Source organism: Delphinapterus leucas, chromosome 15 (assembly GCF_059928025.1).
Source record: "Delphinapterus leucas isolate spDelLeu-1000000601 "Yukka" chromosome 15, BTC_Dleu_Yukka2, whole genome shotgun sequence".
Classification (NCBI taxonomy): Eukaryota; Metazoa; Chordata; class Mammalia; order Artiodactyla; family Monodontidae; genus Delphinapterus; species Delphinapterus leucas.
The window spans coordinates 22,463,629-22,607,272 of NC_143143.1; the positions used below are offsets into that span (position 1 = coordinate 22,463,629).

The following is a 143,644-nucleotide window of genomic DNA, read 5'->3' on the forward strand; positions in this document are numbered from 1 at the left end:
GGTTCTGGGTGGCCCTCACTGCCTTATGTTTACATAACTGAGAAGTGGTTATTCTAGTGATTTTCTGTAAAATAAAATTAACTCTCTAGTACTTTGATGTCTCCATCTAGGCAAAGAACTTTTAGATGACACTTTCTTTTGCAAGTAAATGATTCAATGAACAAATGAACAGGTGCCAACTAGAGAATGGCACTCGCCACCCAGTTCCACAAGAATTATGTCATTAGTCACTGCGGCGGCTGACCTTAAACGCACCCTGAAAGGAGTTCAGGGCAAAGATGAGGAATGAGGCCCTCTGTGGTCTGGGAAAACCGGCAGAACAGGCCTTCAGATAGTTAGATATTTTCAGGAGAAAGTTTTATGGACACAATTTCTTGCATCTTCCCATACTTAGAAAAGCACTAAAACCAATAACTAGGGCTTTGGTTCCTTGCTGAGATGTGTGTTTGATTGCGTGTACTCCTTCACCAAAATTACGTATATACTGACCTCCCCCCTTACACCTTCTGAGCAGTTTCTCAGAGCCATCTGAGAGGCTGTCCCCCTAGGCTATAGTCCTCAACAAGACACTGAATAAGCTCAACTCACAGCTCCTATGCTGTGCGTTTTCTCCCAAGTCAACAAAGGTGAATTAATACTAGAAACAAAAGTTCCATCTAATAGTCATCGCGCTGTACCAGACTTACCCAGGGCTAACGAGTGTCATGTTACCTGGTGGGCCATGGGGCTCAGCAGTAGTGAGCCCTTTGGCTGAAATGCAGATGTGAATCATATATATGCACCACTTGTCTTTCCAGAAAACCAGGCTCTCCACCGACTTCCTCCTTATCTCAACTCTCTCTGTATTGATTTTATCTGACCATGTGGTTCTCAGCCTACAGGCTGCAGGACAGAATTACCTGGAAGGCTTAAGAGACATGACAATCAATGACAATACGTGGATCTCAATTGGATTCTGATTTAAACAAACTTAAAACTTATGAAATAATCAGAGGAGTTTACTGTCTGGATATTTGACGATATGGGAAATTGTAGTTAATTTTGTTAAGTGTGATAATGGTGTTGTGGTTATGTTTTACTATAAAATCTTCATCTTTTAGAGACTCATAATGAAATATTGATGGATGAAATAATATGATACCTGGGACTGGCTTCAAAAATAATCCAGGGCAGGGAGTCGATGGGAGTATAAAAGAAATAAGATTGGTGATGACAATAACAGAGGTTGAGTGATGAGCTACCTTGGGGGTATGTTATACCATACCATTCTATTTTTGTGTATGTTCAAAATTTTCCAAATAGAAAGTTAAAAAAAAGAATCAGCTGGAGAGCTTTTAAAACATACAGATATCTAGACCCCGCCTTGAGCAACTTTTTTTTAATAGATCTTTGTTAGAGTATAATTGCTTCACAGTACTGCGTTAGTTTCTGTTGTACAACAAAGTGAATCAGCCACATGCACACATACATCCCCATATCCCCTCCCTCTTGCGCCTCCCTCCCACCCTCTCTATCCCACCCCTCTAGGTCATGGCAAAGCACGGAGCTGATCTCCCTGTGCTATGTGCTGCTTCCCACTAGCTATCTATTTTACATTCGGTAGTGTATATATGTCGGTGCTACTCTCACTTTGCCCCAGCTTCCCCCTCCCACCACGTGTCCTTAAGTGCATTCTCTATGTCTACATCTTTATTCCTGTCCTGCCCCTAGGTTCATCAGAGCCATTTTTTTTTTTTAGATTCCATATATATGCGTTAGCATACGGTATTTGTTTTTCTCTTTCTGACTTACTTCACTCTGTAAGACAGACTCTAGGTCCATCCACCTCACTACAAATAACTCAATTTTGTTTCTTTTTATGGCTGAGTAATATTCCTTTGTATATATGTGCCACATCTTCTTTATCCATTCATCTGTCAATGGACACTTAGGTTGCTTCCATGTCCTGGCTGTTGTAAATAGAGCTGCAATGAACATTGTGGTACATGACTCTTTTTGAATTATGGTTTTCTAAGGGTATATGCCTATTAGTGGGATTGCTGGGTCATATGGTAATTCTATTTTTCACTTTTTAAGGAACCTCCATACTGTTCTCCATAGTGGCTGTATCAATTTACATTTCCACCAACAGTGCAGGAGGGTTCCCTTTTCACCACACCCTCTCCAGCATTTATTGTTGCTAGATTTTTTGATAATGGCCATTCTGATCAGTGTGATACCTCACTGTAGTATTGATTTACATTTCTCTAATAATTAGTGATGTTGAGCGTCTTTTCACGTGCCTCTTGGCCATCTGTACGTCTTCTTTAATTTTGAATTAATAGTCTAGGGTGAGAGGAGCATCAGTATTGCCTTAAAATCTCCCCAGAGAATTTTAATGTGAATCCAAGTGAAAGAAGTACTAATGAAGCACAAGTTCCTTATGAACCCTCACAGCTACTCTGGGATACAGGACTACTCACCCATCCTGCAGAGGGAGGTGCTGTGCTTTGATAGTGGACTTTGCAAATCTGAGGACCTGTGACCACTTCCAAAGTCCAGAATATGAGGTATGGGCATGAGGGCAGCGCGCTATTGTGCTTTAGACCTGAGGGTAGCAAACTTTTCCTGCGGAGGGCCCGATAATAAATATTTTTGGCTTTGCTGGCCACATAGGGTGTCTGTTGCAACTACTTCACCCGGCGGTCGTGGTGAATGCAGCCACAGATGGTAGGGACGGAACGGGCGTGGCTGTGATCCTCTAACACTGTATTTATAAGAAGAGGCAGCAGGCCATAGTCTGCGACCCCTGGTTTAGACCCATAGGCATGGGGCTCAGATATACCTGAGCTCAAGTCTCGCTCCTTCTTCTTGGATGGGTCCCCACCTTGTAAGGTGGGCATCATAATTGGACCTACCTCCCAGGCGTGCTGTGAGGGTTAATGAGGTGATGAGTGTAAAGCTCAAATACTAGCTTACTACCTAGTGATTGATCTATTACTGTGGGCGGGCATGGGACTGGGGACTGGGTCTGCAGTGGTGCGCAAAAAGAGACAGGGCTGGGGTTTCAGCACAGAGAAGGGACAGAAGGTAGGACCCCTTTGTCAGGACCCCAGAAGCATCAAAGCTCTTGCCACTCCTCCCCATTCTCCTCCCTCCTGTTAGGAAGGCACACTTTTATCTCCTTTGGGGAAGGTAACTGTTCCTTCTGTCAACATGTTCTTCCAAACCTAGAGTTTATAGCATAAACCTTTGAGTAGTCAAAAACCCTTTTCTTTCTGAAAAGCCCAGTTCTTGCTATTGGAGCTCTGGCTTGCAAGTGTCTTGCCCCTGCTGAGTTTCAAAGGCCTGTTTTGCAGCCCTAAACCAAAAATCCGATTCTGTTCTCTCTTGCCAGCCTCGGTCCTCCCCTCTGAGACAGGATGTGATTGAATGGCGGATACCAGGGGTGGTGGTTGGGCGGAAGCCTCAGTTAGTGTCTCAAAACACTCTTCACTACATCAGTTTTGCAGGGGGACACTAGAGAGGCAGTACGTTATTGTGGTGAAGGGCGTGGATTCTGTAGCTAGATTGCCTTGTTTAAAATCCTGACTCTGTCACTTATTAGCTGTGTGGCCTTGGGCAAATCACTTAACCTCTACGTGCCTCATTTTATACTCACTAAATGGGGATTATAATAGTACCATACTTACCTTATAGAGTTGTCATAAGAGGGGTGATGACATGGAATGCATTAAAACAGCACCTGGTACATGACAAGTATGTTTAGTTACAGGTATTTATAAAATTTAGCACTTGAGAATTGGTCACAATTCTTTATCTATTAGACCAAAAAATTACAATAGAAGATCTACTTTTAAAAAATCCTCAGATAGTGTGCCAAACATATTTCCCAGGGAAATATCAAGTATCTATTCATTCATGTTCATTTTCCTATCATAAATGCCAGGTGCTAGGAATACAGCGCTCAACGAAGGAATTCAGGTCCTTATACGTTTAATCTGAACTTGCTATATGTCTTCTTATTTAAAACACTTGGGTAGTCTGTATGCTACACAGGAAAATGGCTCTATGCTTGTGGAGAACATGCGAAGATCTGTGACAGTGATCCTATGCTTTAAATTATTAGGGAAAACCTATGTTATCAGGGAGAGTGGAACTTACAGAGAGACAGCTGCTGACCCAAACCATTCTAACAGGTAAGAATCGTAAAAAAAGATAAACAAATAAAAAGAAAAAAGAAAAGAATGAGAAAAAAAAGAGGAAAGGAAATCATGTTATAGATCTAATATGTACTCTTATCAGAAGGTATCTGGGGTATATTTCATCTCATTGAGTAAGACAATCGGAACAATGAACAGTACACATACCTAATTCCATTTATGTTTACATATGTACATTCAAATATACATTCATATGGGCATTTTCAACATCAATAAAGATTCATTCCAAACTGTTAAGAGTCACTTTCTCAGGGGTGGTGTTATGGGAGAAATTTTTATTTTTTACTTAACATTTTTTTATTGTATTGCTTGGAATTTTTACAAGTGTGCATTATGGTGATTACTTTTTTTTTTTGCGGTACGCGGGCCTCCCACCGTTGTGGCCTCTCCCGTTGCGGAGCACGGGCTCCGGACGCACAGGCTCAGCGGCCATGGCTCACGGGCCCAGCCGCTCCGCGGCATGTGGGATCTTCCCGGACCGGGGCACGAACCCACATCCCCTGCCTCGGCAGGCAGACTCTCAACCACTGCACCACCAGGGAAGCCCCTATGGTGATTACTTTTAAAAGAAATATTTACACTTGAGAAAATTTGCTCAAAAATCAAATGGGGTACACTGTCAAGTAGTGAGCTGCCCATCAAAAGAGGTATTCAAGCAGGAGCTGGAGGAGCATGAAGCAGAGGCTGTGATAGGGATTGGACCAGTCATCTCTGAGACCCAGAGGCTCACCCTGGGATTCTGGACTGGGTTTCATATCCGAAAAATTCTCACCTAGTGTCCGGGGAGCCAGTGGGCTTGAGTGGCTGGCATGTGATTTGGCTTTCTGCTGCTGCAAGTGGGACCGTGCTCCTCTGAACTAACCCTGCGCCGTTTCCGTGGGCCCTGAGGTTACCCTAACGCTTTGCCTCTCCTTTGCCAGCTTGCTTTGCTAAGCTGTGGGCACCGCTGGGGGGGCAGTGGAACATGCTCAGGCCATGTTCTCCACATCAGGACTGACCTGGCAGGGAAGGAGGTGGAGAGGGAGTGATGACATGGGGCCCCACCACCTGTGTTGATAAGGGTTCTTGTTCTTGTTCCTGCCCCTGCAGGACAGCAATGGAGCTGCTCTGGATGTCTCTGCTGCTGGTGGCCTCTTGTGTTGGCACTGTCCAGGGCTCACCAGAGGTGGACGTCAAGGAAGCCAGCATCAACGTGTCCCAGCCCTTGCACATCCTGGTAGAGAAAAACCTGATGGTGCTAACACCTGCCGGCCTGACCCAGATGCTGAATGAGACCCGCTTCTTGATGGTGCTCTTCCGTGAGTGTCCCTCACTCCTGGGCAGTGGGTGATGGGTGGGCTGAGACCTGCCCCCTTTCTCCTGGCAGCGAGAGGAGTTTTATTTATTTATTTATTTTACATTTGGCTGCACTAGGTCTTCGTTGCTGTGCGCGGACTTTAGTTGCGGCAAGCAGGGTTACTCTTCGTTGTGGTGCGCGGGCTTCTCGTTGTGGTGGCTTCTCTTGTTGCAGAGCATGGGCTCTAGGCACGCGGGCTTCAGTCATTGTGGCACGTGGACTCAGTAGTTGTGGCTCGGGGGCTCTAGAGCACAGGCTCAGTAGTTGTGGCGCATGGGCTTAGTTGCTCCATGGCAGGTGGGATCTTCCCGGACCAGGGCTTGAACCCGTGTCCCCTGCACTGGCAGGTGGATTCTTAACCACTGTGCCACCAGGGAAGTCCCCAGAGGAGTTTTAAATATTGCTAAACACGTGAGAACACGTTTTAATAATAATTTTAAAAATAATATATATAATGTCATCCTCAATTTACAGATGAGAATACTGAGGTCCAGGGAAATTAAGCAATTTGCAAGATACTATGTTGCCACCCTTGTCTTGATTTGTATCTGGCTCCTCTGTCCCACTGAAGGCAAGAAGCCAGGATTTACCCTCAGGTGTCTTTACCATTCTGAACCTCAGTTTTCTCCTCTGTAAAATGGGCGTGAACATAAGGGCCACACTGGATGATTGTGAAGACTAAATAAGATCGCGTGTTAAGTTGCTGGGACACAGTTATGGGCACGCTCTTGAGAAAGATTTTTAGATCACCACCTTTACTGTCTGAAGTTTGCATGCCCACGTTTATTCTTTAGGCTTTGCATCAGCCTGCATTTTGACAGAGAGAACAGACTTCTTTTTCCTGAGACGTTGGCACAGACCTGTCTGTGCCTTGGGACAGGGTAGAAGGGGTTTTCCTAACAGTCACATAGTGAGCACTTACTGTGGGCCAGGCACTGTCCTTATAGCCCAGTAAATGTCATATAATCCTCACAATGACCCAGTATGGTGCCACTATTTGTCTCCCTATTTTGGGACATTTCACAATTGAAATTGAATTTACATCTGCTCTTGAAAAAACAAAAGTTCTGGAAGCACTGGCTTACATTCCTGCAATGTGACAGTTGGCTGGAGCTGAATAACGATTTCCCGTTTTGATCAGAAAACATACTTGTCAGTTTACCACATCCCTATCCAGCCAATCCCACACAGTCACACCCCTGCCTCACCCCTCTAGTATCTGAGTTTGTGTCCCCTGCCTGAAATTCAGGCCTCCCAGCTCCTTCCTCAATCTTTGTCTCTTCTCATTTGATACATTCTCTCCGAGTGATGCCCCTTCAGTGGGGGAGTCGGGTAAGTGACAGTATCAGCAGCTCAGTTACCATGGATCCCAGTGCTTCCTCAGCTGGCCTGTGCAGGTACTTCATAGCAACATAGGACAAAAACATTCTTTTTGTGCCCTTAACCTTGGTAGTTCACAGGAGGGAAAATCTAATTGGGTCATTTTGCCTCCATCCGATGTGGAGCATGGCTGTTGTGTAAAGTTCCATCAAAATAGTTCCAAGCCTCTGACTTCCATCCAGCTCAGGCTGTTAATGGTTTGTTTCCTTCAAAGTGTCAGGATGCATGCCTAATTTTACTTCAAGCCCATGGAGCAAGACCTAGGAGAGATCCAGTTTGGGCCATTTTCTTTACATGAGCCTGTGAGCAGGACATGATTTCCACTTTGCTGAACTACTCCTCCAGCTGGTTCCCTGCATCCCTCATCCACACCAAGACTTGGGCCACTACTTGAACATTTGTTTTATGATTCCTTTCTCAGAAGAATTGAGAACTCTGCAGCTGCTCTACCTGCTGTGGATTATGAGTTAATGGTTTGCACAGGTCAGACATCTAAGCCATCTTCTCTTTTTGGCTGCAGCCTTAAACCCTGAATCCTAGACCCTCAGTGGAGACATGGAAGGATTTAGAGCCACACACTTTGCACGACACAACACACATCGCGACACTCATTTACCCTTCCAGAATGGCACAGCAGGTCGCCAATCCTGTCCGTGTGAGAATGCAAGCTCTGCCCGTGACTACTCTGTTTATTTTTAATGAACTTATTTATTTGTTTTTATTTTTGGCTGTGTTGGGTTTTCATTGCTGCGCGTGGGCTTTCTCTAGTTGCGGTGAGCGGGGGCTACTCTTCATTGCGGGGCGTGGGCTTCTCTTGTTGTGGAGCAGCGCTCTAGGTGAGGGGCTTCAGTAGTTGTGGCTCGCAGGCTCTAGAGCGCAGGCTCAGTAGCTGTGGCACATGGGCTTAGATGTTCCGTGGCATGTGTGATCTTCCCGGACCAGGGATCGAACCCATGTCTGCTGCACTGGCAGGCAGATTCTTAACCACTGTGCCACCAGGGAAGTCCTGACTACTGTGTTTTAATCAGGGCAGCAGGGCAAGTTCATGCCTCTTTGGGGTGTTAACTGTTGTCTTGTAATTTAGGGATTGGATTGACATCGAACCTGGGGCTACAAAGGAAGCTAATCCATTTTATATACTTTAATTGCACTTGATAACAACCAATTTGAATAGTTTAAATTTAAAGCCTTCCCATCAGCAGGTATCTCAAAGCGGTGAACACCAGCAGAGATGCTATCTAAAAGACCCTCAAACTCATTTCATTTGAATATTTGATGCCTTCAAATACACAGTTTAAATCAAAATGAATTCTCAAAAGCTGGCAGACCCTTTAAATCACCTCTGGAAAAACGAATGACTTGGGGCAAGCATTATAAAAGCTTTTTTTCCAGGAGTAAATGGCTTTTTACAAATAGGTCTTTCCAATATTGTCTCCAGGGAAATACTGCCCTGGTAACTCTCAAATGCTTAGCTGCTGCCCACTTTCTCATCTCTCCAAGGACCCCAGGCTCAAGAGCCAACACCCAGGGCCATCTTTGCTCTTGGATATCCCTCGCACATCTCAATGCCACGTGTGTCCAAAATAGACCTCAGCATCTTTGATTTGCTCCAACGGCAAGCTTCTTCTCACATCCTGCCTTGACTGACAGCACTGTTATCCACATAATGTCAAAGTCAGAAATCCAAGATCATTCTTAACTCCTTTGTACTCTCGTCTCTAATCGTCACCAAATCCTGTTTAAACTACTTCCTGAAGCCCTCCGCAATCACTATTTCTCCCCATCCCCCTGCCACGGCCTTAGTTCTGGCCTCACCATTCCCACCATGAACCACTGCAGCATCTTCTAGATGGTCTCCCTTCCCTCTCCAGTGCCGTCTCTACAGTGTACCCCGAGAAATTTTGTTTTCTAAAATGCAAATCTGATTGGGTCACTCCCTGATTAAAAACCCCCAAAGATTCTCTAAGTCCCCAAACTCCTTAACACGGCTAAAATGTCCTCTGCTTGATCTAACCAGGCCTCCTTCTCCACTCCACTTGAACTCTGTGCTCTACACTCTGAGTGTGGCCACCAGGTAGGTCACACTGGCATCAGCCTCCTGGCCTTTACGCTTGCAGTTCCCTCCACCTATAGTGTCCTTCCTGAACTTCTTCACCTGGATTGTGAGGTTTAAGTTCGTGGAATTGCTCTGTCAAGAGGCTGTGTCCACCTTACTCCCACCTAGGCCCTCCCACGCTCACTCAGCCCTCTGCACACTCCTTTTCATAGCATTTACCACACTGTATTGAAAATGCTTTACTTTTTTTTTTGCGGTACTTGGGCCTCTCACTGCCGTGGCCTCTCCCGTTGCGGAGCACAGGCTCCGGGCGCACAGGCTCAGCGGCCATGGCTCACGGGCCCAGCTGCTCCGCGGCACGCAGTATCCTCCTGGACCGGGGCACGAACCCGTGTCCCCTGCATCGGCAGGCGGACTCTCAACCACTGCGCCGCCAGGGAAGCCCTGAAAATGCTTTTAAACTTGTGAGCTGCACCGGGCACGGGGGTCAAATCTTATTCGTCTCTTGATTGCTAACATCTGGGATTGTGCTTGGAGCATGGCAGGCCTGAGGAGATGCTGAATGAATAAATGAGCTTTCCTTTGGCCCACAATGTTCCCCATGAATGAGACAGGAGAAAAGGGAAGGCTACGTTTAGCAGAGAGAGGTCAAAATGAGACTTAACAAGAGCTGTTTCTGGGTTCATTAATTAGTCATTAGTAATCATCCATAAAGCAGAGGTGGCAGGATTGTGCCCTGGGAGCAGGTTAGATGATGTGATGGGGAATGAGAATGATAATGAGGACCACAGTGGTGATGACGGGGACGAGCATTTACTGAGACCTGTATTCCAGGCACGGGGCTTGGTCTCATTGTCCCTGTCTTACATTTCAGAGCAGGTCTAACACTCAATCCATCTTAAACTGTGCTGATAATTGAGACATTCATTCATTCATTAAACATTTATTAAATACTTATTACATACCAGATATATTCTAGGCACTGAGTGGTGAACAAAGCAGACAGACATCCTTGCTTTATGGAACTTTTATCCCAGAGAGGGGAGACTCAAGATAAACTGGTAAAGAAGTAAAAAAGGTAGCATATCTTCAGGGTAAAAGTACTATGGAGAAAAAGCAGAACTCTTAGGGAGTGCAAGGAGTGGGTGGACGTGGGGCTGTGGTTGTGTACAGGGTGGCCAGGGAAGGCTTTCCTGAGAAGGCGACAACTGAACAAAGACCTGAAGGCAGTAAAGCGGCAACCTGAGGAGAGCATTTCAGGCAGAGGGAGTAGCAAGTGCAAAGGCCCTGAGGTGGGAATCTGCAGGGTGGCTAAGCTGAGTTGTTGAAAAGTAGTGGGAAATAAGATCAGAAGAGTGAGGAGCAGAGTCTTTAGGGGCTTGTAGGTCACTGTAATGGTCAGAGAAATTTGTTGGCTGGCCCTTGAGGAACTAGAAGGGGTTGGAGACCACCCTGAAGTCCTTATCACTTGTGAGCACATCTGTACACTATAAATCACCCTATGGAATGGAGAGAGGGTTATTCTCAGAATCCTTTTCCATGCTTGATCTCGAACTTGTTCTAAAGTGGGGTTTCTCGTCCTCAGCACTATTGATATTTTGGCTGACTAATGCCCCCCTTTTTTGTTTTAACATCTTTATTGATGTATAATTGCTTTACAATGGTGTGTTAGTTTCTGCTGTATAACAAAGTGAATCAGCTATATGTATACATATATCCTCATATCCCCTGCCTCTTGCACCTCCCTCCCACCCTCCCTATCCCACCCCTCTAGGTGGTCACAAAACACTGAGCTGATCTCCCTGAGCTATGCAGCTGCTTCCCACTAGCTATCTATTTTACATTTGGTAGTGCATATATGTCAATGCTACTCTCTCACTTCGACCCAGCTTACCCTTCCCCCTCCCTGTGTCCTCAAGTCCATTCTCGACATCTGCGTCTTTATTCCTTTCCTGCCCCTAGGTTCATCAGAACCATTTTTTTTTTTTTTTTAGATTCCATATATATGCGTTAGCATACGGTATTTGTTTTTCTCTTTCTGACTTACTTCACTCTGTAAGACAGACTCTAGGTCCATCCACCTCACTACAAATAACTCAATTTCGTTTCTTTTTATGGCTGAGTAGTATTCCATTGTATATATGTGCCACATCTTCTTTATCCATTCATCTGTCGATGGACACTTAGGTTGCTTCCATGTCCTGGCTATTGTAAATAGAGCTGCAATGAACATTGTGGTACATGTCTCTTTTTGACTTATGGTTTTCTCAGGGTATATGCCCAGTAGTGGGATTGCTGGGTCGTATGGTAGTTCTATTTTTAGTTTTTTTAAGGAACCTCCATACTGTTCTCCATAGTGGCTGTATCAATTTACATTCCCATCAACAGTGCAAGAGGGTTCCCTTTTCTCCACACCCTCTCTAGCATTTATTGTTTGTAGATTTTTTGATGATGGCCATTCTGACCGGTGTGAGGTGATACCTCATTGTGGTTTTGATTTGCATTTCTCTAATGATTAGTGATGTTGAGCATCCTTTCATGTGTTTGTTGGCAATCTGTACATCTTCTCTGGAGAAATGTCTATTTAGGTTGTCTGCCCATTTTTGGATTGGGTTGTTTGTTTTTCTTTATATTGAGCTGCATGAGCTGCTTGTATATTTTAGAGATTAATCCTTTGTCAGTTGCTTCATTTGCAAATATTTTCTCCCACTGTGAGGGTTGTCTTTTCATCTTGTTTATGGTTTCCTTTGCTGTGCAAAAGCTTTTAAGTTTCATTAGGTCCCATTTGTTTATTTTGGTTTTTATTTCCATTTCTCTAGGAGGTGGGTCAAAAAGGATCTTGCTGTGATTTATGTCATAGAGTGTTCTGCCTATGTTTTCCTCTAAGAGTTTTATAGTGTCTGGCCTTAAATTTAGGCCTTTAATCCATTTTGAGTTTATTTCTGTGTATGGTCTTAGGGAGTGTTCTAATTTCATTCTTTTACATGTAGCTGTCCTGTTTTCCCAGCACCACTTATTGAAGAGGCTGTCTTTTCTCCGTTGTATATTCTTGCCTCCTTTGTCAAAGATAAGGTGACCATATGTGCGTGGGTTTATCTGTATAGGAATGCAAGAGATTTCTGAGTATTAATTTTGTATCCTGCTACTTTACCTAATTCATTGATTACCTCTAGTAGTTTTCTATAATCCTAAAATATCATCTTTAGGATTCTCTATGTACAGTATCATGTCATCTGCAAACAGTGACAGTTTTACTTCTTCTTTTCTGATTTGGATCCCTTTTACTTCTTTTTCTTCTCTGATTGCCATGGCTAAAACTTCCAAAACTATGTTGAATAATAGTGGTGAGGGTGGGCAACCTTGTCTTGTTCCCCATCTTACAGGAAATGGTTTCAGTTTTTCACCATTGAGAACCGATGTTGGCTGTAGGTTTGTCATATAGGACCTTTATTATGTTGAGGTAGGTTCCCTCTGTGCCTACTTTCTGGAGAGTTTTTATCATAAATGGGTGTTGAATTTTGTTGAAAGCTTTTTTTGCATCTATTGAGATGATCACAGGTTTTTTTTTTTTAATTTTTATTTATTTATTTTTATATTTATTTTAGGCTGTGTTGGGTCTTCGTTTCTGTGCGAGGGCTTTCTCTAGTTGTGGCAAGCGGGGGCTGCTCTTCATCGCGGTGCACGGGCCTCTCACTCTCGCGGCCTCTCTTGTTGTGGAGCACAGGCTCCAGATGCGCAGGCTCAGTAGTTGTGGCTCACGGGCCTAGTTGCTCTGTGGCATGTGGGATCTTCCCAGACCAGGGCTCAAACCCGTGTCCCCTGCATTGGCAGGTGGATTCTTAACCACTCTGCCACCAGGGAAGCCCCTGATCATAGGTTTTTATCCTTCAGTTTGTTAATATGGTGTATCTCATTGATTGATTTGCATATATTGAAGAATTCTTGCATTCATCACAGTTTCACTTTCAGTGCTTGTGACTGGTCTGTTCATATTTTCTATTTCTTCCTGGTTCAGTCTTGGAAGGTTGTACTTTTCTAAGAATTTGTCCATTTCTTCCAAGTTGTCCATTTTATTGGCATATAGTTGCTTGTTGTAATCTCTTATGATCCTTTGTATTTCTGCAGTGTCAGTTGCTACTTCTCCTTTTTCATTTCTAATTCTGTTGATCTGAGTCTTCTCCCTTTTTTTCTGGCTAATGGTTTATCAATTTTGTTTATCTTCTCAAAGAACCACCTTTTAGTTTTATTGATCTTTACTATTATTTTCTTCATTTCTTTTTCATTTCTTTCTGATGTGATCTTTATGATTTCTTTCCTTCTGCTAACTTTGGGGTTTTTTTGTTTTTCTTTCTCTAATTGCTTTAGGTGTAAGGTTAGGCTGTTTATTTGAGATTTTTCTTGTTTCTTGAGGTAGGATTTTATTGCTATAAACTTCCCTCTTAGAACTGCTTTTGCTACATCCCATAGGTTTTGGGATGTTGTGTTTTCATTGTCATTTATTTATAGGTATTTAAAAATTTCTTCTTTGATTCCTTCAGTGATCTCTTGGTTATTTAGTAGCATATTGTTTAGCCTCTAAGTGTTTGTATTTTTTACAGTTTTTTCCCTGTAATTGATATCTAGTCTCACAGTGTTGTTGGAAAAGATACTTGATACGATTTCAATTTTCTTAAATTTACCGAGGCTTGATTTGTGACCCAAGGTATGATCTATCCTGGAGAATGTTCCATGAGCACTTGAGAAGAAAGTGTATTCTGTTGTTTTTGGATGGAATGTCCTATAAATATCAGTGAAGTCCATCTTGTTTAATGTATCATTTAAAGCTTGTGTTTCCTTATTTATTTTCATTTTGGATGATCTGTCCATTGGTGAAGGTGGGGTGTTAAAGACCCCTACGATTACTGTGTTACTGTTGACTTCCCCTTTTATGGCTCTTAGCATTTGCCTTATGTATTGAGGTGCTCCTATGTTGGGTGCATAAATATTTACAATTGTTATATCTTCTTGGATTGATCCCTTGATCATTATGTAGTGTCCTTCTTTGTCTCTTGTAATAGTCTTTATTTTAAAGTCTATTTTGTCTGATATGAGAATTGCTACTCCAGCTTTCTTTTGATTTCCATTTGCGTGGAATATCTTTTTCCATCCCCTCACTTTCAGTCTGTATGTGTCCCTAGGTCTGAAGTGGGTCTCTTCCAGACAGCATGTATATGGGTCTTGTTTTTGTAGCCATTCAGCTAGTCTATGTCTTTTGGTTGGAGCATTTAATCCATTTACGTTTAAGGTAAGTATTGATATGTATGTTCCTATCACCATTTTCTTAATTATTTTTGGTTTTTTTTTTTGTAGGTCTTTTCTTTCTCTTGTGTTTCTTGCCTAGAGAAGTTTCTTTAGCATTTGTTGTAAAGCTGGTTTGGTGGTGCTGAATTCTCTTAACTTTTGATGTCTGTAAAGGTTTTAATTTCTCTGTTGAATCTGAATGAGATCCTTGCTGGGTAGAGTAATCTTGGTTGTAGGTCTTTCCCTTTCATCACTTTAAATATGTCCTGCCACTCCCTTTTGGCTTGAAGAGTTTCTGCTGAAAGATCAGCTGTTAACCTTATGGTGATTCCCTTGTATGTTATTTGTTACTTTTCCCTTGCTTCTTTTAATATTTTTTGTTTGTATTTAATTTTTGATAGTTTGATTAATATATGTCTTTGTGCGTTTCTCCTTGGATTTATCCTGTATGGGACTCTCTGTGCTTCCTGGACTTGATTGACTATTTCCTTTCCCATGTTAGGGAATTTTTCAACTATAATCTCTTCAAATATTTTCTCAGACCCTTTCTTTTTCTCTTCTTCTTCTGGGACCCCTATTATATGAATGTTGGTGTGTTTAATGTTGTCCCAGATGTCCCTGAGACTGTCCTCAATTCTTTTCATTCTTTTCTCTTTACTCTGCTCTGTGGTAGTTATTTCCACTATTTTGTCTTCCAGGTCACTTATCTGTTCTTCTGCCTCAGTTTTTCTGCTATTGATTCCTTCTAGAGAATTTTTAATTTCATTTATTGTGTTGTTCATCATTGTTCGTTTGCTCTTTAGTTCTTCTAGGTCCTTGTTAAACGTTTCTTGTATTTTCTCCATTCTATTTCCAGGATTTTGGATCATCTTTACTATTGTTACTCTGAATTCTTTTTCAGGTAGACGGCCTATTTCCTTTTCATTTGTCTTGTCTGGTGGGTTTTTACCTTGCTCCTTCATCTGCTGCATGTTTCTCTGTCTTCTCATTTTGTTTAACTTACTGTGTTTGGGGTCTCCTTTTCACAGGCTGCAGGTTCATAGTTCCCATTGTTTTTGGTGTCTGCCCCCAGTGGGTGAGGTTGGTTCAGTGGCTTGTGTAGGCTTCCTGGTGCAGGGGACTTGTGCCTGTGTTCTGGTGGCTGGGGCTAGATCTTGTCCTTCTGGTGGGCAGGGCGACACCTGGTGGTGTGTTTTGGGGTGTCTGTGAACTTAGTATGACTTTAGGCAGCTCTCTGCTAATGGGTGGGGTTGTGTTCCTGTCTTGCTAGTTGTTTGTCATGGGGCGTCCAGCACTGGAGCTTGCTGGCCGTTGGGTGGAGCTGGGTCTTAGTGTTAAGACAGAGATCTCTGGCAGAGCTCTCGCCGATTGATATTACATGAGGCTGTGAGGTCTCTGGTGGCCCAATGTCCTGGACTTGGCTCTCCCACCTCAGAGGCTCAGGCTTGACACCCGGCCGGAGCACCAAGACCCTGCCTGGCTGGCTAATTCTTTGCTGTATGTGCGTGTGCGTGTGTGTGTGTGTGTGTGTGTGTGTGTGTGTGTGTGATGTGAGGAGGGTGTCCCTGCACTGTAGGGTATTTAGTAGCATCCCTTGCCTTCACTCACTAGATGCCAGTAGCATTCCAGATGTGACAACAAGTAATATCTCCAGATATGGCCAAATATGCCCTGTTGAGAACCACAGTCTAAAGAAATGCAGACTCCAGCTCCCTGTGCTGGGAGCTAATCTCCAGTCCCTACACTCACAGCTCCCCCATCCATCAGTCCCTACCCTGACCCACATTGGCTGCTCAGAAAAGGGAGACTGGGGTTATCTACTAAAGACCCAGGCAAACATTGATCTAGGTCCATTAGCCATTAACACATTTACACACCAAGCAGACAGTCAGAGAGCCACTGACAACTCTAATGCGACCCTGGGTCCCATTTGTTTACCCCAAAACCCACGGGAGAGCCACACAATAGGCCTCAGCCTTGTGTTGGATGACTTGGTGCTGGTCACCATTGTCTTCCTTCCCCCAGAACCAGAAGATCTGCTGAAGATCCTGATATCTCCATAGGACTCTCCCTCCCCAGAGAGCATCTGGTCAGAGCAAGACCAAAGATTTCCCCCATGTCATCATAATAGTTAATGTTTATTGGGCACTTCTGTGCCAGAGCTTTGCTTACCTTGTCTTACTATGTAGGCTCATTCTAAGGTATGGGAGCTATCACTACCCCCATTCTATAGATGAGGAAACTGAAGTGCAGAGATGTTTAAAAAACACCTTGCCTGGACCACTGGTGCTGTAAGCCACCATAACTGTCTCTGTTTTATGAGACAACCTAAGGAATTCATGTGAATTGAGTACCCACTATATGCCAGAAGATGAACCTTAGGTGGAGTTAGAACCTGAGGAGGGCTATACCTATAGGAGCTCTCAGCCTCCCAGCGAAAGGCTCCCTGCCTGTCCACTGTCCACTGGGCACTGCTTTGCCCAGGTTCCAATGAATGTACAGCTGAATTGTGTCTCCATGCCTCATGAGACAGGCACCAAGACCTGAGGGGTGTATGCATCCATTTCACCTTTACACACTGAGGATTCAAGGCTCCAAAGCCCTAAAGGCAAATTTTAAAAAGACAGAAACTAGTAAATAGGACTGTAAATTATAAAGGGTGGATTTGGCTCTCCAGAGTCTATCTGCTTTGATGAGAACCACTCAGAGCAGGGGAGATGGGAAACCCACCCCTCCAGGAAACAAGGAACATTTTTCAGACCAGCTTACCTATAAGGTCAGTTAGAGCATGGATCTTGGAGTCAGTCAGCCATGGAGCTGAACTCAGCCTAATGCTTACTAGCTGTGAAACCTCTGGGCTTCCCTTTCCTTGTCTAACATTCCTCACCTGTAATAGCAGATGACTCATAGGGTTGTTCTGAGGATTCACCAAGATAATGCGTGTAACACTTAGCAAATCACTTGGCATAGTAAGTGTTCAATAAACGTTGTTATCTTGTTATCATTACTACCATCATCATCCTTCTGGTTGCTCAGGTCAAAATGTCAGAGTCATCCTTGATTTCTTTCATTTACACTCCACCTCCAATCCGTCAGTAAATCCTGTCAACTCTTCCAAGATCCCTCTAGGCTCTGACCATTTCTCACCGCTCGCCTGGTTCAAGCCATTATCTCTCACCTGGATTATTACAGTGGCTCCAGCTAGTCTCCTTTTTTCTCTTTGGTCTAATCTCCATATAACATTCAGAACAATCCAGTAAAAGAGTAAGTCATCACATCTAACTCTGCTCCAAACCCTCCAGTAATTTCCACAACCCTCGGAGGAAAGGCCAAAGTTTATTCAGTGGTCTACATGGCCTGTGTCACCTGACCTCACCCCAGCTCACTCTGTTCCAGACCCAATGGATTTCTTGTCATCCCTCAAACACGTTGCACGTGCTCCCACCTCAGGGCCTTTGCACGTATGGCTCCTTTGTCTGGAACTCTCTCCCTCCTGTAAGCAAGCACACAGCTTGCTCCCTTATCTTCTTCAGTCTTTATTAAAACGTTCCTTCTCAGTGAGGCCTCCTTTCACCTCTTTACTTAAACTCCATTTGCCTGACACTTCCAACTTCCACCTCTGCTTCTTTTTTCTCCATAGCACTTAGCATCTAACATAGAATATAGTCTGCTTCTTTATTTTGTTTATTTTCTGCCTTCTCCAATGACAGCAGTGATTTTTATCAATCTGTTTGTTGTTAAGTCCCCAATACCTAAAACATTTCCTGGCACATGCAAGATTCTAAAAAAGATTTGTCAGATGAATGAGTGAATGGATCCCATTAGTGTTACTATTAGGTCCCATCCATCCAGCTCTCAGATCCCAGCTGTCACAACCTCTTTCTCTCACTTCCATTTTGAACACTGAAGACCACTGGGCTGTGTGTGGAACCTCAAAAACTCCACTGTTTAGACAAGTGTTTCTCTTGCCCCAAGCTCGTACCCTTAGAAACTCTGATTTGGATGCTATGTCAATTAGCAGCCCTGAGCCAGGCACTGCCGAATCCACGAGGGAGGCAGAGGAGAAGCCTGCAGGCCGGAGTGGCTGGCGACAGGCCAGCACCTGCTGGTGGTGATTGATGGGGGTATCGAAGGCGATGATGGTGACAAAGCAGGCAGTGGAAAGGCATCGATCTACAAGAGAGGCAAAAATTCCCACTTCCTGTCCATTGATTGGGAGTTTAATGAAAACGATCATTCACTTTCGGGTTCCATCACTGAAGCAGGTGTGCTGACTGGCAATAGGGCGTGTGCCAGCTGTCCCAGGCCTAGCCTTCTGGGTTTTGCTTTACAAAAGCCCTCTCTGTTGGACTTGGAACTTGCCCATAGCGTTGGAAGTGATTTGCACTTTTTCCAAATGCTCCAGATGGACAAGGGAGTTTGAAAAAGATAAACTGTTCTGGCTTGAAAGGGAATTAATGACCCCCTGCCCTGGCTCGGCCCACCTGCTGGAGACACCAGTCGGTGAGGGACCAGCGAGGGGCCTGCAGTTTCACAGTCCTCTCAGGAGGAAGGGAGGCAAAACTGCCTGCCTTTTAGCACCTCCCCCCCCCCCCCCCCCATTTAGGCCAGGAAGACCTCTCCTGCTGCTGGGATCACATGTCAGGCCCCTGAGGCTCTTTCCAGAAAAGGGCTCCTCACTCCAAATGCCACCCCGCTGCCCAGCAATATGATAGTGTCAGGTCTCTTCAACACCCCAGACCAAGGGGATGGGCTGAGTGCGTAGGAGATCATCATAACCTCCCTCCATCCTTACCCTTCCCACATCTGGCCTTCTTTCCATTACATGCAGATACAGGGCAACTGGAGGGGCCCAAATTGGCCTGTTAGGTCCAGGAATTTCCACTAGATGGCTCTCTCTCTCTCTCTCTCTCTCTCTCTCTCTCTCTCTCTCTCTCTCTCTCTCTCTCTCTCTCTCCCTCTCTCTCCCTCTCCCCATCTCTGTCTCCCCTCTTCTCCCTCCCTCCCTCCCTCATTCCCTCCCTCTCTCTCTCTTTCTCTCCCCCTCACTATAATTTCTGATAGAAATTTTACAATAATAATGGTGCTAGTAAGAATGCATTATGTACTGACCAAGTTCTAGGCATTGTGCTAAGGGTTGGACATGCCCAGTGGAGGTTAGAGAGCAAGCACTCCGGAGCCAGAGCGAGTGGGTCCCATCCTGCTATACCTCCTGCTGCCATGGGGCCTTGGGCAAGTAGGTGTCATTTCAATTGTGCAACAGTTTCCTCATCTATAACACTGAGATAATAATAGCAGTACCTATCCCATAGGGTACTAGGAGGATTAAATGGCTTAATCCATGTAAAATTCTTAGAAAGTAATAAGCACAATACAACTGATTGTAAAATAAATCTTTTGACAACTTCACAAGGTAGTCACTATTTCCCCACTTTTTCTATGAGGAAATTGGAGCTTCAGGAGATTAAGTTGCCCAAGGTTGTATTGTTTCCAGTGTTACCGAACCCAAAGAAACCTGATGTGTGTCTCCCAAACTGAGCAATTTCCTGAACCGTGTGTCTCACATCTTGTCACATTTCTGAATCTACCCACTAGCAGTGGGGCACCAGAAAAGCCCCGGAGCTAAGCAGGCCAGACAAAACCTCCTCCTTGGGAGACAGGGATGCAGGAAAAGCTCTAGTGAGTTCTGTCTTCATACTGCCTCTTTCAGACAACCCATCCTCAGAGCAATCCAGGAACTTAGCTGAGGAGCTGGGCAAAGCCGTGGAGATCATGGGCAAAGGCAAGAACGGGATTGGCTTTGGCAAAGTGGACATCACGGTTGAGAAGGAACTTCGGAAGGAGTTTGATGTCAAGAAGGCCCCAGAGTTGAAGCTGTTTTTTGAGGGCAATAGATCGGAGCCCATCAGCTGCAAAGGTAATGGTACTTCTGTGTCAATCAAGGTAACGCTAACTATGGAAACACAAACACCTGCATTTCAGTGGCTTAGCAGAATTACAAGTTTATTTCTTGCTTGCACGGAGCCCAGTTAGCAGCCAGAGGGTGGAGATGAGGGGACTCTGTTCCCCACAGTCTTTCAAGGACCCAGGTCCCTTCCAGCCTGTGACGTTGTCCTCCCCTAGGACCCCCGAGCTTCCTGCCCTTCCCTCTGTATCTGGCCAGCTATTGGTGCCAAGAGGCAAAGGGGCGCCACCAGTGGTGTCCGTGGCCCAGGCCTGGAGATGGCGAATATCGCTCCACCCAACAGAAAGGCTGGGAAATATGGCCCTGCTCTATGTCTATAAGGAAATAAAAGATTTCGGTGGACATGTAGCCGCCTCCACCACAGCTTGCATCTCAGCTGGTGGGCTCTGGAGGCACCATGAGGTGGGATAGGGATGCACATGGTTTATAAACTATAGAGACCAGAGAGTGAGTTCCCCACTCACCTATCTCCCCACTCCCACCGCACTCTTCCACTTTAGAATGATCTTGACAGGGTCCCAGGCCGAGGAAGAACTGGTTTCTCGAAATGGAGACTAGGAGTTGCTAGAACAAGACGGGTTTGAGACAGGGTGACTACCAAACCCTTCCGCTTCTATCATCCTCCATTTAGTTAACTCATTCGTCTACTTATTCTACACCCTTTTATTTAGAACCTACCGTGTGTCATATCCTGATGTTGTGGAAATTTGAAGAATTTTGTGCTTCAGTGTGACACATAGCAGGTCCTAAGTTTAAAGAGTGTTAAATATATGGTTGCATAAACGTATGCACAATGGATGGATAGATGGATGGAGGGAATAAGACTAATGAACACAGAAGTGCCCAGCACAGCCCTTACTATGTTAGTAGAAGGTTCCCATTGTGTATGTTGAATGATTGAATCTCAGAACACTGAGTTTGTATTTTTCAGGGCCTGGCGTTTAGCAGGTTTGCAATAAGCCTGTTTGAGAGTTGTTACAAGAACCAAAGGGACAGGGGGGAGAGGGCCACCGTGTGCAGGGGCTGCAGGATGCCTTGCAGTTCTCAGAATGGACACAAAGCGGGTGTGAGACACACAGGCCAGACTTGCTGAAGAGCCAGCCTCAGGGCAGGTTGCATAAAAGACTTGGAGCCTTGAGGCTCCCAGCTGGTTTGTATGAGGCTGGTGTGTGCAAGGGGAAGAGAAAGAGATGGGGAGAGTGGGCAGGAGTGAGAGAAGGGACAAAAACTGCTGCTTCCTATGCACCGAGTGACAACCCTCAATGGCCAGCCACTGACCTTAAGCGAGGAGCCCTTTGTGATGTGTTGGTTTGGGGGAGGGCTGTGAAGAAACCAGAAGCCCCAAGTTACTTTGTCAAAGTCCATATCTCCTCATGGAGTGGCTCAGGTTCTGGGATGCCTTCGCCTCCTGAAGGACAGGTGAGGTCCAACTCCACTTAGAGGTAACAAGGTGACAGCATAGCGACTTCCAGACTGTCTGAGCTCCCTTTGTGCTGGGAGCCAGGCCTGGAACCTCCTCTGCCGTTCAGGAAGCTTCACTATCACCTCCTCCAGGAAGTCTCCCCTGACTGCCTGGGTCGGGGTGCCTGTACCGTTTCTGTGGTCCCACAGCACCTGTGCTTCCCCCTCAAAGATCTCATCTCACAGAATTGTTATCTCTTCCTCACTGTCTACTCAACTGACAGCACAGGGCAGAGGCCAGTCTCACCTCATTTCCTGGGGTCTCCTAAAAGGCTGCCAGAGCTGGTGGACACCTCGGCTTCAAATCCTCACTACATACCTGAGGAACAATCACTTCCTTCTGTTGAATTCTGATTTTCTCATCTGTAAAGTAGGATGGTAAAGGCATCTACCTCCAAGGGTTCCTAGGAAGAAAGAATGAGTCTGCACACGTCTGAAGCATTTACTGTGTTCCAGGCACTGTTCTAGTCCCTTCTCAGATGTCATAACACGGTATAGGAGGTGCTTTTACAGATGGGGAAACTGAGGTGCAGAGAGTGGAATAACTCTCAAGGCTCCCCAGCTAAGTAGCAGTGGGATCCACAAATATTTTCTCTAAAGGACCAGAAAGTAAATATTTTAGGCCTGACAAACCAATCTCTGTTGAAACTATTTAACTCTGCTGATGCCGTGAGAAAGGAGCCATACACAAACAAATGGGCAAGGCTGTGTTCGTATAAAACTCTATTTATAAAATTAGTTGGCAGATCAGATTTGGCCCATGGGCTACAGTTGACTGATCCCTGCTGTACACCGTGCTGTCCTCTAAGTAAGCGGCAGATGTGGTTATTATTATCCTCAAACTATTAGTTTCCTGACCCTAGTCTAGTGCCTGGAACACTTAGGTTTTTAATGCATATGTTGAGTTTGAATGGGGTGGAATTGCAAGGGCCCCACAATTAAGGAGCCAGGCCATATTTGTACTGGGCTTGACCATCTCCTTCTTCCTCAGTATTACCCCCAACCATGGAAAGAGGCAGTGGGATGCCGGGATGGAGCCAGAGCCCAGAGTTTAGGATGAGCGCTAGCTGTGAGAACTTGAAGCAGCCTCTATTTCTCACTTCCTGAAAAGAATGACTAATGCCAGTTCTGCCACTTGACAGGGCTTCCCTGAGCTAAGGGAGCGGCGGTACTTTACTGGCCTCTTGCACTGTGACTTTTACGAAAACTTCCCTCAGAGGCAGGTGGGGTTTAGTCGTTGTTGTTTCAAGTCCAGGCTCTCCTCTGGTCTCCAAGGACTGACGGTGGGAGACTTGACCTTGGCCATCTCCCTGGAGGGAGGGGGACTCAGGCTGCCTCCAGGCCTTCAATTAATGCTGCATTCACAGCTTGTGCCTGGAAATATGCAACGGAGCTCTGGCCCCAGTCAATCATTGACACGGCATTCATACCTCGGTTGTTGCTGTGTCCTCAGGCTCAGAGCCGAGCACCAGGAGAGGGACCTGCCTAGTGGGGACAGTGCCCAATTGGCAGGAACTCAGAAACAAGCTGTTTGCCAAGTTCAGAGCTATCTCGGTCCTATGGGGCCCAGAAGGGCAAACGGAGCTCATCCATCCCAGAGAAGAGGGTCCAAGATCAAGTTCCCTCAAACCGAGTTATCTAATGATTCATTCACCTCATCCATTCATCCCATAATTATTTCCTGAGCACGTACTGTGAGCCAGGCACTACAGGATGTAGGGGAGGAAAATGTTTCCTTTCTTCCCTTCTAAGTTCTTTGGCTGGTCTAATAATTAAATTGACATAAGAAAGAGTAAAAGAAGAAAAACAAATTTAATTTCATATGTACAGGAATCCCAAAGATATGAGGCTCAAAAAAGTGACCAAAACAGGCAGCGTTTATACCTTTTAGACAAAGAAACAATAAAGTTGTGAAGAATTGACAAGGCAAAGGTGTTTGGGCTTGGGGTAGCAAATTAGTGAGGAAGTAACAAGGTTTTTTAATATAACCTTCTTGACCTTAAATCCCTATGTCTGGTGATAAGGATGTAGTCTACCGTCCTGGTATAGGGAGGGTACCTCTACATGGGAGATTTATTTCCTGCTTTCGAAGGGACAAAGGAGGGTCAGACATCCTTCTTGCACAGGCTATTTCTCAAGTAACTTTAATTCAAAATAATATGCCAAAGTAGTAGAATTTGAGGTGGCATATTCTGTTCCCCCTCAGGAGCTACTGAGAAAGTTAGGAAAAAATCATAGCTTCAGAAACAGACTCAATGAAGAAAATACAACAGGTCATAAAATAGAGAATGATTGAGGGGAGAGTAAGAAAAGACCAAATTGAGAATTAAATAAGCAGGGTGAGATGTCCTTGAGAGCTGAGAGGAAAGGACAGCCCAGGCAGAGGGACTGGTGGATGCCAAGCCCAGTGTGCTGGATGATAAGGATATGGCTGGAGTGTGGACAGAGGGAGAGAGTAGCACAAAGGGAAATCAGAGCAGTGGTTCTGAGGACCTGAAATTCAAACCCATTTGGAAGGGTTTTATTCACCTTTTTTTGGTATTTTCAGAATTTCTAAACCAATTCCTTTCAGGTCACTTAAGACATAACTTTTTCAGGCAAAGCCTTTAAGAGAAAGAGTTTGTTTTCATGATATGTGCCTCCTTCTTCCTAAAAGATGGCTTGGACGACTGTGAAAATAGAAACTCAGCCTTGGGGCTGGTGTCCAGGAGGAGGGATTGACTGCAGTGGGTGGAGAGCCATGGTCTGAGGGTGGCATGAAGCCTCCCCCGCCCCCTCTGTCCCTTGAGACCACCACATGATCCTCTTATGAACTTTTAGAGGCCTGATTCACTGTGGCTTTTTAAATGGTCTAATCTCTATCTACTAAAGCTGGACACAGCGTCCCCATGACCAGAAATTCTTCTCCTGGGCATGTACCCAACAGAAGTGCATACAATGTGCCCCTAGAGACATGCACAAGAATTAATTCTTAATAGCCCCGAACTATAAACAAACCAAATGCCCATTAACAGGGAATGGATAAATAAGTTGTGGAATATTCACACAATGGAATGCTACACAGCAGTGGGAACGAATCTACAGGTACAACATGGAGGAATCTCACACGTATAGTGAAGCCCGATCCTAAACACATACTGTATGACTCAATATAAAGTTCAAGAGCAGGTTAGAAGTTAGGATAATGGTTACCTCTAGGTGAGGGTTGGGTAGTGGCTGGGAGGGGGCACCGTGGAGATTTCCGAGGGGCTGATAACGTTCTATTTCTTTATCTGGGTGATATTTATACATGTGTGTTCATTTTATGAAAATTCATCAAACTATGCATTATAATTCGTATACCTTTATGCATGTAAACATACTGCATTATAAATTTTTAAAAGGCCTAATGTTCTTAGGAAAAGTAAGCAAACACACTGAAAATAGTGTCCTTTCCAGTCGATTTAGCAACTCAGTGTGCATTCCTCAAGCCCCAGGCAGCAATTTGTCCTGCCACAGGGCCTTTGCACAGGCTGTTTTCTCCTCCTTTCCTTTTCCAGTTGCTTCCTGTTAACTCCTATGTGTTCTTCAGTTTTCAGCTCATAAGTGATTTCCTCCAGGAAGCTCTCCTTGACTTCACAGTCTAGGTCGTGTATCTTTTATATGGGTTCATAGAACTTTGCTTTTGAATACTTACTTTGGGTGTGATTTTACCCTTGTTTGTGCAGTTATTTGATAGTTGTCCTCCTCAACAGAATGAGAGCTGCATAGTCTTGTTTCTGCTCACCATTTTATCCCCAGGACCAAGCACAGCATTCAGTAACGTAATAGGCACCCAATGCATATTTATCAAATGAATGAACGAGTGAAGGAGTGAAGAATAAAGGCCTTTGTATTGGCCTTTTTGGCCAACCCAATATGTTGTCCAAAGCTACTCACAACAAACATTGCTTTAGCTCATAAACTCATTTTAAACGATCCATTCTGTAGCAGGCCTTGACAGAAAATAATATTTTACATTACCTGCCACCGTATGAAACTGATGATCCTAGCAAACACAAGTCCGTTTGTAGCCTTGAGTACATTCTGGCACACCATTATGTCTCCCCAGATATGGTAGATGTGTCCCGATTTTAGATGCCTTTTGTGTGCTTGGCACTTCCCATATGATAGCTGAGAAATGGAAGTCAGGGTATATGACCTCAGTGGACATCTAGGTCTCAGCTAAGGAACTGGAGACACAAGGAGATAATGGAATTCTCCCAAGGGTGCAGAGCTAGCTGGCCTTTTTATTTACATTTTAAAACTTTATGTTTTAAAAAAATAAATCCATCTTCCTGTCACTTTGAAGGGTGAATAAGAAAACACAGCTGGGCATGCTTCCTCCCGGGTTTGATTCCCAGTTTCACTAGCAGAGTGGCCAATGGCAAAGCTGAACCTCAATTTCCTCATCCACAAGATTGGGAGAATATGTATCCCATAGGGTTATTGTGGGGATGTAAGACATGCAAAATGCTCAGCCCAGTGCCCGGTCCTTGGTAAGTGCTCAGTCAAGTTTAGCTGCTGTTGTTAATGTTCACGTTTTGGGGCTCAGGTGGGGAGGAGAGGAGAAACTGACCTTGGACTTCAAGGGGTGGGAATCCAAGACAAGAGGTTTCTACTCATTTAACTTGGGGAAGACAGGACTTGCTCCAGTTCAAGAGGAAACTTCTGTGGGATCCATTTAATTGTATGTCTCTCTCCAGGAGTGGTTGAATCTACTGCCTTGGTTGTTTGGTTGAGAAGACAAATTAGCCAGAAAGCATTTTTGTTCTCTGACACCAGTGAGATAGCAGAGTTTGTGAATTCTAGGCCCTTGGTCGTCATCGGCTTCTTCCAGGTACTGCATTCAAGAGGTGGGAGGTGGCTTCTCAACTGATGGGGAGTCCTGTGTCTGAGAGGGTGGGCAGGGTGAGGAGAGGTCTCCCATTTAGGTTAATTCCATGCCCATTCTTCCTTTTTCAATGAACTGGTTTTCTTGGGGGAACTGCAGGATAAAAAATAAAGAAGAAATGGAAGCTGAAATGGTAAGAGAAGCTAACTACAAAGGTGGACAGTAATGGGAAGAGAGGAGAGGAGATTGACTTATATTGAAGTGGTTTTGATAGTATAACTGATCTTTTTGGGGGTTCATTTAGAATATCGCTGAATGATAAATGATTTGCAAATTGCTCTTGCTTTTGGAGAATGAGTTTCTTATACATCTTAACTCATTTCCTATAACTTTGATGACTCCTCCCCTTCTCTGAGTAGAAGTCAGAACTTTGGGATTATATTTATACAAGGGGAGAGTTTGTACCTTTTTCTCTCCCATCCTACATTTGGACATCGTTTTTGGCCCCAATTTTCTTTCAAGCTAAAGAAGAAGGCTGAAACTACAACCATATCATGATATCAAGTTCATATTTGGTACCACATGTGGTCAAATCAATGGCCTCTTCTGAAAGAAATTAAGGAATAAATGTTAAAAAGTCTTAACACCTGTGTTAGAACAGCCTTCACTCTAATGCTTGGGAAAGGTCAAGTTTATCAATTCTCTCCATTCATCTCTGTGGATTTGCCTATTTGGGGCTTAGTCATAGCCATAGAAGTATTCTGGGTATGAAACATCCATGAAAGTGGATTTAGGTGGCCCAGCAAAACCACAGAACTTGGAAAGGTGAAGAGATGAATTAGTCACTATTTTTACCCTGTCCTTAAAAAATCCAGGCATTTTGCTTCCTACCAAAGCCTCATCAGACATCTCTCCCCAAACAGGATTTAGAGGAAGAAGCAGCAGAGTTGTTCTATGATGTGATCAAAGACTTCCCAGAACTAACGTTTGGAGTGATTTTGATCAGAAATGCCATTGGGCGTTTCCACATCACCCTTGACAGTGTTCTGGTGTTCAAAAAGGTAGGACTTTGGTCTTATTGCTAGTGAGGGGGCTCTAGTTCAAAATAATGAACTATGTGTGTATGTATGGGCTTTGGGTATAAATTCTGGTTCTGCACTTGTGAACTAAGGGGCATTGGACTAGTCAGTTTCTGGGAAATCAGAGTCTCCTGTTGTCTCTCTGGCCTTTCTAGCCATTTTCCATTGGGAGTTCCTCCTTTCCTTAACCAGTAAATGACATTAATTAAGGCTCAGTCTTCTGCCTCGAGTTTTCCTCTGGTCCATCTCCCTTTCCCCATCACCCATGACGTACAAATCTCCACCTCCAGCCAGACTTCTCTAATCTCCAGACCTTTATATCCATCACTAGATGTCTCAACATGGCCATGCCTAAAGTCATAATCTCCCCTCCAGATCCTCTTCTAGTGTTTTCTCTCTCTTAATGAATGGTGTCACCATCTCTCCCAGCTCCTCTTTAAGCAAAGCCAGAACACCTAGGCATCATTCTAACACCTCCCTCAAAACCAATCCATCAGCCCAATCCCATTGATTTCTAAATCCAAAATATCCTGTGAATCTATCCATTTCTTTCTACTGCTACCATCCTAGATCAAGTGACCATTCATATCCCATAGCCTAATACAACATACATCCAACTGGTCTACCACATTTTATCTTGTCCTCTAAAGAAAAATCTTTCCGAAATTAAAATCTGATGGTCGCTTTCCTCCTTCCAGCTGAAAGCCCTTTAACTGATTCCTATAATTTTTAGGATAAAGCTAAGTCCCTGATGAGGCCCACGAAGCCTTCCACAGTCTAACCTCTATTACAAACCTTCCTCGTCTTTCCCTCTGGGATCTAGATCTGAGCTGTCCAATATGGCAGCCACTACTCACATGTGACTGTTTACATTAAAATTAAATTAAAATTTTAGTTCTTCAATCAAGCTAGCTATTAGCGGGTGGATTGTGGCTACTGTATTTAATAGCATTAATTTACAGAGCATCTCCATCATCATGGAAAATTCTATTGAACGGTGTTACTCTAGACACTGTGGTCTGGTTCCTGGAACATGCATTACTCCCTCCCCACGCAAAGCTAAATCCTTACAATAACCACATTGCTTATAGACATGGCTCAGAGAGGTTAGGTTACTTGCCTAAGGCCACACAGGAAGTAGGTGGAGTGATATCCAGATGCTGGTTGACTCTCAGAGAGAAGTCTTCTCATAGAGAAGACTGTGAGCCATTGTGTTTTACTTAGGCCCATGGAAGTCACTGAAAGATTCTAAGTTGGAGAATAAAATAAGCTGATTTGTGCTTTGAATGAACATAGAGTCCAGAAATAGATCCAAATGCATATGGAAATTTAGTATATGATAAAGATGATATTTTAGACCAGTAGGGAAATATATGCTAATATGCTAATATGCTAGTCATGTTATTCAATGACTAGCATTGGGTAGCCATTTGAAAAAAGAAAACTAAAGCTAAATCTATGTATCACTCCTTCCACCAAATTAAATTCCAGATTGATCCCTGATTTAAAAACATAACAATAAAACTGTGGAAAGACCAGAAGATGCCATGGAAGAGTCTGCTTTCTAACCTTGGAGGGAGGGGGAAAGCCCCTTTATAAAGCATGACAGAAACCCCAGAAAGTATGAAAAGAAATACTGATAAATTTGGATCATACAAAAATTTTAAAATTCTGTAGAATAAACCCAATCACAAAATCAAAAACCAAATAGCAAACTCGGAAAGGCATTTAGGAGAGATTTGGTCTCTGTTAATGGCTAAGAACATGGGCACTAGAGTCAGATTGCCTGGCTTGGAATCTTGGCTTCACCTCTTACTACCTTAGCAACCCTGGGCAAGTCACTTCACTTCTCTGTGCCTCAGTTTCCTCAACTGTGAAATGGGCAAAATAATAGTATATAGCACAATGAGATGTTATGAAGATTAAATGAGTTAATACGTATAACATATTTAGAACTGTGGCTGGTACAACGTGAGCTCTCCATAAGTCTAATTAGGATTATTAAACTATTGCTATGGCCAGGAAAGAGTATAGGCTTTATCCAGGGGACAATAGGGCCTATGAAGTGTTTAAGCAAGAGTTGCATTTTAACAACATCACTCTGGATGAAGTGTGGGAGATAGATGGAAGGGAAGCAGGGGGAGAAATTGGAAGGCCATTAGGAGACTTTTGCAGGAGTCCAAGGATTAGGTTTGGACTAGAGGGTGGGACTGGCATAGAAGAAGAGAAGGAGATGGAGGAGAGAGAAATAAGGAGATAGCTGCTTCTTTCTCCTTCCCCCACAGACTGTGATCCTGGGCTACAGAGAATTATGTCATTTCCTGTGCTAATCCAGGTCCTTCTGAGAAGCAGTCATCAGGCAGGATTAATCATGCAAAAGATTAGGGGAAAGGCCTTTGAAGGAAAATAGAGAGGGAGCTGGGGGAAACTTATCAGACCATGATGTACCAATAGATCTGACCCTTTGGAAGGAAGGAAGGTGGGATGGAAGAGTCCTTGACTGCAGCGTACTTCTAAGAAAGTTCATCAAAGTCCCCTATAAGAGAAGCCCTGTATCTCCCAGAAATGGGCTTGCCTTAGTATCCCTGACAAATTCACTGGTTAGGAGCAGCGTGTGAGAAACTGCTCAGCAACAGCACAAATATGTTGATGGATTTCAGAGCAAGGCCGCTGGCGCTGTCCGTCAAGTATCCTCCCTGTGTCTGTAGGCTGGAGAATTTCATGGCTTCCACATACCTGTATTCCACCCTCAGGCTAATCTGCCCAGCCATCCATATTTATTAAGTATCTAGATTATGTATTACACCTGTTACCATGGTGTTTTCCTTTTATCCAAGGGGAAAATTGTGCTATTACATTTATTATGTGCCTACATCATGGATGCTACTGCCCTCTAATGGTTTTCTTCGTTTGTCCAAGGGAAAAATCGTGAACCGCCAGGAGCTTATCGATGACAGTACCAACAAACATATCCTCAATCAACTCATAAAACAGCACCTCACAGAGTTTGTTATTGAATACAACACTGAGGTCAGTGAGCAAAGGGTCCCGGGAGAAGGGTAGCTGGGGCAGCTGTGTGCAAGGAATGACCTGTTTTCCTTTTAATTTCAGAATAAGGATCTGATTTATGAATTGCACATCCCGAATCACATGTTGCTCTTCGTCTCCAAAAGCTCCAAGTCATTTGGCATGATAATGCAGCATTATAAATTGGCATCGAAGAAATTCCAAAACAAGGTTTGCGGAAGTTGCCACTGCTCCTTGGGGCTCTTTATTTAGGAATCCAAGACCTGTAGACCCTAATGCGATCCATCTGCCTTACCGATTATAAATTAATCCAGGGAGGATTGGTGTATTCATTTGCATACCAATCTCCTGATTTGCATTCTTCTTCCTGCCCAGTGTCTCTTTCTTTCTCACCAAACCTTTGCTCCTTCTTCCCTCATCTTTTTGAGAAGTCTACTATGGGAACATGACTGGTCTGGCTGCTTTTTCAATGGACCATGCTCCACTAAGAGTGGGTGACTGCAGTGTGGCTAGCATTTGGCTTGGAGGTGAGGGGAAGGAAAGACCACTCCTGCCTGAGGTCAAGGAGTGTGAAAAGCCTGAAGGTGTGAAGCAGCACAGACAAGCAGTTGCTGAAGTTCAGGCTTCAGCATCAACAGACCTGGGTTCAAATTCTCTTCCTCTTACAAGTGATTTTGTCTTAGATGAGTTTAACCTCTCAGTCTCAGTCACCTCCTGTGTAAAATGGGGAGTTATAGCAAGAATTAGAAGTGCTATATGTAAAACAATGAGCAAATGTACAATAAACAGTGCTTATTTTTTTTGTTATTATTATCATTAGAAACACTTCAGGGGGCTTCCCTGGTGGTCCAGTGGTTAAGACTTTGCCTTCCAGTGCAGGGGGTGCGGGTTTGATCCCTGGTCGGGGAGCTAAGATCCCACATGCCTCTGGGCCAAAAAACCAAAACATAAAACAGAAGCAATATTGTAACAAATTCAATAAAGACTTTAAAAATGGTCCACATCAAAAAAAAAATCTTAAAAAAAAAAAGAAACATCAGTTTTTCCTAAATATTATACCTATATTTATAGAGTTAGCACCATCTGGACTCTGGGGGCTATTTACTTCACTTTTCTCTTTATTTTTATAAGAAGTAAGGTAATGGTAGGTTCTCTTTCTCTTGAAGAAAATTATTCTGAAATTTAAGCAAAACAGTTAAAAACTTTGAAACCCCAAATAAATACAGAATAAAGCCACTAGGCATGAGCATATTTAACGTCTGCTACATCCCACCTCATTTTTCTCCAGGAAGGTTATTCTCATTATAGAAACACCTCTTGTAAATACGTTTCCTGGTTTACTCAATTTTAAACTTTATGAATTTTGATGTAATTAAATTGAATACAATCTGATTGCTTCCACGCTATTTCTATTATAATAGTCAATGCTTAGCCATAATTCTTCTAGATTATTTTTTTTAATTTAACTCTTTAATCTAGGTGGAACTTATTTTGGCATATATCATGGGTTTAGGTTATAGATTGCCTTTACCCCAGTTAGCAGACTTCTAGAATGCCATTTATTGATCGTGCTCCATTTTCGTGCCAAAGATAAACAGTTGGATGAATATTATTCCAACAGGTCATACCCCCATATCTTATCTTGTTCACCTCTAACAAATGTTTATTGAAAGTATACATGGTTGGTTTTAATATGTCTGCTTTGTTTTTCACGATCTCCCTAGCACCTGGAAGAGTGTCTGGCACATAGTAGGGCTCTTAATATTTTGATAGATGAATGACCTGAGAGTATCCAAATCCAGGGTCTGCAGGACACTCTGACTGGTCTCCTTCTTCCATGCTTGTTTCTTCTCTACAACCAGAGTGGTCTTTTAAAAATTATCACCATGTCACACTCTGGCTTTTATCCTCAGTGACCTCCTGTCTCATTCGGATTAACGCCTGGCTCCTTACTGGAACTCTGAGCTCATCTCTCACTATCTTCTATGACTCTCTCTGGCACTGCAGCCACACTGGCCTTGTCTCTCTGTTCTATAACGTTCTATGTGTCCCCCATCCCCACACCCAGGCCTTTTCAGTGGCAGTTTCCACTGCCTAAATAAATGTTCCCCTGACTTGTTACTCATCACCCAGGTCCCAGCTCAAATGTCACCTCCTCAGATACTCCTCCTGGCCTTCCTACCTAATACTGAGCCTCTATCTCACCCCATCTGTACAGCCACTCTCTCACAGTGCCCTGTTCCATCATCTGGTTGGCACTCACTCATTGCTATCTGATTGACTAATTTCTTTACTCATTTCTTGCCTGTCTTCTCCACTAGAACGTGAGTTCCATGAGGGCATGGATTTTGTCTGCCTTGTATCCCCAGTGCTTAGCAAAATGCCTAGCAGCCACTCCACAAATAGGTGTTGAATGCATGATTGAATGAGGTCGTGGGTTTCCTAGATAGAAGAATAATAATGAGGTGAAATGTTCTGAGCATTTTATACCTCCCAGTCACTGAACTAAGCCTTTTATACACAGCGTCCTGTTTCATTCTCACAGCAACCCTATAATGTGGGTACTATTATAATCACCACTTTACAGAAAATGCAACTGAGGCACAGAGAGGGGAAGTTACTGCTTTGCCCAAGGAACTGGGATGAAAGCTCAGGACCTCCTGACTTCCTGCGGTTGTGTGAATGGTGTCCTGCACAAGGATGGTGAAACCAGGACGACAGCTGATGCCTGTCTGTGCAGCGAAACACAGGGCTACACCTGCCTGATGAAAAGGAGCTTTTGTCCTGGCTTTCAGAAGTGCTCCATAGACTGTGCTATTTGCTTTCCATTAGTGTCCCCCTCTGCAAAAGATTCCCAACAGTTTCTCTCCCTCGGTAAGGGGGTCGTTACCTTTTTCATGCCTCCGATCCAGAGAGACACAGGTTTCGTTTGGTTTGGCAGATCCTTTTCATCCTTGTGGATGCAGACGAGCCCAGAAATGGACGTGTCTTGGAATACTTCCGGATCGCAGAGGCTGATATCCCATGTGTCCAAATCCTAAACTTAAGCTCTGATGCAAGGTACAAAATGCCTTTCGAGGAAATAACCTATGAAAACCTCAAGAAATTCGGCCAGAGCTTCCTGAATAGGAAGGCCAAGGTAAGCTCATCCTTGGACAAGGTTTATCCAGAGCCTCAAAATAATTCTTTTTCTGTAATTCTGATGGCTTTAGTCATCTGAATGGGGAGGCAGAATAAAGGTCAACCTCATGGTTCTTGTGAGGAAATACCCCCATCTCCCCACCTCGAATCAATTTAACTTTTGATCTGTCCTGACCTTATAATTCCACCATTAATTCTTTATTCTTAAAGTAAAGGCATTTTCTTTGTAGGAATCTCCAAATGAAATGCAGGCACTCCCAGGGCTGGCATCCTCTGAAAGTAGGTTCTTATCCTTCTTTCAGACTCTAATGTGAAAGATTTACTTGGCCCCAGGGTAGATGCTTGCTTGGGGGAGAAGATGGGGTGGCATATATGAAGCAATCAGGATTTAACCTCAAAGGCTTTAGGGACCGGGGAGGAGAGGCTGCAAAAGGATGGCTACATAACACTATGTAGCCCCATAACATAACCACCTGCTGTTTATTTAGCTCTTGCTATATCCTCAACCATCCTGCTGAGTTATGTCCTTCTGAGTTAGGTGACCATATTATTTATTTTCCAAATGGGGACACTTTGAAGAGTAATGGAAGCAATATTAAAAAGTGTTCTGAAATGGCAGGAATAAATTGGGACTCTCCAGGCAAACCAGAATGTATGGTCACCTTACCTTGGAGGGCTCCCACTACCTTCTGTCCATCCCCCCCACAGACACTGCTTCCCCCTCAGCCTTCTCAGATGAAAGCTGGTTTTTGTCTAACGGACAACATTATCACAGGCCAGTTGGTAAGGTTGGTGTCCTCCATGCCACTTCCAAACCATTTCTCCTCCTCTGCCTTCAGAAAGTCCAGATTCTTTGGATTCCACGCCTTTGGACTTTAGGCCACCCTGCTCCTGATTCCTGTTGCTGTTCTGATCACTTCCCTTTCGCCCTCTGAGGACTTAAGCTCCTCGTCCCAGACCTGCCCTCGACCCCTACTCTGCCCTCATTTACAGAGATGTCAATATCAAAAGCCCTGTTCTTTTCTCCGGTAATGGTGTGTCCATGCCCTCTCAGCCACCTGCTCTTATGGCCATACTCTAGAGGTGGCAGCCCCTCTGCAAGCCTGATTTCACACTTCCCATCCTCTTAGTTCCTTTCTCTAGTAGCCACATTGCTACAATCCCTAACCCTTTTCATGGCCTCCAATCTCCTGATCCTGCTTCACCATCCCTTTATTGCCCTCCTTCATGAACTTGGATTCCACGGTTCACTGCTCTGACGATGATTCCCTTAACTCTTCGATCCCTTCCACCTCCTCTGTATTCCACCTCCTGTAGTATTTACCAGGCAAAATCACCACTCCTGTTGAACCCAAACTTAACTTCCCTACTGCTTCCACACCAATCCTGGAGAAAAAGGACCTCACCGCGAGGCAGGCTGGCTTCCTGGAATCACAAACCAAATATCCTGCGGGCTCTTAGAAATGCCCTGACATTTCTATATAAATTTCTCTTAGTGTGTTCATTCTCTGAATCTCGGAGTCTGTTTCTCCTCCAACCCCATTCCTACTTGCAGTCTGAACTGAGTACTCTAATCCTGTATCATTAAGAAAACAGAAGGCTTCAGACAGGAGCCCCTCATTTTCTATCACCACATCTACAAACCTCCCTGGAGCTCTGCCTGTCCTCTTTCTCTCCCTCTGGTTATCTCTCAGGAGGTGTCTTTCTTCCTCTCAAGGGCCAGCACATCCTCTTGTGTTCTTGGAATGAGGATGAGCATCCTTCGCATGACCTATAATATGTCACGTGCCTGATCTGGCCCATTTCTAATTCTCCATTCCCCATCTCTCATATCCAGTCCCCACACTTTTTATGCTCCCTCACAAAGAATTTTCAGGTCCTTTCCAGAGATTGGGGTGGGGATGAGGGAAGCTATAGTGGGAGACAAGGCTGGTGAGCTGGGCAAAGGCCAGACAGCAAGGACTTGTAAGCATATTAAGGATTTGGTACCCTAAGAGCAGTGGGAAGCCAGATTTGTCTGGTGAAGGTAGAATCCGCTTGTAGGAGAATAAAGGTGTGAGGGTTAGGAGGAAATGCAGAGAGAACAGTAGGAGGCTATCACAGTGACCTAGACGAGAGATGCAAGCTACCTGGCCAAGGGTAGCAGCAGTGCAGACAGAGATGAGGGTGTGAATTCAAGAGATATTCAGAAAATAATGATTGCAGAGAAATATATATGTTCTGAGATTTTCACCACTTTCTTCAAAGAGAAGCAAGAGCTGGGTTCATTCTTTCATTCATTCACAGAACATTGACTGAGGTCTCATGATGTGCCGGTACTCAATTGTACTTAATGATGGGGGAAGAAAAAGCCCCTTGTGACTTTCCATTCATTGAGATAGTGATACATTAATCAAATAACCAGAAAAATAAATATAAATGATAAATAAGTGATGCAGGAAAAGTACCAAGTATTATGAGAATTTATGAAAGCAGGGCCTGACCTTGTCTGGGGTAGAGTCAGGGAAGTCCTCCTCTGAGATCATTCTGAAAGATAAATCTGAGTTAGAGATAAATCTGATAGAGAAGGGAGTGTGGATATGAGGAAGTGGGTGGAAGGCTAGCCCTTTGGGTGAACAAACCAGCATGGCTGAAGAAAGCAAGCAAGGGAAGAATGGTGATAAGCTTGGAGAAGGTGTCAAGAAACGAAGTGTGATAAATATTTTATAGGTCACATAAACTGATCTTAGTTTGATTCTTGGGGTAGCTGGGGGTGGCTATATTTTTGGGAGAAGGGACACAAACTAGTTTAGATGTTAATGATGTGAAACGCACTCTCATCTAAGAATTCGAACAATCATGTATTTGAAATGCTAGAATCCACCCCGGTTTGGAGCCCTGCCACCTGATCAGCCCTCTGATTCCAGTGCCCTGGACAATCTAGGCTGCACATCTAGCTCATGATCTATCTCAGCATTTCCAACTCTTTCCCAAGGCTGTTGTAAGAACAGGAGAAAGTCTTCCATTGTTCCCAGTCAGGGTGGGGAGCCCCAAATGCCAATCCCTTTCTGGAGACCGTTAAAATCTCTAAAATTTGCTTTCTAGAAACATCAATCCAGTGAAGAAATTCCAAAATATTGGGACCGGGGGCCGGTTAAGCAGCTTGTTGGGAAGAACTTCAACGTCATTGTCTTTGACAAGGAAAGGGATGTATTTGTGATGTTCTGTAAGTATCTCTGCAGAGGCCATTGAAGGCAGTGCCTTCAACATTACTTTTCAGTGTAGCTCCTGAATTCTTGGGTACCAGAATCTCCAAAATCTATCAAAGCACCATGCCAAGAATGGTCTTCAGACATCCAAAGAGTTTGGATCAAGATGCTATCAGTGTCTTTATTCCTGTCCTGCCCCTAGGTTCTTCAGAACCATTTTTTTTTTTTTTTTTAATTCCATGGGAAGCAGCCACGTAGCACAGGGAGATCAGCTCGGTGCTTTGGATCCCCCTAGAGTGCTGGGATAGGGAGGGTGGGAGGGAGTCCCAAGAGGGAGGAGATATGGGGATATATGTGTATGTATAGCTGATTAACTGCGTTATAAAGCAGAAACTAACACACCATTGTAAAGCAATTATACTCCAATAAAGATGTTAAAAAAAAAAAAGATGCTATCAGCTACAAAGCAACTCTCCCCCCAAATCAAATTCTTGGAATGTGTGGAATACCTTCTCATAATCAGGCCTGCTACTATTTGTAACAACAGTAATGCTGATGGCTGATTGAATGCTAGATAAACCGGGCCTGTGTATCTCATTTAACCCTCACAGCTTACTTTTGAAAGTGGCTACTTTATTGCTCCCACCTTACAGATGAGTAAACAGAGTCCCAGGGAAGTAAAGAAACATTACTAGAGTCAGGCAGCTAGTATGTGAACTTAATTAAGTAAGGGATTGGAACCTAGTCAGTCTGAATCCAGTGCCTACTCTAGTAACTGCTGTACCAGTGACCAGTGTAAGTTAAGTAACTTCTCAGATGGCCCATACTTAACATACCTGAGTTGGTGCAGCCAAACTGAAGACCCACATCATGCATGTAAAAGACTTGCAACAGTGTCTGGCATCTTGTAAGCATTTGATAAAGGACAGGTATTATTGCTATTATTTTTCCTGTTGTTATAATTATTTCCAGTGCTCAGCCAGGAACTACTGCCCTTCCCTCACTGTTTCTGATTTGCATGTGAGAGCCAAAGCCAGGGACCTTCTCTTCCACCCTGAGACACAGAGAAGGGTGGTAATGCAGTGACTTCAGACATCTCTTTTACTTAACAGGAGGAGTTACCATTTATTGTGCACTTATGAGTTTGCAGTTTATACACCTGCTCTCATTTCCTCCTCTAAACAAGCCTCTTAGGAAGGTCCAGTGGATTTCCCCATGATACAGATCAGGGAACCAAGCCTCAGAGAAGTTAATTACCTTACCCCAGGTCACATAGCAAGTAAATTGCAAGGCAAAAAGTTCAAATCCAGTTCCGATGCCATCATTGCCTGGAGGGTGAAACAAGGGCTGGATTACATCATGCAGGCCTTTCAAAATCTCATTAAAATGGATGTTCATCCACAGAGCCAGGTGTTTAAAGTCCGCATGGCTGAATAACCATGATCTGCTGCCTTTAAGTGAGAGGCTAGGGAGGACTTTCTGTACTCACTGACACTGGGAGTCATGAGAATACCCACTTAGTTCTGGTAAAAAGCAAAAGCAGCTTCATTTTCTTGGAAGCAGGGCTGTCAGATTGGCTCCCTGGGACCGCCGCCATTAGGCCCCCTCGTGTTCCAACCTAGGACCCATTGGGCTCCAAGGGAGATTCAGGGATTCAGCTGGGAGAGCAGATGGTCACAGAAGCACTTGGTTTGTAAATGGAGGGCTGATCATCCAAATGTAATAACCAGGGCCTTTGACGCCACTCCTCCCACAGAGCCAGAAATTTTAATGGAACGAACAGGCAAGGTTATTTCCCTTCCACGTTGGAGCTGGTCCCAGATTTTTCTCCATAGGTCCCCGTGACTGGGCCACACACAAGAGCTCAAGGGGGAAGTCCAGTGTCCCCTTCCCGGGGGTAGTTGTACTTGTCACAACCTCATGTTCACTTCCTGGGTGCGTTCTCCTCCACGGGACTGAAAGGCAGTGTGATACCATGGACACAGCTCAAAACAACCTGTCTGCAAACCCCACTTCCTCTGCTTAATTAACTAAATGACCTTGAGCTGTAAGCTTAACCTCTGTTGGAAAACTCTCATGCTATCTCACACACACACACACACACACACACACACACACACACGCACACACACACTTTCTGGCAGAACATGAGGAATCACCTATCATAAATATTTTTCTTGGTTTTCCTCTTCAGCTGGAGTGGAAAGGAAAATTTTCAGAGAACAGCAGAAAATGTCCCAACATGTAAAAAGTTTTAGTGTCTGAATGGAAGGGGGCTAGGTTATTATGTTTTTTCTAATTTAGTTCATGATGATCGGGTACTATGGTTGAAATGTAAAGTAACCTAACATACTATTAGAAGAGAAGGGGGCTGCAATTTGCATGGCAACAGACCATTAGTGGAACACAGAGACCGTGTCTACGTGGGAGTGTGGCTTTCAGGGTCTTTATTAGTGTGAGCTTGAGTGACGGCCCTTCTCTTCCAGATGCACCCTGGTCCCAAAAGTGCAGAGCGCTGTTCCCAGTGTTGGAAGAGCTGGGTAGAAAGTATCAAAACCACTCCACAGTCACCATCGCCAAGATCGACATCACAGCAAACGACATTCAGCTGACGCACCTGGACCAGTACCCCATCTTCAGGCTCTTCCCCACTGACTCTCAACAAGTGAGGGGCTCTTGGGAGTCACATAACTGGAAATGTTACATTATTGTCATGGACTCAGTCTCTCCCTGTCTCCAGCTCTGCCTTTTACCAAATCAGCTTCATTCTCAGCTCCAGCCCTTACCATCTTCTCATAGTCACGTTAGAGAGTGTTTTCCATTAGCTTTCACAAAAGTCCCAAGACTCAGTCTGATTGGGTCCCCCCCTGACCCAGTCACTGTGGTCAAGGCGATGTGGGTGTTTTGATGGTCAGGCCTAGGTCAAGTGGTTCCCTCTGGTATTAGGGCTGAGCCTGATTCAGACTATATGGAATAAGGTCGGGGGAGTCACCGTGTGAGTATTGGGGGTGGAGTGCTAGCAGAAGAAGAAAGAATGCGTAATAGAGACAATTAAGTATTTTACACTTTGGTATTAGAGTCATCGAACATCACCAGTGTTCATGCAACACATTCTTCATGCCACTTTGGCATGTGGGGAAGAATGTCTATCAAAGAATCACAAGCCAAAGTCCCTGCTCCTAAGAAGAGTATGACTGAGTGTGGAGGAAAAGTCAGGATATGGGCTCATCTCCAAATGCAACCGGAATTGGATAGGGCAGATACTGGAGGACAGATGTGGCTGGAAGTCTTCATGCAGCCATGAGACTTTGAAGAACGGTGGGGATTTAAATCAGAAGGGTGTGAAGTATAGGTAGGAAGTATAACCACCAGACTACACTGCTAAGTGATGAAGCCAGGGGTTGAGCCCCAATAATGTGGCTCCGAAATTCTTGCTCTGAACCACTACATCGCAGCCCTATGATGGAGGACGTTTCATTATGCTTATGTTAGAACCACGGTAATGGAGGCTCAGAGCAGTTAAGGAACTTGCTTACTGCACTTAGGTTGTTAGGAATTTGAGTCTGGATTTCCCTGTGCAGCAATCCCTGAGTATTTTGCAAGAAGGGGCTACCATTTCGACCCTGCTCCATTTTCTTCCTAGGCTGTACTATATAAGGGCGAACATACCCTGAAGGGCTTTTCTGACTTCCTGGAAAGTCAAATCGAGATCCAGACAGAGGACGAAGATGAGGTAAGGTGAAACAGCAGTACCCTAGATTATTGTGTCCCACACAGAACCATCAGGAACTCAATGGACTAGGAAAGAGGGTACCAAGATTTCCATAATCTTGTGCACTTTGGAGAGAATGGAGGATGAATCCAGTTTGGATGACTTTATTTCAAGGACACCTACTACCAGAAAGGTGGAGTTCAGAAACACTGAGAAGGGCAAACGCTCTGAAGTCTCACACAGCTCCTAAGGCTGCTTCCCTGGGTCCACTGTTCCTGACTGGGTAACCTCATGTCTTGATGGGCTCTTGCCCTCCGGCATCATTCTACAATCTCCACTCTCTCCTAATTCTGTTCTTGCCTCAGTGAGGCCATCTGCTGGAAGGTGTCATCTGTATTAGTTAGGACCCTTTCAGTTGCAGATGTCAGAAACCACAGTACTCTTTGGCGTAAGCAGCAATGGGAATTTATCCCCTGTAACTGGGAGAACGTCAGATGTGGGTGGATCCTGAAGCTCAAAGTTGTTTTCTGTCTCCCCATCTCTGTTTTCCTCTGTGTTGGCTTCATTCCCAAGTAGGCATTTCCGCACAGAGGGGCAATGACTGCTCCACAGTTCTCAGCTAACACCCTCTCAGCTTGGAAAGAAAGTACCTACTCTTTAGTCCTAGCAAATGTCCGGGAATGGATCTCAGTAGCCAGGCCTGGGACAGGCGCCACTGTGGGCACAGAGCAGAGAAAGGCAGCTTGGCAATTACAATAATTATCGTATAATTCTTGCCTCTTGTTTCTTTTTCCACCTTCTTCCCTCTGTCCCTCCCACTCTTCTTTTCTTGGATAGCTACTGTCTGTTGAGCAAAGTGAAGTGACAGAAAAGGAGGTATTAGTTGAGGAAAAGGAGGTACCTTTTACGAAGAAAGAGCTACCAGAACAGAAGTTGCCTGAGCTGGAGAACTTGACTAAGCTGGAAGGGCCAGCTGGGCAGAAAGAAATGGCTGAGGAGGAGGAAAAGGTAGCTGAGCCAGAGAGACCTCCAGGACAGGAGAAGAAGCCAAGAGTGAAGGAAGAACTGTAGCCTCTCCAAAACCAGGAGAGAGCGTGCCCATTTTCCAGGTCCTGGCATCATTTTCTGAGTGGATCTACTCCAAATAAAATTATATATAATTGTGGTAGGTGGGTGAAGGCTGGATAATAAAAGCCCCTGAATGTCTTTGGCCCTGTTTTATTCATTACCTCTTTTTCCTGGCTGGTGCTGCCTTAGAAGAGTTGCTTGGCCTGGAATTCACATAGGGCTGCAAGGGAAGCCATAAGAGCAACATTTAATGAGTGTTTACAACATGGTGGGCATTTGCTTAGTTCTCACAACCTCACTGGGAGCTAGGTTTCATCATCCCCATTTTACAGATGAGGAAACCGAGGCAAAGACACGTTAAGCAACCAGGCAGGATCACACAGCTAGCAAGCCCTTGAAATATGATCCTAGGCAATTTCACTCCACAGACGATGCATTTAACCACTATGCACACACTACCACCATCAGGTTGGGGTCCCCAGAGGGTGGCTGATGCTTTCAAAGAGGTGGATTGACTTTTTTACGTTTCATTTTAGCACAGTAAGAAAGAGATTCAACTCCAGATCTGTCCCCAGTCTTTCACATCTCAAAAATGACCCACTCTCTTAAACAGCCATATCCTGGGCCAACCCTTAAGGTCCCTCTTTCCTTTTATTACCATAAAGGTAACTCTACCTAAACACATGACTCCTCCCACTGCCCTCCATCTCCACCCACCAGTCTCAGCCACAGAAGTCTTCTAATTGGTCCCTCTACTGCCACTCTGCACCTCCATGCCCCACACACGTTACACAAAATCCATATTCCCTAAAGATGCTAAAGTGATCTTTTAAAAAGCCATAGCCGTGAGGGCTCGCAGTACTACCTTGTTTTTCTAGCTTCTAGTGGCCGCCTGCATTCATGGTTCCTTCTTCAAAGAACTCTGACCTTTTGCTTCCATCCTCATGTCTCCTACTTCCTCCAATTCTTCTTGCATCTCTCTCATAAGTGCCACTGAGATAGCACTGGGCTTGCCCAGGTAACCTCATCTCAAGATACTGAACTTAATCATGCCCAAAAGTCCTTTTTGCCATGTAAGGTAACATTCACAGGTTCTGGGGATTAGGACGTAGACATGTTAGGAGGTCATTCAGACTCATGCCGCTGGTGTGTAACATTCATTTCAGTCAGGTGATAATAAACCTTCTCTTGGGAAAAGGAGGGCATAATATTTTAGGGACCAAGGTCTGCACAAGCCATCTGGGCCTCTCCACGCTCTACCCATCATGTAACACAAAGGCTGATTGTGCCTCCGGAGCCGGTGTCCCTGTCTCTCTTCCCCCAAACCTGGCCTGTCTACATCCAGACCAAGCAGGGAACAGCCTGGGGCCCTGGAACTCACCTGAACCAGTTGCCCCGACAGGGGCAGGTATTAGTATTCAGGACACGATGCGAGGCTCACCTGCTTCAGTCTTAAAGCCACGTGGCTGCCAGTGGCTTTAAGGAGGGGTCCACGGGGGCTGCTCGAACTAAATCACATGGAACAGAGCCCCTGACTGGCCACAAGCCAGAAAACGGATGTGCTACCTGCAGGCTCCCCAGATGCAACTGGGACCTTAGGAAGTAGGGGCTCAGATTGGGGTAAACAGTATGGGTAGGTGGCACAGGTGATGACCCTCTGTTGGGAGGTCATCAGAGCATACAGGGAGAGAAAGGCCTTTTGCAGAAAGGTATAGTCTCCGTCATGACAGGAGAGGGGCTGTGGGAGATGAGTCCAGAGGCAGGTAGATGGAGAAGATGTAGGAGGCATGGCTTAGTTACTCCAATGAAGTATGCCATGACGTCATTAAGTGTGTGGGACTGGGGAGAGGGTAGGAAGAAGAAAGAGTGGGAAAATAGCCAATTAGAGAAATATCACAAGATGATCCAGCTGTGTTGAGTGAGGTTGATGCTTATTGTTTTAAAATGTAGGTTTGATTATCATTCAGATATGGCAAGGCCAACAGATGAGGAGATAACTGTCATCGAAAAGACAGTTTATTATACTCACAGATCCCCAGAGTAGGGTACACACCACGCCATGGGTGGGGCACACAGGGAAGTGCCGGGTTGGTCAGGAGGCAGAGAAAGCAAGGGGAAATTTTAGCTATAATTTGAAACTGTAGCCTTCATTGTGGTTTCCATAGGAAGGAACAGAAGAGGCAAGGTAAGCAGGTTTAGGATTGGCTAGTTTGAATAGCTTCAGCAGCCTCTGGGACTTGGGAGTTGTCCCTAGTTGTCTGGCACCTGGCCCTGGGATGATTAGGGCAGGGAAAATGTGGCCCTGAGTGTGAGCCTGATAGAGGAGGGGTTGGGGGATGGGCTCTGGACCGGCAGTTGTGCACATGAAAGTCATGCTCTCAGGAATATGATATTCCTAGAGATGGCAAGGGTATACATACATCGTGAGATACTCCTTGCTATCTCTAGGCATTAGTTTGCCTTCAGTGGGGTAGTCCCTCCAGAGTCAGCAAAGTCTCAAGGTGTAAAAGCATCAAATACAGAAACTAGAATAATGTGGTTATTAGACTTATGAATAGTCTCCAGCCCAAACTCCCCATGTTCCTGTCCAGGATCTCTGCTCAAACAACTCCAAGAGCCACCTGGAGCTCCATCTTTAATCCTTTAGAGACACCCAAACTTGGATTTTGACAGAGCCTCATGTGCACCAACCAGAAATGATATTCACCATCCAGGATGGAGAAAAAGAATATTAAGGACTTTTATTTTCTTCTTAAGCTATAGAAAAGAGAGGGGAAAAAGACATATTCTTATGGGGGGGAAAAAAAGGAAAAGGATACAAACAGCCAGTTCAGAAAAGAATAATAGTAAACAAATGAAAAGATAATAACGTCCCTTTTCATCGAAGAACTGCCAAAGTAAATAACAATGAGATATTTCTCACTTTTCGACAAAGATGAAAGTTAGTGCTCAGGGTTGGTGAGTACTGTGGTGGGATTGTAAACTAATTTTTAAAGATCTCTCTGGGGTGTTTTTTGGGAAGAGGTATCAAAATTCTTAAAACTGTGCCACCTCTTTGACCCAGTAATTTCACACCTATGAAATTCCCCTGAGGAGGTGGGTGTGACACTGCCGATGGTCACCCAACCACTAAACCAGGTGGAAGAAGAAAGCCCTGAAAAAGTAAGTGCCATGGGTCATTGTCATATTTCCTGCGCAGCCTGAGTTCACACACATCTGATTTTCCTCAGTATGGGATTTCCGTCGACATGGAATTAGGTCAGGAGACACGGGGTTGGACCCAGCCAGGCGCTGTCATTTTCTACCCCGTGTCTGTACACCAGCAAAGCAGCATTGGCAGTGGCTCCCACAGATGGTATCATTGCTACATGCCTTTACTTACATCATCTCCTTTAATCACAGTAGCAACTCTAGGAGATGGGTATTGTCATTTTATAGGTGACGAAAATGACCTCAGGAAGGAAAGAAATGAGCCTACTGGCACACAGCAATGGCTGATGAGGACTGACGGACTGATGGACGAGTCAGATGGACTGACTCCAAAGTTAGTTTGTTCAATCACAAAGTTATCCACCTCCCAAGGGACCTTCCTTCGTGGGAACTCAGATTTCTTCGTTCATAAAGTGAGTCTGGTCCAACGATGTCTGAGTTATCTTCTGGCTCTGACCTTCAGTCATTCTCAGCTCCTTTCCTGCTCCCATCTGGACCCCCGGGGAGCTGGCTTAGCCCATGAGGATGGAGTGTGCTTTGGAACCCGAGTGACCACAGGTACATGTCCCAGTATGGGCAATGAACACCCTTTTCTCCTGGAGCAGCCTGGCTTCAGATTCTGACCTCTGCCTGGCTCCACCTCGTCCTTTTGAGTGACCAAGAACAAGCCCAGTAACTTGGCACTGTTTTCCCAGTTAATTTCTAACTAAGGAATCTCTTGATTCCAAAAGGTGCAAAACAGAGGGCTTGTAACTGTGGGCACAAGTGTGATCCCCAATGTCAATCATTTGGGGTCTCTACCAATTAGGAAAAAGAATAACAACCACCTCACAGCCTAGGAAAGGAAAACACTGTGCCAAAGGGGGAAAATATTCCACCCCCGGGAAAACAATCAAGAAATAGAACCAGAGAATAACTGGAAGAGAGAGTGCCAGTGGGGGGCAGATGTGTGTATATATATATATATACATATATATATATATATATATATATATATAGGAGGCACACACTTGTAAACGGATTAATTCTACCTTTCTGGCTTCAGGTAAGGCTTTCTGCAGCTCTCACTTCTCCTAGCCACTTCTCCCCATCTGGTCTTCTGCTGATTTCCATTCTGTTTGAGGGAGGGGGGAGCAGAAATGAAGAGATTGGACACTTGGGTCAGACCTAGGTTGAGTCATCACTCTGCTGACCATTGGCTCCGTGAGCTTTGGTAAGTCAATCCCCCTCTCTTTCAGCCTGTGCTTCCCTAACAACAATTTTTTCATTCATTCAATTCCTATTAGTGAAGTGGCTACTATGTACCAGGCAGTGGGGTATACAGCAGTGAACAAGAGTATCTGCTCTGAGCCTGCTTTGCACATCTCATCTCAGTTAATCCCTGGACCACAATATGCAGGCGGTTATTAGCCAAACTATAGGTCACAACCTATTAGTGGATCATGAAACCATTCGTGGATTACATTCAGAATTTTATTTTAATTAAATACAATAGAATATGTCATCAAAGAATGCACACCGTAATGGTAAGAATTGTTTTATAAAACATTCATTTCACGTGTGCATGTGCGTGTGTGTGTGTGTGTGTGTGTGTGTGTGTGTGTGTGTACAAGCAGCTGTACTGGGTCATGGCATAAACTAATTTCCTTATAGCAGATCATTGTCTCAAAGACTTGCAAAACACTTTTCTAGGTCACAGGTTCTCTGATGACAGGGGACTTCTTCACAGTGAGCCTGATGCATTGTAGTCACTCAATTTGTGCAAGCACTGATCTCTATTTCATAGATGAGGAAACTAAGTCTTAGCGAATTGAAATACATTGCCCAGTGTTACCCTATGAGTTTACCAATCATAGTGATTGGTAAAATAGGGATTTGAATCCTGGTGGCAGGCTCCAGATCCCACATATTTAACCACCATGCTACGTTATTTTGCTGCTGTAAAAATTGGGGTAATAGTAGATTATTTTGCCAGGTGGGTGAAATAATAAGTGAGCACTCTGGAAACATTAAAATACATTACGAAGGTTAATCACCTCTCAAGTTGCTTATCTCAAGCCACTTCTTTACAATATGTGAGCTGCATGAAGTCAGGGACTTTGTCTGTCACCTTGGTGCATAGTTCCCTGTTTGGCACATAGTAACTACTCAATAAATGTTTGTTGAATGAATAAACGTATCTGGGCAAGTTCAAAGTTTCCCATCAGGGGATCAGGAGTTGGCTGTTAAGACCCAAAGCTGCCTCCAGTAAGATGGCGAGTCCAGAACACTCCCCCGTCTTGCTGGTTCCTGCTCCAGATGAGAGATTCAGTTCTTCCAAATGCGCTGAAACTGGGGAAGCTGATGCTGGGATGTGAGTGGGAGTCAAGAGTAGGGCCACAGAGGGGAAAACCCCACCAAAGCAAGGGCCACAACAATACACACTTTTTGTGGTTCACATAAATGGCATCTCCTGGACTTAGGCAGTGCACAACCAAAGTACTCCTCCCAACTGTGGGGCTGGGAGTTAGATCATGTGTTTATCCCATCCGTCTCTGTTCACAGGACTTCAGGTGTCAAGGACAAGTTGGAAACCCCAAGAGGCCAACTTTTCCTTGCCTTTGGGAAAGTCTCCCCAGACCAGAAGTAGCTGAGAAGAGCAGAAAAGATGAAGTGGCTCTTCTCTTCGACCTTAATGTGGATGGTAGTGGTGGTGACCTCTTGGGTCGTCATAGCTGCAGCCTCTGACACCTCGGCAGCGAGTAAGTGCTGTGTACGTATAGTGAGCAGTACCCACATTAGCAGAGGCGGTTTCGATCCCTCTCCTATTATGCTTGAGATTTGCACAGTCTTTATTCTAAATTCATTTCTTACTCTATAATGTACATAGGACTCACCCAGGAATTTTACTAAAATGCAGATTCTGATTCAGTAAGTCTGGAGTGGGGCCTGAGACTCTGCATTCTAATAAGCTCCCAGATAATGATGATGCTGTGGTCCTTGGATCACATATTGAGAGACAAAAGTCTAGAACATCACTAAGGCCCCCTGGCACTTCACTGGAAGGTCAAGAACATATTCAACCACACAGGAGATTTGAACACACCCAGGTGGCTCCCAAATACCTCCCGTTTAACACTTAAGTGACCATTCCATTGGGTTGCACATTGCTTCAGCTTTTCCTTGGAGAAGGGAGCTGGCCACCACCCCACAATCCCCAGCTGGGGTACTTTGGGACAGAGAGTAAACACCATCGTGTTGTCGTGGTTAAGAGCACACACTCTATGGTCCTGCCACCTCGGTTTGTGTCCTAACCCTGCTGCTCACCAGTGGAGCAAGTGGCTTAAAACTTCTGAATCTTGTTTCCTCACCTTTAAAATAAGGGCAAATACAAAAGTCATTCCCCAGGGCCATTGAAGAGGATTCAATGAGATAATGAATAGAAAGTGCCTATCCCAGTGTCTGGAATATACTAGGTGCTTAATAAACAACAGCTCACTATCTTTACTGTTATCGGGTTGGCCAGAAGTTTCGTTTGGATTTCTCCATACGATCTTATTATTATTGTCACAGAGGAACAAAGTGTGACTGCCACCGCCAGATAGAGAGAGGAAGCAGGGAAGGAGATCTGAGCAAAAGGCGTAGAATGTACCAAGTCGGGGAAGGGGTGACAGGGTCACCTAAGTGCTACCAAAGTGTCAAGAACTCTGCATTATTCCTCTGGAGGTGGAAAGGTGGACATTTGAAAAGAAGACACAGCTTGAAGGCAATGCTTAGACACCATCAGGGGAGTTTGGTTTGTTTCTTTCGAAGGTGGTCGGCTATGAACTAAGTCTTAAAGAACGTGGGTACCCTAAGGGACACGGGAAGAGTCTCTGGGTGACCAATGGCCTAGCGGCCTCCACTCTGAGTCTGGTCTCTTCTGTCCGCAGGAAGCTGCTCTGAATGTCACAGCAATGCCACCTGCTCGGAGGATGGGGCTGCCACTACGTGCTCCTGCCAGGCGGGCTTCACTGGCGACGGCCTCGAGTGCGAGGACCTGGACGAATGCGCCACTCCTGGGACACACAACTGCTCCGCCCCCAGCAGCTGCGTGAACACCCCAGGTTCCTACACGTGCGTCTGCCCCGAAGGCTTCCGCCTGAGCTCCGAGCTCGGCTGCACGGACGTGGACGAGTGTGCAGAGCCAGGGCTCAGCCACTGCCACACCCTGGCCTCCTGCGTCAACAGCGAGGGCAACTACTCGTGCGTGTGCCCCGCGGGCTACTGGGGGGACGGGAGGCACTGTGAGTGCTCCCCGGGCTCCTGCGGGCCTGGCCTGGACTGCGTGCATGAGGGCGACACGCTCGTGTGCGCCGACCCGTGCCAGTCCCACCGTATCCTGGACGAGTACTGGCGCAGCGCCCAGTACAGCGCGGGCTACGCCTGTGACTCCGACGTGGCCGGCTGGTACCGCTTCGTGGGCCAGGGCGGCGTGCGCCTGGCCGAGACCTGCGTGCCCGTCCTGCGCTGCAACACGGCCGCCCCCATGTGGCTCAATGGCACGCACCCGTCGAGCAGCGAGGGCATCGTGAGCCGCAGGGCCTGCGCGCACTGGAGCGGCCACTGCTGCCTGTGGGACACGCTCGTCCAGGTGAAGGCCTGTGCCGGCGGCTACTATGTCTATAACCTGACGGCGCCCCCCGAGTGCCATCTGGCTTACTGCACAGGTGAGTGGGTGACTCCCCGCCACCGCAACCGGGCGGCGTGGGCGCCTCGAGGGACTGGAGCGCATCTTTGTTGATTGTCTGTCTATAACCCTGCAGACCCCGGTTCCGTGGAGGGGACGTGTGAGGAGTGCAGTGTAGACGAGGACTGCAAATCGGATAATGGCAGATGGCACTGCCAGTGCAAACAGGACTTCAGCATCACCGGTGAGGCCAGCGGGGAGGAGGGGAGGTGCTGAGAAATGTCAGCGACCAGGGGAGGGACACATTCCTGTGTGGGAATTGGGGGCCTGTGGGGATGATCCAGGGAATGCTTATTATCCAATCTGAGTGGAAAGCCGGTCCGGTAACATCTATTTAATCCAGCAAGAAGCTCTCTGGGCTCCCAGAGCTTGGGGAACAACCTCACCCCCAGCCTTCTTTCTGAGGCCCCCTGCACCACAGTGGATACGCAAGTGGCTGCCACCTGTTGGCCCGAGGCTACCTGAACCATATTCCTGCAGCACAAGAATGCAGGCGTGGCCCTCAGTCTGCAGTTTCTTGGGCCCGGCCCTCCACTGACCAGCTGAGGACCCTGAGCTGGGCCCTGGCCATCTCTAAAGCTGTTTCGCCATATGTATAATGACTGAAGCAGGCTAGTATTTCCCAAATTCCAGTCCTGATATTAGTCACATCCTTCTTTTAAGTAAACTTGGGACATTGAAGTTCACTGCTGTGTCTGTCTGTGGGAAGTAACACTTACCCTACGTCGACGGTAACAGTGAAAATGAATACAATGAAAGAAAGTTATTCAGTTTCAGCAGCTGTGTAAATACTTCAATTTAAAAAGTCCAACCGTATTTTGTTATGTGCTGCAAATACTTAGCCAGAGGTCCGCGCTCTGTTGTTTCAAAGGAACATTACCAAGTTAGGGCACTGAAAACATTAGCAGCTCTTGGGGACGGTCTCCTTGATGTAGAAAGGATGGAAAGAAACTGCAGGTAACTTATTAGCTTTTTTTGTTTGCTTGTTGTGTTGTTTTGTTTTCTTTTCCTGGGATTCAATGTTATTTAATGCCTGGGCAGTGAACGACCCAAAGATAATACTGTTCTTTGTATACAACCTACTCTTAGGGTAACATGGTCTGGTGGTTGGTCACGTGGATCCATCCAGTGAGCTGGGAATCCAGTCTCATGTCTCCATCTCTCTCAGAAGGGAGACCACAGCGGGAGACCGAAGCGAGTCTGAGTACCCCCAGCTGGTGGCCAACCTGGCTAGCTGGGCCTGGGCCCTGGGGATGTGCTGTACCCTGAATTGTGGTCCCAGACCTCCCTCCAATCCTGCCTTCCCTAATCATTTCAGATCTCTCCCTCCTGGAGCGCAGGCTGGAATGTGGTGTCAATGACATTAAGCTGTCCCTGGGCAAGTGCCAGGTCCAGAGCCTGGGCTTTGAGAAGGTCTTCATGTACCTGCGGGACAGCCAGTGCTCAGGCTTCACTGAGAGGGGAGACCGGGACTGGATGTCCGTGGTGACCCCAGCCAGGGATGGGCCCTGTGGGACGGTGATGACGGTACGTTCTGGCCAATGTGGGACAGGGTCAGAGCACTGCCTGGTTCAAGCCTAGCCCTACCACTTGCTAGCTGTGTGAGTTTGGGTGACTTAGCTAACCTAGCTGTGCCTCAGCTTCCTCAGCTGTAACATGGAGTAACAATAGTACCTACTGCATAGGGTTAAGAGGGTTAAAGGAGTTAATGTGTGTGAAATGATTAGGACAGTGACTGGCACATAATAAGTGCTCAGTAAATGTTAGCTGCAAATAAGAGGATGATCCATAGTGATAGTTCTCCATTTTACAGATGGGAAAGGTAAGGCAATGACTATTCTAAGCCAGTAGGTATCAGCGCTGAGTTCAGAAGCAGATCTGTTTGTCTCTGGCCATCCTGGGAGGCAGGGTCTGCCTCACTGATGTTTGTAGACCTAGGACCTCAGCTATAGAAGCCTCCTCCAAAGGGACCCAGAGGTAAACACTCGTGTGAGTGGGCTCTGCTTCCTCCCATCTCCCTCATCCCCCAAAAGAAAAAGAAAGAGGACAAAAGAAACAAGGAAAAAATTGTCATTTGCCAGATATGGCTTTTTGAAGTTCCACCATTAATGATGACTCAGTACGTGGTTTTCAGTCTTTGTAGTGTTTGCGAGAGGAAGCATGGGGTGATGGGAAGAGTCCAGGCTTGTTAGAGCCCCTGTACCAGGGGCAAGTCACGCAGTTCCCATGAACTTCTGTCTCCTTTCAAGAGGCAGGGAGGTGCTTGCCTTGCCTCTTAGGGTCATTGCAGGGCCAGTGCAATGATGCAATATGAGCGTTTAGCTGGGGTGAGGGAAGGGGGCTAGCACATGAGTCGTGCTCACGGAAACTGGGAGGGCAGTTTCAACACCTTTGGCTTTGAATCTTGCTCAGATTCTATGCCCCTTTTTCCACCCTCCCTCCCCCCACCTCCCCACCCTAACACAGAGGAATGAAACTCATGCCACATACAGCAACACTCTCTACCTGGCAGATGACCTCATCATTCGTGACCGCAACATCAAAATCAACTTTGCGTGCTCCTATCCCCTGGACATGAAAGTCAGCCTGAAGACCTCCCTGCAGCCGATGGTCAGGTGCGGCCAGAGAGGGTCCCCAACGTCCCTGGCCGGCTCCACCCCACAACCCCTTAGGCACCAGGCCCTTAGCTTCCCTGTCAACTGCCGCCCATAAGAAGCTGGGTGGAGGGAGGTGGCTGGGAGGTAGTGTTGGACTCCATAAGGAGCCCCTAAGGAGCCCAGCTAGGAAGTCTGGAGGCTGCTTTCAAATCCCAGCTCCATCCCACAGATGGCTTTGGGAAGTTGATGGCCCACTCTGAGTGTCAATCTTCTCATATGTGAAATGGGTTTGGCAATGCTCGACTGTCTTTCTTAGAAGCACAAAAGTGCTCTGCAGAGGTGAAACCGATATTAGGGTCCCTGGCTTATCAGAGGGGTGGGGTGGTTGGACCAGATGAAAGGAGGGAGAGGTCTCAGTTCAGACCTGCTATGGGACTGGGCAAATTGTACCCCATATCTGGACCTCAGTTTCCTTCTCTGTAAATGGAAGGAGTTTGAATAAAGAGGGGTTTACAATTTATGCTTCTTGGAGTGTGAGGGTCTTTAACGAGGCGATTTAGGGGTGGGAACCAGAAAACTTCCACCCACATTGAGTGCCACATGAGGTTTTATTTTTTTCCTATTTTTTAAATTGAAGTATAGTTGACTTACAATGTTGTGTTAACTTCTACATATAGCAAGGTGATTCAGATATATATAGATATATATATATACACACACACACACACACATTCTTTTTTCATATTCTTTTCCATTATGGTTTATCATAGGATATTGAATATAGTTCCCTGTGCTCTACAGTAGGACCTTGTTGTTTATCCATTCTGTATATAAAGCTTACATCTGCTAACACCAAACTCCCACTCCGTCCCTCCCCAACCCCCTCCGCCTTGGCAACCACAAGTCTGTTCTCTATGTCCGTGAGTCTGTTTCTGTTTCATAGATACGTTCATTTGTGTCATATTTTAGATTCCACATATAAGTGATATCATGGTATTTGTCTTTCTCTGTCTGACTTACTTCACTTAGCATGATGATCTCTAGTTGCATCCATGTTGCTGCAGATGGCATGATTTCATCCTTTTTTATAGCTGAGTAGTACTCCTTTGTATATATTATGTACCACATCTTCTTTATCAGTTTTATTATTTAAAAAAATAAAAGGATCCTGTTGCTGAATAAACTTGAAAATCTCTGAATAGGATGAATCACAAGCCAATGAGGCTGATACTGGACAAAAATAATAGTTGTAATAATAACAAGTGTTTACTGAGAGCTGACCATACGTCAGGCATTGTGCTAAGTGCTCTACATGGAACATCTCATTGAAAACTTAGCGCACCCCAAGAGGTGTAAGTATTATTATTATTCCCATTATACAGATATGGAAATTGAAGGTCAAAGAAGGTTTAGTAAATTGTCCAAAGTTGTAGAGGCTAGTAAATGACAGAGCTGGGATTCAAACCCAGGCCGTCAGGCATAGAGTCCCCACTCTACCATGACCTTTTCTTTGAAGCTTGCCCATGGTCACATGTTCCCTGGGCCAAACAGACTTGGGGAAGGGCACTGGGCACTGATGAGGGTGCTTGGCTGACTTGAAGGAAGACAGTTACTCATTGTCTGCCTTTGTGTGGAGCATCACCTGGCCAAGCAGTGCCCTGGAGCAATGTGGCCATGTCCCAGGCCTTGTAGGTTGCAGGGAACAACACATCTGTATGCAGATCTCTCTCTGGCTTGAGCTAGAAATCTCATTCCAGTCTAACCAAGTCCAAACCAATAACCCCATTCTCACCTCTGAAATGGACTTCCACATTACTATTCCTCATGTACCCCATTTCCTCGGGCATCAGTCTTTCAGTGTTCTTTGTAGGATAATCCCATGGAGTCTACATCAGTGTGACTGTTTTTAATGTGATTTAAAATAACTCATTTTACAATCCCCAATCTTCTGCTGTAGGTGGAGCCAGAACTCTGACTAAGGCCTGTAGGACTCATAGCCCATCTTTTTAAACTGTTCTGGATTAAGACCAAAAAAGGAATCTAGGTGATTCCCTAGAGAAAGTGCTTGCTGCACTTCTTGAACGCAGGGGCCACACCTGAGGGGGTGGACATGTTACAGAAAATACAGTCTATGGGTCAGAAGCGGCAGCATCACCTGGGAGCTCGTTAGAAAAGCAGAACCCTGAGCCCCACCCCAAACCTGCAGAACCAGAACCTGCATTTCACCAAGATCCCTAAGTGACCTGTGTGTGCTCATTGTAGTTTACGGAGCAATGGTTGGTGGGTTCCAGTCCTATTGCTGGATAAAAATGCAAGTAACTGGCAGGACCTGCTTAGGAATGCAGACCAGAAAGGATGACCTGTCTGTCGTTGTTCTCAGCTCCGGTTCTCTCACCAGCCCCTCTCCTCCCGCAGCGCCCTAAACATCAGCATGGGTGGGACCGGAACGTTCACCGTGTGGATGGCGCTCTTCCAGAGCCCTGCCTACATACAGCCCTACCAAGGCTCCTCCGTGACCCTGTCCACCGAGGCGTTCCTCTATGTGGGCACCATGCTGGATGGGGGCGACTTGTCCCGGTTTGCACTGCTGATGACCAACTGCTATGCCACACCCAGCAGCAATGCCACAGACCCCTTGAAGTACTTCATCATCCAGGACAGGTAAGGCCCATGGATGGAATTTGGGAGCAGGGAGGGTCTCTGGACTTGGATGGGTACAAAGTACATTTTTATATTCATTCACCTCTAGCTGAAATTTAGCATTGCCATTCCTTATGATATAGGCAAGAAACCACAGAAATATTAGCAGGACATATGAAAACATTTGCACACATCATACTTTTTAGTTACTATAGTATTAGAACTTCTACTAGATATTATTTGATGTAATATCAAATCCATGTACTTGTAAATATATGTACATTTATATAATAGATATGTAAATATATAATGCATGTATCAAAAGTTTTAATAGTTTAAGAACTATGTTTAATTGGTTTTCTTTATAATCTTATGTAATTTAGTTTATGTATTTAAGGCATTATTTTTGAGGAGGGAAGCATGGGCTTCACCTGATGGTGGAGGGGGTCCAGGACTCAGAAAAGGATGTGAAACCTGATGGAGAGGCAGGCCCCAGGCAGGAGCAGGCTGGCACTTGGCTGGGAGGAGTGCAGTGGAGGTATGGTTAGCCAAGGGCCAACTGAAACAGGGAGGACACAGATGGGCTGCCTTTGGCTCAAGTGCATTAGAGAACCATGAACCACACTGTGAGAAAGTAGCTCACAGTTTCATTCATAAATTGAACCGATATTTTTGGAAGTTTACGTGTGCCAGGCTGTGTGAATAACAGTGAATAGAAGGGACAAAGATCTCTGCCCCCATATAGCTGATATTCTAAGCAGGGAGACCAACAATTAAACAAAAGTGACATCCATGGCATATTAATGATGAAGGGGCTATGGAAAAAAACCTAAGCAGGAAAAGGGGAGGGCATTTGCAATTTTAATAGTGCAATCAGAGAAAGCACTCCCAGGAGACACTGACCTATTTCTGTTTCAGTTCTCTTAGAATCTGCATGGTCAAATCAAGGGGGAAAGTCTCAGCCGGGTGCTCATCTGATGCTCACACTTCTGTTATTTGCTAATCTCCCTTTGCAACGAAAAGAAAGGAGAGCAGGAGTCTGTTTGGGGCCTTTTACAGTCAACAGTGTCTAAGTAAAATGTAATAGCACTGTTTTACTTTATGTTCATTAGTATGGTCATGTTTTATATATGGCAACTAATACTGGTTGGCTATTTGTGGTTGTGATCTCCTAAAAAAATAGATGTATTTCAGTAAAAAAGGTGTGTAGATTTAAAGAAAAATAGTAATAATAATATAATAATGTAAAATAATAATACAGATATTGGGAAACAGGAAAACATTCATGGAGACGGTTTCTGGATAAGGCAAGAAAAGAACTGAAATTTGGAAAATGCTGGCATGACCTCGATTGGGGCATCATGGAGACTTGGGTTCATATCTTGGTTTTGCTATTTCTTAGTTTGAGACACAAGTCAGCTCATCTCTCTGGATATTCATGTTCTCATATGTGAAATAGGCATAAATAAAACCTACCATGCAGGGAATTTTTAAGCTTTTTTTTTTTTTTGTCTGAGTATAAAGGTAGAGCATGTACATTGTGGGAAGCTTGGAAAGTTTTGAAAAAGAAGCATGAAGAAATGCTGGCTGTGGCCCTGTGTTTCTGCCGTGGCATGGGTGGGAGCTGGGCTGAGAGCCGCCATTCTGTGAGAGGCTCAGAATATCACGGGGTGTGTGAAGAGGAGACAAGTTGGGGAGACCATGGGCAGCTAGAGGAGACACGTAGGTGCCTTGCTTGGGTTGGGTGCCTGGGGCTGCCGAGGGCGGTGCTGGATGCCACTCTTTCTGCCTTTCATGAGGTGGGTCCCCTTAACCTCAGGGCTTTTATTTTGCCAAGCGAAGTCGGATCTGAATTGTAGGGGACACAGAGCAGAGTGAACACCACCCCCAGAAGTTCCTTTCTCGGTTCTCCTATGCAATCAGCCTTCAGCCCCTTTTCTAAATCCATTTTGAGCAGATCATGTGAAAGAGCAGACAGGGTACCTGATTTGCCCGCTGAGGGTACTGCTCCGGCCCAGCACCCGTGTGAGTCTCCGAACGTGCAGTTTTGAGTTTCTATCCATGTGTTTGGGTGCGTTGTGTATGTGTGTACATGAGCACACACACTCCAGTTTGGTCAGTAGACCTCAGTGCTCAGACATTTCCATTGTTAAAATTAACACCAGGCACCAGTGGACAACCAATAAATGGTAGGTAATGATTCCTGCATGCCATTTCCTGGGAAATCAGGAAGTGCTGACTTTAGGATGGTTGCAGCTCTGTACCGATGACATTTTTACTTTAGAATCATATATATGAATCACCTATTGTACGTCACATATTGTAATAAGTACTTTGTAATTTTAACTCATTTAATCGTTGCAACTATCTTATGGTGTGGGCTACAATTATTATTCCTCCTACGTAGATAGGGAAACAGGCTCAGAAAGGTTAAGTAAATGGCCCACGGTCACACAGCTAATAAGTGGTGGAGTGAGATTTAAATCCAGGAAGTCTGGCCCCAGAGTGTTTGCTTAACCAACCATGTTATATGATGTAACCTTCCCAGATGTCCACGCACGGAGGACTCAACCATCCAAGTGGAGGAGAATGGGGAGTCCCCTCAGGGACGCTTTTCTGTCCAGATGTTCCGTTTTGCTGGAAACTATGACCTGGTCTACCTGCACTGTGAAGTGTACCTCTGTGACACCGTGAATGAAAAGTGCAAACCTGTGAGTCACCTCCCCTCCCTCAGCCTGCTCGCCACGTCCTCCGCCACGCCCAGCTCCCATAACCAAAGACATTTGGCCACAGGTTCAAAGAAAACATATAAACATGTTTCTGTTTTAGTACAGGGGTAGACAGAGCAATAAGATGAGGCTGCTGTAGCCGGGCAGGAGACCTAGGCTGTGGGGAAGTCAGGTGGGGTCAGGGCAGTGCAACAGAACCTCTGGCTTATCTGCAAGCTTGTGTTCTAATAACAGAAACGGACATTTTTAAGCACTGAGTGCGACTTATGTGTGTTAACTTTTTAATACTTCACAGCGGCTCTGGGAGGGAGGTATTTTACCAGTCCCTTTTTCTGTATGGGGAGAGAGGCGCAGAGGCTCAGTGACTTTCCTAAGATCGTACATCTAACATATGGTAGAGCTGGGACATGAGCCCACGTATACCGATCTCCTAACAACCCCTGCCTCTACCATCCTCAAGTCCCAGCCTGAGGCAGGAGGTTTCTCCTGTGAAGGGTGTAGCCCACTCCCCCTGGCAGGGCCACATTCAGTCTCCCTTGTGGAAAGGTTTCTTTGTCACCCTCTCCCTGCAGACCTGCTCCGAGACCAGATTCCGCAGGGGGGGCTTCATAGACCAAACCCATGTCCTAAACTTGGGTCCCATCATACGGAAAGGTAAGAGGGCCCCTCCCTTCCCCACATTCCTGGCAAGGAGTGTTCTCTGGAGATGAGGAGGGGTGACAGAACCTGGCACTCGGGATCTTACTGGGGTCTGAAGAACTGGAGCAAGTAAATCCTGCGAGGCGAGGTAGACTATAAGCTGCCTTCCTCTTGCCGGTTCTCATTCATTCATTCATTGCACAGCTGTCTTCTCATGCCTGCCTTGTGCCAGGCCTTGTGCTAGTGGCTAGGGTCTCAGGATGAGCAGCAACAGGTACAAGGCTGGCTCATGTGGCACCTATGGACCAGTAGGGGAGACATCATTCAAATAATCATGGATCTCTGCAGTTGCGATAAGTGCAGTCACGAAAATGGACCAGGAACTCTGAGCTCTTCCGGCAGGGGGAGCAGACCTAGTGAGGAGGGCTGGGGAAGAATGGAGCTGAGGTTTGGAAATTGAGAAGGGATTAACTAAGAGGGGTCAGGAGAAGCAGAGGAGAGGGAGGAATCCCAGGGAGAGAGTAGAGCATGGGCAAAGGGTCTGTGGCAGGAGGGAGCCTACCGTGCTAGAGTAACTGGGATAAAGCCAGGCAGGCTGGAAGGAGGAGGGTGAGCTGATGCAGGTTGGGGACCAAACCATGTGAGGCCTTGTACTTCTTCTCTTTCTTCTCCTCCTCTTCCCCCTCCCCCTCCTCCCCCTCCCCTTCCCCTTCCCCCTCCTCCCCTCCTCCCCCTCCTCCCCTCCTCCCCCTCCTCCCCCTCCCCCTCCTTTTAATTGAAATATAATTGACATGTGGTTCTTGCTAAGGTTTTGGGCCTTTCTCTTGAAAGTAGCTGGCAGCCCCTGAGGGGTCCAAAGCAGGGGAGTGACATGATCAGATTGGGGTTTCAAAAAGACCACTCTAGCTGCAAGGAAGAGCAGATGGAAGGGGCTTCACCCAGGCTTCCCCATGCACTGATCCTTCTATTTCCTCCCACAGGGAGCCAGGCCACAGTCTCAAGGGCTGCTCCCAGTAGCTCGGGTAAGTTCAGGTCCTCTTTGCACAGGCACTTGCACCAGAACCTTCCTCTGGGGCTTTTATCTGTGGGCCCAGGGTATGCTGGAGTACCTGGGCTGCTCGAGCTGAGCTCTGAAGAGGTGACGGCACTTATGGAAAGTCTTGGGCCTGAGGCTGCACACATAGCCATGCTGTCCTACAACAGTGTGCATGGACGCAGGCACGCACAGACAGGCGCACAAGAACAGACATCACCCAGACCTCACACGAGGTCACGTGCACATATTCACATTCACACACAAAGGTGCATGACAGCTGTAGCTGCATGTGTGCATATCTGTATATACAGACACATACTCGCTTGTTACACACCTGTACACAGTGAACGAGCACACACTCTAGATCTGAACCTTGGGCACTTCCTGAAGCTTCAAGGCTCATCTCTGACACCTTTTTCAGGATGCTTAGTGCCGGGATGAACACAGCAGAAAAACAAGAAACGCTGTTTTTCTGCTTCTCTGCTCCTCTGACCACAAAGGCCAGGGACCGGCAGCATTTTCACGGCCCTTGATTTTTCTGGCCACTGAATTGACTGAAAATCTGGACGAAAAGTGAATCCGTGTAACTCGTGTCCTGCTTGGCTCCTGGCACCTAGATCCGAGCAGGTTGTTACACCAACCTAGTATTTGACCTGAGCTAGTTCATCCCAGTATCAGTGAGCTCAGAGCTGGAGAGTCAAGGTATCCCCAAGAGGCTTACCCTTTGCGAATATCCCTCAAGGGCACCAAGGTTGAGTAAGTTGGTCACTGCACAAGAGTGCCCTTTTGAGGGGATACCAAGGCTAGTGCCTGCGGAAAGCCTGCCCTTTTCAGATTGGCCCACCTGGGAGGACAGCTTTTTCTAATTGGTTTTCAGGACAGATAAAGAGAAAGCTTCCTTTTTCTAACTGATCAGCCCAGAGAGGGTGTCCTTTCCTATTGGTCAGTTTAGAGGAAGCAGTTCATGTTAGTTTTGCACATAAAATGTGCACAGCAGTGCTAGCAGCAGCCCTGTAATCACTTTCCTTTCAGGGCTCCTGAAGGTCTGGTTGCCTCTGCTTCTGTCGGCCACCTTGACCCAGATGTCTCAGTGAACAGTGGCTGGAAACCCTGTGCCCTGTGGCTACCAACTTGCTTCCTACTGACTGGTGAGGCGATGCAGGCTAGCACTCTACTCACAGAGAAAGGAGCCCACATTTCAGTCACTCTGCTCCCGTTTTCTCCCCTTTAATCCTTGCTACCAAAAAACAGCTTGTGTCTTTAAATGCTGCCTTCTCTCAAAATGGGACTTGTGATATGTCTGCACATGAGGCCCCTATCTCCTTAAATAGTGTTACAAAATAATAATTTTGAAAAACTCAGTCTGTGAGTCATTTATTCACTCAATAAGTATTTATTGGGCACCTGCTCTATGTAGGCACTGTCCGTGGTGCTACGGATCCTATGATGAGAAAAACCAGACTCCATCCCTGCCGTCATGGACTTCATGGTCTGGTCACTGAGACTGGGTTCAACTCTAGTTCTGTGAGCTTAAATAAAATACACAATGTCTCTGAGCTTCATCCATCTATCTATCCATTCAGTCAGTCAGTCAAGAAGTATTTGCTGATCACTTACTATGCGCCAGGCACCGTGCTAGCTGCTGGGGATACAGCAGAGAACAATCCCTGCCCTCCTGGAGCTTAAGGTTTGGCAGGGGAAAAAGAACTTGAACAAGTAATGATAAGTGTGTCAGGCACTGCAGAAATGGAGGGTATAACAGGGGGCTGCTGCTTCTGCATAATGGGGATAATAGTGATACCCTCACAGGGTTCATTCAGTTTTCCAGAAAAATTTTTTTGAGCACCTAATATATGCCAGGCACTGTGCTAGGTGCTGGGAAAAGACAAACGTGAATAAGATAGACACAGCCCCTGCCTTCTGGAGTCTCACAATCCTTATAGGTGACGTACCTGGCACGTCCCAGGGACCCCTCCATCCTTTGCACTTCTCCCTCCCAATGTAGAAGATGTAGACCTGTTTACAGGGACTTGGCAGCAGAAGCAGAAGGCAGACCACTAACCCCATTGAGGGGGGATGCTTTGCAAGGGGGGCCTTCAGGAGGCTCCTTGCACGCACAACCAGAGGCTGCCCAGGAGACCTGGATATCCCAAGGGGCTCTGGACTTCTTTGACCAGTGGACCAAAGGAAGCTGATGCCAATGGGAAACGTCCACCTTGATGCCAGCTGCTTCCCTGGATGGACCCCAGCCATGGCATTCAGGAGAGACCAAGGCCCTGACCCATTATTAGAACCTCTGATCCCAGGGAAAACCACACGTGTGTATCAGCAAACTGGGGACTGTGGGGACAGCATATCTCAAGTTAAGGAACCTCTTATCACACGCAGACACACACTGAATCCCCATGCCTGCTGCCTTTATGTAAGAGCTTTACGTGGGAGGACGTCCATGGTCAGATGGGCCTGGCTAGACATGTGCAGAATCATCTATACTTTGATTCAGGTACAAGAGAACATAAAGAAAAACAAAAACAAGGGCCAAAGGCAAGAGCCAGGAGGAAAAAGCACATCAGAATCTATCCTTTTGTCCCTCTGTTCCTTTCCTTTTCCTTTTCTTTTTCTTTTTTTTTTTTTTTTTTTGCGGTACACAAGCCTCTCACTGTTGTGACCTCTCCCGTTGCGGAGCACAGGCTCCGGACGCGCAGGCTCAGCGGCCATGGCTGACGGGCCCAGCCGCTCCGCGGCATGTGGGATCCCCCCGGACCGGGGCACGAACCCGTGTCCACTGCATCGTCAGGCGGACTCTCAACCACTGCGCCACCAGGGAAGCCCTTTCTTTCCTTTTTTGTTTGCTATCAGATAGTTATTCAACTCAATATTCAACAGAGATTTTGAGCATAAATTCAAGGCCGGACGCTTTTATAGGCAGCAGGGAAACTGACAGTGATCAAAACAGAGCCCTTGCTGGTAAGGAGCTTATGTTTAAAAGGGGGATACATGTAAACAATAGCTATGTGATATGTCAGGTGGTAACAAGCACGCAGAAGGGAGGGGGTGGGAAACGAGGGTAATAAGGCAATGAGGGTGTTATTTTACATAGGATGCTTGGGGAAGGTCTCTCTGATAAGCCGAAACTGAGAGAAGTAAGAAAATGAACCAGGGAGATAGCTGAGGAAGAACATTACAGGCAGTGGGCCAGCAAGTGCAGAGGCCCTGAGGCGGGAACTTGTGTCTTTCCACCAAGCTCTCAGTAAGACTTGGGCACCATAAGTTTGAGGCATTACACACAGGAAAGGGTCTTGAGCATACATACCGTGACTTCTGTCCATTTGTTTACCCAACAAGTACTTACTAGGTGCTGATTAGAACTGCAAAGACAGGATCCAAGTCCACAAAGATCTTAGGGCCTTCAGAGGGAGACAGATACGTTAGTGGGTAATTGAGTGTGACCGTAATCAGCCCAGAGAGGCATAGTAGCACAGAAGAGTAGTACAAGCAAGTCTGGGGAATTTAGGGAGGACTTCCTGGAAGAGGCAAACCTGAATGCTAAGCAGTAGGAGGCTGGGCACAGAGTAATCCAGGCAGAGGGAATAGCGCATGGAAAGTTGTGGAGGGGGAAGAGCTCAGAGAACCGCAAATAGGCTGGAGCATAGAGTGTGTGGGGAAAATCTGTACATGAGATGGGAGCTGTGAACAGGGGTCAGATCCCAGGAAGCCTAGTGTGTGTGGGGTAGGGCATATTGCTGAGAGGTGACACTGTGGCCTCTGGCTGCAGGGAGATAACAGAATCAAAGGGGACAAGAACGAAAGCAGGGAGACCCATTAGGCAGCTGTTAAAATCACCCTCCTAAGAGATGATGGTGGCCTGAATTAAGGCTGATGACGTGGGGATGAGGAGGAAGGACAGGTTCAGGAATATTTGAAAGATTGATGATTATTGGAAACGTGAGGCTGAGGGAGAAAGGAAGGAGCCAGATTTCCAGCTCGGGTGACCAGGTGAGCAGTGGTACCATTGGTTAAGATAGGTTATACAACGAGTAGGGTGAGTTCTCTGGGAACTGATGAGTTAGGATTTGGACCTGCTAAGGTTCACGGTGTCTCGAGCATCTCAGTCCAAGTGGAGAAGTCCAGCAAGCATCTGGGTAGGCGGATCTGAAGTTCAAGGGAGTGGTCAGGGAGGGAGATACAGATTTGGAACTCACCAGCCTGTGGATGGTACTTGAAACCATGAGATAACTTGACACCTCCCAGGGAAAGTCCGTGGAGTGACAAGAAAAACGGGACCTACCAGCATTTTCAAGGACAGCTGGAGGAAGAGAATAATTATGATGACAATGATAACGATAATGATAGAGCACGAGTATCCAGAGAGGTAGAGGAGAATCAAGAAAACAATTGGCACAGGGGAGTCAAGGAAATACAGAGCGCCTGAAGAAAGCAGCGAAAAATCCATTGACAAGAGGCCAGAAAAAATGCCCAGTGGACTTGCTTAAGAGGTGACCTTAGCAGGGCAACCTTAGCCATATGCCTCAGATTGAAATGGAGAAGTCAGAGAGGGATGGAGGAACTGACTTTGAAATGAAGAAAGATCACTTATCAGAAGTTGGGGAGGGAATAGAAAATGAGGTAGATATTTACATGTTTCTAGGGGAAGGAAACACAAAGTTGAGTGAGGTCAAGTGTGATGACTTAAATTTTCTTGAGGTAGAATGCAAGACACCTGCTGAGAATGGAGGAAGTGGGGAGAGTAGGTGAGTAGTGATGGCTGCAAAGACTGTTTAAAAGGATGGAGAAGGTTGAGAGTGGCCATAGGGGAGACTAGGGCGGGTACCTGGCCAAAATGAATGGATCAGTGGGCTATTTTGTGGGCTCAGATGAATTTCTGAATCCAGCATTTGTAGCTGTTATAAGTTTGACATTTAGGGGATTCTTCTCCAAATGCACTAGGAGTGGAGAAGGTGGCTTGTACCATCTCTTCCTTGTCCATGTTGAGGCTTTCCTGAAAGGTGTTACCAACGCCAAGACCCCCATGCTCCCCGACCCTGTAGCCTTGCCTCCTTAAAGAGTCCCAGAGTAACACAGAAAAGGCAACGGCTATTTATTCTGCTAAAGCTGTGACTCTTTTGTTAATTCTGTAATACCTACCTTGCCACAAAAGCCAGGTCCAAGCCTGGAATTTAAAAGTCCAAGGTCTTCAGCTTCCTCTCGGTTTTATACCTTCCAATCTCTAGGGTAACCCACATACCAAAAGGTTCTTCTGATGCTTATTTTGTCCAAGGGCATGGGCTATCCTTTGCTAGCCCGCGATTCACACATCTCCAGATTGGCCCTTCCCAGACTCCTCAGCATTGAGCACCTGAAGTTGGGTAGATTCTATGGGCCAAAAATCAGAAATACCCATCCCCCCCTTCCTTATTTACTCCCTTGCTCTAACTGATTTCAAGCTGAGTGGCATCCAGACAAAAGCAGAAGTGTTTTAAGGTGATTAGCTAGGAACACAAGGTACAATTGAAAATCTGTTGCGCAAATAAGTGTGTGTTTGATTTCTCTCCACTTCCCTTTGGATATTAATCCTTTAATATCCAAATCCTTCCTTTTGATTAGCGTTTGGTTTCTGGTGATAAATATGGTACCAGCTTCGTTGGTTTATCGTGAGGATTAAATGTGAGAAGTAATGGGGGCAAAGCACTCGGTGGTGCCCAGTGTGTTCAGCATTCAGTACGTGCTGCTCCTGTTTATAGAGAAGCATTTGCATGAAGGAGGGACTGCTGGGGGTTGGGGGGAGAACAAAGAGGCCTTCCTTCACCATCCTTTGCGGTAAATTGTTTATCTTACCTGCACCCAACCAGCCCAGTGTATGCCTGGTAGGCTAACTCCAGTCACACCTCTGCACCAATCGTGGAGAGCCACATGGGTGGGAAACTGCAATAAAAGGAAGGTCCACTGCAGGCTTGCGTTCCCATGGCCAGAGAAGGAAGAGGAATGCTCTGTATTCTCACTTCCAGGTAAGTCCTGCTTCAAGCCCCAGCAGTCTTTCTCCTGATCCTGGGGGCCTCCCCCAACCCTTGACTCACTGGAATTGCTAGGGCTGTTTGTTTCTGGAAGCTTTCAGAACCCAGCAAGGAGTTTGCACCCTGGCCCTTGTCGAGGGCTCCAGATATCACTCTATGTCCAGTTCAGCCATGACTCCAGGCACCTGCTGGCTGCTCCAGGGCTAAAGATGCCCCTCACCCTTGTCCCTGGACACCCCACCGAGAAGACAGGCCTCTACTTGGGATTTCTTTTTTAATATTTATTTATTTGGTTGCACTGGGTCTTAGTTGCAGCAGGTGGGCTCCTTAGTTGCGTCTCATGGGCTCCTTTGTTGTGGCATGCGAACTCTTAGTTGCAGCATGCATGTGGGATCTAGTTCCCTGACCAGGGATCGAACCCAGGCCCTCTGCATTGGGGGCGTGGAGTCTCATCCACTGTGCCACCTGGGAAGTCCCTCTACTTGGGATTTTATCTCTAAGAATTACCAGTCCCGGGCGCTCTCTCATAACAGATTCACGCTATCCCTTCCAGAAACAGACCTCTATCTTCAACTGAAGTCTTCCAGAGGCTGTACGAAGTTATCCAAAGATTTTTCCATTTGAGGAGAGTTTCCCAGAAGAGGAAGTGTTATTTATTTGAGTGTTGACAGGCTCTTCACAGCTCTTTGTTTCTATCCACTCCCTCCCCGTTTATTATTCATTCATCCCTCAAACCCCTATCGAGCAACTCTTGTGCGTCAGGCACTGTGCAAGGAGCGAGACTGGGCTCAGTCTGACATGGTCTCACCCTCACAGACATCTACACACGTAGAGGACACTTCAGGCTCTCTTAGCACAGTGCCTGATGCACAGAACTGAGAAAGGGAAGCCGTTACTTTTGTCGGTAGGTATTCATAGCACTGTCACCCGCCCCCCTCCATCCAGTCTCCAAGAGCCACTACCTTGACCTGAGTAGGAACTACCCTGAGACCTTCTAGGACATTCTGCAGTCCTGGCTGGCTCTAAGCTTGCCTTTTGTTCTCTTGCTGTCAATCTCACCCACTTGGCAAGTCTCCTGTTCCTGTTATACTACCTCCTTTCTTCAAGTCACACCTGCTTTAAAGCAATACAGCCCTTCATGAAGGAAGCCATCGGTCCATTTCTAAGAATATGGGCCTAAGCAAGCTATTTCACTTCCAGCACAGTGCTTACACATAGAAGGGGCTCAATAAGTATTTCTGGGATTAACTTACTCTGAGTCTCAGCTTTTTCATCTGTAAAATGGGAGGAATAATAATACTTTCCCTGGAGGGTGGTTCGGTGCCTTAAATGAGCTAAGGTATGCAAGGGGCTTAGTACACGTGCTAACTGATGTGGGTTCCCTTCTTACCCTTGCACGCACCCAAGGGAACAACCTCCGTCTCCTTGATCGTATCTGGGTCTCTCCCTCCCGCAACGCCCCCAGCTGCATTGATAATCTGCGGGCCACTGAGTGACCGCAGGTCTCAGCTCATGGAAAGGATGGCTCCTGTCCTGTGGCTGGCCCTGGCCTCCTGCATTCTGACCCTGGCATCTACAGAACAGCAAGGTGAGTGCTCTGCTCACCTGGCATCTCAGATGCCCTGCAATACCTGGAGAGTGAGCAGGGAAGTGCAGAGAAGGTGTTTCGGGGTCAGTGAGGAGACAGGGGCATGACTAAAGCAAAGGTTCAGAAGCCGAAAGTCGAGGGAAACAAGATGAGAGAAGCTGGAATCAGTCACAGTCTCTCAGAGAGCCAAATCAGAAACTCCCCCTCGAGGACAGTGGAAGCCAGTTAACATAACTTCCCGTGCCTGGATATGGGGGCGATCAGAGATCCCGGGGTTCATGAGGACATGAATCACCCAGGCACTCTGTGCCTTGTTTTGGCAAGCGCCTCTCCTTCTTCCGAGTCAGTTTGCTCATCTGTAAAATGAAAGGACTAGGCTTAGTGATCTCTCTGTGGTCCTTCCAAAGATCCATGGATTGGGCATCTTAGATGCTTGTAGGAAGGGTTCTCAGGCTCAACACAAGGGTGAAAATTTCTGCCCGTGTCACCTGTGGAGGGGGCTAGAAGGACTCAACTCATGGCCTCCCTTGGAAAAATACAGTGGGTGCAGGAAATAATCCAAGAATAACAAGTGCAGTGACTTCTTTCCTTAAAACAAGCATGTGCATAAGCAGGCTTGAAAATGTCTTTTCTAAAAATTCCCTCTAATGTGATCCCAGCTTTGTGAAGATGGACAGAGCCTTAGCAATCAGAGCATCGGTGCTGGGCACACAGTCACCCATTAAGTAGCTTGTGCATCAGGGAAAAAAAAAAAAGGGATGTGATGTGACCCTGGTAGGATATACTTAATTCATCATTAAGGCACTCACACTGTTCAACATATCAGAACTAGAGGAGAGAACTAGCTTAAACTACTAGGCCCCAGGTGCTGTGCGTGGCATTTTGCACCTACTATCTCATTTAACCAGCCAACAATCCTTTAAAGCTTTATTTTCCCAAATGGGGCATGCCTATCCTGAAATGACTGTGAGGGTGCAGAAATTCTTAAAGAATTTTGGGGGGACTTCCCTCGTGATCCAGTAATTAAAATTCTGAGCTTCCACTGCAGGGGGCACGGGTTGGATCCCTGGTCAGGGAACTAAGATCCTGCATGTCGAGGGGCACAGCCAAAAAGAAATTTTTTTGATAGCTATATATACTTTTCTTCATGGGTATTAAACAAAATAACTAGTACATCATACCTATGGTATCACAGCTATTATTCCTTAGGATGAAACGAATTTATAAAGAGAGTCATTGAAAGAAACACATGAAATAAATAATAGGACAGGTGGACACACGTGTGGCAAACGTCATAACCTGAGGCATGGGAATGGATGAAGTTTGGGCACCATTAGCTCACAGGTGTTGTTTTGCAGAAGAGTCTCAGGGGAGTTAAACCATCTGCCAAGGTCACCCAGTCAGCAGGCACAGATCTGGGTTTAAACCCAGACTGAGCAGCCTGTTGGCTTCCTCCGCCCCCCACCCCATCCCTGCTTTACTTGTCTGCCTCTTCACGCATCACAGTCCCTGAATCTGTTAAAAGCCATGAGATCAGCAATCAGAAATGGTCCTGTTAGACCAGTGGGGGGTAATTTTTCTTCTCAGGGGACAATTGGCAATGTCTGGAGACAGCTTCGGGGAGGAGTACTTCTGGCATCTAGTAAGAAAAGCTCAGGGATGCTGCTAAACATCCTACAGTGCCCAGGACAGCCCCCAGCACAGAATTATCCAGCCCAAACATCAACAGTGCTGAGGTTAAGAAACCTTGTGTTAGATCTTCGTCTACTGATAATGGACAAATGTCTATGATATATTAAGTAAAAAATGCAAGTGGAAATGGACATATATACACTACCAAATGTAAAATAGATAGCTAGTGGGAAGCAGCTGCATAGCACAGGGAGATCAGCTCAGTGCTTTGTGACCACCTAGAGGGGTGGGATAGGGAGGGTGGGAGGGAGACACAAGAGGGAAGAGATATGGGAACATATGTATATGTATAGCTGATTCACTTTGTTATACAGCAGAAACTAACACACCATTGTAAAGCAATTATACTCCAATAAAGATGTTGAAAGAAAGAAAGAAAGAGATGCAAGTGGAAAAAAATAAGCTCTACAACATTAAACCCATTTTTATTTAAAAAGAACTGTATTTTAAACATATGCATAGAAAGGGTCTAAAGACTGTACAACAAATTTATGGTTACTTCTGGGAATGCAATGGACTCTGACAAGTTTCATTTCTACTTTATTCATTTTAATGACCCCGATGTTCTTAATGCCTGTAATGTACCACACAAAGGCCTCAGGATTATTCTGACCCCAAGGTGATGAGGGCTGGTGGTCAATGAGTGGATCATGTTCTGCTGGTCCTCATTGGGGCCCCTAGCATTTCCAAAACAAAGTGTGTCGGGGATAAAAACGCTGTAGGCTCTGGGGTTTCTCTGTAAACCTAAGCATGCTGTTACTCTCCAGGTTACAGAAACCCCACCAGTGCCAGTTCCTATGAGCAGGGCTTGGAGTGTGGAGCCCCTGGCACCCCAGAGGCGCAGCTCTGTTTTGACCCCTGCCAGAATTACACCGTACTGGATGAACCCTCCCGAAGCACAGAGAACACGGGAGAAGTCGAGAAATGTGACAGTGACAAGCACGGCTGGTACCGATTTGTGGGAGACGGAGGAGTGAGGATGCCGGAGGACTGCATTCCCGTGCACCACTGCCAGACGGCTGCTCCCGTGTGGCTGAATGGCACCCACCCCACCGTCGGGGAGGGCATCGTCAACCGTACCGCCTGTGCCCACTGGAGTGGCAACTGCTGCCTCTGGAAGATGGAGGTGCTGGTGAAGGCCTGCCCGGGCCAGTACCACGTGTACCGGTTGGAGGGCATCCCGCAGTGTAATCTGAGATATTGCACAGGTGAGGGGAGCAGGGCTACCCGGTGAAGTGCCCAGGGTCAGTAGAGTGAGTGGAGCGGGTCAGGAGGGGACTCAGCAGAACAGCCTCGACTCAGTGCCTGTCAGTTATTGCCCAGTGGGAACGTTGCCCAAGGGCTGCCAGACCTTCCAGCGTTTCAAGTAAAGCCAGAAATTCGGATTTGAAGGTGAAATCTCCCGGTAAGTCTATCCACGTGTGTGGCATAATAGTAAGAACTCAGACTCATTGAGATTTAGATTTCACTTGGGCAGTTTAATTCAACTCTCTGAGTTTGGGTTTTCTGATCTGAAAAAAACGGACAATGGCAAAAATAACAGCAACACAGCATGCGTTACAGTGCCTCTGCTCCTGTTCTAAACACTTTAAACCATTCATTCCTTTAGTCCTCTCCTCAACTTCATGAGACATGCACTATATAGTTAGTTCAGATGAGGGGTCTGGGGCACAGAGAGGTTCAGCAGTTCTCCCAACATCACAGAGCTGGAATTGTGGCAGAGCCAGATTTGAACCTAGCACCCCAGCTGCACGATCCAAATGCTTAACTGCTGTGCTACCCCCACCCCCATGTGGTCACCACGTGAAATGAACGAGCTAATGCACGGAAAGTACTGGGAACAGCGTCTGCCTTGTAGTAAAAGCACTAGGATGGCACCTCCGAGGTTCTCACCTCACTGGATTAGGAGTCAGGAAATTCGAGTTTGAGGCTTGACCCTTCCACCAAGCGTGGCACAAGTCTTCCGTGCCCTGTAGAATGACAAGGTTGGCCTTGGTGGCCTCAGGTCCACCCTGCTCTGCATCTTATCCTCTTTCTCTGCACCCTACCCCAGACCCCGCCACCACGCAGGACAACTGTGAGAGGACCTGCCGCTCCAAGGAGGAGTGTCGCTTCGTCAGCGGCACCTGGGACTGCTTCTGCAGACAGGACCTCAATATCTCCGGTGAGCGCTGGGATTGGACTGGCCTAGTGGGCAGGGCAGGAGGGAGGGAACTTCAGAGGGTCTGGGCAAGGTGTGGACCAGAGTCAGTAGGGATGGAACTGAGGTCAGGGGATGAGAGTGCCCGAAGCCAGTGAGTTTGCAAGGATTGGGGGCAGGGATGGAGCACGTTTCCAGGTCAGCCACTGGACCGTGGCCTCAGGAGTGAGTGGGCTTGACCCATGAGGGACAAAGGATGAGAACTCTGCAGGCGTGGAAGTTGTGTTCAAATACCTGCAGAGTCTATACATGAGGAACAGGGACGGACTCCTGTGCCAGTCCGGGATTGGCCACAGGTGGGGCCTGGGGCCTGGGACAAGCCACCTACACCCTCTGAGCCTTAATGTCCTCATCTGTAAAATGGGGATGAGATAATAATAAAAAATACCCACAATGCAGGGATTTTATGAGACTTCAATCAGAGCAGTCCAAATGGGCAGGCTCTGGAGGTGATGTTTTTCTCATCCCAGTAGGTAAGCAAACACAGTCAGGTGACCCATGGGTAGACATGCCACAGATGAGCCCTAAGCCCTGGGTGGGGATTGGATGAGCTTCCCGCTGAGATGATCTCCTTCCCTCCGAGACTCTAACAAGGGCCTCCGACTCTTGCTTTGGGCACAGGCCTGCTTTCCTGTGAGCACGCTCCCAGTCGCTGCAGAGGAGAGAGTGCTCTAAGCAGAGGGGCAAGAAGGAGCCCGAGTTCCTCATCTCTGGCGACAAGGGTGTCCTTCTACCTCCAGATGCAGGGAGGGCACCTTTCACAGGGGAGACTTATTTCCTGCCTTCGGGGAGACAGAGAGGAGGGTCAGAGTGTCCCTCTTGCATCAGCTGTACCTTAAGTAACTTTAATTCAAAATAATCAATGTGCCATTCAGCATATTTTGGGGCGACCTGCTCTGGGGCTCAACAGGAACCAGACACGAGAACCTTCACCAAGCCTGCACACAAAATGCTTGGAAATCTTGGACCAGGGGCATCTTTGCCAACTTCGCCTACCACAAGCCTGGGTGTGAATCCCACGTGGGTCCCAGGCCCCCTCCAGTCTCCCCAGCCTCCCGGTGGGCAAGGTGGCTTTGCCAAAGGGCAGAAAGTGTGAGCTCTGCCCGCTACTTCCAGGCTTCTGTCCACTCTACCTCCCTCCCTCTCCCAACTTTCCAGATGTGCACAGTTTGCAGCCCCAGCTGGACTGTCAGGCCAAGGAGATCAAAGTGTCACTGGACAAGTGTCTGCTGGAAGGCCTGGGTTTCGGGGACGAGGTCCATGCCTACCTTCAGGACCAGAACGGGAACTGCAGCAGCATGATGCAAAGAGAGGAGAACAACTGGATATCGGTGACCAGCCCCGCCCAGGCCGGTGCCTGCGGAAACATTCTGGAGGTGAGTGGTGTTTATCCCACTGCTGCCAGAGTGCGGGAGCTGGGCTGGCGGGGCCTGTCTCAGTAACTGTGAGCCCTTGGACAAGTCACTTAGCCTCCATGGGCCTCTAGAGGTATGTGAGCTCACACATGTTCGTCCAGGAGAGAGCTGACAATAGGTTTGATGCTTAAGCTCAGTAAATGTAAGTTAGGGTTATGATTATTTCACTTAGGGACGAGGTGGGAAAGGTTCACAGAGGACCAGGCATGGTGGTTCCTGACTGTTCCCAAGGGTCAGCAATTTATTGTTCTAGTTTTTGATCCGGGGTCCTCAGTCCCCTTCCCGTAAAGTGTCAGTGCCACTGCGGGAGGAGGCCCATGGCCTCCTTGAGGTCAGAGGGCAGGGTGTCAGCTTGACTGACAGCATCAACTCTGGAGTCACACAGACCCGAATCCCAGATACACTTGTACCCTCATCCACGTAAACATACATGTGGTCTTGTTTTTATGCCAAAGAGAAACCAAACCCATGCCATCTACAAAAACACCCTCTCCTTGGTCAACGATTTCATCATCAGAGACAGCGTCCTCAGCATCAACTTCCAGTGTGCCTACCCGCTGGACATGAGAGTCAGCCTCCAAACTGCCCTGAAGCCCATCGTAAGGTATGGCACTGACCCTTACCCTTTGACCCGTGACCCTGACTGACTTCACGACATCTTAGGACGTCCACAGGATCCGCCCACCTCCTTCAGGAGCTTCCGTTCATTCGCTCGTTCACTCCACAAATATTTGTTGATTATGTATGAGGATGTTCGGCATGCTTCCCTGGTGGCGCAGTGGTTGAGAGTCCGCCTGCCGATGCAAGGCACACGGGTTCGTGCCCCGGTCCGGGAGGATCCCACATGCCGAGGAGCGGCTGGGCCCGTCAGCCATGGCCGCTGAGCCTGCGCGTCCGGAGGCTGTGCTCCGCAACGGGAGAGGCCACAACAGTGAGAGGCCCGCGTACCGCAAAAAAAAAAAAAATACGCTAAGGAACAAAAATGCACAACAATTTCATTTATCTTGAGGAAGAAAGGCATTAACAACTAACTATATCAAAAATTATTTACAAGTGAGTTGCATGCAGTGTGGGGTAGGCTCGGAGTGCTGTGGGATCAGGGAGCAAGGGTCCCTGACCTAATCTTGGTTGGGGAGCACAGTTGGGGGCAGGAAGGCTTCCCTGCAAATGTGGGATTTAAGCCAGATCAGCTTTGATTGGATAAACAGCACCTGTAACTCACCAGAAATAGAACCAAATAGCAATTTGGATGGAATTCAATTTGGGTAGGGGCTTTTGTCTTTTGTTCACTGCTGTATGGCTGTGCCTGGAATGGGCCCTGTTGAAGGAATTCCTCAGCATTCCTAGACTTGCTGGGGGTCCTTCTGGGGGTATCAGAAACCCAAGGTGCCCTTCCCATTCCCTTATTGCCTCCTGGGCTCACAGAATGGCAGGGTTAGGATTAGAAATCTTCTGGTTCAATTTCTAGATTTCAGCCTGTAATGTGTTGGGGCCCAAGGTTCATAAAAAATAAACATTAAAGCCATTTTATTTATCTTGTTAAAATTGGTGTTTCATTGAAGATTATGGGGTGCAGGGAAGAGGTCTGCTGCTAAAAACTGTGAGCCCACAGAACTGGTTCCAAGCCCTATTCTACAGGTTAGAAGACGGAGGTGTTCTTTGAGTGAAGGAGGTATGTCTGCTCTCTGATGCAGGGAGAATTTGTAGGAATCCTGGAGACAGACTCATGTGTTTGTCAAGTTTAGTGCCTAGAAGGTAGTAAATGCTTGATTTAAATAAGTGATTGAATAGTTCATTTAGGAATCAAAGATATGCCTCTGCCTTCATAACCCGACACAAGTGTGGGACTTGATTGATTTTGTTCTCACTGGTCAAAACCTGAAGTTTCCATTCTTGTGGTTTCTCTGTTCTCAGTTCCTTGAACATCAGTGTGGACGGGGAGGGAGAGTTCACTGTCAGGATGGCCCTCTTCCAAGACCAGAACTACACATCTCCTTATGAAGGGGCTGCAGTCGTGCTGTCTGTTGAATCCATGCTCTACGTGGGCGCCATCTTGGAGAGAGGGGACACGTCCCGATTTAACCTGGTGTTGAGGAACTGCTATGCCACGCCCACCGGAGACATGAATGACCCTGTGAGATATTTCATCATCAGAAACAGGTATCGGACAATCTGGGGTTATCTTTTGGCCTAAATGAGGTTTGGGGTGGAGAAGAATGATCACCTCATCCCTGCCCGGCAGTTGAGTAACTTGGCTTGCCTCTTTTGGAAAATAATTTGGTATTACATACGATGACCATACCCTGTGACCCAGAAATATCACTCCTGAGATTGTAGCCTTAAAGGATTAATACAAAATAGGTGGGCAGGGTAAAGAAATGCCAATTATTTTTCATTTCAGTATCTTTTATAACGTTGGCAATAGGTTCATAATTCAAAAACAGGGGACTTTTATACAGATGTTAACACTAACTGAACAACATGAAAATAGTGTAACTGTTATGGGACAAAATATTATTGAATATTGTTAACTAGCAAAAACAAAGGGAAATGCATATCTATAGATCATGATTCAAGCCGTGGTAATAATACTAGTTACCATGTCCCATAGAGTTTAGCTGTATGCCAAGCAATGTACTAGGCAGAATATAAGGATTATCTCATTAAATGCTCACATCAACCCTAGGAAGTGCATATTCCTGTCCCTACTTTACAGATAAGAAAAGTGAGGTTCAGTAAAGTAATCGGCTCACAATCGCTTAACTAGAAAGTGGGTTGGGTTGGAATTTGAAATCAGTCTGTCTCGTTCCAGGGACTGTGCCCCCCCCCCAAACTTAAACCGTGTGGGCTTATGGGTAACATTGTGGAGGAAACCTGGAGGAATAAAAGTCTATGTTATAGGTTGGAGAAAACACTTGGCGGGAGGTGGGGAGGCTCTTTAATTCTCTCCGATGCTATTTTTATACTGGGTACAAATTAAAGATGCAGCCAAGGGCCTCAGGCCCCCTGAGTTGCTCTAGAAGTTAAATCCCTGTGCCTGTCACCCTCCCAGCTGCCCAAATAAACGTGATTCCACTATCTACATGGAAGAGAATGGGGTGTCATCGGAAAGCCGGTTCTCAGTTCAGATGTTCATGTTTGCCGGAAATTATGACCTAGTTTTCCTGCATTGTGAGATTTCTCTCTGCAATTCCCTTAAAGAGCAGTGCCAGCCGGTGAGTATCTCTTTGGACTGAACAACTATTCAGTGCCTGATATGGGGCCTGGTACCTCCATATATATTTATTGGAATTATGGATGGATTGAAAGAAGGGAGGGAGGAAAGGAGAGAGGAAGGGAGAAAGGCAAAGGAAGTTAGATGGATGAAGAGATGGAAAGATGGATGGATGGGTGGATGGATGGAAGGGAGGGAAGGAGAAAAAGAGGAAGAGAGGGACAAAAGAAGGATGAATGGATGTACTTTAAGCCTCCAAAAGCCCACAGGTAAGCAATCCTTGTGTCCCCAGGAAGTATATCAGATGAAAGAGCCTGTCCTCTAGGTTTCCTTGGCCCAGGACATTTTAAATGATTTTAATAATAGTTGACTTTTTTTAGTGCTTACTCTGTGTCAAGCGCTGTACTAAAACTTTTATATGCCTTATCTAATTTAATTCTCACAGCAACCCTTTAAGTAGATTCTTTTAGCAACCCCATTGTACATATGAGGAAACTGAGCTCAGAGAGGTCCCTTGCCCAAGGGCCACACAGCTAGAAAGTATCAGAGCTGGGGTATGCCCTGGCTGAGGAGTAACTACAGTGCCCATGCTCTTAACCCAGATTTAGCACTGCCTGCTAAGAGTTGGCATTTCTTGAGTGCTTACTATGTGCCTGTGTGCTGCAGACATACTTCCTTTTAACCTTCACAACCAGGAAGATACTATTTAATAATAATAGACAGGTATAGTCATTTGTCCCAAATTAAACAGCTAAAAGAGAGGAGAAGAGATTCAAACCCAGGTTCATTTGACATGACAGTGAGAATTCTCTAGATTGAGAAAACCAGACATCAGAATTAGGATCATAGGGTGGGTGAGGCTCCATTCTTGGGCCGGAGCTGCCCATTGCAGGAGTAGCCTGGAGAGGAACGTGCCTTTACATTTTGACATAATGAGAATTCTCCATCCCCACAGTCTTGCTCGAGAAATCAACTCCGCAGTGAAGGAGTGGCTATTGACCCAGCCCGTGTTTTAGATCTGGGACCCATCACTCGCAGAGGTAAGAAGTGGCCACGTCCTAGTGATAACACCAGCTGGCCAAGTGCTGACAGTTAACTGCAGATGCCTGGGGTCACCAACCTAACAACCCAGGGCTTTTTCTGCTTCCTCAGTGCCCCCCACTGGTGAATGCATCTTTCCAGGAGATGCTTTGGGTAATGATAATCGCTTTTGCCACATGTGCTGTGCGCTAGAGATCAGGCTAAGCTCTCAGCGTGCACTGACTCACTTAATCCTCCCCAGATGCATCCATTTTACAGGTGAGAAACTGAAGCTCAGAGAGATTAAGTGACTCACCCAAGATCACCCACTCATGAGCAGCTGGAGTTAGCGCTGAACCCAGCTCGGTCTGATTCCAAAGCGTGTGTCCTTTGCCTTTTCCCTCCTGCCGGGTCCCCATAACTCAGTCTAAGTCCTAAACCAACTTTGTTTTCTGAGGAATGACCGTGTTTCTCAAAATCCAGTTACAGTGTTCTGGGGCATGACATAGGAGAAGCTTTCCAAGTGCTCCTCAAATTTTCATCCCTCCATCCCATGGGTTAGCAGTACCTGTGGTAGTTAGTCATGGTTTTTATTCACACTGGAATGGCAGAATCAAGAAATCCAAAAAAGTGAAAACATTTTTTTTTTGTCCTAGAGAAATTAGGATGCAGTAACATTAATAACAGTAATAATAGTAACGGTAATAATAATACTTTGTGCCTGGCACCATACCAAACCCATTTATATGCATTGTCACATGAAATGTTCACAACAGTCTAAGGACGTAAGCACTATTACCACTTCCATTCTCCAGATGAGTAAACAGCCTGTCTCCTGAAGAAGGCTCTGCCTGGAATTGTCCTGTCCTTTTATTGCCTCATGTGTTGTCACAGGGTAGCTAGGGGAGCGGGGAGGAGGTGCTAGGAACTTCCACTTTGCAACCAGACAGACTGGGGTTCAAATCCAAGCTCTTCCACTTACTGGCAGACATTGCTGAGCCTCAGTCTTCTCATCTGTCAAATGGGGATGAGAACAGTTGCCTCACGAATCTGTCAGGAGGATTAAGTTTCATATGCACGATAATAGATGCTTCCACAATGTGGATTGTCCGTGACTGTGACGGCCAGGTCCAGGAGGTCTTGGAGCAACTATGGCTACAGTGCCACAGTCAGTGGAGCATGACTATGGAAACCCTCACCTTCTGCTCTTGTCTCCAGGTGCCCAGTCTCTTGGTGTCATGAGTGGAACCACCAGCACTGCAGGTACATCATTTTCTCCTGCCTTTCCCACAGCCCTCCCTCCCAACTCTCCCTCTTTTTAATTCAGTGAATATTTAGTTATAGCCTCTTCTACGTGCCAGGCCCTGTGCCAAGAACTGTGGACCGTGATATAAATCAGACCCTAGACTGGCTCTAGAGATGAGCTCTCACAGTGCAGCAGGAGAGCCAGTCATTAGACGGGAAATGTTCGTTGAGCACCTACTGTGTGCTAGGCTTTGTTCTAGACAGTGAAGTTATAATGGTGAACGATACAGGCCAGATGCCTGTCCTCATGGAGATTGTGTTCCAGTTGAGAAATAGATAACAAAAAGTTAACAACGTAGTTTAGATATAGAGGAGAGTGATGTGATAGAAAATTACCAGCATGGGTTAGGGTTAAATAACCGCCTTAAATAACACAGAAGTTTATTTCTCTCACACATAAATGAAGTCCACAAGGCAAGCAATCCAGGGCTAACAGGGCAGCACCATGAGGTCATCAAGAATCCAGACTCACTTCATATGGATAAGGGAAGGCTAGCTCCTAATAAAGAGAGGTAGGCTCTGAGGGCATTCGTTCCGGGATACCGGCAGAATCACAATCCTTAGGAGCCTCTATCCAGATGATCTCATCCCATGTTCCTCAGTCCCCAGGTTTTTCCAGCCAGAGCTCTGACATCGTAGCAAAGCTGCCCAGACAGACCATTCAACCATCATTTAAGCTTGGCAACTATATTGAGTCCAAATTTGCTCTTCAGCTGTATCCACTCTCCTATTGGCTGTAGATAAGGGCTTCTTACAAGCTAACTAACTACCAGAGAGACCCTCTGGCTCCCTCACTTGGCCCTAACAATTAAAACTCCTCAGTTACTCATCCTTCTGCAGTAGGGCATTACTATAAAGCAGTACTAATTAACCAGTTCCAGTTCCCCTGTACTTAAAGGCCTGAATCATTGTACTGGCCAGAGAATTCCCCCCTCAACAGGGACTTTCTCTTGAGTCACTAATTGGTGAACATTTTAGCAATTATTTTGCTACCTTATGATGGGAACTACTCATGCCACACATATTAGTTGGGATTGGGTTCTAAAAAAAAAAAAAGAATCCAGCCTCCTTCCATCTCACCCCTCTACCATCTTCAGGGTGTGGCCATCATCTTCATGGTCCAAGATGGCAGCCAGAGCACCAATCTTTATATCTAGGCCAGGACTGAGGGAACTTGGAAGAAGTCAATGACTTTTAAGGAACAGTCCTGGAAGCTGACACCTTATACCTCCACTTACATCTCATTGGCCAGTGCTTAGTCACATGGCCACACCTAGCTGCAAAGGAAGTTGGGAAATGTAGTCTTTATCCTGGGTGGCCATGTGCCCAACCAATGTGTGATGGTTCTATTACCAAGATAGGAAGGAAAATGAATATCAGAATGGATAAATGGTCAGAAAATTTTTCAGAGGAGGTGATATTTGAACTAAATGAGAAAAAGGAGACAGGTGTGCAAATATTAGCAGAATAAGCTCTGTAGGCCAAATGAACGCCAGTTGCAAAAATGAGATAGGCATATAAGCAAATAAATCACAAGCAAGTAGGTAGTGCAGAAGGGGCACACAGAAGAGTAATTAACTGTATTGGATAAGGTCAGGAGAGAATTTCTGCATGTGTTAACATCTGAAAGGGCTTTTGATGGATGAATTGGAGCTCAATAGAAGACAAATCTAAGAAATGTATTTTGGCCCAAAGGGAAAGCAATGCTATTAAGATTTCACTATCCCCCAAAATGGCCTATGCTGGTGAACCCAGGCATGAAAAAGTTCTACCCATCCTCAAATCTCCAACTAGATAACAGTCTAAAAGTTTCCAGATAATCTCAAGTTGTCCTCTCCATGCTCAGTGCTAACATTCAGACAACACTCAGAAAAGCAGTGCTCATTGGAGAGGGGGGTTAGAGCTCAGAGCAAAAGCAGCTTGAGAGCAGGGACCTCAATCTCATTCATTTCTTCCAGTCCTTCAGGTTAGCACAGTGCCGGGAGCAGCCTGGCTTCCCAGTAGACTTTGCCAAATTGACTAATTTCTTGGTGGGTAGTGGATTCTGGAGCCTTCTGAAAATGGAGGGAGTTACTGTGACCTGGTAGCGGAGCACCACAAGAGGGCACCTATGGTTTCATTGCTTGCTATCTCCCACAAGCATTTTTGATGTTTTAGAATTAATTAAACATCAACCTATGTTTCATAATTATAAGATGGTTGTCATATGCTAATATGTTTCTGAAAATTATGATATTCTTCTCCCCCTCCCTCCTAAGGACATCAGCAAGTTACTCTGAAATTTAGGGGACAGAGAGCCGTTATAATCTGGTATTGGGTGGAAGTGGCGGTGCATGCCTCTCCCAGGTCCTCCAATATGAGGCAGCTATGATCCAGGATCCAAGCCCTTCTTTAACCCTGAGTATACAGTAATGTTTAGAAGAGATATGATTCCAACCTCCCAGATCTTAGAGTCTGATTTTCAAAATCAATACTTACATGGTGTTTACCATGTGCCAGGCACCGTTCTAAATGCTTGCTATGAGTTCACTCACTTGCCTTACAAAAATCTCATGCAGTAGTAGCTGCTAGTAATGTTTCTATTTTGCATACAGGGAAATTCAGGTTTGGAGAGCTTCAATAACTTGCCTGGGTCTGCACAGCTAGTTGCAGAGCTAGGATTCTAAGCTAAGTAGTCAAGCAACAGAAGTAGTGCTTTTTAACCTCCCTGTCCTTCTGCCTCTTCAGTATTAGTCATAGTAAGTAATGCTAGCTGCTGTAACAGACAATCCCCATCTTTCTGTGCTTTTATACAACCGTTTATTTCCCATTAAATCACTGGAGGATGCAGTTCAGTGCCTTTGCAGTCATTAGGAACTCAGGTTCTTACCTTCTGGTAACTTCTGGCAACTCTACTGTCCCCCACAAGTCCTCTCCTGGATCCTCTGCATCTGGTCCCTAGATGATGGATGAGGGAGCAGGGAGAATTATGTAGGAGGTTTTAAGGACCAGGCCTAGAAGCAGCTTCTACCCACATTCCACTGGCCAGATTCAGTGATATGGTCCCACCTACCTGCAAAGGAGGTGGGGAAAAGTGCCTTCCAGCATGCTCAGAGGAAAATGAAGTTTGTTTGGTGGTGGTGAGACAGCTTTGCCTCTACCACATGGCCCTGTGCCACCTCCCAGGGGCTATAACCCAAAATAAATATTAAGGATACTCTGCCTTTGTCATCCTTGTAAGACAGAAGATAGGGATGCCACCTCATTTTGGCTGCTGAATTCCAAAGCCCACCTGACAGTCCTCTCTTGCGTTTCAGTGTTCCTGGTGGCCTGGCCCATGCTTCTCCTGCCTGTCCTCCTGGCTGGGCTGTTCTGAGAGCTCAGCTGGACATCTGGCCTTGAAGCTCGTGTTCTTCCCTCTGACGATGGCTTCCAGTCACCCTTCAGCTCTGCTGATTCTCTCTCCAAATCACATAGACAGTCTCCAGGCCTGACTAGGTTTGGAGAAAAAGAAGAGTTTCGCTTGTTTAACACTCGCAGTGCCTTTGTATTCCTTTTTTTCTCAGGTGGGTGCCCTGCCACCTGGCCTGGCCTGACTTCCTCATTCATTAGCAGGATCCTGAAATCAAATTTGCGATGTGCTTCTGTGGCTACAAGTATAGCACACGTTCATAACTTCAGGGAAGAGGGGCTGTGTCAATGGGGGGAAGGGGCGGGGGAATTGCTTGTAAAAAGATGCCTCCCACAGACTTCCCAAACACCCCCTGTTCTGACTGCCAGTGAATTGAACAGACCAATGTTTGCTTTCACCCCGCTTCCTCTGGTGTACTTCCATCACGGTTTCAACAATACGCATGGGAACATGTTGTAAAGGGGCCACTTTTGGAGACCTTGTTCTGGGGAAGACTGGTGCCCATTGCTCCCCTGTCCCCCACCACACTGCAGACATGCTTTGACATGCCTAAAACTACACAAACCCCTACCCCTGGGACCTGGATGCTAGAGGAAATGCTCAGTTTGGGTGCAGAGATGCTGTCACCCCAGAGCACACCTCTAGCGTAAATAGTGATGCCCTTGCTCTGAAGGGTTAAGCAGGCAGTCCCAGTATAAAATGGTGCATCAGTTCTGCCATGGGGATGTAGCAGCAGAGCCTGGGGGATGGGTGAAGTCCCTTTCTGGAAACCTTGAATGAACCCTCACAAAGACTCCATGAAGATGCCACAGATAGAGAATGCTATGCATGAGGCCTCTCCAAGCCAGCCTCAGGGAAAGTGACAGGATCAGGGCTAGGCGACCAGAGGCAGAGCCTATTCATCTGCCAGGAGGAGACTTTCCAAAGTGCCACGTTGTTCAGAGATGGTATGGTTGCAAGAAAGAGAAACCCACTCCAGTGGACTCAGGCCAAAGGGGAATTAATTATAAGGATATAGGAGCACCAAGTCCAGGGGCAGAAGATACAGCCTGACTGCACAAGGAGAGCCACGAGAAACTGAAGTTTGTCTGTCTTTCCACCTGTCACTCTTCCTAGAACTTGCAGCCTTTACATCTGCTTATCTTTATGCGTTCCCTTCATTTCCCCCCTCTCTCTGTGAAACTAGCTTTACCCGTTCATTCATCATCCTTGATTAAATATGGACATTGCAGCTTCATATCACTTCTTAATTCAGAGACCACAGAGACCAACTGGCATCCTGGTATTCCACATCCAAATTGCACCCAGGGAATCTGATTTCCTTGTGGGTATGAGTGCTTCCCCTGGTCCGATCATTGAGGGCAGGCGAGCGGGCTCATCTAGCACAGAGCCAGTGGGGCCGACCTGAGGGGGCAGGTCTCAGATAAATGGGGGTGTTCCTTGGACAGATATCCCAAAAGACCACTATGATAGTGGCTTCTTTGAAAGGGGGGTTCCCAGGAGGAATTGCTTTCTGTTTCCCAGTAAGTTAGAGGATTCACAACTACTATATTCCAAGGGAGCTGTCATGCTAGGAATGGACCTGAAAGGAGGTCAGAGGTCTTAATCTTTCACCTCTCTGAGGCTCATCTTCTCCCTTCTGTAGAAAAAAGGGGCTTGGCTAGAGCAAGATTCACAACATTTATAGTGGAGCTATTTCTTTAAATACGAGTCTACATGAACATCCAATATCTAGAGATTAAAAGCAAATAGACTCTTGTTGATGTCAGGTAGGGGGCTTACCTCTTCCGTTCTGTGCTTCCCTCCTCAAACCCCCAAAGAAACTCCATGATAACCCACAGGGTTACCAAGGGCAAAATTTTGGAATTCCCTGGAACATACAACCTCTAATATCCCTTCCGGTGTAAAGCACATGGGATTCCACTTAACTAGACTGACGCCCTTTGTCTATCTGTCTGTCTAACATCTATTTATATATCATCTATCTATCTATCCATCTAGCTCCTAGTCTCTCTTTCCCTCTCCATCTGTCTGCCTATCATCAAGGTAGTTGCAGCTTTTTGTCTTCTATGAATGGGCATCCCTACAAGCAAGAGCCACCGAATATTCCGTCTCCTTCGTTCATTCAATCAACACTAATCCGCTGAGCAGTTGTTATGTCCCAGGTCCAAGGGCCTCTGGGTAAAATAATGAAGGAAACACAGTCCCTGCCCCTAAGACGTTGACAATCTGGTGGAACACAAACATGCACAGAGGCATGCACAGGCAGATCACATCCACACACACTTTCCCACTGACCCTCAGGCCCAGAACTCACACCCGTACCAACATATACACTTGCAACAGATATACATGTCAACTTCACGTGCTCAAAGATACATGTCACACACAGAGATCCTCACCTGGGCCCTCAAGCTCAGTCACCTACATGTTTATTGCCACGAATAACTTAGTAACAGCTAACATTTTAACATGTCCTGTGCATCATTCTAGATGCACTGTGGACACTGTATCATTCCACCCTCACATTAGGTACTGAAGATATGTACTTTTATTGCCCCCAGTTTAGAGATGAGTAAACCAAGGCTTAAAGAACTACTCGCCCAAGAGCTTATAGCTTTCAAATTCTGTATTCAGGGTTTAAACCCAGGTAGCCTGAATTTGGGGCAATTGCTCTTGACTGGACATTCTATGCTGCTTCTGTTTATATACAAAGCACACACACACACACACACACACACACACACAGGTACTCATATATCCACACATGCACCACTATGTATACGTGCATCCACTCATGCGCATACAGGCACATGGGAACACGTGGACACATTTGCCTACACAGAGACCCTCACGCATACCAGACATGAACATTAATGGACACACAGATGCTAATGTGCACACTGACTTATGCGTGGTCATGTAGATGCAGACACATACACCTTAGTACAGAAAAAAATAAAACAAGAAACATATCCTATGCTATACACACACACAAGCACACATAGATACATATACATATGCATACAGGACCTGGATCCAACTCCCCAGGAGCCAGGACTCCAACCATGTCTCCTCTCTCATTAGTTTTCCTCTCCTCCATCCCCAGTCCTGCCCAGCTGGGCACTGAGACAAGAAGTCCAACCTGGGTCACAGTGAAAATAGGCTCTAGACTCAGCACCTGGAAGTTCTGGAGTAGAAAGATGATGGAGACAGTGAGAAGGAACCTGACCCATATCAGGAACACTGACGTCTCTGTCCCGGCGGGGCGTGGGGTACCTCCTCGTAGCAGTGGTGGAGGATGCAGAGAAGAACTGGGCAGCCCTGCCCTCTAGGACCTTAGAGTCGACTTGGGAAAGCAGGGCATACAGACTCCATGCAGCCAAAGCCAAGCCAAAGCCAAGTGTAAGACTGACACAGACACTGCTGCAAGATGGGGAGAAAGGAGAACTCAACTCAGCCTGGGAGAAGAAGGAAGTATCCAAGCCCAGAGAGTTTAGTCCCTTCATTTTCCAGTTGGAAACTGAGGTTCCCAAAAGAGAAGTCACATGTCCATTCTTAACCCTATAAGGGACGCTAGAAGACGTGTTGTGACCAGCTGGGCATGAGGGGCAGGGGGAAAGTGGTCCCCTGAAGGAAATTGGAATGAGGACCCTAAAGGATAAATTCCACCCAACCTAAGTCATTTCATAATCTCTCCAAACCCCCTCCTTCTTCTTCCACCTCTTTCTCTTACAAAGGGCTGGAAATCACCCTTTTCTTTTCCTTCCTCATCACAGTAGATTCTCCCTTCTAAGGAGAGGATCTTAGAAGGTTCTGTGACCTTCTGTGACTTTTCTTCAATTCCATTGACGCTGATCTCTTCTAAGTCACCGTCCTCTCATACCTCTATAATAGCTTCCCAACTGGTCTGTCTCTAGCCTCACCCCTCCCAATCCACTCTCTACACCGCAGCTAGTCAGCATATAAAGCCATTCACTTCTCTCTTGAAACCCCTTCAGCAGCTCTTTACCTTCTATGGAATGAGGTCAGCGTACTAGCTGGCAGACAAAGTCCCCACCGTCTGAGCCCTGGCGGTCTCTTCAACCTCAGATCTTATACGTATCCCCTATATACCCCTGTTCTGGCTTCTCTGAATTTTCCACCTGTTCCATTTCACCTGTGCTGCTTTTTTCATGTGCTGGTCTTGCTGCCTGGAAGGCCCCTCCCATGCTGGGGATGTGACCCTAATTAACTTTAGGGTCATTTCTCCTGGAAAGCCTTCCTGTCCCTGCTCCCCAGTCTAGAGCTGACTACGCTCCGTTCTGTGAGCCCTTCTCTCCAGAACCTCATTCTCCTGTTCATTATCAGCATCTGAAGTGATCTGTTTATGCTCATCCCACATCCTCCACCCTAGACTGTTGGTTCCTCAAGGACAGGGGTTTTACATTACTGGCTGGATAAATGAAGACACAGGCTGCATCATGCTGTCATCTTCCAGGAGAGGAAGAAAGAGCTTAATATCAAAAATAGAGAAGAATTTCTCACTTGGATAATTATGAAAGCGCCAACTCAGAATGGGAACAGGAATTCTGGGCTCGACCCCAAACGTGCACCTCATCCCAGTGTCAGTCAATCTTAGCAAGGATCGCTTTTCTTTCCCTTTAGTTCCCATCTTCTGTGACTTCAGGGGAGGTTGCTTGGAAATCTGAGTGTTTTTTTTTCTTTTTTTTCTCATTGAGGAGGGCTCTTAGGAAACTGATAGAGGGGTTATTAGTGGAGAGCAAATTGAGAGAGCTGAAGAGTGATTATAACTTAACAGCAGGGGGGGAAAACACACACAAGAAAAGCCCCCATAAAAACCAAGCACGTAAGAGATTGGGAGACTAAGTCCAGAACTGAACACACATAGCAGCTGTAAGGGTGGAAAAATAATTTTCCCTCTACTCTTATAGGCAGAGGCTGAGACACACACACCCCACCCCCCGCACCAGATACACACAACACACCATAATAAAAGATTAACAGGAGAAAAACAAACATAAGTTTAATAACATGTCCACCTCCTGTATACATGGGAGATACCCAGGAGAACCGACGTGCAGAGTGCACTGGGCCAGGAATCAAGAAATTCAGATTTCAGACTGACTTCTGCTGATGTGAGTTCAAGGATGCCACTTAACTTCCCTTGGGCCATCTGTAAATTAAGATAATGATACCTCTTCCACTGCACTTAATGATCTATGACTCTGCTTTCGACAGGCTGTGGCTGTCGCATGTTCTGGCCCCAGCATAGCCCTCTCTATCCAACCTGGGGCTGTCTCAAGACACATTCCCAGTGGTAAACTTGGCCTCAGAACCCTCTGGTTGGCTTGGAACCTGGGAGAGCACCTCTCTGGTCCTGAAATGCAAGCGGGGGAGGCAATTCAGAACTCGGAGGTTACCTGGGAGAAAATGCTCCCTTCCTCGATTCCTTCAAGTTCTTTCTGAAGAGACCAGCGGGCCAGCTCCTGTGTTGGTCTTTCTTCGCTCTCTGGGGACTCACTGGAACTGGTTTACCTTGTCAAGTGTCCCCTCCAGTTGGAACTTCTCAGGTGGAAAAGTGGCACATAGGGCCGCCTCAAAATAGTCGTGGCTGTGTTGCATTGTGTGTGACAGTAACGCAGCTGTAATGAAAAGGTGATGTCACTTTGTAGCCACAGAATGCTTTCACTATATTTTATTGGTGTATAATACACATATCACGCACATATCTCACTTACACACCTTGATAAATTTTAACAAAATGAGCCCTCCAATGTAAGTAGTACCCAGCTCAAGAAATAGTAGCCCCCTTCCTGCCCCTCCAGTTATTGCATCTCCCAAATGCAACACCTGTCCCAGCTTCCAGCACCACAGAGTAACTCTGTCTGGTTTTGAACTTTATCTAAGAGGAGTCATACAATGTCTATCTTTTGAGCCTGGCTTCTTCTGATCAGCATTGTCTTTGTGAACTTGATCCATGTTGTGTTTAATTATAGTTTGATCATCCTACTTGGTGACATGGTTCTGTAGGAAGAATACAACCTAAATTATTCATCACTTCTACTATTGAGGACATGTGGATTGTTTCCAGCTATCAGCTGTTGCGAAGGGTGCTACTTTCTTGTTCCTGGCTTTTGGTGAGCACAGGTACCCATCTCTGGTGAAGTGTGTATATTCAGCTATAGTAGCTACTACCAAGCACTTTTCCAAGGTGATTGCACTTATACCTGACATGCTTTTTTTTAACATCCCAAGATTCTTTATCTTCCAGTATCTAGTGACTATTGACTATTGACTCCACTTCCTTGAGCACCCCAAGACCTTTGCCTGCCTCAGGGCCTTTGCACATGCTATTCTCTTGGCCTGTTAGTCTTTCCAGGTGAAGGATGGACAAGTGCTCATCCTATACGCCCCTTTCAAGCAGGCCTGTGCCTGTTATACTCACCACTTCATGCATAGCATCTAGCCCAGCCTGGTAAATAACCAGCCCTAAACAAATGTTGCTTCATATTGCTGTTGTTGCAATAAATAGTCTCCTTCCAAAAAGAAAAAGCAACAACCACAAAAAGTTTCTCTTTCCCAAATTCTATGATTCCGGGAAGTCAGATTTCCTGACTCATTCTGCTGTGTGCTGATCCGTATGTTACCCCCAAGGGGTCTAAATCTCCCCCACAGGAGAGGGGCCGTTAGCAGGTGTGTGTGGGGGGGGTCTCCCCAGGCCCCCAGGGGAGCAGCGATCTCCCTGGGGCTGCGCAGTCCCTGCTCTCTACAGAATGGCCAATAGAGGGCACTGTGGGAACATAACCAAAAGAAGGAGGGAGGCGGTGGTCAGAATTAGAAAGACAGAGCCGGAAGGGACCTTCATTTTGCAGACCCAAACCTTCATTTTACAGATGAGCAAACAGATGCCCAGACAGGAGACGTGACTCGCCCAAGGTCACACTGGTACTGCTCGGCGAGCGGAGATGACTCTTCACCCCTTGGCGTTCTCCGCTCTGCGTGGGAGCTGCCAGCCCCGAAGGAGCCGGTTGCCCGCGGGCGCTGCAGCCTTGAGCCGCCAAGGCCGCCGTTTGCCAAGCCCCTCACTGCCCCGAGTTTTCTCCTTCTTTGCTCCTGTTACATTGGAGAAAGGATCTAGATTTTGGAGGTAGGACAAAGCATACAATGCCCCTTTGATTCCACAATGATCTCTGAGGAAGTACTCTACTTTTCTTAATAACAGCTACCAATTATTGGGAACTTCCTGGTGCCAGATATTATGCATTACCAGATTTAATCCTCAAAGCAGGAATACTTTGAGGGTTCAATTTTTCCCTCCCTTCTGGGAGTCCTTTCCTGATCATCACCCCATTGAAAGAGACCTTCCCCCTCACCCATTGCCTCTCTATCACAACACCTGGTTTATTCCTTCACAGCTCTTATAACAATTTTGGTTATCTACCTGTCTGCTTATTTATCACCTGCATCAACTCCTCTCCTCCTCCCAGTAGACTCTGAACTCAGTGAAAGAAAAATTCTGGAGCTAGACAGACGTGAGTTCAAGTCTCAGCTCGTCCATTTACTAGCGTTATGACAACCTCGTGTGAGTCACTAAAACTGTCTGAGGCTGCATTTCCCTTTGTAAAATAGGGATTCATGCTTGTATTTTACAGGTATATGGATGGCTGCGCCAGTCATTTATTGATTAGATCTCCTATCCAATATCATCATTGTGGTCATCCACCCTATATTTGATTACCCTCTGTGATGGAGAACTCACTATAAGGTGGCCCAGATAAGGCAGCATATCTGGGCATTCCAAGGTCAGTCATAAGATATATGACTTTGGAAAAGTCAGAAATCTTTTCTGAGCCTCAATTTCTTATTCTGTAAAGCGGGGATGGTGATGATAAAACCCATTTCCCAGGGATGCTATGAGGATGCAATGAGATTGTGTGTTGTGTATAAGGGTCTGGCATATGGTAGGTGCTTACCAAATGTTAGTTTCCTCACCTTGTTTCTTAGAAAGGGGGAAATGACTCTAAAAAGCACATTTTATGATATCTGAAGTTGTTATAATTGATGGCATGACATAGTTTGGAGGCACCGTTCTTTTATTCTTGGTGATACATATAATGATGTGTTTTATAATCAAAGTCATCTTAGATTCAATGAGATGTGACAGTAGGTTCCAGGGACAATATTCAAATTCAGGTTTGCCTGACTCCCAAGGCCCATTTCTGGGGAGGAGGGTCAGGTAACGGTGGACACAGTTGAGAAGAGAACAGACAGTAGAAGTGTGTTCCAACTAAGACTTATCTGAGCCTGGCTGTCCAGAACGCCACCACTGCTCAGCTGGTAATTGAATTTGGAAATGTTTTACCACGTAGGTCTGTCTGAATAAGACTCTTCATAACCACTGGTGAACTGGCTCCCCTGCAACTCCAGCCCCATCCCCAGCCAAGCCAAACAAAAACTTAAAAACTGCTAGGGGGGGCTTCCCTGGTGGCGCAGTGGTTGAGAGTCCGCCTGCCGATGCAGGGGACACGGGTTCGTGCCCCGGTCCGGGAAGATCCCACATGCCGCGGAGCGGCTGGGCCCGTGAGCCATGGCCGCTGAGCCTGTGCGTCCGGAGCCTGTGCTCCGCAACGGGAGAGGCCACGACAGTGAGAGGCCCGCGTACCGCAAAAAACAAACAAACAAACAAAGAAAACTGCTAAGGGTCATATTAATATGCTGCGCTTATGTGTGTGGGGCAAGGAGAATCTGGGGCTAAATTAAACAAAGATGTCCGATCTCCACAGGTGGAGATCGTACCTGTGGCTGTTTGAAAGGACACAACGTGTGTTGAGTTTCTACTGATTTCAAGGCCTTGGGCTAGGCATTTTGACAAAGGCAAACAAATTATCTCCTCACTACAACCTTATGAGGCAGGTATTATTTGTTTAGCTCATCTGCATACAAGGAAAATATAGACAAGGTTAAGAAACTTGTCCAAGATCAGGCAGCTAGAAAGAGGCAGAGCAGGGACTGGAATCCAGGGTTACTTGGGCACGGAACGGCAAGGAAATTGGTTGAAATTGCTAGTTATAAACCTTGAATGAGCCAACTCTCATCCTTTTTCTTGGTTCACAGGGATCCCAAAATTCTGACTTTGTTATCTTTGCAACATGTACTCTGTATTCAAGAAAAATCAGACAAAGGGATATGAACTCCAATATACAAGCATTCATCTACCTTGCACTCTTCCAAGAGTGGTCTCTTTGTTGGGTGGACTTTGTAGCAGAATGCACCGATGTGGCCCAAGTTCCTTATTCCTTTGGGCCCCAGTTACCACATCTAAGGGAGGATGATAACCCTTCCTCTGTTGGAGACAAGAGCCTGATAAGATGCTCTGAAGGGCCAGGAGCAATGGTCAAAGGAGAACCAGTCGGCATTGCCCCAGCCGGGGAGCCAAAATTTTGGGCACATGGATTTCCAGACTCAAATGGAACAGAAAAGAAGAGAAAATTGGAATATTTGAAGCTGAGGAGGTAATATTCCAGGGTCCACACTGTCAGTCATTGCGTCATTTGCCTTTCTGACCCTCATTGCTTCTGTTCCCTCAGTTTCTCTGCTCCACTAACTATGGGCCAGTCACTGAACTTGGACTTCAACTACTTTATTCCAGCATTTCTCAAGCTCAGCACTCTTTACCATTTTGAAGTTAAACCAACTGGGGTTCAGAGAGGTTAAATTACTTGCACAGAGCTGAGCAGTTTGAAACAAGTCTGACTCCCAAACCCAAGTTTGTTCTACTACAGTATACTTTTCCACCCACTGGAGCATGGGGCAGGCAGATGGACGTCGTGGGCATGAGTGACAAGCTGTTAGGAACAAGAAGTAAGGTCATTGGGACAACCGTTTCAAAGAGCCTTGGTTAATGGAACAAAGATTTCCCCCAGACACAACACCTGATATCAGCACATTCCGTGGTTACTTCCTGGTATGCAGTTCCCAGGCCTCAGCCCCTGGGAGCCAGAGGGCACATGGTCTAACCCTGAACTGAACAGAAGAACTAAGACAGGGACAATCCTGTTAACAACAGACACATAGTGTTTATCATGTTGCAGGCACTGCCCTAAGCACCATAGCAATATTAAGTCTTTTAATTCTAGCAAGGAAAGTACAATTGCATTCTCCTGTAAGATGGGAAACCAAGCCTGGATTTGAATCCAGGCATTTGGGTGGTAGAGCCTGCATCATTTGACCATTGTGTCTGTCTGAGCCCATCTGCTTTTGGCCCCATGGCTTCTCTGCTCCCAGAGCCTCGGCATCCTGGTTTGAAGGGTTTGTTTTGTGCCTGGAGCAGAGACAGCCAGTTCTGCTCTCACTGATAGCCACTGGAGTCCAGCCTGTAGACTACCAGTGGGCTGTCAACAAGGAGGCTTTAAACTCATGCAGAAAAACCCTATAGGATAGATTCATGGGATGGCTCCATACATTCTGGGTGGGTCTACTTCCTAGTAGCCTCTGGGATTTTTTGTCTACCCCCCAAACTTCCCCTTGTCTTGCTGTTACCCTCAAATGTGTTTATTTCACTGTGGCCTAGAAAAGTCCTCACCTTCAGCAGCCAGAGCGGTGAATCATACTGTGGCTCTTCGCCTCCCGTTGGCACTAGACAGACAGATCACCACTGATAAGAGCCTCTTCCTACACCTCTTGGAACTCACTGCTATTATGGCCTGTTCCGAACTATGATGATTTATGTGTCTCTCTCTACTTCTCTAACTTGTGAACTCCTAGAGAGAATGAACCATCTTATTCACCCAACACACCTAGTGTAGGACCTGGCACTTAAAGATACTTTATAAATATTTGTTGAATGCATAGGTGGGTGGATGGGTGGTTGGATGGATGGATGGATGGGTAGATGGATGAATATACAAGGTAACTCTCAGCGAGACCACTTTTCATCACCACCCCCATCAGTTCCTATTCAGACAGATGTAATAGCTTCCTAAAGGGCTCTTCACCTCCACTTTGGCCCCCCTAAAATCTGTTATTCATACTGCAGCCAAAGGAATGCTGTAAAGATGCAGATCTGATCAGCCTTGACTCACCTCTGTCTAAAATAGGCCAGTGACTTCCCACTGCCCTTAGAATAAAATCCACATTCCTTCCCAGGGCCTGTGTCAACCAACAAGCTGTGGTGTCTGCTGACCACTCCATCCTCGTCCGGTGTCAGCCCCCCTCCTCACTGATGATGTTGGGACACTCAGCCATCTTTCATTTCCTAGAATGACCCCAGCTCTTTCCTGCCTCAGGGCCTGTGTCTGAACTTGCTGTTCTCTGTGTCTGGAATGCACTTCCTCTGACTTTTTGCATAACTGGCCCCTTTTCTTTAAGGTCTCAGCTTCAAAATAAATTCTTGGGGAAATTTTCTCTGCCTCCCCCATCTAAGTTACACCCGCTATATCTTCTTTATGGCACTCATGTGGTATATCCACTTTCATTATAGTACTTTGTTGAACATTTTCAGCATTATTTATTAATGTCTATCTTCTTAGCTAAACTGTAAGCTCTAAGAGGGCAAGGAGAGCAGGGACCACACCTGTCTTATTCACTACTCTACCCTTAGTACTTAGCAGATTGTAGGTACCCAAAAAAAAAATATATATATATATATATATATATATTTTTTTTTTTTTTTTTTTCAGTACGCGGGCCTCTCAGTGCTGTGGCCTCTCCCGTTGCGGAGCACAGGCTCCGGACGCGCAGGCTCAGCGGCCATGGCTCCGCGGCATGTGGGATCTTCCCGGACCAGGGCACGAACCCGCGTCCCCCGCATCAGCAGGCGGACTCTCAACCACTGCGCCACCAGGGAAGCCCCCAAAATATTTTTAATAGGTGTTGTGGGTGAATGGATAGACAGGCACAGGATATGTTCTGACATTTCATCAGACTGAGGACAACTGGAGGACTGAATGAGGGTAACAACCAGGCCTCTTTCCTTTTCCCTGGACATAACTGATAAGCAAGTTTAGGTTCAGAATCATGAAATCTGATAACCTTGGAGCTGAATGGGATCTCTTCGATCATTGAGAATCAATAAGCTGATAAATGGAATATCAACTTCATTTTAAATTTGCAGACATGGAGCCCCAAACTGAAAGTCACCTGCCGGAGGTTACTGTAGTTGGGTGGGACTGCTAGTTACCTGAGCAATAGCATTCTTTCTTCATCCTTATAAGCAGAACCCAGATTTTGTTGTTGGTGGTGATAAGCCCAGCTTAAAAATTAATAAATAAATAAAGAATAAATGCTACATTTATCAGCCTCATTTTCAGGGAGGGATGGTCGTGTGACTGTTCTGGCCAATGATGTAAGCAGACATTGTTAGATGCGGTTTCTAGAAAATCTTCTTAAAAGAGGGCTTGACTTAGCAGGCATACCCTTTGCCTTTTCCCCCTTCCTTCTTCTGGAACACAAGCACGAAAGCCAGCGCAGAGGGGACTATTCTGTGCCCAGGAGGCAATCTCGATGACAGAAGCCACAAGTTAGAGAGAGTAGAACAGAAAGTTAGGAGTCTGGGATATTGATGACATCCAGAACCTACCACATTAGCCCTGGATCACTGACCTCTGTGTTTTATGTCACGAGACAAAAATAGACCCCTATTTTGTATGAGCCATTGTTATCTGGATTTTCCATTATATGCAGCCAACTTAATCCATAACTGATATGGTCACTGATAGAGCTAGTGGCACAGCCAGGATTTGAAACCAGGGATCCTGACTCCACGCCAAACGCCACTTACATAAGGATAGTAAGTAATCCAGTGCATCTAACCACGTGGGCATGATAAGAAAATGCTGTCCTAGAGATACTGCTGTAATACAGCCATTCTCAAACTGTGGCCCCTAGACCAGCAGCATCACCTGGGAACTTGATTGAAATGCAAATTCTCAGGCCCCACCCCAGACCTACTGAATCAGAAACTCTGGGATGAGGCCCAGTGAGCTGCATTTTCACAAGCCTTCCAAATGCATTCTAATGCATGCTGAAGTTTGGGAACCACCACTGAGCTAATACTGTGTGTTACCTATGGGAAGCATGAATAAAGCAAGTCTTTTGGTGCAGAGGTCACTCCTAGCGCAGAAAGAAGGGAGCTGTCTCCAAGTTCAGGGATACGTGGGCTCTCACAGATAGAATAGGCAGTTATTCTTGTGTTTTTATCCACTTGCTACTCAGAGTGTGGTCTACAGATCAACAGTGCTAGCTTCACCTGGGAGTTTGTTGGAACTGCAGAATCTCAGGCTCCACCAGACCGACTGAATCAAAATCTGCACTTTAATAAGATCCCACCTGTGGTGGAGCGTACAGAGGTTACAATTTGAGTGCCCAACTCACTCAGCGAGGTCTGGGGCTGGGGACGAGGTGGCCCAGGCCCTGATCCCTAGAAGCACATGCAGATGTTTGTGGGAAGATGGCAGCCACGCCTGGTGCCAAAGGAGATGGGGACACAAAGCTGACAATCAGTGTAGCTGCCACATGACACCTATTGCCCACCCACCCACCTACCATCCTCTCTATCTTGCCATCTCTGCTTTCCCCTGACATTCCCCCAACATCTTCCTCTCCATCCCCAGCCTAATGCTTAAGAGAGTCCTAGAGTCAGATCTGCCTTGATTCAACTTTACAACTTTGAGCTGTTTAATCTCTCTGAGGTTTGGTACCAACTTCATGGAGCTGTCGGGGAGATTAAACGAGTTAATACTTCTAAAACACCTAGACCAGAGCTTCACAATCTTGGATCACCTGAGGAGCTTTAAAAACATGCTGACGATGGGCTTCCCTGGTGGCGCAGTGGTTGAGAGTCCGCCTGATGATGCAGGGGACACGGGTTCGTGCCCCGGTCTGGGAAGATCCCATATGCTGTGGAGCGGCTGGGCCCGTGAGCCATGGCCGCTGAGCCTGCGTGTCTAGAGCCAGTGCTCCGCAGCGGGAGAGGCCACAGCGGTGAGAGGCTCACGTACTGCAAAAAAAAAAAACAAATAAAAACATGCTGATGGCTGGGCACCCTAGACCAAGTAACTAAGAATCTTCAGGGAAAAGGGCCCATCATTCATATTAAAACAGATGAAGAACAAGCCTCCGCAGGTTTTTCTAACGTGCGGCCAGGAGGGAGAACCACGGACCTATAGCAGCACCAGGCACACAGCAAATACTCCATAAGTGCCGCTGTTGCTATTCACACCGTGCGCCCTTCTTCACCCACCCCCAGACTGTCTTCACCCCAAGGTTTAATCCTTTGCCTCAAATGACCTGCCCCTCCTGGACTGCCTGACACACAGTGTTCCTTCAAGATTCTCCAAGCGTCTCACCACCTTCAGGAAGCCTTTCCTGATTCCTCCAAAGGGTACGGACCACCTTCTCCCCCGGGCTGCAGTGTAACCAAGTTGATAATAAAAATACTGACTTAACGCTTTTATAGGGTATTAATTTATCCTGGGCATTGTGCTGGGTCGTGTGTACATTCTCTTTGTCATTTCTCACAACTCTAGGAAGGTTCTGTTGAAAGCCCCAGTATATGGATGAGGAGACAAGGATCCAGAAGGGTACAGTCACGAGCCTAGGAGCGCCTGCTGGTACCTTGGGCAGGTGGTATTTGCACTCAGGTGTGGGCTCAAACCCCTGCACCACACTGCCCGTGTCTGCCTGTCTGTCTCCTGTTACAGCCTCTTAAACTTTTCAAGGACAAGGACTGTGTGCAATTTATCATTGTATTTCTAACACCTGGGATATGTTAGGCACATAATAAATGATTTAATTAATTAACTGTCAGGGTAGGGTGTGATATATATCTGCCACCTGCTTGCTGCTTCACCAATATCGGGGACAGGAAAGTATAGGGCTTGAACCCAACAACCCTGGCTGTGGTCTCACTGGGATCAAAGACCGCCTACAGCTCTCCACCGTGATGGTGACCTTGGTGAGTCACCTCATCTCTCTAAGCACTAGCTCCTCGTCTGTTGCTGGAGACAGCGAATGTGGCCTCTTCACGTGACTGGGTTACACACGTGAGGCGCCTAGCACGATGCCTGGTATCCAGCCAGGGCTCAGTCGCTGTGAGCAGCTATTGGCGTCTCCTTTTATCCTCACAACAACTGGCTTAGGAGCATAGCGTTACCACTTCTTTAGCTGAGGAAGCTGAGTCTCGGAGAAGTTGCCACTTGCCAGAAGTTGCAAAGAAAGTAAGTGGCAGAGCAGGGGCTAGAGCCCAGATGGGCCTGACAGTGAGTCTGAGCTCCTTTCTAGGCTCGCTCAGGCAGACAAAATGGTCTAGTGGCCTTGAGCTCTCCCCTGGAGGAGGCTGCAGGCTGGGGAGCAGCAGGGAGAAGAGCTTGCACGAGCAAGAGGCTGCCTCAAGCATCGTGGCTCAGAGGTTTCATGCTCTCCTGTCCCTGCACCTCTGTATGTGCCCAGAAGAGAGGTGGCCCCAAGGCCTGCAGGGGTGACGGCTGGTGGGCAGGGAGCAGGGAGCGGCCAATGGGGGTTGGGCCAAGTGCAGGGAGAGGACAGATGGCGAGGACAGGACGAGAGGAGGGGGGAAGGGTGGGGGAGCACGGTGGAGGGGAGAGGGATGGAAAGGTGACTAGGACAGTGTGGGGGGCGGGGAGGCATGGGGGCTGAGGAGAGGGAGGGGTGGCCTGGGAAGAGGAGGGGAGGAGGCTAAAGAAGGTCTCCTTGTGCTGGTGAGCTGATCTCTCCTGAGTGGAAGAACCGTTGCCATGACAACGCTGAGAGCCAGATCGATGCTCGGAGCTGGATGGAGCTCTCAGTCACTGCCAACTCCCTCCCCCTCTTTCACCCCTGAAGTGGGGAGTGTGGGGAGAGGGTGGAGGATCGTTCCTCACTCCCCAGAGCTTCCTGGAGTGATGACAGGGGTCCCCAGAGCCCCACAGCTGAGTACTGCACATCCTGCCCCAGAGATTGGGCCAAGTGCGGAATAGGAGGGGCTCCTTCTGCCTCCCTCCCAGCTCCTTTGATGATGGGGTGAGAAGGGAGCACAGGGTTCCCTGAGAGCTGGGGGAACCTCCTGGCTGCTGTCATTAGGGATCAAGGGTACAGAAGCCAAGTGTCACCTCCTCCCCTCAATCTTGCCAAGAAACCTGCAGAGGGAATCCCGAGGCATGGGTTCAGATTCCTTCCCAGGCCTCCTCTTCAAAATGTGGCAAATGGCAGCACCTTCCAGCTCTAAAAGCCAGGACTTTTTTCTTGTTGGCTTTCTGGGGTGGGGTCACCTTCTGGTATGACTGAAAAACCCCATGGGATCCCCTCCTGCCTCTCAATACAGGCCTTTCCACTAAGCAGTCAAGAAGGTCTGAAAGGCCATTAGAGGGTCCACTCCTTTGAACTGTTACAAAAATGCAAGTTCTCCGCGGCAGGGCCATGTGTTAGCTTCTTACCAGGCTCAGGCCTGGAGCGCCCAGACCTCAGGTGAAACGCTCAGTCCCCACTCACTGGCTCTTTAAACCTGGCAAGTTACACAACTTCTCTGCGACTGTTTCCTCCTCCAAAAAGCACTGTTTGGGGAAATAATAATACAAGGGGGTATGGTGAGTATGGGTAAATTGAGATGATAGAAATTAAAATATATTTAAAAGTAGAAATCATTATGTAAGTATTTTATATTATCATCAGTCATACCTGAGTGAGTCAGCCTGATAGAAAGAGGTTTTGGTGAGTGTGGTGACCTGGGAACAAGCCTTGAGCAGTGCCAGGCCCTCTGCTATCCCATGTGATCTCAACAACTCTGCTGGTCATGTTATTCCCATTTTTCAGTTAAAGAAACTGAGTCTCAGGAGGTTAAGTATATTGCCAAGGTCACACCAAACGTCAGGGACCATTCTGGGATTTGAATTCAGGACTCTCTGACTCCAGAGTCCTCAGTGGAAGTATAGTTGTTGACCTGAGTCTCCTGTCCAAGAAGGGCCAGGCTCGGGAGCTATCTTGGCGTAAAGACATAAGAGGTTTTGGCAAGAAAGGCAATGAAGTTGGTGAGAGACTGAAGATCGCTTCTACCCACGCCCCCTGTGGGGTCCCAGAAGGAGAATTCCTGAATGAGTCCAAGTTCAGAGGGATGCATCAGGGTTGAGCAGTTTGTCATTGATTTCAACCAGGAAGGAAGATAGAAACCACGGAGTGAAGGAGGGGGGAAAGGAAGGGAACGAAGAAGGGAGGGAAGGAATGGTGAGCAAGAAACCCTGGCTCCAAAATAATGAAGTTCTCCTTTCTCTAGTCCAGGGGTGACAGGATTTCACCAAAGGTCCCACCTGGACAGTCCAGAGAAGCCCCGCCCAGGCACTTCCAACTTCACCAAAGTCTGGCTTCCTGGGAGTGCAGGGGGCAGGGAGGGGGAACATTTTCGAGCAAAGCAAGAAGCTGACACAGAGCCCAGCTTTCCAGGAGAGAGGGACAGGGGAGGATGACATGAGCACAGGTGCCCTGCGCAGCTAGGAGATTTCAAGAAACTCCCAGACACCAGGTGCCAGTGCGGCTCCCCAGCATCAGGACCAGGACCAGAACCAGGGTCTGGGAGGCCGTGGGTGGGAGCCAGGCCTGCAGGGAAGGACGAGGGGCGTCAGGGAGAGGGCAGCAACTGAGGAGAAGGCGGCAAGCTCTGCTAACTAGCAACAGCCTACGGAGGCCAGCCTTCTGCTATCTGTTTTGGTTTGGAAACTGCTTTTTTTTTGCGGTACACGGGCCTCTCACTGTTGTGGCCTCTCCCGTTGCGGAGCACAGCCTCCGGACGCGCAGGCTCAGCGGCCATGGCTCACGGGCCCAGCCGCTCCGCGGCATGTGGGATCTTCCCAGACCGGGGCATGAACCCGCGTCCCCTGCATCGGCAGGCGGACTCTCAACCACTGCGCCACCAGGGAAGCTCTGCTTTTTTTTAAAGGAGTAAGTTTTGCTTTTACTTGGAAAACGAGCAGATTTGTCTGCACACAGCAGTCAGTTGGTCATTTTGCCTCTAAACTGCATGGTCTCTGCTGTCAGGTTATCCTGGCTTCTGTTCCTGTCCAGCTCCCTGTGAGCTGTACAACCTCCAAGTATCAGTGTCTTTTTCTGAGAATGGGGATGGGGATGCCTAGCTCGGAGGGTGGCTGTAGAGATTAAATGAGATGATGTGTGAATGGGAAGTTAAAGGACTCCTGTCTTCTAACTCCTGATGTGCAAAGGGGCTAAGTGGGATTTCTCCTAGGAACTCAGGGTCCGGGGCAGGGAATGGAATGGGCTCTGGGGGCCTGAAGAGGACACATCACCGAGGGTGTGAGGAAGCAAGTGTGTGAGGTCACAGGGCCAACATGGGGTCCCGCAGGAGCAGAACATTTCGTTTCCACTGGGTGAGACACCATTAAACCCATTTTACAGATGAGGGGCTGAGGCTGACAGAGGGGTTGATACTTATCCAAGTTCACTTGGTCACTGAGTTCCACCAAGTGGTAGAAACAGAAGGTAAGTCCAGGTGTTTCTGCTTTCAAAGCTCAGGCCTTTGTTATACTGTCCCCTGAGAGGGCAGCATTGAAGGCAGGCAGCCCTGGTGCCAGCTTCACCTTTGCTGCCGTAGGCAGGGGTCTTTGCCTCAGTTTCCTCATCTGTAAAGTGAGGGTCATCTATGCTGATGTATTAAGAGAACCCAGCAATTTCAGTACATGATGATGTGTTGGGAAGACTGTTCTGAGAGCCAGGAGTCCTGGGCTCTAGTCTTGCCTCTGCCTCACCTTGCTGTGTGACCTTGGGCAAATCCCAGCCTCTCTGGGCTTTAGAGCATTAGAATTCCCAGGGAAACTTTAAACACACAAGCAACTCAGCCTCTCCTCTAGAGATTCTGATTCAGTTCATCTGGAGGCCTACACACCCAGAGCTGTGGCTATGCAACCAGGGCTAAGATGACAACAGTGGTTCTCAAATGTAGTCCCTGAACCAGCAACATCACTGGGGAAATGCAAAATCTCGGCCCACGGGGACCGACTGCATCAGAAACTTCGGAGGTGGAGCCCAGCGATCTGTTTTTTTGGGTTTGTTTTTAACATCTTTATTGGAGTATAACTGCTTTACCTTGTTGTGTTAGTTTCTGCTGTATATCAAAGTGAATATATGTATACATATATCCCCATATCCCCTCCCTCTTGTGCCTCCCTCCCACCCTCCCCATCCCACCCCTCTAGGTGGTCACAGAGCACAGAGCTGATCTCCCTGTGCTATGCGGCTGCTTCCCACTAGCCATCTATTTTACGCTTGGTAGTGTATATATGTCCATGCCACTCTCTCACTTCATCCCAGCTTACCCTTCCCCCTCCCCTCGTCCTCAAGTCCATTCTCTACATCTATGTCTTTATTCCTGTCCTACCCCTAGGTTCTTACAAAGCTCTCAAGGTGATTCTGATGTGCATTCAAGTTTGAGAACCTCGGGGCTATAGGATCCAGCCCTAAGATCCTCTACTTTTTAGGTTGTGTGCATCAGAGGAACAAGATGAAGGAACTGGGTAAGAGCAGGAGAAAGCGTGGGTACGATAGGGGGAAAAAATAGAGGGACGGGAGAAGAGACACAGAGGATCAAGAGGCGACCTCAGCCTCGTCCCTGGGTCTGTTGGCATTGCAGCCATGAAATCTGCTGAAAAATTTAAAAGCCTCCAAGGACGTGCTTCTCAGAACAGAGTGTGCCGTGTGGGTGATAGAAGCCACAGGAGGAAGATGCTTGTCTTCCCGGAAAGTCAATTTACCGGAAGATGTTTTAGGGGAAAAAAGTTAAATTATTTCATCAATGAGTAACTGAAAACATGGCTATTAGATTTAAGCAAACAGATATATTATGGTACAGAATACACTTCTAAGATAAAAGAAAAGCTCAAAAACATCTTGCATTTGGGAGCTTCAGACCCCAGTCTCAGATCCTAGGAGGTCAGTTCTCGTTTCCTTGCCCTTTGGACAACTGTGGTAGAAAACAGCCATTAATGAATGAATTCATGGATTGACTGAGTAGAAAAATGATTGAGTCCCTACCTTGTCCCAAGCACTCTAGACACCAGGGGTGTCCCAGTAACAAAAAGAGGCAGAGTTTCTGTCCTGGAAAAGCTTATGTGTTATGAGGGTGGGAGAGGTGGACAGACTCCAACAATAATCCAATTATCACACAAATAGATACATAATTACAAACTGTGATAAATGTTTTGAGCAAAATAAAAAAGAGGCAAAGGCAAAGGGAGAGTGTGACAAGGGAGCAAAGCTACAGTGAGGTCAGGAAAGGCTTCTCCCAGGAAGTAACACTGGACCAGAGCCCTGGAACCAAGAGTGGGAAAGGAAACACCAAGAGGTGTTTCCAGGAGGTCTGGAAACAGCACACCAAGTCTTTGGCTTCTCCACCTGGAACTTTCTCCTTCATCTATTTAACCCCTAGATCAAGCCCAGCCCCCTCCAGAAAACATTTCCTGACCCTGACCAACTCTGACCACTCTGGCCATGCTCTGAATTTCTACGCCCCATTCTTCCATCACCGACTGTGATCTTATTTCCTGTCATTCAGATCCCACTTTCATGATCTTCTCTATACCCAGGTAATACCCATCTAGAGTTGCCTTAAATAAAAGGTAAATAAAAGTAATCGCTATGACTCTTCCTTTGTGATAAAGGGAGACTGGCCAATTTCAGAAGGATGTTAAAGACATCAGCACTAACTGAGACATCCTTCTTGGCACACCAGAAAGACCAACGAAGACATGTGAGGGGAAATATGGTCACTCTGTGATTCACTAGTTGTCCACGTAGCTCCCGAGACAACTTCCTGTCCCGTTAACGGTACAAACATTGCATATATGTTTTGTTTGTATTTTTCATGTTTTGTTTTCAGGAGGATATTGGGGATCTCTAACAAAACCGTGAACTCCTCAAGGATAAGGTCTCTCTTACATATCCATAGCACCTGCAGTTAGTGTTCAAATGCTTCTTGATTCAGCGGAAACTTTTTTGACTTGCCATGACCCAAAAGAGCTGAGATTTGTCATGTCCTTCATGTCCTCCGTGAACTGTGCGAAATGCTTTACATCTCTTGCCTCTTTTTATTCTCACAGTAACCCTGGGACAGAGGTCATGCTGTCATCTCAGTTTTACAGAAGAAACTGAGGTTCAAGAGATGGAAGGAAATGACTTGATTGGCTTCATCCACGAAGAGGCAGAGCTCAGTCTGGACCCAGGCCTGGCCTGAAGTGCTCCGGGCCACGCCAGTCAGCTAGACCATGTGCACACAACGGGGTCGTTCAGGCCTGACTCACAGACACATGTTCTGATTAACAGTCTCACTTTTGCAGAGGGCCCCCTTCCCATAGGATTCTTATGAAAATACAATGAGAGCACAGATGTGAAAAAGGGTGAAAGGAAAGACATGGTGCCAAGACTGCAGACAGCTGGTTAACATAGTAGATCCACGTGAAACTCTCCTTAGCTGCCTTGCTCTTCCCTGCTTCCCCATTGCCTGCACGCAGGTCTCAGACTCACGCCTTTCGTGTACTGCCATGACAATCTTCACCATATAGATGACCTGCACTCATTAATATTAAATAATTGAACTTTACTTAGAATGCATTTATGTGGTTCAAAATGCAGAAGTTATAAAAGGGTATACAGCAAAAACTCTCCCAACCACCCTGTCAATCAGGTCCCTTTCCCAGAGATGGCCACCATTGCTACAGTCTGTATGTTTGTGTCCTCCTAAAATTCATATGTTGGAATCCTAACCCCCATGTCATGGGTTAAAAGGGGGGGCCTTCAGGAGGTAATTAGGTCATGAGGGTGGAGCCCCCATGGATGGGATTAGTGCCCTTATAAAACAGACCCCAGAGAGTTCTGTTCCCCCCTCCCTCATATGAAGACACATGGAAAAGGCTTCAGCTGTGAACCATGAAGAGGGTTTTCTCCAGAATGTGGCCATGCCGGTACTTTGATCTTGGACTTCTCAACCTCCAGAACCGTGAGAAATAAATTTCTGTTGTTTGTAATCCATCCAGTCTATGGTATTTTTTTACAGCAGCCTGAGCAGACTAAGACAACCATTATTAGCTGCTTGTGTCCTTCCAGAGAAAGTGTACTCATATATAAGCAAATACACACACACACACACACACACACACACCCTTTTAAACACAAAGAAAACATATCAGACATAACGTTGTGCCACTTGCCTTTATAACTTAATACACCTTAGAGCTCGTTCTATATCAGAATATAAAATCTTCTTCATTTTTAAAGGCTGCTTTGTATTCACTTGCCCCATTCTTCAACCAATTGATGGACGTTTAGGTGGTTCCTATTCTTTTTATATTGCAAACAATACAGCATGAATAATCCTCCAGTTATACTATTAGTGAAATAACATCTTTATCTCAATCAACTGTTTTTGAAAACTTTGCTTCTGTACTAAGCGATATCTATGAAATCACAGGTTTGATGGACTAAATGTATATTGTTCAAATTCACGTTAATATAAATAGATAAGAAATCCATAACTGTTTCAATGAAAATGCTCGCCTGTGTATCACCTATATTCATTTTGCTTAGCCCTTGTACCGTGCATCTGCTATCTAGGGAAACACCAGCTTCCAGACATTCCAAACTCCTTGGCCAAGATCTACCCTCCGCCTCCCTCTCCACATTCATTTCTCCGATATCCTACGCTCCAGGCTTCTGGACTCATGTGCTCTTTTAGGCTTGTGCCTAGGTTGATCATGCCCCAGTGACTGTACATGTACCGCTGCCTGGAATAATATCAGCACCCTGCCCCTGGAGAACTCCCATTCTTCCTTCAAGTCACAGTCCAAGTCTTCCCCCTCCAGGAAGCTCTCTCTGCCTTCTTCATCCAAAACTTGCATCCACACATCTTGTGCATGCTTCTACTCTAGCACTCAGTGCACATAGCTAGCGTGGCAGAGTGATCAAGAAAGTAGGGCCTGAATTGTGTAGCTCTGGGTTCAAATCCCAGCTCTACCACTTACTATCTCTTGGGGGGGGGGCTCAGTTTTCCCATCTGTAAAATGGTGATAATCATAACATCTACCTCCTTGTTATAGTGAAGATTAAAAGATGTGTTTAGTGGGTTAGGTGTTCACTATAGCTCTTGCCTTTACAGCTGTTTCCCCCACTACATTACTAGCTCCTTTGAGCTTCTGAGCTCTCTATTTGCAATCCTGTCAGGCTTACCTTCAAAACACGTCTCATTTCCGAGTACATTGCAACTCATCCACAGTGCCAGCTGAGCAACCATCCTCTCCCACCTGGACATTAGCCTCCTGCCGGCCTCCGTGTTCTGTGCCCAATTCCTTCAGTTTGTGCTTTACAGCCGCCAGAGGGATCCTTCAAGACAGAAGTCAGATCGGCTCTTATCCTGCTCTCAACCGTCTAGCGGTTTCCAATCACTGTTAATGTAAAATCCACAGTACTTTACTATGGCAAAAGTGGCCCACGTGAACTGGCCATGCCTTCCTCTTCCTCTCGCCCCCTTCTCTGGCCACACTGGCCTCCTTGCTCCTCTGGCTCACGGACCAAGAGCTTTGCACTGGCCAGTTGGGCCTGCGGTCTGCTCTTCCTGCAGGGAGCCGCATGGCTGGCTCCTTCCTGTCATTCAGGCTGCTGCCTTCCCGGCCCCCATCCAAAATGACCGTCACCACCCCTCTCTAGTCCTCTGTTCAAAGCATCACGGCTTCCTAACGTGATGTCTAAATTTGTCAGTCTGTCCGTCCCACCGAATGCATGTTCTGTAAGGTCAGGGGGTTGATTTTATTCACTGCTCTCTCCACGGTCCCCACGCCAGCGCCTGGCACATAGTAGATGCTCAGTAAATATCTGCAGGATGAGTGGATGGGTGAAGGACTGCAGTGCCTAGTCCTGGGCCAGGGGCATTTCCGAGCAAATGCTTACGGAGGAACAGAGACAGGGCGAGAGAGAAGAAAGCAAGGAATGAAGGAAGGACAGAACGAAGTCCAGAGCATTCTTTTTAGTTGCCGTGTCTCTTTAGTGAGGTATAATTTACATACCATAACATTTACCCATTGCAAGTGTACAGTTCAGTAAGTTTTAGTAAATTTCCACAGTTAGGAAACCATCCCCACGATCCAGGTTTAGAATTCTTTTATCACTCTCCTTGCCCACTTGCTGCCAGGCCCTACTCACAGCTCCAGTCCCAAGCGACCACTGAACAGCTTCCTCACTCTCTAATTTTGCCTTTTCTAGAAATTTCATATAAATGGAGTCATACGTTATGTAGTCTTTTCTGCCTGGCTTTTTCCACAGGGTTTCGTAATTATTTTTAGGTTCACCCATGTCAGGCACGCGTCAGTAGTTTTCTCCTTTTCATTCTGGAGTAGCATTCTAGTGCACGTTTGTGCCACATTTTATGTATCCATTTGCCAGTTGATGGATGTTTGTAGGGTTTCCAGTTTTAGGCTGTTTTGAAGAATGCGGTCATGATTTTCATGCACAGGTTTTGGTGTGGACATCTCTTTCCAAATGTCTGGGGTAGACACCTAAAAGTGAAATTGCTGAGCCATACAATAAGCCTGTGAGTCCAAAAGATTTTGATGCCCTAAGACACGGCTTCCTTTTGGAGTCTCCACCTAGGCTTGTAAGAAAATGCCCCAGACATGGTAGAGAAAAATGCATATAAAACTCAGTTGGAGCTGCAAGCTCAGCTCCAAGTCCTAAGTGCGTGGCCAATTCATTGCGCCCGTGTTTGAGTCCCATTTGTAGCTGTGTTTGATGTATTGCCTGTGGGGAGATGGTGAAATGTGCCAGCCTTCAGACTAACAACTGAGCCTCATTTTTCACCCGGTGATTCTAAAGAATTCTCTTCTTGGCAGAGGTTTGAGAGAAGAACAGTTGATGAAATTGATTGGGGCAGAATCATGTGGGAAGGAGTCACACTTTCTTTACCACTGAGAGGCCCAAGCAAGAGGTGAAGTGATCACAGACAACCACAGTTGTGCAGAAGTATCTCTGGCCCCTGTGAGACTTTGGCCCCTTCCAAGTGTCTTGGACACCCTGTCACCATTCCCAGCTGTAGAGGCCTTGAAACCTGGGCTCCAGCACCAAGATCTCAGGCCCTGCCAGGTGCATCCTGCCAGATCCTTGCTTCAGGTTTTAAACTTCATAACTACGATGATGAGGCTGCAGGTGGAATTTACAGAAAGCTTTGAGGCTTTCACCTCCTGCCTTGCCACCTGACGCTGTGCTTTGCTCTGCTGTGCTTCAGTTTCAAAGACTTCACCCACCGAGGGAGTCAACCTTCAGGTGGAAACCTCAGGGGCTGGACCATGTCAGCTTCCATCCCACCCATGAGAAAATGAAAAGCTCCCGGCTCCTCTCCTTAGAGATCTTCTGTAGCATAAAATCAGAGTTCATCCTAGGATATAATTTTGGCTTCAAAAGTCAGTTTCTGATGTTCCCGATTGAACAATGCCCATTCAAAAGAAGAAGAAGAAAGAAAAGCAGACTAAAAGCAGAGGTTCACAGAGCTTTGGATAAGTAAATATCCTTTCTGATGGGTTCCAGTCTCCCTGCAAAGAGAGGACACTGAGAAAAATGATAAGTCAAGGGAGTCAAGACTTCATAGGAATTTTTGTTGTTTGTTTGTTTGTTTGATGTAACAGGTTCTGTCTGAGAAAAAGGGAATTCAGGCTACCTTGCAGGGCAGATAGGCTGAGAGGTCAGCAACCCCAAGGTAATCCGCGTGCAGGAGTTGATTAACGTGGAAGAAAGATGTGGGGATCTCACTGGCCTCAAGGCTGGGGTCTGAGCCCTGAGGAGAGAGATGCCGAAGGAGCATCTCTGAGGCTCAAGCGGCCCTGACATGACAGCTTTGGAGACCAGGGGACAAAGTGGGGCATGTGCAGGGGGAGGGCAGCATTTGACTCATGTCAGCACAGCACACAGTGTGGCTTCTGCTCAGGAAAGACTGGGAATGTGGCCCTCCCACGTGGGGCAGACTGCAGGCTCTGGGCTGGCCACCTGGGTTCACACCCTGGCTCTGTTTCTTTCTAACAAACTTTGGGTAAGTTGCTTCTCCTGTGTGAGCCTTGTTTTTCTCATCTGTAAAATGGGTATATTAATAATGAAAACCCCCTAAGTCTGCCATGAGAAATAAGTAAGTTCTCACATGCAGAATGCTTATCTGGGTATACAGAGTGTTTGCTAAATGCTGGCTGGTTTTCTGATGTTGCTGTCGTTAAAGAATTCCAGCCTTCAGGAGCACTTGGCGACACCACCCTAACATATACATCAATGTTGTCAAGGTGGTTCCAGCAGGAGCTGGCGAGAGGTGGCCACTAGAGAGGGGCCGGGGCAAACACACCCTGAGCAAATCATTTCAGAGCTCATGTGAAACCCCTTTGGGACTCGTAGCAAAACCTGGGTGAGACCTCACCTGGGACGGGAGAGCCCAAAGGCCTTTATTACACAGATGGGGTATCAGCCAGTGAAATAGATATCACCACTGTCAGTAATGACCTCGTTAAATCCTCAGCTTCGGGTACCTCTCCAGGTTACCCAAAGAAGAGACTGGCAGAAACATAGAGGAAATACCTGCTGAGTAGCTAACAACGGAGAGCACAGCCATCCCCACTCCCGGGGTTCCAATTCTAGATCTGCCACTTCCTATCTATGTGTTTTCAGCAAGTTAAATTTCTCTGTGCCTCAGTTTTCTCAACTGCAAAGTGGGAATAAAAATAATAGTCCATATTTCATAAGGTGTTTGTTGGGCTTTAAAGAGATCATTAAAATAAAGCACTTAACATGGTACGGTGCCCAGTAAACATTAGTGAGCCAAGCTAGCAGATTAGAAGGAAGAGGGTACCATGCGCAAAAGCCCAGAGGTGCAGAGAGAACAGAGCTGCAGGAGACAAGGCCTGAGCCTGTCCTAGGCTCACAGGGCTTCTCTTCACAAGGGAAGTGACGATGAGTAGCAGGAGAATTTGGGGGGCATCGGTCAATGACCTTGTTTGTGTCTGTGTCTCACCATCTAAACTAAGCCCTCTGAGGGCAGGGACCTTGTTTCCTCATCTTTGTTCCCATAGCACCTCCCAGCGCGCCGAGCGCGCAGTGAGCGCTAAGTCGGCATTCTCAAGATGCTGAAAGCACCGGAGAAAAGCTCCAGACCAGGGCTCCGGCCCCACGTCGGCCTTTACTGATTTTCACTGGGACTGTGGCCAGGTCATACCATTGATGTCCAGGTTTTGCTGGACAAACAGAGATCATGGAAGGGATTTTATTTTATTTAAAAAAAAAAATTTTATCACCCAAAACTAGTTTATTATTCACTTTATCAACTCTTCCTGCCAAATAAAGGATCCCCAAAGCATTAAGTGTTAACTGCAAAGAAGTTAGGTGAGGCTCGTCTTCTCCCCTGGAAGGGGTTTTAGACATGAGGAAATGAAGGCCCAGAGGACATGAAGAACACAGTTAATGTCGAACACTGAGCAATAGAGCCAGGCCTGGAAGCCACTCCCTCTGTTAAGTCCAGTGCCCATTCCCACCTGATTTCTCACAGGGCAGATCAATGACAGATTTTGCTGTGCAGCTGAACTTCATATCTTCTATCGAGCTTGCATATTTATTTTCGGTGAGCTGATCAATTCATCCTGAGACTATTCTTCCAAGCCAAGCTGGAGGTTAATAATAAGCACTTACAACCGTGATGTGAATAAGATATGAATCCTATGTTACAAGTGAAGACAGCCTCCAAAAAGCTGAATTTACTTGTCTAGGTTCTCACACCTGGTAGGGAATTTGCAGAGGACAAATTCATCTCAGTTCTCCCTGAATCCAAAACACATGCACTAATCTACTGAGAGGGAATTCCGGGTGTAGTTAAGGAGCTTTGCCTGGGGTTCAAGGATTCTACTGGAGGTCTGGGGTTCTGCCCATGCCACCAAGAAAGGCCTCTAGGACAGAAGGCTATAGTATGAGGTGATGGCTCAGCCATTCAAGAGGTTCAATGCCATCCTGGTGTGCTTGACTATTTGGGTAAATCAGTGAAAAACTCAAATCCCTACCTAATCCTCTCCCTGTCTCCTTCCCTGAGGGTCATTGAGCCTATAAGAAAAGTCTTAGCTCTCACCATGACTGGTGAGTCTTCCCTGACTGACAAACAGAGGTCAGACAGAAATGTAGAAAGCAGGGCATGCTCTGGGCTAGGGTGTCAGATGCAGCACAAAGGATGCTGATCACCTTCAAGTTAAACAGCCTCCCGAGACTCCACAATTTCCTCCCTCCCAGCCCCAATCCCCTGCAAGAGAATCAATGCTTTCACTTTGTTTTAGCTGAAATTCACATTTAAATCCCCATTAGCTCATAAAATATGTCTCATGCATTCACACAGATTTACCAAATGTATTACTGTCTATTGCATTTTTTTTTCTGTAAAGATCTATCTTAATCCAATATTGCTCCATCACCATTAAGGTACCTCATTTAAAGGTTATCCCCTTAAGAACATTCCTAAGTGCCTGCAATTTCATCCCCACTGTCAGCTGGAGAACTCTAAAAATAAATGATAGCTACAATTTAGTGAGCACCTACTATGTGCCATACATCTCACACAATGATAAATTATATAATTAAGTTACAAGCTTGGTTGCTAAAACAGAGTCCCCCATTTCTCTGTCATTTAACAGTCGAGGAATAGGCTGTCCAGGGTTGGGATGGGGGCTCCAGGATGTCAGAATTCCCAGGTTCCTTCTCTCTTGTTGCTCTGCCATCTTTAGGTGTTGCCCTCATTCACCTCGTCCAAGATGGTGCGTTGCTACATTCCAGCCAGCTAGGAAGAGGACTAGAGAAAAAGAATGCCCCTTTCCTTTAAGGACATGAACTTATAGACGGCATAGCTGCACATTTCCCATTAGCCAGAACTTAGTCAATGACTACACCCAACTGCAAGGGAGGCTGGAAACTGTAATCTTTAATCCAGGTGGGATAGACCCAATGAGAAATCAGAGGTTCTAATTCCATCGCAGAAGATAACGAATGGTGGTACTGGGCACCACCAGTAATATGTGTCATATCAGGTGATTCTAAATGAAACCAGGCCCCAAGATTTTTGAACCTATGATAAGAAAAGGCTGAAAATGAAATGCTCTGAGAGAGGTGCAGCCTCACCTGGACTGGGATGTGCATGCGTCATTTCCAACTTTGCTTAATATAAAATAACCCAAAGGACGGGATGTAGGATAGTCCCACATGTGTGGCAGGGACAGGTCACAGCCCTGGGGGTGGGGAGGCGCTGTGGAGCTTCCCCTGAAAAGAAGGGGTGCTCCTGCAGTCAGCCCTCCTGGAGGGCGGCCAGCCCTGGAGCAGGAAACGAGGATTCTGAAAACAGACCTTAAATGAGCTGGATGGAAAGTGGTCTCTCCTCTGTGAACTGGGGGTCAGCTGGGTCTGGACCCCACCGTGTAGAGATGCCAGGAGTATTTCTGGTGAGGGAAGGGGGGGACTTGGGCCCAGTCATGGTGAAGCCATACTGAGGGGGACACCCAGAGCCAGGCAGTCCAGAGAAGCGGAGGACACATCTGGACCTGTTCGGTCATAATTATTCTCTATTTTCTTTCTTCTCAACTAGCCCCAAGCTGTCATAAAAGCTTGTGAATAGCTAATCCTGGTCTCTCTTCTATTGGGGAAATGAAGGCAAAGTACCTGCTCCACACTTAGGAAGAAGTAGACGTGTCACTCTGGCCTTCCTTCAGACCCTGACAAATATGCCACATTCCTTGCTGCCCCAGGCCTTTGCACACACCTTCTCTCAGCCTGGAATGCCTGCCTCTGCCCCTTTTGCCTGTACACTCGTGCTCACTCTGACCTATCATCTAGAATATCACTTCCTCAAGAAAACCCTCCCAGACTCTCCTAACCCTCACCCCCCAGACCCAGTAGATTCTTCCTATGCTCTCTCATAATCCCTGAATTATCATATGCATGGTTTGTAATTACATATTTATTCATGGGATTGTTTGATCAGAATCTTTCTCCCCTACTAGACAATAAATACCACAAGGGCAGGAACCATGTTCAATTTTTCTCACTCTTCAATTTCGAGCATCTAGGACAGTACCTGGAACGTAGTAGGTGCTCGATAAATATGTGTTGAATGAATGAACGAGAATGGTGTCCCATCGCTGAGGCCAGAGTACCCAGGGCTCAGCTGCAGAGGACAGTTTTGGCCACCAGAGTATTGACCCTTAAGGGGCTTTGGCATGGCAACATGACGGGGAGACAGGAGAAAGCCTGCCGGTTCAGAGGGTCCCCTAAGAGCTTCTCACAAATATCTGAGGAGACACATTTGGGACATAAGGGGCTTAACCTGGTTCAGAAATGTTTGAAAACCACTCCAGGACATACAGTAAGTAAATGCAGTCTGGATTCAAACTCACGTCTGGGCATCTCCAAAGATCGCCCTCATTCTACAAGTCCAGTTTGTTACGCAGAGAAACAAAAGCAAATGGGAAAAAAAATACAAAGCCAACTCATGAAATGACTCAATGACAAATGTTTTCAGCTCATGGCTGCTCCGGGAGGCCTTTTCTTCTGCAGGAATGTCTCTGTGGCTGAGTACTCCCAGCCTAGTCTCCCAGACCCTCTACCATTTAAGCTTGACACTGACTACTTTTCATAAAGTTTGGTTTCTGTTATGCCCTTAACATGGCAAGCATACTTTGGGATCCTGTTCTCTGAATACACAGTAGTTTACACCTATGCCCCTTAAGGGTAACATCCCAAACAGAACATGCTGAAATAGACCCAGCCTTTCCAAAGGGCAGTTTGGGTTTGTGTATGCAAAGCTTCTGAAACGTGCATCTATTTCATCCAGCATTTCTGCTTCAGGGGGTTTATCTCAAGAACTAAATCAGACAGATGTGTAAAGATGTCATGTCAAGGATTTTTTATTGGCAGAGATATTTGCAATAGCAAAAATATGGAAACAACCAAATATCCAATAATAGGGATTGGTAAAATAATTGGAGATACATCTATACAATGATATACAATGTAGTCATTAAAAATGACAATGGGGCTTCCCTGGTGGCGCAGTGGTTGAGAGTCCACCTGCCGATGCAGGGGACGCGGATTCGTGCCCCGGTCTGGGAAGATCCCACATGCCGTGGAGCGGCTGGGCTCGTGAGCCATGGCCGCTGAGCCTGCGAGTCTGGAGCCTGTGCTCCGCAGCAGGGGAGGCCACAGCAGGGAGAGGCCCGCGTACCGCAAAAAAAAAAAAAATGACAATGAAGACTTTTACTGATGATAAAAAACATTCACAATGAGAAAAAGTATGTTCAGAAGCAATTTGTATAGTACGATTTCATTTCTGTTAAAATATGGTTTTATTTGTTCATTCAACAAAATGTATTGATTGGTTGCTATGAGCTGGGGATATAGCAGTGAACAAAATAAAGACTGTCTATCAGGAAACCACCAATCCATTGACCATTCTCTGCTGGTGATCACTGAAGTCAAACTCTGAGCCTCCATTTCCTCATTTATCAAGAAAGAATAATAACAGTTATCCACAGAGATGTGGGAAGGTTAAACATGTATGAATATAAGGGCTCAATAAATAAAAGACAGTGTATTTATCACGCCAAAATCTACTACTCCCTACTACTCCCATTTACCAGGGATTATTGTGATCTTATGTAAAACCCTGAGGCTGCATCTCAAGTTCTAGTCTCAACACAACTATCAAATATCTGTACAGCCCAGGATAAATTGCTACATTCAATCACTTCAGTCAGTTGGTTAGTCTGTCATTCAACAAACACTTATTGAGCACCTACTATGTGTCCTCCTATAGCCTATAGGTTTGTACACCCTCTGGTTCCATACCCACCCCTCTGCCCTCTGCTCCCACGACTGGCCTCCCAACACTGGCCTTCTTGAAGTTCTTCAAACATGCCAAGTTTGTTCCCATTTCAGGGCCTGCTGTTTCCTCTGCCTGGAATGTTCTTCCTTCTGTATGTCATGACTGACTCCTTCTATCTTCCCAGTCTTAGTCTGAATATCTCCTCTCAGAAGAGTCCTCAGCATCCTAGGGCATCCTAGACCCCCTGCTCACTACTTGACTCTATTGTCTTCATAGCGTTTACCACTATCTTATGATCAAATTTATTTCCTTGTTTATTATCTGTCTTCCTCAATACAATGTAAGCTCCAGGAAAGCAGACACCTACTTTGTCTAGTTCATTGCTATACTCCAGCTCTTAAAACTGTACCTGTCACATAGTAGATGTTTAATAAATTATGTCAGAGGCAAAAATGAAAGGATGGGCCTGGCCCCTTGCTAAGGCAGAGGACACAACAGTGAACAAGGCACATGTAATCTCTTATAGTTATCACCTTGTGATGCCTAGTTTCTCAGTCCTCCAAAAGGGAACTCTTTTTGCCCCTTTCTTTCCTGAGGATCCTTTAGAGTTATGAAACCAGCATTCACTTTAATATGCACAACCCCCGTCAGATTCTTTCTCCAAGGCTATCCTCTGCCAAAGTGCTGAGTAATTATCCGTTAGGAGCTACAATGGCTCCAAATTTTGATTAAGCATTTTCCTGGCTTTTAAAATTCCAGGCCAGACTATTAGGCTGTGTTCTGCTATGGCATTGCCCAGGGCAGTGATCGACTGAGACAGACTTTGTCCCCCTCTTACTTTGCAGTTATTTCCTTGAGTGTTTTGATCTGGATGAGGAGTATGACATTATTGATTTGCTCTGCCCCACACACCGACTGCCTCATCTGCAAGAGCAGGAATCTTTACGGCTTCAATAATTTCCCGGAGTGCAGAGAGCGAGAGCTCTTTATATTTTTGCTTGGCACTCTGCAATTCTGTAAATTTTTTATAGACTCTGAGGTTAAGTTTTGTCCTTTGCTCTCGGGCTCATTGGGATGTCTGCTTGTGCTCTATGAAAGAACCTGACCCTTTTGTACCCAGTCATGTCACACCCCATCCTTATCATCAGAGAGGGAAGGAGAGAAGAAGAGAGAAAGAGAAATAGAATAGAATTCTAGAGCTCTTTAAGTTCTATACTTCTTTTTACTTAAAAAAAAAAAAAAGGAGCTCAGAAAGGTTTAGTGACTTACCTAAAATAACCCTTATTAGTAGGAAATAATAAGTGGGAAGCACTCTTCTACTTCTGGGGCCATCTGTGGTGCTCTTCACCAGTATTTTGTTTCTCTTCCCCCTGAGCACAGAATAGTGTTCTGCTTCTCTGTCTCCATAAGGCCCTTTGACGTGCAGAGGCCAATACAATGCACGTGGAAGTGAGCTGTGCCACTTCAGGTGGACGCCGTCCAGAGCTTCAAGAGCCATGACCCATTGTGGCTTCCCCACCTCCAGATGGTGGAGGCTCCATCTACCTGCATCCCTACATGAGCTCAAGCTCATCAAACAAGGAAAAGTCCAATTCATTAGGAAAATACTTAGATCTCTTCACAACTTGACCCTAAGCTTCCTTTCCAGCCTCAAATCTCCAAACCCCTTCCTGAGACACTCTTCTTCCTCGTCATTAACCTCTTTCCCTGCACACATTTATTAATTCTTTGTTTGCACAGTCATGCATTCAACAAATGCTTATCGGGTTTCTGGAATGTTCAAAACATGCTGCGGACTTCAGTGTATCAAACTATTGCATGTACTTCTTTATTCTTTTCTCAAGATCCAGGTCAAAATCCTTTCCACTAGGAAGGCTTGTCTGACACCACTTTTTTCCAAAACTATTTAGCTTCCTCTTTCTCTGGGTGTTGATGACATGTTGTAGGTCTTTCTTTCACCTACTGTGCGTGTGGTACTACAATTACTGGTTCGCATATTTATCTCCCGCAGTAGACTGTGAACTCTTTGAGGACAGGGATCACACCACAGTCATCTCTGGAGTTCTAATGCCTGGCTCATCGTCTATGCTCAATAAATATCTAATGAGAGGAGGGATGGATGGTGATTCGATCTCACTATTCTGATTCTGCTTCCAACATCCCAGCATCTTAGCTCTCCAAGGGGGAAAATGGCACCCAGAGTCCCAGAAATCTGGTTGAGCTGGAAATTGGGGTGAGTGTCTGATTTATAAACATACTGGGTGGGTTGGTGAGGATGGATAGCTGTTTAACGTCTCTGCACCTACCTGGATGAGAAGCAGCAGAGAGAGACCCCATGGATGTGCTAATATGTCTGCATGGTAGAGGGCCACCCAAGACTGGCTTGTTTAGGGGAGCAAATGCCACTTAATGAGCAGGAATCACTCTCTTAGAGGCCCCAGAACATAATTACGCCAGTGGGGATGTCCTCCTTTTCTGCTTGTATTTCAAACAAAATAAATCATGAACTACCCTCCTGAGCCCAAAGCTTGGATCCCAATGGTGGAGCATAAGAAGACTCAGGCTGTACAGCAAGGCTTGTCATTTCGGCAACATCAGCACCATTGATCTTTGGAAGTAACCCCAAGTCAGCTGAGCCTTCAGACAGCCAATGCCCCTCACTTACCCTCCTCCCCACGCTTGTGTCTGCACAGATCCTGGGCTTTCTGTGCTGGTTTCCTCAACCACATTTGACATAATCCATATTTTCCACTTTAAATATTTATAGCAAACTTGGAGGGAAAACATTCTCTTTTCAACAGGCCTTCTAATTTCATTCAACAGTGAAGGTCAGAGCAATGAATGCTCTGCAAAGGAATTTCTCTCCTGATTTTCAATCTACGGCAAGCAGAATGGAGGGCAGGAAACAGAATTCTTTTACCCGGTTTCACCCTCCATGCTCTCCACTACCAACCATCTGAAGGCTCCTGTTAAGCGGAAAAACAGCTGAGAAATCACCTTTTCATAGATTTATAGTGTTTTTCAGATTATAAAAATGCATATCCCTTGCAATAATTTCAGGATATAGAAAAAATATATAGAAGAAAATAAAGGCCACCTTTAATCCACCACACAGAAATAATCATTATTAACAATTTGATGTCAAATCTTTTAGATCTTCTTCCAAAAAAAGGATTATATTACTTCTTACTAAAATGGGATTGTATTATGCAAACTATTTTGCAAACTTCTTTTTTCTAATTATAATTATAGTGTGGAGATCTTTCTTGTGTGGGAGTGTGTGTATGTGTTTGTCTAATGCACATACTTTTTAATGGCTGTATAATATTCCATTGTAAAAAAGTACCAGAAATAAGTAATTAAGCAATCCCCTACCACTGGGCACTTAGGTTGTTTCCACTTATTCATTATTATTTTAAAAAATAATTTAAAGATGTGGTGATTATCCCTCCACAGAAAGATGAGTGTTCTCCTCTTACTATTTCTTTCATATAAATTTCTTGATGTGAAACTGTTGTTTCAGGGGATATGGGTCTTTTAAAGACTTCGACTCACATTACCAAAAAAAAAGGAAAAGAAAGGACCAATTTGCTTTCACAAGCAGTGCACGACCCTGCCTATTTCCTTACAAACTTATCAGTTTTGTGTATGAGCCATCTTTATATTTTTGACAATCTGATGGCAGAAAAAAATGGTGATCACATTACTGTCATTTTTCATACATTTCATTTATATTAAGTTTAAATGTTCATTAAACACATTTTTTATGAATTTGTATATTAGGTATCTTGCTCATTTTTTCCCATTGGAGTAACTTGATATACTGCCATTTTAAATCTTAAAGATTGTATGCTGTAAGTACTCTTCTTAATGTGCCTTTTGTCCTTTAACTTTGTTCTCCTTTGCTGTGCAGAGTTTAACTTGTGTGTAACAAAGTGCATCAGCGTTTTTTTTTGTTTTGTTTTTGCAGTAGGCTGGCCTCTCACTGTTGTGGCCTCTCCCGTTGAGGAGCACAGGCTCCGGACGCGCAGGCTCAGTGGCCATGGCTCATGGGCCCAGTCGCTCGGCGGCATGTGGGATCTTCCCAGACCGGGGCACGAACCCGTGTTCCCTGCATCGGCAGGCGGACTCTCAACCACTGCGCCACCAGGGAAGCCCTTTTCATTTTTGTTTTTAAATTTATTTTATTCAAGTATTCACCGCTTCTGCTGTACAGCAAAGTGATTCAGTTATACATACATATACATTCTTTTTCATATTATTTTCCATTATGGTTTATCACAAGATATTAAATATAGTTCCCTGTGCTATACAGTAGGACCTTGTTGTTTATCCATTCTACATATAATACTATGCATCTGCTAATCCCAAACTCCCACTCCATCCTTCTCCCACTCCTCTTCCCTCCTGGCAACCACAAGTTTGTTCTCTGCGTCTGTGAGTCTGTTTCATAGATAAGTTCATTTGTGTCATATTTTAGATTCCACAAATAAGTGATATCATATGGTATTTGTCTTTTCTTTCTGACTTACTTCACTTACTTTGATAATCTCTATTTGCGTCCGCATTACACAAATGGCATGATTTCATTCTTTTTTATGGCTGAGTAGTATTCCATTGTATATATGCACCACATCATCTTTATCCGTTCATCTGTTGATGGACATATCAGTGGTTTTTTCTTGATGGCTTCTGGTGTTGATTTCAAAGTTTAAAAGGCCTTCCCCGCTCCTGAGACAATAGAGCTTTCACCTATATATTTCTATGGAAATTTTGTGGTTATTTGCTTATTTTTATATAAGTATTTAAACAATGTGAAATTTATTTTGGTATAAGGTATGAGGTAAGGCTCTAACTTATTTTTTGCCATAAAGTTAATTCATTTTACAATTAACTCTTCCCTCTGATTTGAAATACATTTACAATGTATAAACTACTTACATATTTGTGTTAGGTAGACACACTTTGTTAGAAGAAATCCTTTCACTGCTCTTCTTTTTTCAGAAAATCCTTGAATTGTTTTCAGTTATCTATTCTTCCAGATGAGCTTATTATTTTGTCAAGTAATAATAAAAATTCTGCTAATATTTTAATTAATATCACATAATGTTTATATAATTTGGGCTAAATTGGCATGTATCTAATACTGAAAACATAGATTCCATTTATTTATCTCTTATACCCTTCAATAAAGGTTTGCAGTTTCACACAACATAGAATAACACATTTCTTATTAAATTTATATCTAGATATTTTATGTTTGTGCTCAGAATTTTATTATAATTTTATTATTTTTACTGATCTATAGAAAAGCTACTGGGAATTTTAGAGTATATTTTATACCTGTAATTGTTTTTGAAGGTGGTTATTTGGTGGTTAAAACCATGTCATTGTACTTCATAGTTGCAACTGTATTACAAATGGACATAAATCATGCCAACTCTTCTGAAAACCCCACTGGTATAAGAATGGTTGTGTGGCTTGGAAAGTTCACCAAGGATAGTTGTATTAATCATGGTTCTTATTTTCTGTATTTTATTATGCTTTGACATTTAGAGAGCTTGTTGACTTGGAAAAGACTGCCCCTCCCGGAGCTAGCTGATTCCTGGAGACAGCAAGCTGCTTTCCTGGGAGCACTTCTCATACGCAAACTACCCACCCTCCAACCGCCTCCTTTATTGCATTCTTATACTTATGCCCATATTCTCCTGTCTTAATCACCCCACAGCCAGGTACTAGACAACTCAGGCCATGCTTTCCTCCTGCTCTGCTGCCTCCTGACAAACCCTGGTACTACCCCATGTGGCCCTGCATAGGGTGGCAGACCCCCTGCTCCTGGAGACCGTGAGTAACAAACTGTCTATGTTTCAGTCTGTTCAATCTCCTGATCTGTTGATACTTGAATAGTAAAAGGTTTTACTGAATAGCCTGATACTGGAGCAAGATGCTAGGTTTTAGAGTCACACAGTCCTAGGGCTGAATTAAACTTCCTGGCTTGCTAGTGGGGTGACCTTAGACAAGTATCTCACTCCTCCAGTACTCCGACTCTCTCCACAAGATGGAGGTTCTTGGAAATGGGATGACTCACTGAGGTTCACCCAGGCAGTTGGTGGCTGAACAGGGACTCAAACCCACTTGAGCTGGAATCCAGACCCATGCCCCTGTCACTAGGTTACATTGTACTTCATCTCACTGTGATGTGTGCGGGTCTTGCAGGGCTCAGCCACCTTTCTGAGCCCTTGATACCATCATCCGTATCTAAGACAAGAGTCGAAGACGCAGAAGAGAAGGAGAAAATGCAGGGGCATCTTTCCACTAGCTGAAGCCTACCATGCCCATTAATAGAAGGCCCTGGTAAGTTGTAGTCTTACTGATTGAGTGGGGCTACTCTGAGGTCAAGACAGGCTTTACACGCCCAACACATCATGAGACACACCGGCAGCACCCTGAACAAGCAGGGAGGCAACAGCAAGAGAGGTAGCCTGGATTAAAACGTTCACTCTGTGGTAAAGGAGCACCTCCAAGGACCCACAGCCTCGCCTCAGCTCTTGTGAAATGTACACAAAAGGAAGAACTGTGCAGGTTCTTCTTCTTTTTATGCACTTACTACTTATTCAGAGCTTACTGTCTGCTGAGACAATGCTAAGGAATTCATGATCACAAATTCACATAAACCTCACAACAGTCCTGTGAGGAAGAAACAGTCATCATCTCCATTTTACCGATTAGGAAACTAGGATTCAGAGAAGAGAGTCTAACTCGAGTCATATATCTCAGAAGTGGCAGAGTCAGGATTTGAACCGACGCTTGCCTGGTTTTTAAACACTTTGCTCTACTGTCTTTCTTCTGATGTTCTGGCTTCCCATTCACGTCCTGGCACTGATATGTCAGCACGTGAATTGGCTATTTGTTGGTAATCTTACTGCTCCAACGATGAGTCGCTGACGAACATCTGTAACAGTGCAGGTGGCATGATCAGAAGTTTTACAGAGACTTCACGTTGCACGCATTTTAGGCTTTAACTGTTACTGTCAGTTGCCTTCCTGCTTGTCAGGGTGGCTGTTGAGGTCTTGTGGTATGTCCCATGATGCCCTGTGTAGGTAAAGCATGCCTTGACCTCCGAGCTGCCCCACTCCAATACATAAGAGCTGATGTCGCTTTTAAGGAGACATCTAACAACGTCCAATGAGTTCTGCAGATGAAATCCTCCCACACCCACACATCCCCTATAAAATAACTGACAGAGGACACACACTGGATATTGGCCAGTGAGGGAAAGACATGTTTGGGCAGAAACATGTTGGCAAACGATCTACAACTGAGTGTTCCTCTTTGGTATTTAGGCGGCAGGTGTTCACTGGGGTTCAGCTGGGGCCTTTCACTAGAGGAGCAACCCTCATCGGCCAGCTCAGTGCTGCCTCAGTTTACCCACTCACAGCCATTGTCTGTGGGAGGCGCTGAGGTCAGAAGAGCCGTCATGGGTCCAGATATTCCCAAATGCCAGCCCTACGAAGCTCCACTTCCCAAGCACTGAGTCGGCTGCCCCGACATGTCTAGAGCACATGGTCGTCCCTGGGAGGCTGCAGGAGTGGTACCTGGGACTAAGCAGGAACAGAAAATCCCTCTTCTGAAATGTTATGCATTAATGTGAGAACGACATCTGGCCTGGAAGCTGAGGACCCAAAGCCTTTGGTTGGTGTGTGACCTCAGGGAACCCAGGGCTGCTTGGGGTGGGTGAGGCTTACTCATCATAGACATGGCCACAAAAGGACATTGTTCTCTGCTACGAACACCAGGTCACGGAACCTGCAGAGCATATGGTGAAACAGATTAAGAGGGCAGGAAAGGTTTTCTGTGCCAAGACATCAGCCTAATTTACATGGGTTAGCACCTGTGAATGAAGTCATTTCCTTCTCAGTCAAAGGCTGAGGAGCTTGAAGACCAGAGCAGGAACCAGGGCAAGATATCAGGAGAAGGGGCGAGTTACATCTCCCAGTGGGAGATCCCCTCCCCTGGGCTTGAGCCTTCTCTTCTCTGCAGCCCTGAATTTCTGCCTAGTGACTGAAGTTTCCCTTAATCTTTCCCACACTTTTGTCTTTCCCAGCTAAGACTCGAGCAGCCTAATAGAGTGTGACTGGGTCTTTCCCCTCTTTTTTTTTATACCAGGAAGAGGTTTATAGAGCTAGCTGGAGGAGACCTGATGAGAGCTTGGGGATTCACCTGTGGGGTCACTGAGCACCTGCTACGTGCTAGCATAACTTAAGGCGTTTTGCATATATTTGCTCACTTCATTCTCACAGCAAACCTGTGAAGGAGGTACCATCCCCGTTTTCTAGCTCCAGGTCCTCTCAACTATGCTGAAGGGAGGATGATGCTAATAACAGTGCCAACTGGCACTGACCCCTGACGCTACGGCAGATGTTATTGTAAAAGTTCTTCCTACTCTAACTCATTTAATCCTCACAACAACCTCATGAGTGTTAAAATTATGAGGATTATTATGAGGTATCACTAGTGCCACTTTACCGATGAGGAAACCGAGGCACAGATGGGCTAAATACGGTCACACAGCTGGTAACTGGAAACAGCAGGAGTCAGACTCAGGTGATTTACTTCAGGGATTTGCTAATTATTGCATACCCGCTGGCCACCTGTTCTCATAAATAAAGTTTACTGGGACACAGCCATGCCCATTTGTTTACTTACTGCCTGTGGCTACTTTCCTGTGCTAACAGCAGAGTTGAGTATTTGAAACAGAGATCATACGGCCTGCGAAACCTACATACTTATCACCTGGCCCTTTACAGAAAGTTTGCTGACCCCTGGTCTAGCGCCAGAAGGAGATGGCACCTGGCACTCTCTGAGCAAGCCACATGCCACCTCCGTCAGCATGTCTTTCCAAAGCCCAGGCGGGGTGGCGGAAAACCTTCAGGCCTTGGTATCAGATACATCTGCGCTGAAATCCCCACTCTGATGTATTGTCTCACAGCACCTTGAGTTCATCTGTAAACTTGAGGATGACCATTTCTTTCCTGGGGTTGGGGGGTGTCCGTGTGTGTGGAGGCCATTATACAAAACACCATAAAACAGTAGGTACACAACAAGTGCCCAGAAATCATCAACGGCACAGGTGAAGCGGGAGCCTCCCTTCACCTCCCCTGCATCCCAGCAGAAGTGTCAGCTCCATCCTCCGCCATCCATGGAGGAATAACCCCTGTTATGCCATTGAAGCGCAAAACACTTCCTATCTATTTCACATTTGCAAGCAATCATCGATATGCTGCTTCAGCTTGGCAGATGCAAAGAGAATGCTCAGATCTCCAGCTCGGCCAGCTGCTCCCTGGTGGGCAAGGAGGAGGGGGGATAAGGAGAGTGAGGGGGGGGAGGGGGAGGGGAGGGGAGGCAGAGGAGGAAGAGTGAGGAAAGGAAATGGAGCCAGGGCCCGGGGCCTCTGTCACCCCACTGACCTCTTCAGTGTCCTAGTGGCCCCACTTCCAACTTGAACAAAGGGCCTTTTAGGACATGGAGGTGGAGTTCCAAGACTCCCAGAGCTGATTGCTTCCAGAGAATGCTTTAATAATGGAAGCTCTGTACAGGAGAAGAAGACTGGACCTGCCTTCCGCAACCTCTCTCTGGAACTGTTGGCATGAGAGACAACTGGGGGCGCCTTATCAGACTGACTTCCCTGAACAACTTCCCAGGGGCACCCCCAGGAGCCCAGCACCACCAAATAGTAGTAGCCACCATGCATTGAGCACTTACCATTTAATACCACAATAACTCCATGACGAAGGTACTGCAATCTCCGCTTTACAAATGAGGATGCTGAGGCACGAAACATAGAAGATCCAGCACTGGGAGAGAATACAGTCCCATTGTTTCAAGTCCCCCAGTCTGACAATTTGTTATAGCAGCCACAGAAAACTAACACAAGGGCTTCACACATGATCTGGCATGTGGTAGGCAAGGCCATTAGATCTCACCACACCCAACCAACTCAGATCAATTGGTAATGCCTGAAAGTACTGAGTCTGGACTCCTCAGGAAGGAAGAGTACAATTGATTAGTGATGTCTGCCATAGGTAAGGAAACAAGGACTGTTGGCATGAATACTACGTATTTCTATTTCCTATAAGAATGCACAATAGGGCTTCCCTGGTGGCGCAGTGGTTGAGAGTCCGCCTGCCGATGCAGGGGACACGGGTTCGTGCCCCAGTCCGGGAAGATCCCACATGCTGGGCCCGTGAGCCAACGGGAGAGGCCACAGCAGTGAGAGGCCCGCGTACTGCAAAAAAAATAAATAAATAAGTTGAGAGCTATATTTTATTCTGCGGGAATTTTTAGGACTTCAAGCCTGGGAGGCAGGGTTTCAGAAAACTCTGAGAGAGAAACTGCTCTGAGGAGGTGAGGGGGGAGCCAGGTTATATAGACGTTTTGCAGCAAAGGGCAGGTAGTCGAGAACATCAAAAGATTATTGTTAATTAAAGAAAACCAGATATCCCAAGTTAAGGAATTTAACACTTTCCTATCAGTGGGAAGATGTAAGAGTCTGGGCTCACTGAAATCATGCCTTTGATATGCATCTCAGCTATCTGGGGCCAGTATCCTGTATTTTCACATCCTGAGTTTCTTTTTTTTTTAAATAAATTTATTTATTTATTTTTGGCTGTGTTGGGTCTTTGTTGCTGCGCAAGCAGGCTTTCTCCAGTTGCGGTGAGCGGGGGCTATTCTTCGTTGTGGTGTGCGGGCTTCTCATTGCAGTGGCTTCTCTTGTTGCAGAGCACAGGCTCTAGGCGTGCGGGCTTCAGTAGTTGTGGCTCACGAGCTCTAGAGTGCAGGCTCAGTAATTGTGGCGCACGGGCTTAGTTGCTCCGTGGCACGTGGGATCTTCCCAGACCAGGGCTCGAACCCGTGTCCCCTGCATTGGTAGGCGGATTCTTAACCACTGCGCCACCAGGGAAGCCCACATCCTGAGTTCCCTCAGGACTCACCAGCTCACACTGGAGGGCTGCAGTTGCTGATGACTGACATCCTTTGTTTACTGATATGGCAGGAAATATTCCCTTTCTCAAATGTAATGTTTTGTGTCCAGACTTAGTCAGCTTCTTCTGGTATTTGTTCTCAGAATACTCATTCTTTCGTCACATTGATCACAAATGTAATTATAACGCTTTTCCTATAATTAACTGATTGACATTACATCCCCTTGCTAAATTGTAACCATCATGAAGGCAGGGACAAGGTTTATTTCCTCCTTTGCTGTATCCTCCAGAATCCAGCACGCAGATGTTCAATAAATAGTGGAATTATTTAGGACTCTTGGGGTTGCAAGCAACAGAAACTCACTATATTATTTAGAATATAACTTCAGCTGCTGTACCAGAGAGCCAGAGTACCAGAGCCTCAATAAAACAAAAATTTCTTTCTCTGACATGTAATAGTCTTGGTGTAAGCATTCCTGGGCTGACATGGCAGCTCCATGATGTTACATACCCAGGCTCTTTTGGTCTTGTTGCTCTACCATCCCCTTGAGTGCCGCCCTCATCTTTATGATGCAAGGGAGCTTATGGCCACATCAACATTCCTGTAAGCAGGAAGGGAGAAAAGTAAAATGGGCAGGCAAAGATTTATCCCTTTTGTTCAGGGATACAACCCAGAAGTTACAAGCTTTCTGCTTGCATCCATTGGCCAGAGCGTTGTCATGTCATCACCCAGTTGTAAGGAGGCAGGCAGAAATATGGTCTTTAATTTGGGCGGCCACATGGACAGCCAAAAATCAGGGGTCATAAAGAGTAAGGCCAGAATGAATATTAGGAGAAAATTATCACTACCTTGAACAAGGGTGGGCAATTTATTGCTTTACATGATCCCTAAAACATGGTTAATAATCAAACCTCATGAAAGGCAAGGGCACTCCGGGCCTCATAACAAGGAGAACTAGGACAGATTCTCCCTCCATCTTCAATTCAGCTCTCTTTGCCCATCACCTCTTTCTCAATGTGATAGCTCCTGAATTATACATTTCACAATGCTCACAGTTGGAAAGTGACTGGTTCTCTATAACAACTCCTGGGGAAGTCCAATGCCCACTTTGAATTAAGCAATTGTGGTCAAGGAGACAGGGTGCTGTAAGAACATTCTACTAAAACTAAGTGGGTAAACATAGATGCCTCCTACATGACGTAAAGACAGATAAAGTAAATGAATAAGTGACTTTGCACGTCCTTACCTATCATCTTGCATTTCTGGCTAATAATCATGTGTCAATACCTTGAAGGCTAAAGCCTCCATGTGCTCCCATTCCTATCTCCCCAGATGCTGAAATCATTCCGTGAACATTTGTTGAAGCAGAGTCAAAGAATCAACACTTGACATTAATGTCAGACAATACCGTAAAAATGATCAGTGGACTATGGACTAAATACATAGTGGGGCACAAGAGTGGGAAAACTTAGCACCTGTGCAATGGAAAAGGTAACAGTGCGCTTGGAAAAGCCCCAAGGCTGTGGTTGCTGAGTTCGTTCTTTGTGTCCAGCTGATAGGAGGTCCTCGGGGTACAATAAGGGCAGCACGTGCTAATTGAGGCCAGAAATCGTGCTCATCACCAGAACGTTTCTGTTATCCTTTAAATCTAAATGAGACCCAGTGGGGTAAGTTTGGAACATGATTATCAGGGATTTTGCAAGGTGGCTTATTAACATAATTCCCCTAATTAGGAACCAAAGAAGCTCTTGTTGAAAATTTTCCACTAAATATTACAGGGCCATAATTCCTGCATCATTAGGTGCCTAGCTCTGAATTTTAATTGTAAACCTTCCCCTATGATCTGTGAAGGGCTCAGTTCTAGAGGGATTTCTTTCATTTAATAAACAGTTATTGAGCTCCTACATGTTTAGTACTGGGTTAGGTGTTGAACATACAGAGACAAGAGATAGTCCCTGACCTCAGGAAGCTCACAATCTAATAGGTGGGACAGAGAAATAGACAGGTAATTGCAATTCAAAGGATATATGGTGTGTGTGCATGTAAGGGGATGGGGGTAGAGACAGAGGGAGGGAGGGAGGGAAAGAGAGAGAGAGAATATGAATATGAAAAAGATGCTTTGGAAAAACCTAACAGCTTCTCAGCTTGGTGGAGGGAACTGAGGTGGGGAACAAGGGTAGGGAAAGCTTTCTGAACTAGGCAACCATTAGCTATTTTGACGATCATTATGTGCAAATAAGAAGAAGGGTATTTCTGGTTGGGGAACAACACATACAAAGGCTTAGAGACATGAAGGACAATGTCAGGTCCAGGGATTTGCAGGTAGGCAGTTCAGCAAGTCCAGAGCGTAGAGCAAAACAAGAAGTGGAGACAGACATATCTGTATTGGTGGGTGAGGGTCAGATCACTACGCACCTTGGAAACCATGGTAAGGAAGTGTTTTCAAGGGCTAAGAGGGAGAGGGAGAGGTGGAAGAGAATAATGGTCAAAAACACTTTATGTATGATGCCTAGAGGGTTATATCCTCCCAGCAAAGCCCCTTCCTCTCACTCTAAAAACCTGTCAATCCTCCCTCCCATCTCCACCATCTTAACATGGCCGTAGTCCACAGCGCTGGTTACAATTTGGCCTCACAGTTGATTGGTCTGGAGGAAGATCACGTGATTCGAGCCAGACCAATCCGGCATCAGGAATGTTCTCAAGTTGGGTGTAAAATGCTGTATGCATTTTAGGGGAACCAAGCAGTCCTTAACTTTTCTCAGGTTATCAGAGGATTCCTCAAACCTCTCATTTACTGAGGCCCAAACTAGGGGGTGGGGGTGGGAGTAGGGGTGAGGAACCGCACAACAAGGCACCCAGGCCCACCATTCTGCAACTTGCTTGAGCAAAAAGGAGAATGGTTTTATAAAGCTTAAACTACTCCCGTGCCCTCTGTTCCAAATTTTTCTTCTGGCCTTTTCATTATTTCAGACCCAAGCCCACCTCGCTTATTTCTGTCTGACATGATACAGTGCCTATCTTGTGAGACATGGTGAAATGGACTATAATAAATACATTGCTTAAGCAAGGAAAGTTGACAGGAATATAAATACAGGGCATGATACATAAAGCCCCACACATCCCAATGGCCTCATTTATTAAAATATTGCCATGCTAAATTTACAAAGAGTGCTCGTCTCTACATGGGTCCTCATAAAATACCACTTACTCTATTGCTCACGTCCAAACCCTCCCCAGTTTCACTATGGGGGAGACCTTTCTCTATGTAAACCTCAAGGTCTCACTAGAATCCACCAGGGACTCAGCATTAGATGTTCAGGGTAGGCTTTAGATTTGGATTAAAGTGACGATATGAAGCTCTGGCCAAGGTTAGAAGGAAAGTTAAATGGGAATTTCTGGAGGAATCGTGGTCTCCGGGTCATTCCCATCACTAGCCACTCATCTAATCAGTCCTGAGTCAGACCCCAAATCAACAACGTTCACTTATCTAATTAATACTTAATGAACATCTGCTATGTTCTGAGGATGGCAGGACAGAATGAATTGGCCACAGCCCTTGCCTTTTAAGAACTCACACTAGAATGAGGGAACTAAATACACAAATATATAGTTTTGACACGTTGTGATAAGTGGTGTAAGTGATTGGAAAGGCAAATAACCATAACATTTGAGAGCCTATGATGAGCCAGGCACGGTGCCGTCTTTATGCCACCGTCTTGTATTTACATATGTATCTCCACTTTACAATTATGGAAAATGAAGCTCACAGAGGGGAAGGGACTTGCCTGAGTCAAACAGTGAGAGATTTTTTTAATTGAAGTATAGTTGATTTACAATGTGTTAATTTCTGCTGTACAGCAACGTGATTCAGTTTTATGTGTGTCTATATATATTCTATTCTTTTCCATTATGGTTTATCACAGTATATTGAGTATAGTTCTCTGCTACACAGTAGGACCTCATGGTTGATCCATTCTATATGTAATAGTTTACATCTGCTAACCCCAAACTCCCAATCCATCCCTCCCCCCACTGCCCCTCCCCCTTGGCAACAATAAGTTTGTTCTCTATATCTCTGAGTTTGTTTCTGTTTCATAGATAGTTTCACTTGTGTCATATTTTAGATGCCACATATGTGATATCACATATTTGTCTTTCTCTTTCTGACTTACTTCACTTACTATGATCATCTCTAGGTCCATCCATGTTGCTGCAAATGGCATGATTTCATTCTTTTTTATGGCTGAGTAGTATTCCATTGTATATATGTACCACATTTCCTTTACCCATTCATCTGTTGATGGACATTTAGGTTGTTTCTATGTCTTGGCTGTTGTAAATAGTGCTGCTGTGAACATAGGGGTGCATGTATCATTTTGAATTATAGTTTTGTCTGGATATATGCCCAGGAGTGGGATTGCTGGATCATATGGTAATTCTATTTTTAGTTTTTTGAGGAACCTCCATAGTGGCTGCACCAACTTACATTCCCACCAACAGTGTAGGAGGGTTCCTTTTTCTCCACACCCTCTCCAACATTTGTTATTTGTAGACTTTTTAATGATGGCCATTCTGGCTGGTGTGAGGTGATACCTCATTGTAGTTTGTTTGTTTGGTTTTTTTTTGCGGTATGCGGGCCTCTCACTGTTGTGGCCTCTCCGGTAGCGGAGCACAGGCTCCGGACACGCAGGCTCAGCGGCCATGGCTCATGGGCCCAGCCGCTCCGCGGCATGTGGGATCCTCCCGGACTGGGGCACGAACCCGTGTCCCCTACATCGGCAGGCGGACTCTCAACCACTGCGCCACCAGGGAAGCCCCCTCACTGTAGTTTTGATTTGCACTTCTCTAATAATTAGCAATGTTGAGCATCTTTTCATGTGCCTATTGGCCATCAAACAGTGAGAGATCTGAATCCAGGTCTGTCTGAATCGAAAGACTGTGCTTTATTCTCTGGTTCCTGTTTTACTGTGGCCTTCAAGACGGGCATGGGCTTCCATGCAGGGTCAGCACTGGGAAGCTGATACACTTCAAGATCCCCCTACTTACCTGCTTCAACTCCTTATTCCTACTCTTCCCCTTCCCTAGACATACACTTGAAGAAAGGCTTGCGTTGCCCTCGGTCCATGCTGATGGAACTCTTTTGGTTATTGCCTGCCTACCACCCATTCCCTTTTCTTCTTTTAGTGGAACCCTGGTATCCCTTTCCCTCTTTCCATCCACATGCTCACATGGAGCTGATCCCACTCCCATGACCCAACCCTAGGCAAGCACAGCCACAGTGACTGATTCAGGGATGGGCATGTGATCCAACCCAGCCCAACTGGAACGAATGTGGGGCCTTCTGCTGGAATTGCTGGGCAAGAGCTGCTCTCTGTTGGCTGGGGTTGCTAAGGAGAAGAAGTGTAAGCCTGAAGATCTCCTTGGCCATTTCTGCCTCTCTTTGGGGGGAACTTGGTGTAGAACAAAGTCAACAAAGAGAAAACTGAGCCAAGAAATGGAAAGAACCTGGTTCTGACACCCTTTTCAGTTCATTTTCAGTACTGGATACAGCCATGACCCAAACCTGCACTACCACAGACTGTCAATACAGGAGGCAGTAAATGCCCTTTTTAGCTTAAGCTAACTTGAATTCGGTTTCTGTTATTTCAGTCAAAAGAGTCCTAATTACTACATCCACCAGTCTTATCCCTGAGCTCCTAGAGGCTGGAGCTGAGACTTGGGTAAGCCTAAAATCCCCTCCAGCTCACCAGCTCTCCATTCAGGCAGCAAAGCAAAGAATTCATTTGGTCTCAGACCCAGAATCCTCTCTGTCAATTCACTCCATCATCTTCCTCAGTGAAACTCAAAGAAAAAGTTGAGAGATGTGTCTCCTTATATGACTTGAAGAAAAGACTGCCTCACAAAACTGGGTATTTTGTAAGCTATTCTCCAATATGAGTTCTTAGGAGAAAGGCGTGTCGTGGACAGCTAAGTACCTGACCTTGTAATAAATAAAACTCCCTCTCATTATAGTACTAAATAAATAAAAGTGGATATGAAATTATATGTGAAGTATGATTAAACCATGAGAAGATACATAAGGGGAAAATGGTTTAAAACGTACTGCTGGGCTTCCCTGGTGGCGCAGTGGTTGAGAGTCCGCCTGCCGATGCAGGGGACACAGGTTCGTGCCCTGGTGCGGGAGGATCCGGGAGGATCCCACATGCCGCGGAGCGGCTGGGCCCGTGAGCCATGGCCGCTGAGCCTGCATGTCCGGAGCCTGTGCTCTGCGACGGGAGAGGCCACAACAGTGAGAGGCCCACGTACGGCAAAAAAAAACCCCAAAAAAATCGTAATGCTAACTAAAAAAAAAAAAAAAAAAAAAAAAGAAAACTGATGGAGATTTATCACAGGCCACCATTTAAGTATATTAAAATCACATACACATAGAAAACAACCCTGAATATTTTACAGGTAAACATGCATTAGAGACATATATCAAAAACATTAGAGCGGGTGCCTGTGAGGGAGGGGATGGGAAGAGGGACTGGGAATGAACAGGGTGGAGGCGATAAGTAAAATGAGAGCGGCATTGCATAGACCAATGATGACCCCAGAAGTAGGAGTAACTCAGTTCTTTGCATCTGAGATTATAGACACCAGAAAGAAGGAAAAGAAGGAAAGAAGGAAGGAAGGAAACTAGGAGGAAACACTGCAAAATATTAACAATCATTGTATAGTCAGGGAGCATTTGGCTACCAGGAAGAGAAACTCACTCAAGGAAGCTAAGTTAAAAGCGGGCTGGTCTTATGGACACAACTGTAGACAACTCAGGCTGACCTCAAAGAGCTGTAATCTTGGCGACTCTCTCCGCTAGCTCTTTATCAGAACTGCATGCTCCCTCAAATCTGCCTCACTCCCTACAGAACAGCTCTTTGTGCTTTCATCTCCTTCCATAAGATCCATTGTGGAGGCCCCAATGGTCCAGGTACCTCAGCTGTTCAGCAACCCTCCTTTTCCCAGCTAACGGTCTCTGTGACTCTATTCTAAATTTGCGACGGACAGATGTGACTGGCCTAGCTTGAGTCACCTATTTACCCCTGGTTTAAACAGTGCTGGTGATAGTGAAAGGGAGTGAGGTGGATGAAAGGGAAATGAAAATGGGACTGCAGGCTAAGACAGTTGGGGGAGAAGAATAGTATAGCTTGTACAGACTGTCCCTCAGTGCTGGGATTATGAACAGTTACTTTCTCTATAACATTAGCATGGCCCAATTTTCCTAAAATGCGTGAGTTGGAGATAGAACGACTAGTGTTTAGAGGTACAAGCTCGGAAGTCAGACAAAACTGGCTTCAAATCCTTGCTTTTCCACCTCCTTGCCATGTGAGACGAGCAACTGCCTTCACCTCTCTGAGCCCCTCTTTCCTCCTCTGGAATGCAGGTGGGGTGGTAGCTTTCTCATAAGCTCTTATAAGCAGTAAATGAAACAACGTAACTAAAGCATTGAGCACAGTGTCTCATTCACAGTAATCACTCAAGAAATGTTATTCTACATTATTGTTAGCATACGTGATTTCTAGAATTAAAAATTCTTTTTTTTTTTTTTTTTTTTGTGGTACGCGGGCCTCTCACTGTTGTGGCCTCTCCCGTTGCGGAGCACAGGCTCCGGACGCGCAGGCTCAGCGGCCATGGCTCATGGGCCCAGCCACTCCGTGGCATGTGGGATCTTCCCGGACCGGGGCACGAACCCGTGTCCCCTGCATCGGCAGGCGGACTCTCAACCACTGCGCCACCAGGGAAGCCCTAGAATTAAAAATTCTTAACCAAAACAAACAAAAACCCTCATGTCATATGTCAGTTATCATTGAACTCTGTTGCTACTCTTGTTCTCTCACTCTCTCCCTGCTTGGAATACGGGATTTACCTGTGCCGGAAATGGCTGTTGGAAATCTTCACTGTATACCATGTCCCCCTCCCCCCATGCACATAATCAATGAATTAAGTTTCCTCTTCCTAGAAGCCCTCATTTACTCACCCTAATTGATCATTAAGAGGCATGCTCCGGGGGTCCCTGGGCTCATATGTTCATTGACTGCACACCCACTTCATGGGGAAGTCCCCAGTTCCCCAAGAGCGAGCAGACTCTGCTCCCTCCTGCGCCCACAGTGCATTCTGGGAGCCTTCAGAGGAGAGAAGGTTGGCAGGTGGTGCATCTGATCAGTTAATTAGGAGCATATTGAGAGGTTTGACTCCAAGCCTAGCTAATCGCATAATTAAATCTCCACCCATCCTCCATCCCAGTTCCCAATTCAAAAGTCTCTCCCGGCCTGCCATCCTGCTTGTTGCAGGGGAGATATGAGCCCTGCTCTGGTCTGTCCTCGGCCGGGGCAGCCCCTCCCCCTCCTCCTGCTGTTCGTTTCTGAGGCTGAAAAAACGGACTAGGAAAATGTTTTTGAGCACCTGGGAATGAAAGTGGACCAACTTCCTCAAAAGGTTGTGTGAGGATTGCAGAAAATAATAGTGAAAAGGAGCTTTTGCAAGGGGAAAATCCTCAACCTGTTTCAATAAGCAAAGCCTGTTGATCTAGTCCTCGGAGGTCGTTGTGCCAGACATGGCTTGTTCTCCGTCTCCTGCCCATATCTGTTCTCCTCCACTTTACATAGAAACCCTGCTTTTGTTCATGGCATCCACGCGTGCAACCAAAATAAAATGTCTTTCCCAGGCTCTCTTGAGTGAGGAGCGGCCCCAGGACAGTGAGATGTTGGGAGTAGACATCAGAGAGAGTCACCCTGTACAAATAATAAGGGGGAGCCATAGAGGAGGGAGCTTTTGCCTCAGGTCCGTCACCTCCTTTTTGCTCTCTTGATGATAGATGCAATGCCTGGCAGTGGAGCAACCATTCGGCAGCCATGAAGAAAAAATGCCGGCCTCTAAGGACGACTGAGATGAAAAACGGAGGGAGTCTGGGTCTCTAATGGCGCTGTAAACAGCCATAACAGCTGGGGCTGCCTCTCAGGATTGGTTGCTATGTGAGACTATAAAGTTCTATTTGGTAAAAACCACTGTGGGCAGCTATTAGCTGCATCTGAACAAACTCCTGACTGATACAGATGCCGACATTAGCCTAATGTATAGTAGTAACAGTAGCGAGAATGACAAAGTACAGTGAGCATATGTTATAGACAGGATTGTCAGGAGGACTGAATGAGATAAAGTGGTTAAAACTCTTAGTACAATGACAGGCACATGACAAACGTTCATGTACTTTGGTTTTTATTAGAATTTGAGGTTGAGAGGGTTTATAAGACTTATCAAGAAGTCTTTGATAAGACTTACCAAGAAGTTGGAAGAGAAATCAATACCAAGATTTGGGAACCACAAAAGAAGTGATTACACTGATCTCATGCTCAGGAACTTTCCCCATTAGCCAGTGTCCTGGACCTGCCTCTGACAAGATGTGTGAGCTCAGGCAAATTACTTAAGCTCTTGGAATCTCAGTTTCCTCTTCTGCAAAATGGGGAAATTATGAGGATTAAATAAGATATGCCCGTTGGTTAGCACTTGTGGTTAATTCCACCTGGAGGTGGGCAGGAATCTCAAAGGAAGAGAATCTCTCAGGCCGTTGAGAAAGGTAGCAAGACAACCTCCCAGTCTTCAGCAAAGGTGTTTTCCAGCAGACCCCATGAAAAGCAAGAGGAGGCACTCAACATGTTCCTTGCTTTGATAAATATCTCTCAGAGAGGCAGTAAGTTACCGAATCCTTGTTTCAGCTAAATCAAACATACTGCAGATTCCATTGGCATTTAATACTGATATTATAGCCCCCAGGAATAACAAGTGAAAGTAATTAAGTTTAATGATTGCAACGAACCCAATACGCTTGATCGCAGTGTGTACACCTAATTATCTTCCTTCTTTTGTTGTGTGTGCGTGGTATAACTAAGGCCTATTTGTTAAAAAAGGGCACTAATTTTAACATGCGATAGGAAAAGTTGCATCTGCAGCACCTTTCTGAAGGGCTCGCTCGAAACCCTAAGTGAGGAGAAAGTAGCTTGGCTTGTCAAAGTGGCAAAGGAGGGATGATGTAATGCTCAGGTCTCTAAACTGCAGGACAAAACCAACTTTCCCAGCAGCAGAGGAGGAAGCCAAGGAGGCCCAAGCCTCTAGGGGCCCCCATCTTCTCCTCACCAAGGTAAAGGAAAAACAGAGGGGTGTAGAGGCTAGAGGCATACCCTGGGGGAGGAAATGGTAAGGTCTGACTATGGTCCTCAGGCACTGAGTCTGCTCTGCTCACCTGGAGAGATGCTCCAGTGGTAGATGTATCATCGGCCTCAATGCCCCAACACCTCGCTGTATCCAGGCTCTTTGCCATATGACTTTCACTTCTTTCCATTAAAAAGACAGAATATATTTCCCTACCCCTTGACTTTGGGTCCGAACACGTGACTTGCTTTGGCTAACAGAATAATGTGGAAGTGACAGGCTGCCAGCTACAAGCCTAGGGCTTAAGAGACCTTAAACATTTCTATTTACCATCTTGTGTTTCTGCCATTGCCATGTGACCATGCTTGGACGAGCCTGCTGGTCCCAGGTGGAGAAGGAGAGACACATGGCAGACGCACTGAGTCAAGCTCAGCCTAGATCAGCTGGACCCCAGCCAAGCCACAAATATGAAAGCTAAATAAATGCTTAGTGCTGATTTATTTATTAAGTGCCACTGGGATTTTGGGCTTTTTTTAATGGAGTATAATGGCTTTGGTATAACAATGAAAACCTTGAAATGCTTTGAGAATTTTGGGACAATAAGCAATTTTCTGGGAAACAGTTTCCCAGGTTTCAGGGGATTTTGAAAACTGTGTCCGATTCAAGGGAAATTAGAAACCACCTGCAACAGTTAACCACACCTCCCTGTACACAACCACAAGCTGAAAACTCCCAAGGCCTTCTTGGCTCTTCTCGCTAACAGCCACTGTCTTCTCCCAGCTCCACATTCGGTGACATCACATTAGTAACTTCAAATTGGCCATGGTGGGAGTATTTATACCATATACATTGGTGAAAGCTACCAACCGGGGTTTTTCTCCCCAGAGAGCCAGCTTAGCATACCCGTGCCTCAGGCAATCTGTTGATCAAGTCATCTTGCCGCTTGGGCAGCAGCAGTGTCTCTTGGAAGTAGCCCCTTCCTCCTAATCCTTGATTCCACTGTCCTTGCACCAGGGGCAGCCTGGAGCTGAGGAGCATATGTCAGAGTCAAATGACCTGTGTTCAAATCCCAGCTCTGCTACTTAGCAGTTGTCTGATCCTAGTTAGTTCCTGAAACATTTAATCCTCATTCTCCACATGTGTAAAATGGAAATAATCAAACAGTATTTAACTCTTAGGGTTACGAGGAGAGTTCAGTGAGATAATTCAGGCAAAGCAGGCAGCACTGCTTACGACACCTCCTAATCACATAAGAAGTGACAGCGATCGTTACTTGGTTCACACTCACACCATCTTTTGCCGTGTTTATTTGCAACGCCTTCCAGGTGACTTCTCACTTGTTGGTCTTGCCCTCTTTCACTCCATTCTCCCCAAAGCAGACAGAGCAAACTTTCCAAAACACAAATATGATTGTATCACTCCTTGCTCAAAATCTTCCAGTCACTCCCCTTTGCTTTCAGGAGACAGCCCCAATTAACAAACAGGGAATGTGGAGCTTGGAGAGGTTAAGAAATCTGTTCAAGGTCATACAAGCAGTAAATAACATAAGATTGGAGTCCAGGCTCTGGATCTCCACGTTCTGGCCTCTTAACCACTATGCTATACTGAGGGTGAAAGGATAGGTGGTTAGGAGGAATAGTTGGATGAACAGATGGAATAACAAAAGGAGAGAAAGATTGGGGGATGGATGGAAGTCTAGAAAGGATGGCAGATTCTGGAATGAAAGGAATGGATGGATGGATGGATGGAAGAGTAGAAGATAGAAGGATAAAGATAGAAGGATGAATGGACTGAAGGATGGAAGAATGTAGGGATTCTCCTAAGTTGCTTTCTTCTCTTCCCTCTGGCCTGGCCTTTCCTAGCAAGGCCTTCTCTCCATGGACACCTACCTGGGACATCTACTGAGAATGTAGCAAGTCCTTTGAACCCCTCCACTTCCTGGCTCCGAGTTCTCTTCTCCTCCTGCCAGCTCAATTCATCCCTAAACAAGTCTCCCTTGGTGATCAGTTTCCAGTGAACTAACCACTTCTGTCTTCTTTTTTTTTTTTTTTTTTTTTGCGGTACGCGGGCCTCTCACTGTTGTGGCCTCTCCCGCCGCGGAGCACAGGCTCCGGACGCGCAGGCTCAGCGGCCATGGCTCACGGGCCCAGCCGCTCCGCGGCATGTGGGATCTTCCCGGACCGGGGCACGAACCCGTGTCCCGTGCATCGGCAGGCGGACTCTCAACCACTGTGCCACCAGGGAAGCCCAATTCTGTCTTCTTCCAGAAGCTCAGGCTGTCCCATGACCAGGGACCAAATTTATCTTAATAGTTAATATACACTAGGCACTTACTGTATGCTAGATATATAACTATCTCATTTAATCTTCACCATTCCCTTACAAGGTAGGTACTGTTATTTTCTCCATTCCATGAAGATTAAGAAACAGAGTCACAGAGACCTTAAATAATTTGCCTAAAGTGGCACCACTACAAAGTGGCGGATCCAGGATTAAACTCAGGCAATTAGACCCCAGGGCCCATAATCATAATGGCCGCAGTATGCTGCTCTGTCTCCTTAGCTACCTCAGCTGTTAGCTCCGTTCTCCATATTTGGATGGACAAGCTCTTATCAGTCCATGAGGGCGAGATTCACATTGTCTCTTGTGACCTTACCTAAGGCATTTCTCAGACATCTGCCAATTTATACAGTCATAAACAGCTATAGAGTACAGGTTACAGAATATACCACCATTACCAAACCAGAGCAATGTGGGCCAAAGACACCTCCCATATGGGACTAAAGGGCCTCTGACATCTTGCCTGAGAAAAGCACTCCTGTGGGAGGCATGGCCTAGTTGGGACAAAAGACCCACAGTGGTTCCAGAATCTGACAAGCCTGGATTCTAGCCCCTACCCGCCATTCAGTTAAACTGTGTGACCTTGGGCACCTTACATTTCTGAGTGTTCGTTTTCTTATCTGCAAAACAGGGAGAATACTAGCAGCTAGTATGAATAGTTGTAAGAATTAAATAAGATAATGCGTACAAAAGGCTCGACATGATAAAAAATACACAAATGACAGCTCTCGTGCTGGAGGTTGTCATATTCTCTCTGCGCAGATAATCTGCCTGGAACTTTTCTAAACTGTGGTAGATTGTAGAATAATACCTCTCTACCACTAAGACACATGATACAGTATAAACACTACCTGCGAAGAAAGGCTTTGTTTCTTCAATGTGTGTTTTTTAAACAAAGTGAAAAAGCTCAATCAACTTTGACCAAGGGCCCAAGGCCCTCACCTCCCTGCTCGTTTTCTCGTCCCCAAAGGCCTCACCACTTGGCAGAGAATCTGTTGGATGAGCTCCTCTTCTGGCTTGATTATCTTTCCCTGGTTCACTGACAGGGCTCAATGCAATTTAATTTCATTGGGAGGAAGTGGTTCAGAAATCAAGGTCATTTAATTTCTGAAAGGCAAGTAAAGGGTTGCCTTTCCTAGGTGATCTTTCTGCCATTTTTCCCCTTAAAACGAAAAGTACTGTGGCTAATACAATGGCTTCAAGGTCATGTTAGAGCACCTTTGCAAATAAGGGAAGAATTCTTCCTACAGGATTTTAATTAGGTCGAGTACAACTAATTCTTCCTTTGCTACTTATTCCATTTCCTTTCCTTTCTGTAATTACTGCCAGTGTAACGCTGCTCACACACACAAATGGAGCTGAGGAAAGCCGTGCGATTATCCTTTATTTCTCCTTCATGCAAGAAGGGTGGGTTTTATCCACTGCCTTCAGTCTTCGTAAATCTGAGGACTATAGTCCTAACAGCCTTATACACGTGAGTGTCAGCATCATTATAAGAAGTGAGGGGGTTTCAAATGTGATGCTAACACCGTGACACACAGGTCTCCCCTTCACCTGGTCTACAGAGAATGGTTAGGCAGCAGCACAAAGAACATCAACGTGTGTGCACGTCGTCAGTCCATAAACATGTATCACCTGCCCGTCAAGGGCTTAGCAGGGTGTTAGGTACATGGGAGTCAGGGTTGCAAAGGACACTAAGGAGCTTAGTCAGGTTTGGTGAGACTGACAATTAGCAGGTACAAGAAATCAGCAATACACTGCTTGGTTCTAGAATGGCAAAGGCACTGTGCAGCGGTGGTGACAGGGGTGCAGGGAAGCAACCAGAAGGCTCCACAGAGGAGGTGAGGCTTGAGTTGACGGCACAAGTAGGATTCAGATCATTCACTCATTTAAATATTTCCTCAGTGCCTAATATATGCCAGGCATTGTATAAGTACCGTCCTCACTTAGTCCTGAGGGGCAGGTGCTATCCTTACACCCACTTTACAGATAAGGAAACTAAGGCTCAGATTCATTAAGCAAAGTGCTCAGAGACACATTAGAGTGGCAGAACTGGGATTCAAACCCAAGTTTCTCTGACTCCAGACTCCAAGACAAAAAGGGAGAGAAGAATGAAACTCATTGGGAAGACAGAGATCATACAGGTTGTCTGGACAGGGAAGAGAGCTGGAACAGAACCTTTAAGCGCCCATAAGCCAGGTTCTGTGGTAAATGTGTCACCTCAGACACCTGTAACACCATTTTATGTTTAGCATAGCACTTTTCAGTACCTGTTATTTTCTTGCTTTGATTGTTTTTTATCAGTCTCCTCCTCTCTCTAGAATGTGAACCTCAAGACAGGAAGGCCATATCGCGCTTGATTACTGCAGACTACTCGGTACCTAGTTCCCTGACTGGCACATAGTAGGTGATCAACGAGTATGTGTGGAATGACAGATTGAATCTCATTTCCCAGGAGCCAAGGGGAGGAGGTGCTACACTGCAAACTCCAACAAGGTACTCTGCATTCCTGTCTGGTGCCCTACTGTATCACCAGCACCTAGGACAGCACCCAAGGCAGAAGGCAGCTACTCAAGGACTGTTGAATGAAGGAGAGACGGAGAGAGGGAGAGAGAGAAGGAGAGGAAGAAGAAAAAGAAGGAGGAGGAGGGAGAGAGGGAGGGAGGAAGGATCAGCTAGAGCAAGACACATACATTTAGTAGAACGCAGATTCAAGTTCAGCTAAATTGTTACTCCCCCTCACTGACGGACAAAGCCACCTTGCTAGAGACTGAGTCAAAGAAAACTCACTGCTCTGAATCCATTCTCAGAAAGACCCAGACACCTGGCTGGTCCACATCCCTGAGGACTAGCCTCTGTGCATACCGTCCTCACCTGAACCAAAAGGGAAAGTGCCCTCTAGACCTTGCAGATCTCACCACCAACTTGGATTCTCTTTTCATTAATTTGTGTTTTCCTAAGGAATATTTATTCATGTAGTTTCTGTTTAGGCAGTTATTGAAATTATGTCTCATTATGTAATGATGGTAAATAATAATAACCACCTAGTTGCAACATGCTCTGCTTCTATTATGGGTAAGGATTTTATGCAATTTACTAAGAAATTTTCTAAGGTAGGAATTCTGATTAGGAAGAAGAGATGGTCATTTTGAATATTTGTTGAGTTATCACTATCCCTACCTAACTGTTATGCAGGAAAGGTCCTATATCTTTTTTTATCCAGCCCTAGGGCTGTACTCTTTGAATATTAATACCACAATTACTATTAATAATAGCTACTCTTAATTCAGCATTTACAATGTGTCAGATCGACTTTAAATACAAATTAAAATTCAATGCAAACGTAGGTGCCTTCAAAGACCAAGAAAGTACGGTAAATGACTGAAGCAGGTTGGGCTGGGGATCAACAGGGAGCAGTGGGGTCTGCTGTGAACTGCAGCTCGCTTGCCCTAAAGGAGACAGCCAACACTCAGCTGGGTATTGCCGTTTGGAGATGTGGGAGTCGTGATGCCAATTCTTCTGACCTTTCAGGAGAAGCCAGAAATATGGATTTTCATGTGAAATTCCCAGATTTTTCCACTACTGTGTGTGCCAACAGTCTGTGTGCTGCCCATTAATAATCCCTCAACCTCAGGCATTTTCCATCCGAAGCTTCTGGAAGCAGGGGCTGTGTCGACTTCGTTGATTGTGGCATGGGAGAAGGGAAGGAAAAACTGCATTGAGCTAACGTGGAGGCTGTAAGAGGCCATTTCTCATTTTTATTTAAAATCTCATGGAGGTAATTTCAGAGAACAATGAAATATCAGAAGTCTGGTCAGAGAGGAGAGGCGGGTAAAAGGGGTGGATATAATTACTGGCAGTACTGATAAGGAGAGCCAGAAACAGACAAGCCAGAGGCATGAAGTCCTTCTCCAAGGTCCGCACATGCCCCTGGGGCTGGCCAAGGCAGGGATCTGCACAGAAGGGATGCCAGGCTGCCCAAGTCAGAGCCCCCCAGGACCAATAGGGGCAAAAAGAGGCTGATCCTGGCTCTTAAGTAACAGGGGGGTACAGGGCATCCATGGTCTTCCCACCTCTGTTTAACTGTCATAACTCAGGGAAGTCTTACGTTCACGTTCCAGTGGCTTGATATTCCCTCCCCATAATATCCTTAGACTTCCCCTTTGTGATATTCATTATGCATGTGGTTATCTGTTTATATCAGATCCACTTTCCCTCATGAATATGAGAGTAGGGATTTTATCTGTCCTGTTTACCACTATATCTTTAGGACCCACAGAGCTTGACACATAGTAGGGGATCAACAAATAATGACTTAAAAATAAACAAGTGAATGAATAGTCGTTTGACCTTAGGCATGGGTTACTTAATTGCACGGGTTCGTCAATAACGTGAAACAGGGAGAAGAATAGTGCCTCTTAGAATCACTGTCTTCTTTGTGCTAGTACCCACAGAAAATGTATACACTGTGTGTTTCATCTGCTTTCCACAACAGGCATATTAGATCAGCAGGCTTTTTATCCCAAATTTGTACTAAGGAAACCCAGGCTTACAGCAGCTGAATGACTTGCCCAAAGTCACACAGCTAGGAAGTGACACCATGGAGATTCCAGTCTGAGTTGTTCTGAATCTTTATCTGCTTCCCTACAGGAATTTAGAAAGTGAGAATGTCATTTTAGCAAACTGGTGGGAGCCAAAGCAAACCTCATAAAGAGATGCATTTGTTCTGGTCTTGAAGGGTGAATGAGGATCTAAAACGCAGAGGAAACAGGGAAAGCATTCGAGGTGGAAGGAATGACTTGGGCAAGAGCCTAAAAATATCAGATCCATTCAAGGAATGGTGGGTGATCACTTTAGATAAAGGGGAGTCCTGAGTGAGGCTGAAACCACATTGTGAAAACTCTGAATTCACTCATCCTCTCAACAATTATTTAGTGAGTGCCTGACTCGGTGCAGCACCGTGCCGGGTGATGCAGGGAAGGAGCTCACAGTCTGGCGCTCGGCTACACTGACTCCATAGCACCATGGCAAGGACCAAATGAAGAAGTAGGCAAGAAATTACTTTGAAGAGCTAAGCTTTGCTATTTAAATTCTCTCCTCTGTTCTGCTATGTCAGTTAGATGCTTCGTTGCGATTAAGTGAAAACTCCAGTTGAAACTGGCTTTCGCAGAAAGAGACTTCATTGACTCTGGTAAGAGGAAAGTTGGAGAGTAATATGGCCCTGCTGGTTTCAGGGGCTTTATCAAGAAAGCAGAACAAGTTCACCACGACTCTCTGCTCACCTCTCCTCTGTGTGAGGGCTTCATTCTCAGCCAGCCTGGCTCCTCTCAACAGCTCAAGACCTCATACCTCACTTTCACATCCCACTGAGTTGAAGCTTCTCTTTCCCAGTAGCTGAACCTGAGTTCAACTCTCATTGGTCAGAAAGTGATCACGTGCTCATCTTAGAACCAATCACTATACCCATAGGGACGGGATATGCTAATTGGTTTACACTAATTGAGACCTCCCTCTTCTCCACCAACCAAGCGAAAAACATAGGCTAAGAGTTAAAGAAAAGTGGTTTTACAAAGAAAATCCTGGGCATAATTTTACCAGAAGAATGGTAAATTCTGGGAATCAAAAGCATAGCAGTGCATTATTACCAGCGTGGGGGTTGTGATCTTAAGAAACCTCACATTATCAAAAATCACATTATAAATACACCATTACACTTGCCAAGCCAAAGTTGTTGGGGGCTTTTGGCAGAAATTTCAATAACAAGGTTTTCTTTTTTAAGATAGATCTGTTATTTTGTCACTGCAAGCTATAAAACTGACGAGACATGGCTGAGTACATCCTTAGCAGCACTTGAGATCAGACCCGAATCAGTGAGCTTCCAGAGTGGTCGTTCTGAAACCACGGGAGTGGTGGCTGCACGTTAAATCACCAGGAGAGCTTTTAAAAATGCTGCTGCCCAAGCCTCACCCACAGCGATTCTCATTTAATTTGTCTTCAGTGTGGTCTGCCAGTGGATATTATTAAAACTAGTAGTTCTCAATTGTGGTCACAATTAGAGCCACCTTGAGAGTTTAAGTCCCAAAGTCTAAGCTAAAACCCAGACCAATTACGTCGGAATTCATGAAGGTGAGACCTAGACATCAGTATACATTGACGTTCCCACGAGCATCATTGTCGGTAGCAACCAAAAGGAGCGTAAAGAACACGTTCCCAGCAAGCGGACAACAGCTCCATAAAGAAGCTGGGCATTCCTTTGCAACGTATAAGATGATTTTTCTTCTTAAGTCCATGCTTCTGATTCCCAATTTTGTTCCCATTATGTGCCATAGAGGCCTGAGTTAGGCAAGCCATGTCCATTAACTTAATTGATGACATCAGATCCATTTCCTGCTATAAAAGCTTGTGAGGTGGGGGCTTCCCTGGTGGCGCAGTGGTTGAGAATCCGCCTGCCGATGCCGGGAACGCGGGTTCGTGCTCCGGTCCGGGAAAGATCCCACAAGCCGCGGAGCGGCTGGGCCCGTGAGCCATGGCCGCTAAGCCTGAGCGTCCGGAGCCTGTGCTCCGCAACGGGAGAGGCCACAACAGTGAGAGGCCCGCGTACAGCAAAGAAAAAAAAAAAAAAAACTTGTGTGGTGGAAGCGGCCAGGATCAGAGCTATTTTCATGGCTTACACATGAGATATCACAGCCACCATCATTGTCAACGATCTGAGTTAAGGATTTGCATTGAGCTAATATTTAATAAGGGCTTAGTTTGTGCCAGGCACTGTTTTAAGCAATTAACATAGACATGACTTATTTAATCTTCAGAAAACCCTGTGCTATCATTATCCCAGCTTTACAGACGAGGAAACCCAGACACAGAGAGGTTCAGTGGCTGGCCCAAGATCCCATGGCTACCAAGTGGTTGGGCCAATATTTGAATCTTAGCAGCCTGGATCCAAGGTCTATACTCTTAACCTCTACGTTACAGGAAGGCTGGCTGGAACTTAAAAGGAATGTTCCATACCTCTTACTGTATTGCCAGCCTAGTGAGCACATGCGCAGCTTGAAGGGACTCTCCCCTGTGTTCTCATTAGAGACAGTGGCTGGTGGCCTCTGGACTGCTGGCCTTTCAGATCAGGTCCACAGGGTTCCTTC

General features: G+C 46.0%; 3 protein-coding genes across 4 annotated transcripts; all 3 read left to right on the forward strand.

Moving 5' to 3' along the window:
• Nucleotides 1–4,911: 4,911 nt before the first annotated feature.
• PDILT (protein disulfide isomerase like, testis expressed) lies at nt 4,912–42,145 on the forward strand. Its single transcript, XM_022552290.3, has 11 exons — nt 4,912–5,500; nt 19,965–20,171; nt 26,405–26,538; nt 27,456–27,593; nt 30,531–30,641; nt 30,723–30,848; nt 33,580–33,777; nt 36,864–36,984; nt 39,454–39,632; nt 40,611–40,700; nt 41,517–42,145. Exons 1-11 carry the CDS (start codon nt 5,230–5,232, stop codon nt 41,748–41,750), a joined length of 1,809 nt encoding a protein of 602 aa, XP_022407998.2. The 5' UTR covers nt 4,912–5,229; the 3' UTR covers nt 41,751–42,145.
• A 5,446-nt stretch (nt 42,146–47,591) lies between these two features.
• UMOD (uromodulin) lies at nt 47,592–60,827 on the forward strand. Its single transcript, XM_022552231.2, has 10 exons — nt 47,592–47,698; nt 48,869–49,645; nt 49,742–49,849; nt 50,984–51,192; nt 52,132–52,280; nt 54,678–54,923; nt 57,451–57,613; nt 58,204–58,285; nt 59,251–59,292; nt 60,339–60,827. The coding sequence occupies exons 1-10, from the start codon at nt 47,605–47,607 to the stop codon at nt 60,398–60,400; spliced, it is 1,932 nt and encodes a 643-aa protein (XP_022407939.1). The 5' UTR covers nt 47,592–47,604; the 3' UTR covers nt 60,401–60,827.
• A 4,177-nt stretch (nt 60,828–65,004) lies between these two features.
• On the forward strand, nt 65,005–81,727 carry GP2 (glycoprotein 2). Of its 2 annotated transcripts, none has more exons than XM_089896069.1 (10): nt 65,005–65,311; nt 69,365–69,805; nt 70,651–70,761; nt 71,956–72,173; nt 72,668–72,816; nt 74,127–74,372; nt 75,265–75,427; nt 76,382–76,466; nt 77,665–77,709; nt 81,048–81,727. In XM_089896069.1, the coding sequence occupies exons 1-10, from the start codon at nt 65,164–65,166 to the stop codon at nt 81,104–81,106; spliced, it is 1,665 nt and encodes a 554-aa protein (XP_089752195.1). In that variant the 5' UTR covers nt 65,005–65,163; the 3' UTR covers nt 81,107–81,727. The 2 variants fall into 2 exon arrangements, with proteins under 2 accessions (XP_089752195.1, XP_089752194.1); XM_089896068.1 differs by lacking the exon at nt 65,005–65,311 and adding an exon at nt 66,528–66,905.
• Nucleotides 81,728–143,644: the final 61,917 nt, after the last annotated feature.

What these genes read in the sequence shown, in the direction of transcription:
- GP2 (XM_089896068.1), top strand. Translation starts at nt 66,689, where the DNA reads ATGTGGGTTCCCTTCTTACCCTTGCACGCACCCAAGGGAACAACCTCC. An exon ending in GGCATCTACAGAACAGCAAG is followed by an intron (nt 66,906 to 69,364) that starts GTGAGTGCTCTG and finishes GTTACTCTCCAG; the next exon opens with GTTACAGAAACCCCACCAGT. An exon ending in TATTTCATCATCAGAAACAG is followed by an intron (nt 74,373 to 75,264) that starts GTATCGGACAAT and finishes TCACCCTCCCAG; the next exon opens with CTGCCCAAATAAACGTGATT.
- UMOD (XM_022552231.2), top strand. Translation starts at nt 47,605, where the DNA reads ATGAAGTGGCTCTTCTCTTCGACCTTAATGTGGATGGTAGTGGTGGTG. An exon ending in TCCCTGCAGCCGATGGTCAG is followed by an intron (nt 52,281 to 54,677) that starts GTGCGGCCAGAG and finishes CTCCTCCCGCAG; the next exon opens with CGCCCTAAACATCAGCATGG. An exon ending in TACTTCATCATCCAGGACAG is followed by an intron (nt 54,924 to 57,450) that starts GTAAGGCCCATG and finishes TAACCTTCCCAG; the next exon opens with ATGTCCACGCACGGAGGACT.
- PDILT (XM_022552290.3), top strand. Translation starts at nt 5,230, where the DNA reads ATGACATGGGGCCCCACCACCTGTGTTGATAAGGGTTCTTGTTCTTGT. An exon ending in GGATGTATTTGTGATGTTCT is followed by an intron (nt 36,985 to 39,453) that starts GTAAGTATCTCT and finishes CTTCTCTTCCAG; the next exon opens with ATGCACCCTGGTCCCAAAAG. An exon ending in TCCCCACTGACTCTCAACAA is followed by an intron (nt 39,633 to 40,610) that starts GTGAGGGGCTCT and finishes TTTTCTTCCTAG; the next exon opens with GCTGTACTATATAAGGGCGA.